At 42.0% G+C, this 144,179-nt stretch overlaps 1 protein-coding gene across 1 annotated transcript; it reads right to left on the reverse strand.

Annotated features, from left to right (window-relative positions):
- Positions 1-17,744: 17,744 nt before the first annotated feature.
- Positions 17,745-113,330, reverse strand: marco (macrophage receptor with collagenous structure). Its single transcript, XM_012858122.3, has 13 exons — positions 113,161-113,330; positions 111,766-111,864; positions 87,736-87,887; positions 87,475-87,583; positions 87,283-87,354; positions 68,526-68,615; positions 64,318-64,389; positions 60,786-60,830; positions 55,501-55,581; positions 29,602-29,637; positions 29,335-29,388; positions 21,362-21,526; positions 17,745-19,187 (listed from the first exon to the last, which is right to left on the reverse strand). The coding sequence occupies exons 1-13, from the start codon at positions 113,261-113,263 to the stop codon at positions 19,057-19,059; spliced, it is 1,209 nt and encodes a 402-aa protein (XP_012713576.1). The 5' UTR covers positions 113,264-113,330; the 3' UTR covers positions 17,745-19,056.
- Positions 113,331-144,179: the final 30,849 nt, after the last annotated feature.

Genomic DNA, 144,179 nt, shown 5'->3' on the forward strand with positions numbered 1-144,179 from the left:
ACAAATAACGGTTAATAATGGTTCATTTTTAACCATTTTGCAACTCTGGTGTGGTGGTGTACCACAGTTTCGCTCTGTGAGCGCCAGGTGCTGATCGGAGCGCACCACTGAAGGATGGGTTGGGCGGGTTGCGCTGTGCGTCTTTGTTCTGAGCGTCGTTTCAGAAAAAAACGGCTGATCTACCCTTAGTAGAAAGCTGCTACTCTGAGTAGTTCTTCTTCCCTTTGTCATACTCAGCATTTCCGATTTCAGAACAGATGATATCAGTCAGGTAACTAAACACAGCGCCCGATCAACCATTTGTAAAAAAAAAAAAAAAAAAAAAAAAAAAAAAGCCAGTCCACAAGCATCCTCGTTCACATTATTTGACTGTATCTAAAAAAAAATCAAATATATGTTTAATTCAAATGAAAATATAAAATAATACAATGCAACATACAATGATTTAAATTGTATTGTGTATACTTGGTCATCAAATCAGTGTAAGTTATCTCCAGACCTCTCAACTTTTATCAAAAGTTAAGAGTGAGATTATGCTAATGTAGGGGGCGGGGCTTGTTTGGGGGCGGGGCTAACCGGACCCTGGAAGAGCCGGTGGAGTCAACTCCATCTCATTTTTATCCCACCAGACAATGAAGTAGACATGTATTACTTGTGTTAAAAAGATAAAGAGACGTATTAATACTTTATTGTTCAGTTAATGGATTAAAACATAAAAATACACAATTGTTCAAATAATACTAAATAATATCAAGTAGTTTTAAGTTATTGACCGAATTATTATACTGTTACACATTCATCTATGGGTTGTTTATCATTGTAAATCTATAACCTGATTGTTGAATCAGGCTGAGTTTCATCAAGCCTTTATGATCAACATTTCCACTCAGCAGCAACACTCAAGCACACAGAGGTTCCCGCTGCGTCTTTACGCACGATCCAGCTGCTGATGTCTCCCTCCTTTCAGCTCAATGCACTTCTAGACTGTTACAGTTTATAACATTCTCATCACCTTTCACAGCGACAGGTTTCTCAGTCAGTCGCCGCGCTGACCAGACGAATCTCTATTGCTCTCGTCAGTGCGCCCAGAGCGCACTGACGCCCAGAAAGCATCTGCTCCGAGGGAAAGGAGGGGGGAGAGGAGCAAGCGCGGAGGCACAGAAATACGGTGCATGTAGTTAAAAAATGCAGAATTAATAAAAACAAAACTTATAAACAGACCAAGTGGTGTTTTAAACTGCATCTGGTTAGCAGATCTGTTTTATGATCCTGCGTGCAGCCATGACTGCTTCTGAATGAACCGGTCATCTAGCAGCAGCTCTCCCCCCGCCCCCTCCCCTCCTGCATACGCGGTACAGGACCTTACCGGCTCACTTTCACCACTGTTAAGACTAAAATTATTCATAACTGATCACTCTTCCTGCTGCTCTGTTAAAAAGAACTGCAGCAGGAATTACTGATGGTCACAAGCTGTGAAAGAAGCCGAAACAGCTCAGCAGAAGGCGGAGTTTTGTCGTCCGCAGCCCAGACGGGCGTTGGGATTTTTATGTGTGAGAAATTCCATGTCTGCGTGTGAAATGTCATGTGTTGCGTGTGAGCGTGTGAAGTTAGTGAAATGCGTGTGTCACACGGTCAATGCGTGAGAGTTGAGAGCACTGGTTATCTCTGTCAACCAGGTTGCCTGTAGGGATTTTTAAGGTCCAGCAGGTGTCAGTATTCAGTGACACAGTATCGGCACAGTATCAATACAGTTTGGCAATGTGTCGAAACGCTTCATGACGCCTCATCGACCCATCACTAGTTGGAGGTGCAGGCAGACACAGGAAGCTCTGACCACCTGACGTGGGAGAATCTCAGGAGCCAGACAAAAGGAAGTAGACGCTCAGTTGGACGTGAGAAGATCTCCAGCTGAGGTTCAACAGCAGACTGAAGACGGACCGGCGGTGAGATGTTAACTGAGGAGGGTTTATATGGAGAAGCTGGCAGGTGAAATCAGTCCGGGCTGATTGGAGGCTGAACAGGTGAGGATGATTAGTGAAGTGGAGACAGAGCAGATTCTGGAAAGTTCAGGCAGGCAGAATAATACCCTGACAATATTGTATAGAAAATATTTAAGATTTTCTGGAAGAAATTGATGCGTTTTACATTCTCCATTGTATTGCTTGACGTCATCATCGGATATGCTCAGAAGTCCGGGAATATGTCAATAGAGTGTCTGAATGCACTCTATTAGTTTTATTATTTGTTCAAACAGGACTGGGAAAAATATTTTCATCCTTAATTATAAGGTTAATTTTGTTATACAAATAATCTTGTACTAAAAATTAGTTTTATTAAAAAGTTAAAACTATCGATTAAGAGTTTATCGCCCTCTGGTGTACAAATCATGAACAAGAGAAGACCCCGTCATAAAATTACCCGCATTATTATTATTTTTTTTTTATAAAAACCGACCCGGGAATAGAACAAAGAACACATATAACGCCAAGGCATACTTTTTTAAAATGCATTTATTAAGTACAAAATACACAAATACATATGCAAATCAAATAAATGACAAAAAAAACCTGAAGCATATTCAAAATAAAATACGAACTATACTCCTAAACGTGTTTATAGCTGGGGTTTTTATGTAATTTAAGAAATGGTGTATATATTCTTATTTCCCTAACCACAACTGGGTTTAAAAACACTAAAACACTAAACACTAAAACACTATTAAAAACACTAAAATAAAATAAAATAAAATATATATTTCTGTATTTATTTGTAAAATATGCAATATTTACGCAAATACAAAGATATACATAAAGAAAACCCAGCCTCGAAAAAATACATAAGAATAAAAAAAGTAAGAAAAACTAAATATTGCCTACCGGAAGTTATTCTGTTCGCGCGTGCGCAAATGAGCTGATGGTACGGATCGTGCTACCGGTACGGATCGGGTAGTGACAGTGCCTCTCTACATTTATAGTATATCCTAATATTAGAGCCATATTTTGGAGCTTTGTGTTTATTTTCCTCTTTGTTGTAATACCTAAAATGGACAGTGGGTGGCTTCATCTTTTTTAAATGGAGTCACAGGTATAGGGTAGTTCACACGTGACGTCACGTGTGACGTCAGCGCTACATCCGGGTCCCGCGGGTAGGCAAAAACAGAGCTGCTCTCGTCTACTACATGAGAAAACGGGTGATTTAGAGCATACTTTTAGTTTGTTTATTTTTGGAATCTAAGCAATGCCTACGACTTGTTGTGCTCCCGGTTGCACAGAGAGGCATTCCAAATCGTTGGATGTACGTTTCTGTCGTTTACCGAAGGAGGAAGGACGAAGAAAGAAATGGATATTTTCAATGAAAAGAGCGCAGGCAGACACTCCCAATGGACTGGGGGAGCCATCATATTACGACAGAATGTGCAGTCTGCACTTCATCTCAGGTAAATACAACTTAATTCTGCTCTAGTCATTGTTCTACTTAAATAGCGGCGGAGGGGAGGTGGCGATCGCTACACGGGTCGGAGGAGCGGTAGCAGCAGCAGCCGTTGTCTGAAGCAGCAGCAGCCGCTGCTGCTTCAGACAACTAACTAATGTGACAAGAAAATACAAGTACTGTGAGAGGTTAATCTACTACATTTCCCCCCCTGTGACCCTGACAAGGGTCACAAAGTAAATCACACTTTACAAATGATTGTCGATTTATCATGACTATGAATTTCTAGAGTAAATATTAATAGCACACCACATTGTAATTAATACTTAGCACACCACAAACTGGAGCACGTCCCTGTTGCTGTGCCAGTGTCGTAGTAGCCAAACGCCACTGCAATACTTGACGTCTTGCCGTGTCACGTTCTGCTGTCATCTGCAACAGTCTGTCCTGTAAGTTGACAATAGTCTGTTGAGCATCTTGAAGTCGTTGCGTCAGATTGTCCTGTTCTTGGGTTAACTGGCATACTCTAGCCTTATATTTGACTTTGTATGTGCTGCGGCGAATTGCGAATATGTGCTTCTTTGACGCCGGAGATAGACCTTTGACCAGCTGAGTGTAAACTCCAGTATCCATTGAGGCAATTTCCGTTTTGAGGTCTTGGGCAATTTGGTTATGGCTTCTATTTGGGACGGTGCGATAGACCTTTTGTCCCCACTGAGTTGCCTGCCGAGGTATTCTACTGTTTGTTGGCAGAATTGTAATTTTTGTTTACTTACTTTGTGTCCTCCTTCTGCCAATGCAGTCAACACTGTAATGGAGTCTCTTTCACACTGCTCTTTTGAGGCAGAACAGATCAAAATGTCATCAACATACATCAACATGGTGGATGGTATGTCTAAGTGATTTAAATCATTTGCCAGCACACGATTGAAAATAGATGGTGAGTGTACAAACCCTTGTGGCAATCGTGTGTACGTATATTGTTGACCTTTGTACGTAAATGCAAACAGATACTGGGAATCTGGATGCACAGGCACACTGAAAAATGCTGAACACAGATCTATCACAGTAAACCATTTTGTTCCCGGGGGTATGTTACTTAATAGTGTATGGGGGTCAGGTACTATCGGTATTTCTTCTGCTACAATAGCATTGATTAATCTTAGATCATGGACTAATCTATAGTCATTACTGTTAGGCTTTTTGATTGGAAAAATTGGTGTGTTACAGGGGCTTACTGTTGTTTTTAGAATGCCTACATTTTCTAATCCTGTTATTATGGGCTGTATGCCTTCTACTGCTTCATGTTTGAGGGGGTATTGTCTTTGAAAGGGTAATTTAGCATTTAATTTGGTGGTGAATTTACTGGGGTCAGCTGATTTTACTAAACCTACATCTGTTTTGCTTTTGGACCGCACCTGCTCAGGAACTTGTTCTAATAGTGATGCATGCTCTTCAGTCACCGCCATTTGTCTTTTCCCAGGCACTTTGATGTGTTCTGCTATTACTTCATCTGCTTGTGAAAATGAGATCTTGAAGAATAGTCCATCTTTTGATACACTGATCCGGTTCCACGCCGTATCAATCCATTCTGTGACTTTCTTGGCTTCTCGAATCATGGGACCCAGGTCATGTGACTCGTACTTGTCAGCAATCAGCAATGTGACATGCGGTGCTGAGTCAGCGACCTGGAACCATTCAGCAATGTCTTTTTCAGGAAACTTGACAATGGCTGCGGCTCCTTGTGGCCCAACCATTATGTCAGCATATTGGATGACAGTTGTTTTGTTGTTAATTTCTTCATCCCAGCTTTTCTCGTAGTCTTCATGTTTCTGTCCTTTGTCATAAAACATGGTGCAATGGAGAGGGAGGAAGGGCTCTTTGGACTCGTCATAGTGGTTCATTATCAGAGGTCTCCATGTTTCCCACTCCAATTGGAGGAAAGAAGTAGGTGACGTGAGTTTCATCCAAAATACTTGGTCTTCGGGATCATGATTTTTCACTTGTGGGGTCATCTGTGGGCCCAGTGGCATCATGAAGGCTTCACTGTTGTCAGTTGCTTCGAAATAAATTCCATTTGGAGTGCATTTAATCTTTGCGTTGAGCTGGCATAACACATCTCTGCCCAGCAAATTGATTGGCGTATCTGCTGAGTAAAGCAGTGGTGAATACACAGTCTTTTCTCCTATAATCATGGGAACTGGCTCAGTCATGGGTATTATTTGGGTCTTCCCAGAGAAACCTACTGTTCGAATCTTTGATGCTGAGAGAGGCAGGCCAATTCCACTCTTACCTATGCAGGAGTATGCAGCACCTGTATCAATCATGAATTGATGATGGCTGTCATATATTGTGACATCAATTGTGGGTTCCGTTTGTGGGCGTTGTGTTAATACAGGTAGAATGGCCTCTCTTTCAGGTTTCTCTGGGCACCCCTATTGCCAGTACGATTCTGGCCCTGCTCCACCGTTGGCAGGTCCCGTGGCAGGGTGCTGGGGTCCCATCCATGGATTGGTTGGGCAGTCCCTTTGCATGTGTCCGACTTGTCCACATCCCCAACACTGCAGCCTCAGTTGCTGCTGTCCCATATCTGGACCCACCTGGGGCATCCGCTGGTATTGTCCTTGAGGGGGCCTCCTCGGGGCTCCTTGTGGTCCTCTCCATCTTCCCCGCATGGGTGGCCCCCCTCTTCCTCTTCCAGTCATCGCGTGCTGAGGGCCAGTCCCCTGATTCAGATGCACATGGATGGGAGGGACCTGTTGAGTTTGGGCCCCTCCTGCAGGTGGTGCTGTTGGATACTGCATCTGCTGTGTGGGTGGAGGGATAGTGGGAGATATCACAGGGGCTTGTACGACTTCACCTCCAGCTGGTCCACTCTCAACTGTGGGAGAGGCTGCCACTGTCAGTGCCGCTTGATGTTTGGGCTTTTCTCTCTCTTTCTTTGCTTTTGTTAATTCTCCAATTTGCAGTTGGGCCAACTTTGTGGCCAGCATCTTGCTTTGGTCTTCAAGCGCTTGTTTTTCAGCTCGGTGCATGTTGACATAGTGTATCACATGCTCAGAGAATGCAGGCCAGTCCATTTTTATGAGTCCCACCACTCCATCCAGCTTGGTCTGTACCTCTTTGGGCATGGCACCTTTAACGTACATCTTGAATAGTGCCTTGGTTGACTCTTGTTCATCCCATTCACTTCCTGTCTCTGCTTTCCACATTTGTTGAAATTTGTGCAGAAACTGGGCTGGGCTCTCATCATCCCTTAGGCATTCCTCTTTCAGCTTGGTTGGGTCTCTGCGTGAGGGGTACTTTTTTCTTAGGGCTTCCCATACACGGGGTCTCATATGGTTGAAGGGTAACCCGTCACACCGGTGTCCGCGCATGACCCCTGGAAGCCTAGCTTCCACAAACACTTCTTTTTCTGCCGAGTAGCCTGCTGCTTTTATTAGCAGTGCTTTGATGTCTCCGGCTGCCAGGTTGATGCCTCCCGTGATTTCTTCTAACTTTTCTATCCATCTGTCTGCTCCGTCTGCCAGCGGCGTCAGTCTTCCTGCAAGCGTTATCATGTCCATAAATGACCATGGTATGTATCGGTCCTCATTAGGTCCTTTGGATATTAAGGGCATGATCTTTGCCTCCTGCTCTAGTGCTGCCGCACGTAGCTGTGCCTGCGATCTCGTTTCCATTGCGTGATTGCAGTGCTTTTCCACCTCCAAGTCCACCTCAAATTCAGTTGCGAGTTGTTTTTTCACATTTGAAAACATCTCTCTCCTGTCCGTGACCTTCCAAGGTTTTACAGCTGGGCCCTCCCTGCTCTGTTCGGTCCCGCTGAAATAATATGGAGATATTAGATCTTCTCCATCGTCTGGACGTTCAGCTGTGCCCCACAGCTCCTCGTCTCTTTCCTCTTCGTCCTCTTCGTCCTCCTCATCCTTTTCTGCTTCTCTTAGCATAGCTTTAGAGTGCTGGTCGGGGTGGTCTGTGAAGTCAATTAGGGCTGCCTCTTTCATACACTGCCCAACCTCCTTTTTCCTCTTTTCCTCTCGTTGCTCTCTTGCGCACCTTCGTAGTTCCTTTAGGTTTTCCTCATCTTTCCTCTCTCCTTTTTTCAGTCTTTTCTTCTCCTTTTGTTCCTCTTTTTTACGCCTTTCTGCTTCCCTTTTTCTCTCCATATGTTCCTTCGCTTTCTCCCAGCTGTGGACTAATGCAACGCATTCTTTCAATTCCTCCAGCTCTGCGGTTGTTTTTTCTTCCAGCGATTTTGATTTTTCTTTTAGACTTGATTCCTTGAGTGCCTGAGGGAGAGTTGTGGGCCGTTCAACTGATGCGGGCCGCTGAGACCTGTGAGGTGTCGATGGGCTGGAGCATGCACTATCTTCCTCTTCATCTACTGAGCAGCTTAGTATTTCCTCTAGGCTTATATCTTCCCACTTTTCCTGCTGTCTATCTCTATTTCCTTTTTCTCCCTCCCCCTCATTATCCATTACTATTTTTAATTTTCCTGTGATTTTACCCCTACTAGTTTGGTCTGTGAATACTGGATATTGCCCTGCTGTTGCCTGGCGATAAGGTGGTGGTTTATGATCAGTATATTCAGGCGCTGTTGGGCTTTTATTACTTTCAGCTTTAAAATATCACAAGATATCTCTCTGTTCAGCATGTTTCTGTTTTTTACGCAGCTGCGTTTAGTCATTTCTCACCTCGTTATGCCGCAGCCTTTCTTCTACTTCATCATAGCATAACGGGTCAAAGCTGCCTTCTATAGGCCAGCGATTTTTTCCAGATGTTATCTTATGCCATTCTATCATACATTTTTGAATTTTGCGTTTATTAGAAGGGTGTGTTATCATTACTAATTTAGCAGGCGTCAGTTCCTTAGTCTGTTTGCTCCCGTTGGTTCCCATGGCACTCAGCAGTCAGCAGACACTGTGGCCTGTGGCTTTTACTTAGGGCTGAACGACTTTGGAAATAATCTAATTATGCTTCTCCTTGCTGCAGTAATTTTAATGTGATTATTCCAATCTAATTTTACTCACAAACAACGAATCTACTTGTTTCCTTGCTGTGCAGCTTAGTTGCTACAAGACTCACAGCATCTAAATTCAGAGCAACAATGATTGTGTTTTAGCCTAAATATATTTTAACCTAGGTTGCACTTTTTGACTTTCTTTTACATTAATCGTAGGTAAAGAAAGAATGGCCTATAACTAAAGATGTTTGCACACAAGAACTGATTACAACTAGAACCTTTATTGCTTTTATTTATCAGAATATTTTTTCAAGATCAGAATATTATCCAAGACAATTAGAATGTTATTCAAGAGAATAGCTTTTAGTTGATTTGGACATTAATTTTTTGTTAAACTTAACATGCAGCCTACAGGCAATTTTAGCTTTAAATTAATTGACCTGTATTTTTATGCTACGTATGATTATAGAGGCTTCCAAATTCAGCAATAAAATTAGATTATCTCACTGCTGCTACCGCCTTTCCTTTTATGTGGAGGCAACCCCACTTTTTACGTTTTACCAATACCTAATGGACACGTCTAATTCTCTAATTGTTAGTAGTTACAACTCGTAGATGCTGTGATTTTGGAAATTACGTTTATATTGAGACTGCTATTAATTGTCCAGCCCTGCTATTTGCTAACCTTTTAGTCCCTATGTATCTGATTTTATTGGGTCCTGCTCTTTCCAATATAGATTTTTCCTATTTTTTAACGTTTTATCTTTTTCAATCTGTTATATTTCATCAATTTAGGGTCAGGGTTTTTCTGTTATGCTAGATTTTTTTATCTTACCCTTTGTTTTATAATTTTTATTATATACTTTACTACTACCAACCTTTTATCTATTATTATCTTACCTTCTATGTTTTATTGCTATAGTTTGTTCTTATTCCACACTTTGTTTCATTCAAATATATATACGTATCCTAATCACTGCCAATTTATTATTTATTATTATTTTATTCCTATGTATTATTGTTATAGTTCCCCTTCCCCTTATTTCCCTTTTAACTATTAATCTACACTCTACATAAACTTAAAACAGACAGACATATATTTATGTTTCGCTTAAGCTTTAGTTCTCAACTATGCACTTCTTTTGCTTTATTCTGCAGGCCTATTTTATTCTTACAATAACTCTCCTCACTGTCTCTTACAGTGGCACACGCGTTTTTCCCAGCTGTCAGGCGTCACCCCTCGGTAGGCTAAGTGACGGACGTCTCCTTCGAGCGGTACTTTTTACTCTGACTATCTCTTAGCCAGGCCTTAATCACCAATACCTAACACAACTTTATAGAACTCTTTGACTATCACTTAGTCACCAATACCCTTACTATGCCACAGATATGAACCACACACTAAATGCATCCACTGCTCCGAGCGGCTGTCTCAACAGACTGTCAATCGCTTTGACCGGTCTGTCCCTACTTCTCTAACAATTGTCTATTCAGACACAAACCAGTTCTTGCACTACTCAATATCCTAAGCCAAAATGCATAACATCGCTTGTTATGATTACCTCAGCTGTGCACAGGATATTTCATGCATCAATCAATACTTTACACAAAGATGCATCAGTTCATATTAGCCATGTATTCATGCACATATATTTTTGCATCAATTGATACCTTAAACAAAAATGCAGCAGTTTACATTAGCCGTACATTCAACACTTTACACACACATGCAGCCACTCAGCCACCTGCAATAGCCATACATTCGTACTCATTAAGCAACAATGCAGCCACATTCACTAGCCATACATTCACATACACACCTTAAACAACAATAGCTATACTTTCACTCATACACATTAAACAATAATGTAGCCACGTACAATAGCCATACATTCACACACACACCTTAAACAACAATAGCTATACTTTCACTCATACACATTAAACAATAACGCAGCCACGTACAATAGCCATACATTCACACACACACACCTCTGGACCGCTCTCCAGCCTTTTTTGTTCTTCTTGTATGTTATTTTTATATATGTTACTAAATTTAGACTGCTAGGTTCTTTTAGGAGAGCTATGTGATACCTGATGTCCACCAGCCGCCTGCCGGAGGCCGGTTCCCCACAAATTTAGACAATTATAACAAATTAGTTTCTCACCTGTATTGGTGGATTATTGGGCCCTGGGGGTCCTGGCCTCCAACCGGTGGCAGCAGTCGTCCGGGATCACGCTTCCTCCTGGCTCGGCTCGCCAAAATGTCGTGGAATGTTCTTCCCACAACGTAATAATTTGTACAAAGTCCTTCAAAAATTCTAAGTTCTTGGTAAGGCAGTTAAGAATATCCAACAGTAGTCAAGAAGTGAACAAAAGTAGCTGAGTTTCGGTCCAAGGTGGTTTATTGCAACAACACAAGACAACCACACATGAGATGCGTTCCGGACAACATCTGATAACATACAGAAAGCGGTCTGCTTATATACATTCCCTGGGACTTGGGGGCTCCTCCCGAGCTCCACCTTTTTATTACGTATTTTTTATCACTTTTCCACGGATATCTTTATTATTTTGTTACATATCGGTGGAAACTTCCCGAGGGTGCATATTTTTAAAAACACTTTATTGTCCTGCCTCCTTCCAGATGGCCCCACCTCATTATGTTAACATCATTTGCAAACTGGCTCCCCATCATTATCTTCTTGCTGATGACAACACTTTATTACATTAACATCATGTGGCCATGCTAACCAGCTGCACATCGTTTCCTCGTCCTGGACCTTTACCATAGATCTTTTGTTCACAATACAACATAATTTGATTTCTGATTATGATGTTTCCATGGTGCACCATGTATGTCTCCTTCTGCCCGGGCCTGTGTGCGTCTAACTCTCAACTTGTCCTCAAGACTGACACACACATTTCCCTCAGATACATGTTAAGGCACACTTTTAATCATTGTGATAAGAATACATTCATTGTGAGATATGTAAGCACACCCTTTAACTAATGTGACAAGAAAATACAAGTACTGTGAGAGGTTAATCCACTACATGATGTAGAGCTGTGTGTCGTCTGCATAGTTATGGTAGCTGATGTTGTTGTTTCTTATGATCTGAGCTAGAGGAGCATGTAGATATTGAATAGGAGGGGACCCAGGATGGACCCTTGGGGAACCCCACATGTGATTTTTGTAATCTTCGATGTAAAGTTACCTACTGATACAAAAAAGTCCCTGTCCTTTAAGTAGGATTTAAACCAGTGGAGAGCTGTACCACAGAGGCTGACCCAGTTCTCCAGGCGCTCTAACAGAATGGAGTGATCAACAGTATCAAATGCTGCACTGAGGTCCAACAGAACCAACACGGTGGTTTTTCCGCAGTCTGTGTTTATATGGATGTCATTAAACACCTTGATAATGGCGGTCTCTGTACTGTGGTGAGCACGGAAGCCAGACTGAAAAACGTCAAAGCGGCTGGTCGTTGTTAAGAAGGTGTTTAATTGTTGAAACACAGCTTTTTCAATAATCTTACTGGTAAAAGGGAGGTTTGAGATGGGCCTGTAGTTCTGGAGTAGTAGTTTGTCTAAATTGTTCTTTTTTAACAGTGGTTTGATAATTGCTGTTTTTAGGGACTGGGGGAAAACACCTGACAGAAGGGACTTGTTTATTATCTGAGTCAAATCAGACGCTATGACAGGCAAAACTTTCTTAAGGAAAACTGTGGGTAGAGCATCAAGACAGCATGAGGAGGAACTTAGTTGCTGAATGATCTCCTCTAAGCTTTTGGGGTTTATTTGGCTGAATTGGGACATTTTGTCAGGATAAGTTGCAGCTGAATACGGCTTTGGTTCTAGAGTTGGTGTGGATGTACAAACTGATCTTCTAATTATCAGTTTATTTATTTTTTAGACTAGTTCCATATGAGAGGTTGCAAGAAATCTTGTAACTTTACTGAATTTGCAGCTTAAGAAGATTGGGGTTGACAGACAACACCAACTGTCCCCTCAATCCAGTGCACACAATAGAAAACTAAATAAACTAAAACAAGTTCGCGAGTGCACATGAAATGAAGTTAATCCATATTTGTGTGTCAGGGTGTCTAAGCACTCTCCAGAGTTTGACATCTCAGCAGAACCTGTAATAATTACAGAAAGTAACGTTATAGTTGTTCTGCCTTTTGTTAAGACAGCAAGGAATTCATGTCGTGAATACATTACATAAATAAGATATAAATTAATTATACGTCCGTCCGTCCGTCTTCTTCCGCTTATCCGGGGTCGGGTCGCGGGGGTAGCAGCTTCAGTAGGGAGGCCCAGACGTCCCTCTCCCCGGCCACTTGGGCCAGCTCCTCAGGAGGAACCCCAAGGCGTTCCCAGGCCAGCCGGGAGACATAGTCCCTCCAGCGTGTCCTGGGTCTTCCCCTGGGCCTCCTCCCGGTGGGACGTGCCCGGAACACCTCACCAGTGAGGCGTCCAGGAGGCATCCTGACCAGATGCCAGAGCCACCTCAACTGGCTCCTCTCGACGTGGAGGAGCAGCGGCTCTACTCTGAGTCCTCCCCGGATGACTGAGCTCCTCACCCTATCTCTAAGGGAGAGCCCAGACACACTACGGAGAAAACTCATTTCAGCCGCTTGTATCCGGGATCTCGTTCTTTCGGTCACGACCCAAAGCTCGTGACCATAGATGAGGGTAGGAACGTAGATCGACCGGTAAATCGAGAGCTTCACCTTTTGGCTCAGCTCTCTCTTCACCACAACGGATCGGTACAGCAGACGCTGCACCAATCCGCCTGTCGATCTCCCGCTCCATCCTCCCCTCATTCGTGAACAAGACCCCAAGATACTTGAACTCCTCCACTAGGGGCAGCACATCCTCCCCAACCCGGAGAAGGCACTCTACCCTTTTCCGGTTCAAGACCATGGTCTCGGATTTGGAGGCACTGATTTTCATCCCGGCCGCTTCGCACTCGGCTGCGAACCGCTCCAGTGAGAGTTGTAGATCACGCCCTGATGAAGCCAATAGGACCACGTCATCCGCGAATAGCAGAGACGCAATCCTAAGGCCACCAAAACAGATCCCCTCAACACCTTGGCTGCGCCTAGAAATTCTGTCCATATAAGTTATGAACAGAATCGGTGACAAAGGGCAACCTTGGCGGAGTCCAACTCTCACCGGAAACGAGTCCGACTTACTGCCGGCAATGCGGACCAGACTCTGACACCGGTCGTACAGAGACCTGACAGCCCTTATTAAAGGGCCCGGTACTCCATACTCCCGGAGTACCCCCCACAGGATCCCCCGGGGGACACGGTCAAATGCCTTCTCCAGATCCACAAAGCACATGTAGACTGGTTGGGCAAACTCCCATGCCCCCTCCAGAATCCTGCTGAGGGTATAGAGCTGGTCCAGTGTTCCACGGCCAGGACGAAAACCACACTGCTCTTCCTGAATCTGAGATTCGACTATCCGACGGACCCTCCTTTCCAGAACCCCCGAATAGGGGGAGTGGTGGCCTAGTGGTTAGAGCAGCGCGCTTGTGCTCTGAGAAGGATGCAAGTACCCAGTTCGATCCCCACAACCTGCACTCTGGGTCCCTGAGCAAGACCCTTAACCCCAGATTGCTCCCCAGGCGCCGCACAGTGGCAGCCCACTGCTCCCCAAGGGGATGGGTTAAGATGCAGAAGTGAATTTCTCCATTGTGAGATCAATAAAGTTCTATCGAATAGACCTTACCAGGGAGGCTTAAGAGTGTGATTCCCCTGTAGTTGGAACACACTCTCCGTTCCCCCTTTTTAAATAGTGGGACCACCACCCCAGTCTGCCAATCCAGGGGATTGGCAGATTGGCAGATAATTAATTATTAGTCAGAGGAAATCCATGCTAAAAACAGTTAGAAACGTTTTGGATTCATATTTAATCAGAGTGAGACATCACAACTTTGTTAGATCTCTATGTGAATTACGTGAGATAGTGAGTGCTCTCACCTTAAATAAAAGATCTTTGACGTATTTTGCTCTGGTAAAAGCTGCTTTTCAGCGATGAAGCTAGGGAAACTGCTAATGTTGAAGTTGAATTTGTTGTACACGCTTCTGCCTTGGAAAATATTCGTCTTTTTACAAAAAGAATGTTTAAAGCCAGATTTGTGAATAAAGGTTATTCAGAGAACGCAAGAAAAGGAAGCTTTGTGTGGGGTACCTTTGTCCTAGCTGTCTAGCTGCATATGGCCCCAGGACAGCACAATAGTTTTCTTGAAGTATAATTTTGGAGAAGTAGAAACAAGTATTAATTTCAAAAGGTAGGTAAAAAAGGAAAAAAGTTTTTACAAAATCTTAAAATGTTGGATAGTCGTTATTTCCATCTTGCTGTGAAAATTGGTGAAATATTATCATTTTTAATGCTTAGATATAAAATTGCAAGGCAATTACTAAAATTGCCTTTTGTTGAAAATGTTTTTTGGCATGCCATACTTTATATTTATAGGTAGCCTAGATGTGCATAATAAAAGAGTGGAACTAAAACCTGGTCTAAAATTATTATGGAGCTTTAACTTGCTAAGAGTAATAACGTTAGATGATCATATCTTTAAAATTATATAACTGTCTCATAAAATGTGATAGTTTACTTGGTCTAAAGAGACGATGCAATTCAATGTTATTTATATAGCGCCAATTCATGAAACATGTCATCTCAAGGCGCTTTACAAAGTCAAAATCAATCAGATTGTACAGATTGGGTCAGATTATACACATTGGTAAAAAAATCCTTTATAAGGGAACCAGTTCATTGCATCAAAATCTTGACAAGTAGCATTCTCTCCTGAAGAAGCGTAGAGCCACAGGGAGAGTCGTCTGCATTGTCCATGTCTTTGCAGCAATCCCTCATACTGTGCAAGCATGAAGCGACAGCGGGGAAAAAAACTCCCCATTAACGGGATGGAAAAACCTCCAGCAGAACCGGGCTCAGTATGAACGGTCATCTGCCTCCATCGACTGGGGGTTACAGAAGACAGAGCAGAGACACAACAAGACAGACAAAAAAGCACAAAAGCACACAGTAATCTGTTCTATGTTAGATGGTAGTAGCGGGTGATCTGTCTTCCCTGGATGATGCCACAGCTAACAGAATGCAGTCGTCTGCATTGTTCATGGCTTTGCAGCAATCCCTCATACTGAGCAAGCATGAAGCGACAGCAGGGAAAAAAACTCCCCATTAACGGGAAGGAAAAACCTCCAGCAGAATCGGGCTCAGTATGAACGGTCATCTGCCTTGACCGACTGGGGGTTACAAAAGACAGAGAAGAGACACAACGCAGCTGTTTAGAGCATTGAGCTTGGGTCCCAGATGTTCTGAGTTCAACTCCCACAGACTGCAACTCTGGGTCCCTGAGCAAGACCCTTAACCCCTGATTGCTCCCCAGGCGCTGCACAGTTGCAGCCCACTGCTCCCCAAGGGGATGGGTTAAAATACAGAAGTGAATTTCTCCATTGTGAGATCAATAAAGTTCAATAAAGTTCAATTATTATAACTATAGAGGTAGCTCAGGGTAACATGAGCCACTCTAACTATAAGCTTTGTCAAAAAGGAAAGTTTTAAGCTTTGTCCTAAAAGTAGACGGGGTGTCTGCATTACGGACCAAAATTGGGAGTTGGTTCTACAGGAGAGGAGCCTGATAACTAAAGGATCTGCCTCCCATTCTACTTTTAGAGACTCTAGGAACCACCAGCAGACCTGCAGTCTGAGAGCAAAGTGCTCTGTTAGGAACATAAGGGGTAACCAGAGCTCTGATCAAGATTTTTTACTTTATTACCAGAGGCCACATGTGGAATATTGCTAAAGTAATACTTTAGCAATATTTCCAATTAATAAAGTGTTACTGTTACAGTATTTCTTTTGGGTGTTTATCCACCAATTTAACTGTCAAACGTTCATAAAAGCTGTCTTAATGCAAGAAACGAAACCCTTAAACACATGAAATAACAATTAACTTTAAAGAACTAAAAAGGTTTTGTTAACTTTTGACATAAAGCTGGATTAACAGCTAGTAAGATACCTTTGATTAAATTGGTATACTAATGTTTAAACCAGGGGTGTCAAACGTACGGGCCGCGGGCCGAATCCGGCCTGCTGAACGCTTTAGTCCGGTCCGGTGGCCCAATGCATTTTCATTATTTCAATGGCTGTATCTCCTCGCTGCATCGACCGATCTTCACCAGATTTTTTGTGAGTCGTGGGGGAGTGCTGCCCAACACGTTCGTGTGAATCGCCCGGTGGACGGGCGGGAAAAATGCGTGACAACTTCTGCGGTGGCTGGCGACCGGCGGTGCGCGAACCCCCGCGGTGGCCAATAGGACAGAGCGGCGCTTGGCTGCGAGGGCCGATCATCACCGCTTGCAGTTTTAATTATTTTTTTTGTTTCAGACTAAGTAAAGGTATAACTGTTTCTTACACATACAGTATAACCTTGTAGTCAAAATATGACTGTTGTTTCCTGTTTTCCCTGAAATTCTTGTTACATAAAATATGTGCTTCTTCCTATAATATTTTGTCCTTGCTTTCCAAAAGCTTTCAAATATGACTTAGTCAATTATACAATGAGGCTAACGATGTGCAAGATAAATAAATTATTTACTTGTGTATTTAATAGTTCATATGTAAGAAAGGTAAATCCATAACCTGTTTGTTAAATATTTCATACGCAAGCACTGTAACAGCAAAAATGTCTTGGTTACTGCAAGACTTCATGTGGTTCATGCCACAATTTGATGTTTTTTTTGTGACCGTCTGATTTTGAACTTTATAAAAAGTACATTTGTGTGAAGAAGTATTTGAGTTGATTATTTTATGTATACAGGCATATTACCATCAGCTATTTTCTAAACCTACTTATTCCTGTTAAGTGTTAGCAAGAGGGGGTTGGGTTGTGTACTGTATATAGTATAGAATATATGTTTGTAAAGGGTTTTCTATATGCCACCCCTCGCTAGCTTTGTGCCCCATGTTGGCCACCCCGGTAAAAGTATTGTGGTTACGCCCCTGCCTACAAGTACTCACTCTGCCGTGCTGCTGGTCCTGCTTGCCAGTTCCTGCCTCCTGTCTGCTCCAGCCAGAACTCTGTCCGGGCCGTTAGCTACTGCTCACATCTACACCTCTGCTCCAGTCCAGTCCTGCCTCTCTGGTTTAATCTATCATTATCCATCTTCCTTTCAATAAACTTTCAATTTAGCTCTGTGTGTGTGGTTCTGAGTTCATTGAAGACAAATCATGACACCTGAGTATGAGATTTTTCAGGTGTAAATTCCAAGATAAATGGGACCAGCATTACATTCAAACAGTGAGATCTGACAACTCCTTTATCTTATGTATTTATTATTAAGCAGACTTTGTGGTAAAGCACTCCTGATACAAGAATCTGATGTTAAGCATTGTTGGTACAATCAGGATTTCAAAGACACCAGTCAATGACAGGTTTAAAACAGATAAGATGTAGACATCTTAAAGAACAATCACACCTTGGTTTTAATTGTTTTTCTTTTAAGACAAAGGTGCAGCCTTGACATCTAGTCTTTTCTTCGTTCCTCAAGGAAATTCTTTAATTTACTAATTTCTTCCTTTGCAGAAAATGTATTAAACAATTTAATGAACATTGAGGGTTTATATTTTGTAATCTGGTAAATGGTAAGGCTGCACATGTTTGCTGGCAAGCATTGAGCACTCTGCAATCAAGAATTGTGAATTAGTAGTTCAGAGGAATACATGGCTTAATGTTAACATTTGGCAGTCAAGAAAAACAAAATGGAGTTACATTACCAACAGTCATTTAATATTCTACTATGGCATCAATCATCAATGTGTGGTAAATGGAATGCAGTTCTGCTAGATATTAAAGCATTAAAGTGCCCAAAAGGCTCAAAAACTAATCTCTGTTATTTATCCTAATGGCTGAAAGACTTGGTCATGGTGCCCAACATCACACATGTCTATAATTGTCACAGCTGAGAATAAAATGTATATATGGAAACTGTGACTAAGTCTTAAATATTCCTTTGTATATACTCTAAAGAAATTAAGACCACGTGGGCACCAGGGTTGATAAATTATCAAGAGAATAAATTTGTACATAGACACTCAATAGGAGAAATGAACAAGGATGGATATTGAAGAATCTTGAGTTCAGCTTTTCTTGGAAGACTTGCAATTTATAATCACCTTCTGAAAATAATTTCTGGTCAAGTACATCCATTCACATATTTGACCTCCATGATAAAACTCTCTACCAGAATAACATGCTCCACTGATACTGAAAGAAAAATCAACAAGGCAATAGGTTTCTTGACTTCTCCAGTCCACTATAGGATAAGTGGCTAGTTAAGGGGATTGCTTGTTATCCTCCAAGACTTTTAAACTTGCTACTAGTAGTGTTGTGCCAAATACATCCAAGAAAGCTGGGTGTCAAAAAACTCCAATTCCAGGGGGATATTGATCATCTATAATATGGGACCTACTCCAATAAGTGCATCTATAATATAATGGCTGATTAGTGTATAACTGAAATGATTTGACAAAAAACACAGAAAATATTCTTATGCACACCTCAGTCTAATATAATAAAAAGGTAAATAATGTGACTTTCCATGGTTTGCTCTGTTTTCTATCTCTAGCTACACACAGCTCACTCCCACGTCCTCAGTATGTTGACAGTTGTGAACACCAACTTCAGCATGTCGACACTCAAAGATATCAGATTCTTCTCCTGTACATTGGAGCTCATCCAACCATATCTTACCGGAACCTAAAAACAGACAGGCATTGATGAGACACAGTATTTGTGGGCTTTTTGAAGAATTTTCAAAATTGTAACTTTAGTATCTGATCACTTTTATAGGAATAGTATTTTATAGACTTTTATAGGAATAGCATTTTTTTTTTGTTCTATTTAAACTTACCTATAGCACAATGTCTTGCAAATGTGTTAGTTTGATAGAAATATCAGGATAAAGGTGATTCAAAAAGCTGTTTAGTTAGGATTCAGCATGCATTGCATTATATATATGAACTGAAGAGTGCTGCATCTCACAGACCAGTCAATCTGTTTTTTAGGTAGTTTTCTCTACTTCAATGAAAATCAGACTCTGTTCAGCTTTTCTGTTTTGTATGGCAGGATATAGGCAACTGCTTAAATACTTACATGTATTTGAGCAGTTATTACAAAATGTTTGGGACATAGGAATTTGAACAATAGTGAAGAATTAGAGAACTGTAACTCCACCCTCCTTACCTGTAACTATTTATCTATTCAATTGAATTCAGTTTTATTTATATAGCACCAATTCACAACACATGCCATCTCAAGGCATTTTACAAAGTCAAATCATATCATCTAGACAGATTGGTCAAAAAGTTTTCATATGTAAGGAAACTGAGCAGATTGCTTCGACTCTTGACCAGCAACATTCACACCTCATGAAAGAGCGTAGTCACAATGGATAGTCATCTGCATTGTCGATGGCTTTGCAGCAATCCCTGACTGAACATGCATGAAGTGACAGAATCAGAATCTCGTTTAATCAAAATCAAGTGGTTGGAGGGCTATGTTTCCGGTCAATACAACTACCTTTGAAGAAACAAGGACCATTTTTTTTTTATTAGGATTGGGTAGTGCATTGTCGTGGTGCAGTTTTGGCTTGGCTGTTACCCCTGTTATTTTTCAGCACCTCCTCTCCTCTCACAAAGCTCAGCCTCCACTCCCTCAGCAATCAGTCACACCTGTTAGGCACCAATCAGTCAGTACTCACTCCACCTGCCAGCCTCTCTACAAAAGCCTCCCTCAGTCTTCTCTTCCCCACTTGATCGTCATCCGTTTGCACCCACACCACGTCTGTCAGCCAAGAACTCTCCCAGCTGCACTGCTGGATCCCCTGCTACCCCAGTGCTCCTAGTAAGCTCTCTGCTGTCCAGCTGGATTTACTGCAGCCCCTGTGTCTCTAGAACTCTCTCTGCTGCACCTCTGGTTCAACAGCAGCCCCTGCACCTCCAAGAACCCTCCCCACTGCGCTGCTGATTCTACTGCAGTCCCTGTGTTCAAAGGACTCTCTCCTGCTGCTCTCCTGGTTGTTCTGCAGCCCCACGTCCAAAGAACTCCCTCGCTGCACCTCTGGTTCTACAGCAGTCCTTGCACCTCCAAAGAACTTTACCAATACCCAGCTCAGATTCCACTCCAACGCTCTCCTGCCAAACTTGGGTTCCGTCCCAAGGCTCACTCTCAGTCCTCCAGTTTCCTCCCGTCAGCCTGCTCTTGCACTCATCTCCCATCAGCTCCAGTCCGGTAACAGACTATGGTTTTCTACCCCACAATCCATCTTCCTTAAATAAACTCTCAAACAAGGGGTGTGTGTGTGTGTGTGTGTGTGTGTGTGTGTGTGTGTGTGTGTGTGTGTGTGTGTGTGTTTGCGTGTGTGCGCTTCTGTCCAGGTTCACCAAGAAAAATCATGACATGCATACTGCGGTAGTCTTTTGCTGTGAATAAATTTTCTGGTATGAGGCTCCTAAAGTTGCTGTGGAGTGTATTTAATTATTAACAGTTGGTCTTCCATCACACCGAGCTGCCACCTTACTGCGAGGCATTGCAGAGGGTCAGGCTCAGTCCGGCGTCATTTGATACTGTTTTCTTAATTAAGCAAACCTGCACTATGAAAGTTCTGCAATACTGCCGGTAGATGGCGCCATGTCTGTTTATACCTGGTCATCACGCCCGCCAATGGGGCTATTTTTATCCACAAAAAGGACCATCATAACATTATCAGGATGGAGGCTTCTTGTATATAACTTTATTTTATCATGATCAAACTGTTTTTGGTTGTAGCTATATACACCTTTAAAGTCAGCAAAATGCAGAAAAACTCTGGTTTTACACACACACCTGAGGCACAAAAGCAAACGTAGTTGGATCAAGGCAGGTTTGCTTACCTGGGGTAGCAGTGAAGGTGGAAGTAACAGACTGGAAACCTAGCATTTTACAGATCACTCTTCCATCTAAATTATCGAAGCTGTCATCGCAAATGGTACCCCAGACATTTTTGTGCATGACTTCCACTCGTCCTCTGTTTTTTCCAGGCACTAGACGTACATTCGCTGTGGTGGCATAAAGTTTTAGGTAAGATTTAAAATCATTTGAATGTGAAATAACTTTGACAATTACTAATTGTGAACAAAACATATCATAGCCAGTATCAGATAACAAAGCACCCTCTTATCACACAAGCAATGTATAATGTGTAATATATTCAATTAAATTTATTAATATAGTGTCCACTCACAACACATCTCATCGCTCTTTACAAAGTCAATTCAATCAAATCATCCAAACATATTGGTTGTTTAGCCACAGTGGAGAGTCACTTGGATTGGGTAATTTTACGTTGAAGCATCCCTCATACTGCATGGACGTGACAATAGCAAAGAGGAAAACACCCCTTTAACAGAAAGAAACCTAAAAGCGGAACCAGGCTCAGTATGAACGGTCATCTGCCAAAACCGACTGGAGGTTACAGAAGACAGAGCAGAGACACAAAAAGCACAGATGTACTGATCTTACAACTTTCCTTGTTTGACGAAGATTATAGTCAGAGTCGTTCATGTTACCCTGAGCTACCTTTACAGTTATGCTGCTATAGGTTTAGGCTGCTGGAGGACATCAGGGTCTATTTTTCTCACTCTGCTGAGTTCTAGTGTTCTCCTGTTTTGCATTGCTTGTCGTGATTTCAGCTTTTAACATTTTGTTCTCTCTTTTTTTTTTTCTTCATAGTAGGTACATCTGGTCTGGCGTTCTGTTAGCTGTGACATCATCCAGGGAAGACAGATCACCCACTACTACCATCTAATGTAGAACAGATTCCTGGATCAATGTGTGCTTCTGTGCTTTCTGTGTCTCTGCTCTGTCTTCTCTAACCCCCAGTCAGTCGAGGCAGATGACCGTTCATACTGAGCCCCGTTCTGGTTCTGGAGGTTTTGCCTTCCCGTTTAATAGGGAGTTTTTCTTTCTGCTGTCGCTTCATGCTTGATGAGGGATTGCTGCAAAGCCATGGGCAATACAGACGACTCTCCCTGTAGCTCTATACTTCTCCAGGAGTGAATGCTGCTTGTCAGGAATGTGATGCAATCAACTGGTTCCCTTATATAGGAAATTTTTGACCAATCTGTATAACCTGATTGAATTTGACTTTGTAAAGTTCCTTGAGATGACATGTTTCATGAATTGGCGCAATATAAATAAAATTTAATTAAATACTGATCCAGTAATACTTTCAATAGGTGGCAATGTCTAGAAAAGAAAGACAGCTAAGCTCTGAGCCAGTTTTCAGGTCTAGAGGATGAAAGCTAGTTGTAGTAACTACTGGTTCAGCTAATAGCTATGTCTTGGAGAGAAAGACGGTTAGACTCTCAGAGACAAGAGCAGCTCCGTCCGTCCGTTGTCTTCCGCTTATCCGGGGTCGGGTCGCGGGGGTAGCAGCTTCAGTAGGGAGGCCCAGACGTCCCTCTCCCCAGCCACTTGGGCCAGCTCCTCAGGAGGAATCCCAAGGCGTTCCCAGGCCAGCCGGGAGACATAGTCCCTCCAGCGTGTCCTGGGTCTTCCCCTGGGTCTCCTCCCGGTGGGACGTGCCCGGAACACCTCTCCAGGGAGGCGTCCAGGAGGCATCCTGACCAGATGCCCGAGCCACCTCAACTGGCTCCTCTCGACGTGGAGGAGCAGCGGCTCTACTCTGAGTCCTCCCCGGATGACTGAGCTCCTCACCCTATCTCTAAGGGAGAGCCCAGACACACTACGGAGAAAACTCATTTCAGCCGCTTGTATCCGGGATCTCGTTCTTTCGGTCACGACCCAAAGCTCGTGACCATAGATGAGGGTAGGAACGTAGATCGACCGGTAAATCAAGAGCTTCGCCTTTTGGCTCAGCTCTCTCTTCACCACAACGGATCGGTACAGCGCCCGCTTCACAGCAGACGCTGCACCAATCCGCCTGTCGATCTCCCGCTCCATCTTCCCCTCATTCGTGAACAAGACCCCAAGATACTTGAACTCCTCCACTAGGGGCAGGACATCCTCCCCAACCCGGAGAAGGCACTCTACCCTTTTCCGGTTCAAGACCATGGTCTCGGATTTGGAGGCACTGATCTTCATCCCGGCCGCTTCGCACTCGGCTGCGAACCGCTCCAGTGAGAGCTGTAGATCACGCCCTGATGAAGCCAATAGGACCACGTCATCCGCGAATAGCAGAGACGCAATCCTAAGGCCACCAAAGCGGATCCCCTCAACACCTTGGCTGCGCCTAGAAATTCTGTCCATAAAAGTTATGAACAGAATCGGTGACAAAGGGCAGCCTTGGCGGAGTCCAACTCTCACCGGAAACGAGTCCGACTTACTGCCGGCAATGCGGACCAGACTCTGACACCGGTCGTACAGAGACCTGACAGCCCTTATTAAAGGGTCCGGTACTCCATACTCCCGGAGTACCCCCCACAGGATCCCCCGGGGGACACGGTCGAATGCCTTCTCCAGATCCACAAAGCACATGTAGACTGGTTGGGCAAACTCCCATGCCCCCTCAAGAATCCTGCTGAGGGTGTAGAGCTGGTCCAGTGTTCCACGGCCAGGACGAAAACCACACTGCTCTTCCTGAATCCGAGATTCGACTATCCGACGGACCCTCCTTTCCAGAACCCCTGAATAGACCTTACCAGGGAGGCTTAAGAGTGTGATTCCTCTGTAGTTGGAACACACCCTCCGGTCCCCCTTTTTAAATAGGGGGACCACCACCCCAGTCTGCCAATCCAGGGGAACTGCCCCCGATGTCCACGCAATGTTGCAGAGCCGCGTTAACCAACACAGCCCCACAACATCCAGAGCCTTAAGGTACTCAGGGCGAATCTCATCCACCCCCGGAGCCTTGCCACCGAGGAGCTTTTTAACAACCTCGGCAACCTCAGCACCAGAGATGGGAGAACCCGACCCAGAGTCCTCAGGCTCTGCTTCCTCAATGGAAGACGTGTTGGTGGGATTAAGGAGGTCTTCGAAGTATTCCGCCCACCGACGCACGACGTCCCGAGTCGAGGTCAGCAGCACACCACCCCCACTGTAAACAGTGTTGGTACTGCACTGCTTCCCCCTCCTGAGACGCCGGATGGTGGACCAGAATCGCTTCGAAGCCGTACGGAAGTCTTTCTCCATGGCCTCTCCGAACTCTTCCCACGCCCGAGTTTTTGCCTCGGCGACCAGCCGAGCCGCCTGCCGCTTCGACTGCCGGTACACATCAGCTGCTTCCGGAGTCCCACAGGCCAAAAAAGCCCGGTAGGACTCCTTCTTCAGCTTGACGGCTTCCCTCACCGCTGGTGTCCACCAGCGGGTTCGAGGGTTGCCGCCACGACATGCACCGACAACCTTGCGGCCACAGCTCCGACTAGCCGCCTCAGCAATAGAGGCGTGGAACATGGTCCATTCAGACTCAATGTCCCCCGCCTCCCTCGGGACGTGTTTAAAGCTCTCCCGGAGGTGGGAGTTAAAGCTCCGCCTCACAGGGGACTCCGCCAGACGTTCCCAGCAAACCCTCACAGTACGTTTGGGCCTGCCCGGTCGGACCGGCTTCCTCCCCCGCCATCGGAGCCAACTCACCACCAGGTAGTGGTCGGTGGAGAGCTCCGCCCCTCTCTTCACCCGAGTGTCCAAGACATGCGGCCGCAGGTCAGATGAAACGACAACAAAGTCGATCATTGAACTGCGACCTAGGGTGTCCTGGTGCCAAGAGCACATATGGACACCCTTATGCTTGAACATGGTGTTTGTGATGGACAATCCATGACGAGCACAGAAGTCCAACAACAAAACACCACTCGGGTTCAGATCAGGTGGGCCATTCCTCCCAACCACGCCCCTCCAGGTCCCACTGTCATTGCCCACGTGAGCGTTGAAGTCCCCCAGCAAAACGAGGGAGTCCCCAGGAGGGGCACTCTCCAGTACCCCTTCCAAGGACTCCAAAAAGGGTGGGTAATCTGAACTGCTGTTTGGCGCATAAGCGCAAACAACAGTCAGAACCCGTCCCCCCACACGGATGCGGAGGGAGGCCACCCTCTCGTTCACCGGGGAAAACCCCAACGTGCAGGCACCGAGATGGGGGGCAACAAGTATGCCAACCCCAGCTCGGCGCCTCTCACCATGGGCAACTCCAGAGTGGAAGAATGTCCAGCCCCTCTCAAGGAGACTGGTTCCGGAGCCAGAGCGGTGCGTCGAGGTGAGTCCGACTATCTCTAGTCGGAACCTCTCAACCTCGCGCACAAGCTCCGGCTCCTTCCCCACCAGAGAGGTGACATTCCACGTCCCAAGAGCCAGCTTCTGCAGCCGAGGATCGGAACGCCAAGGTCCCCGCCCTCCACTGCTACCCGTTACACATTGCACCCGACCCCTTTGGCCCCTCCGACAGGTGGTGAGCCCATCGGAAGGGGGACCCATGTCGCCTCTTCGGGCTGAGCCCGGCCGGGCTCCATGGGCAAAAGCCCGGCCACCAGACGCTCGCCAACGTGCCCCACCTCCAGGCCTGGCTCCAGAGTGGGGCCCCGGTGACCCGCGTCCGGGCGAGGGAACACGAGGTCCAACAATTGTACTCATCATAAGGGGAGTTTTGGGCTGCGCTTTGTCTGGTCCCTCACCTAGGACCTGTCTGCCTTGGGTGACCCTGCTAGGGGCTTAAAGCCCCTGACAGCATAGCTCCTAGGATCACTGGGACACTCAAACCCCTCCACCACGGTAAGGTGGCAGCCCAGGGAGGAGCAGCTGAATTCAATTCAAATAATTTTTTTTATATAGCTCCAATTCACAACACATGTCATCTCAAGGCACTTTACAAATTCAATCAAATCATACAGATTGGTCAAAACGTTTCCTGGCTAAGGAAACCCGGCAGGTTGTATTGAGTCTTGATAAAGAACATTCACTCCTCATGAAAGAGCATAGAGTCACAGCGGACAGTTGTCTATATTGTCAATGGCTTTGCAGCAATCCTTCTTATTGAGCATGCAAGAAGTGACCACGGAGAGGAAAACTCCCCTTTAGCAGGGAGGAAAACCTCCAGGAGAACCAGGGTCAGTATGAACGGTCATCTGACAAAACCGACTGGAGGTTACAGAAGACAGAGCAGAGACACAACAAGAGAGACAAACAAGCACAGAAGCACACATTGATCCAGTAATCCTTTCTATGTTAAATAGTAATAGTGGATGATCTGCCTCCCCTGGATGATGTCACAGCTAACAAAACACCAGACCAGTTGTACCTACTATGAAGAAATTAAAGGTATACTATGCAACCGGGGTTGATTTTCCAGCGAGGCTCCCCCAGAGGGCAAAAGTAAAAGTGCACTGTCATAAAGATGCTCAGCTGTTCTGGTTTCTCCGTTAAGCCAGGCGCGGTTGTTTTGAGCTTAGCAGACAGGCGAACGCAACGAAAAGTAAAAAAAACGGCAGTACAAACAATGACTAACACAGTGAAAGTATGAACATCAGGGTTTCCCACAGCGCTATCTTGGCGAGGCGGCCGCGGCAAGGCGCGGTTGTTTTGAGCTTAGCAGACAGGCGAACGCAACGAAAAGTAAAAAAAAAACGGCAGTACAAACAATGACTAGCACAATGAAAGTATGAACATCAGGGTTTCCCACAGCGCTATCTTGGCGAGGCGGCCGCCGCGGCCGCCTCGCCAAACTCACGCTACCGCCTCGCCAACATTCAAAAAAAATAAAAATTATAATAATAATAATAAAAATAAAAAAACTCGATATGCTTGCATGTTTATTTGAGGTTAACACGTGGTTCTTTGTTGTTGCTTCCGCGAATGGCAGGGCAAAAACACATGGAGTTCTCGCCGTAAAGCAAGACCGACTCTCGCGGTCTTGCATGAGACTTCTGAGCCCTTTGTGTGCGGGCCGAGGGCTCTTGCAATTGCAAGTGCGGTATTTCCTCCACAGACCACCAGGGCGGCCGAGAAAACCTTTGCTCGACCTGAAATGACTCATTTAATCATCCAAAACGGTATGGAACACATTAATTAACTGAAAAATGTTGCATAGTATGCCTTTAATGACAGAGAACGAAAAGTTAAAAGTTGAAATAATAACAATGGAAATTGGAGAACAGTAGGAGAACTTAGCAGAGTGAGAAAAATAGACCCTGATGTCCTCCAGTAGCCTAAGCCTATAGCAGCATAACTACAGAGAAACCTTAGCGTAACCTAAGCCGCTCTAACTATAAGCTTTGTCAAAAAGGAACGTTTAAGCCTAGTCTTAAAAATAAACAGGGTTCCACAGGAGAGGCCTGATAGCTAAAGGATGTGCCTCCCATTCTATTTTTAGAGACTCTAGGAACCACCAGTAGACCTGCAGTCTGAGAGTGAAGTGCTCTGTTAGGAACATACAGTATGATGCTTGATTATTAAGGTCTTTATACCTAAAAAGGAGAAATTTTAATTATAGTCTTGATTTAACAGGAAGCCAACGAAGGAAAGCTAAAATTGGAGAAATATGATCCCTCGTGCCCTGCGACAGACTGGCGACCTGTCCAGGGTGTACCCCGCCTCTCGCCCAGTGAACGCTGGAGATAGGCACCAGCAACCCCTGCGACCCCATGAGGGATAAATTATTTAAGGACTCTGGTCCAAAGATGATAACTTCTGCCCTGTTGGAATTTAAAAGCAGGAAATTTAAACTCATCTAGGTTTTGATGTCATGAAGACATGCCAGTTGTCGAAGTAATTATCTATAATATCAATTTGTCAATAACCTATAGATAACACAGTTCTGAGAGGATAGGATTAATACATCCATCCATCCATCTTCCACCACGCTTACCCCTTCTGGGGTTGTGAGGGGTGCTGGTGCCTATCTCCAGCTGTCAATGCGTGAGAGGCGGGGTACACCCTGGACAGGTCGCCAGTCTATCGCAGGGTGACACAGAGACAAACAGGACAAACAACCATTCATGCACTCACACACCTAAGGAGAATTTAGAGAGGCCAATTAACCTAACAGTCATGTTTTTGGACCGTGGCAGAAAGCCAGAGTACCCAGAGAGGGATTAATGCATAATATGACAAATCAAAATCAACTGATAGATGACCAAAAAGTAATAGCATGCTCTTAACTCTTAGCTCTTAGCTAAAATGTTCCTAGCAGTAAACAGACACCATCAGTTGTATACAAGAGAACAACCTGTATCAACCAGCAATTTAACAGTGGCAAATCAGATATTAATTCTGGCCACTTTTACTGTATTAAAGGCAATTACTTACCAATAGTGTAATAAAGACTTTGAGCTAATAATATTTTGGCAACAATTTAATAGGTTTCAATTGTTGAACCTCTGTAATATACCACAATTGTTGGAAATTGTTTTTTTGTTTTTTTACACTGTTCATCAAATCATGGTTTCAGCCAGGATATTTTTTTAAATGACAAATGCTAGGAATATATATTTTTCTAGTCATACCAATAACTCAAATTGGTTTATACTAGAGCCACATTTACCCAGCTGCACTCATGTTCATACGCCATTCATTAGACAACTTGGTGTAACGTCAACATGTAGCAGGAGGAAACCATTGCAAGACCTATTTCTCAACCCACTGAGCCACAATCACGCCACAGTTTAAATAATTTCCTCCATCTACTACTCTCCAAAAATGTAACAGAGATTTTTACTATCCCTTGGTTTAGTTATAGAATATTTGCAACAACACAAAAGATTCAACATTAAAATTTGCAGTGCCACAGTTCTGGAGGCTTTAAAAAATAACAACATATGCAAACTTTCCCATATATACATAACATTTTATCACACTTGTTTTCATTTGTTTAGCTGCTGTGTATAAAGTCTGCTTACTGGTATGTATACTGTTTACTTACGTGGCATTCCTGACTCGCCCTTTTCTCCTTTTAACCCTCGTGGTCCAGGCGGACCTTTGGGGAGAACACGTGTCATCTCAATACATGTATATATTTCTCACGCTAAAAAGTAAAACCATAAAACATGCTAAACAAATGAGACAATTTAGCTTTGCCCATTCTTTTTTGTAGCATAGAAGTAGTATCTGTATTTGATTCAGTTCTGTTAAGGTTTGGTGTCAGTTCACCACAAAACTAATCTCAGGGCACTTAGCTAAGTATACACACCCTGTGTTCCATTACATCCAATAGGTCCTCCTCCATCTGTTAAAAGAACAAAAAAAAAACATTACATTGAAAAAAAGTAAAAGTATTATTGAAACCACACCTTTTAAAAAAACTGTATAAATAGACATAACCGTATTTCTCTACCCGTCAGACATTAAACCTGATCTGTTTAAGGGTAATTAAAATTCCTCAAATTATTTCTATTTACTTAAAGTGTTGGGTGTCTGTATTTCAGTGAGTTGAGTAGTTGTCTTGCAGTTGGAAGGATTTGTAGGTTTAATTTGAACTTCCCCCTGTTTTAGTTGCCTCTGGGCACTTAACCCAAAGTTGTCCACCGATAATACTCAGATCATTATGCAACTTGGTCTGAAGTATATCAATATAGAGGGGGAAGCTGGAACCAAACCCACAAACCTCTGAATGTGAAACAACTACTCTACCCACTGTGCAACCGTTTTCCCAATGTCTCCTCCTCATGGCAGAGTGCTGACTAATTGGTCAGCACTCTAAGGTCCCCATAGACCTTCACTCAGTTCTTCAACAGGTCTATGGGGATGGATGAGGTTCTCTCGCTCCCTTTACGCCCACTAGGACATTTTGACTGTGACTGTCAAGGATTCATTTATTTTAGTTTTATTTTCCCCTTGTGTGGACTACTTTTTTATGTTATACAAATTGCATCTGAGTAAAAGACTTGTCCACATCAGCTACAGCAGTGGTCCCCAATCCTGGTCCTCGAGGTCCGGTGTCCCTGCAGGTTTTACATGTGTCCCTGATCCAACACACCTGACTTACTTCCCCAGTGTGCTGTCAAGTTCTCCAGAGTCCTCCTAATTACCTCATTATTTGACTTAGGTGTGTTGAAGCAGAGTAACAAATAAAAGTTGCAGGACACCTGCCCTCGAGGACCAGGATTGGGGACCACTGAGCTACAGGATAACCCATGATAATGAAGTTAATATGGAGAAAGCCCAGCTAATGCCAACTTATCAGCACAAGAGGCCTCCCTTCATCACAGAGGACTTTGACAAGCTCCTACAGAAAATAGCTGTTATGAAATCCACTGACTTGAATTGAATGTGGAAGTAAATGCCAGATATCGGAATAACAAGACTCTGGTGGTAATTCCAAACAGTGACAGTGAGCTCAGCATCTCGAGAATAAGAATAAAGCCACCTGCAGCCTCCGTGGAATTCTCTAAGTGCTAAGACTAAAAGATCAAGGAAGAACTAATCACCTAGATAAGGAGAACTGGCTGACATTACAGAGAAGTGTCCTCGCTACCCCAGGGTAAAGGAGACAACAGCAGCGGGCTGTTCTCACAACAAATAACCAGAGTGAACCAGCTTAAAATATTGGAATTTCATTACAAAACAGATTTCAGCTACTTCAACATGACACCCAGGAATGTTGTCCATTTCCTGACAATGATCAAAGGTATGATATCAGTCTTTGTTCTAAACAGTCTTCTCCTAAGCTCCCAGAGAGGAAGCCAACCACAAGGCCACAAACCTTAATATTCTGCAATGCAGCTGTAATTGGGATTAAACACTTCTGTAACAAGAAAAACACAGAGGTGATAATCTATTACCTTAACCCAGTGTCTTATATCACAGAGAATATTCTAAATACCATGAAAGAGCACCTGACAATGGAAAAACTCATATTACACAATGGAGCCTTGGGTGATTCTGTCAAGAAAAAAATCTGAAGTTTTGAAGGAGGATTTAATTCATCTGCTAAATAAAGTTGAATGTCTTAGTGTCTAGGTGTTTCTCAGCGGACCTCCATTTATTGTGGAGATGAGTTTTTTTTAAGCATCAGAGATGAGTCTTCTGATGCTTAATCTGATCAGTTCTCTCTGTTCCCACCATTTTTCCTACTTAAAGGTATACTATGCAACCGGGGTTGATTTTCCAGCGAGGCTCCCCCCAGAGGGCGAAAGTAAAAGTGCACTGTCGTAAAGATGCTCAGCTGTTCTGGTTTCTCCGTCAAGCCAGGCGCGGTTGTTTTGAGTTTAGCAGACAGGTGAACGTAATGAAAAGTGGAAAAAACGGCAGTACAAACAATGACTAACACAGTGAAAGTATGATCAGGGTTTCTCGCAGCGCTATCTTGGCGAGGCGGCCGCCTCGCCAAACTCACGCTACCGCCTCGCCAACATTAAAAATATAATAATAATAATAATAATAATAATAATAATAATAATTCGATATGCTTGCATGTTTATTTGACGTTAACACGCAGTTCTTTGTTGTTGCTGCTTTCGCGCGTGCATATAGTGAATGGCAGGGAAAAAACAGGCAAAAACACAAGGATACACCCCCCCCCCCCCCCCCCGCTCCGCCAGCCGCTCCGCCAGTGAAAGGCTGGCGGAGCGGCTGGCTGCTACACACCCCCAGTGTGTAGCAGTTCTCGCCGTAAAGCAAGACCGACTCTCGCGTGCACCAGACTTCTGAGCCTGTGGGTGTGGGCCGAGGGCTCCTGCAATTGCAAGTACGGTATTTCCCCTACAGACCACCAGGGCGGCCGAGAAAACCTTTGTTTGACCTGAAATGACTCATTTAATCATCCAAAACGGTATGGAACACATTAATTAACTGAAAAATGTTGCATAGTATGCCTTTAAGACACTTAAGCCGGGCGTACACTGTACGAGTTTTTCCCCTTTTCGGGCCGATTCTTCAGTCGTGCGAGCATTTTTTGAATCAGGCCGAATTTCAGCTTGATCGTACAGGGGGGGATGAGGGGGGACTGGCTTTTCACGACTACCTCCCGATCAGGAATCGGACGGTCAGTGAAAATCAAACATGTTTGAAATTCAGTCGGTCGTCGTGAGGTTTTCGTGAGCGCATCCTGCTGTTCAAGCACAGTTACGACAGTTTACGAGCCGTTTTTGCCCCAACCTCGCGCAGTGCGCACGCGCAAACAAGTAGATTTAACTGACTATCGTGACATTGTTGATAAACAAAGAGGAAAAGGCTGGGGTGTTAAATGTGCACAGCCGCCAGCTTACCTCAAGTTCTTTTTGTAAAACTGACAGACCGTAGTAGTCACGTTTGCTCAGCCATGTCTTAGTCCAAATACGTCGTTACCTTTTCTTTTTAGAGCGTTCTGCACACAAAATTGCACATATTGCCAAAGCAGCGCGTTTCTCTCCGTTAATGTTTACAGTAGCCATCGACACTTTCTTCTTCTTCTTCTTCTTCTTCTTTGTGTGAGAGGAGTGTGAATGAAGAAGAGGGGAGAGAGCGTGAGAGTGAAAGTACCTTTTTTTCATATGTTTTGGCTTTCTTCACTGTTTCACTGGGTGTGCTTTTTATATTATTGGTTTATTTGTTTTTTGGGATTACTTGGTTTGAGTGTTCACAGGTTTTGTTTGGGGCGTGGCCGTCAGGTCTGCCTGGGTGGCTAGCAGCTGCTAGCACCATGGTGGTGGGTGTGGGAGGTTTCTCCACGCTGACACGGAGAAATGGCATCAAGGTTGGTGCTGGCTCTCCGTGCAGCGTGGAGGAAGTTTGTTTAGCGGTGGGGGAGGTGATGGGACATAGGTCCATCAAGTCTGCGGCCCGCATGAATAGGGCTGTGGTTTTGTTTGTTGAGAAGGTAGAGCAGGCTCAACAGCTGGTTGAGGCCGGGATTTCAGTTAATGGCTTGTTTTTGCAGGTGTCGCCACTCACATTGCCAGCATCAAAAATCATGTTGTCCAATGTGCCACCTTTCATTAGTGATGCTTTTTTAGTTAGGGAGTTGTCCAGACATGGGAAGGTGGTGTCCCCAATTAAAAAGGTGCTGTCTGGATGCAAGTCACCATTGTTAAAACATGTTGTCTCCCATAGGAGACAGCTTTACATGATCCTTAATAGGAAGGATGAGGAGTTAAATGTTAGGTTCCATGTAAAACTAGATGATTTAGAATATGTTTTGTTTGCCACCTCTTCTAATTTGAAATGTTTCGGGTGTGGCCAAGAGGGGCATATTATTAGAATGTGCCCAAACAGGGCTGGACCAGCCCCACCTCAGACAGAGGAGCGATGCACTTCTGCTGCTGCTCAGGTGGAGAGCGTGGTTGCAGAAATGCCTGCCGCTGATGCGGAAGAACCTCCTGAGGTGGCAGGGGTGTCTACCGCTGCCGAGGGACAGCCCCTGACAGCCGACGTTGTTGGTGTCACGGAGGGCTGTCTTCTCGATGTTGTGGAGGAGCCAGGTGTTAATGCAGAGAAGACGCTGATTGCGGGGTGTGTGTGGACAGATGGGTGCACTGCAGTGTGCAGTGGTGGAGGGGATCAGATCACGGTTGGCGGTGGGGTGGAGGAGGGAGATGAGCGGCGTGCAGAGCAGAGGGGTGAGGCAGACGATGAGGAACATTTAGCAAGTGGAGATCGGGTCAGGAAGCAGGATGTGCGGGAAGAAGATGGAGGTGCGGAAGCTGAGAGTGGAGGGACTTTGCTGAGAGCAGACTTAGAAGAAAGGAGGGGGGAGGCAGAGGAGCTGATGGAGCAGGAAGCTTCAGCCATAGTAAAGAGGCGAAGCAAAAGAAAAAATGTTGTAGCTGTTGAGCAGGCTAGCAAACAGTCCAGCAAGATGGTTGCTGATAGAAAAGAACAGCTTGATAGCAGTGACAGTGAAGAAGAGTTTTCCGACTCTAGTGAAGTATCACTTTCGTAAGTTGGTGGTAACGTATCCAGATATTCTGTTGAATCTTTCTTGTCCTTTATTCAACAGACCAAAGGGCTGAGGGGACTCAAAGTGGAAAGCTACTTTCCAAACTTAAAACTGTTCTATGCCTCAGCAAGATATTATGTGAGGAAACAGGAGGAATCAGGCCTTACTGATCAAGAGATTTTTAGACTGAAAAAGATAATGGGTAAAGTGAGAAAGCAACTTTGAGCCAATGATACACACCAACATTGTATTATTATTATTATTTATAGTTTTTGGGTGTGCTGCTTTTAAATTTTTACCCATAATGGATACCTTTAAAATAGCATCCCTAAACCTCAATGGGGCTAGAGAGGCTGCTAAACGAGAAATGGTTTACCAGGTACTGAACAATAAAAAAATTAATGTTCTTTATTTACAGGAAACACACAGCGATATTTCAAATGAGGCAGAATGGAAAAAGGAATGGAAGGGTGAAGTCATTTTAAGTCATGGTACCTCCCAGAGCGCTGGAGTAGGCTTCCTCTTTTCAAGGGCTTTTACTCCTAATTCAATTGAAGTACAGCACATTGTTAAGGGTCGATGTCTTTTAGTCCGAGCTGGTTTTGAACATTTTAATGTTGTTTTTATTAATATTTATGCTCCATGTGCCAATGCAGAGAAAACAAGTTTTTTAAAAGAAATTGGGGAGAAGTTGGGGGATTGTGGGATGGAGGATTACGTTTTTATAGGAGGGGATTTTAATTGTACGGAGGACAATGCTTTAGACCGTAATCACGCAGAGCCGCATGTAGCAGCTCAGCGCGCTCTGCGGCAGCTGGTCTCGTCTCATGGCCTGGTGGATGTGTAGAGGAGGATGCACGCAGGCTCCAGGCAGTACACGTGGTCCCATATGAAAGAAAACCACATTTCACTAGCTCGTCTTGACCGGTTTTATTGTTTTAAACACCATTTTAACATGTTTAAAACTTGCCAGATTTTACCAGTCGGTTTTACGGATCATTCCCTGGTTTTAGGTAGTGTTTTTATTAGAAACATTTTACCTAAAAGTGCTTACTGGCATTTTAACTCAGTTTTAACTTATGATCGTAGTTTTAAAGAAACTCTGAGTTATTTTTGGACTGGTTTTAGACAGAGAAAGAGCGATTTTACCTGTTTGCAACAGTGGTGGGACCACGGTAAAGTTCAAATCCAATTGCTGTGTCAGCAGCACACTCTCAATGTTACTCGTGACATCACCAGATCTATTAAGGATCTGGAGATAAATATAGTGGAGTTAGAACACTTGAGTGAATCCACAGGAAATCGAGAGTACATTGAAGCTCTCAAATCTAAAAAGCTAGTTTTAGCAAACCTGTTGGAGACTAAAGTTCAAGGCGCATTGGTCAGGTCCCGGATGCAGAACATCACGGACATGGATGCACCTTCCGGCTTTTTCTTTAACTTGGAGAGAAAGTGTGGTCAGAGGAAGCTGATCCACTCTCCACTGTCAGACACGGGGCAGCAGTTAAGTGAACCGGGGCAGATCAGGAGGAGGGCGGTGGAGTTCTACTCTTCGCTATTCCGTAGCGAGTATAAGGAGAATGGTGAACTGTTCGGGGAGTTCTGTAGTGGACTGCCCCAAGTTGCTGAGGGGACCATCGCCCAGCTAGAGCGCCCCTTGGGGGTGCAAGAGCTCCATGCGGCCCTCCAGAGCATGCAGGGCCAGAAGGCCCCAGGCATCGACGGGCTCACTGTCAAGTTTTACAAGGCATACTGGGACATCTTAGCAGGGGACCTGCTAGATGTTCTCAACAAAAGCCTGACTACTGGTTTTCTCCCGTTGTCGTGCCGCAGGGCGGTTATCACCCTCCTGCCAAAAACTGGCGCCCCATGTCTCTTCTGTGTACGGATTATAAAATCCTATCCAAGGCCCTTGCAAACAGGATGAGAGGAGCAATGGAACAGGTCATCCATCGGGACCAGACTTACTGCGTCCCCGGCAGGTCCATGGTAGATAACATCTACCTAATTCGGGATGTTTTGGAAGGCTCCAGTTCATTGGGTTTGAAAACAGCCTTGGTCTCACTTGACCAAGAAAAGGCTTTTGACCGCGTCCAACACAGCTTTCTCTGGAAAACCATGAGAGAGTTTGGGTTCGGCGCTGGTTTTATAGCCAAGATCCAGGTGCTGTACAGTAACATTGAGAGCATGCTGAAGATCAACGGTAGCCTGTGTGCTCCTTTTAGAGTGTGTAGAGGCGTTCGACAGGGCTGCGCGCTCTCGGGTATGCTCTACGCACTCTCCCTGGAACCCCTCCTCCAGAAAATACGCTCGAGTGTTTGTGGCCTGGTTTTACCTGGTTTTAACAGTAATTTGGATTTATCCGCCTATGCCGACGATGTCGTTGTTTTAATAAAAGACCAAAAAGATGCTGACTTGCTGCATAATGTCGCTGAAAAGTTTTGTGTCCTGTCTGCCGCGAGGGTAAACTGGAGAAAGAGCGAAGCCTTTGCCACAGGTGAATGGCTTGGACAGCCCCCAGTTCTACCTCAAAATCATCCATGGAGGAGCGATGGTTTTAAATATCTTGGTGTCTTTTTAGGGAATCAATCTGTGGTACAAAAGAACTGGGAAAATGTCGAGCAGCAAATTAAAAACAAACTGGCTAAGTGGAGATGGATTCACTCCCAGCTATCTTACAGAGGCAGGGTGTTGATTTTAAATAATCTTGTTGCATCGCAGTTGTGGCACAAACTTCATGTTTTAGACCCACCGCCGGACTTGCTGATGAAAATACAGTCTGAGATGGTGGAGTTTTTTTGGAAGGGTTTACATTGGGTGCCACAATCTGTCTTGTTTTTATCAAGAGAGGAGGGGGGACAGGGCCTTGTCCACCTGGCCAGCAGAACAGCTGCTTTCCGCATGCAGTTCCTCCAGAAGTATCTGGCAAGTCCTTCTGACATTGTGTGGAGAGATGTAGCCAGCTGCATTATATGACGCGTGAGCGGGTTGGGGCTAGATGCTGCTCTGTTCCTAACCAATTTTAGCTTTTTAAAATTAAAAGGGTTGCCACATTTTTATCAGAGCGTTTTTAAGTCATGTGCTCTTTTTAAGTTACATAGATCCAAAACGCATAATTCTCTGCATTGGCTTTTAGAGGAACCTCTGGTGTGCGGAGCGAGAATGGACGTCTGTGACGGTACTTTGCCGGGTCTGTCGGAGGCATTGTGCAGGTCCGGCACGGTGACCGTGAGAAAGCTGGTGGAAGCAGCCGAACCGGACTTCAACAACATCATGGCAGTGGGTTCGCTACTGGGGGTCCGGTCCGCCAGGCTGACACGGCGCTTCCTCGATCGGGTGAAGGAGAGATTGACAGCTGGGGAAAGACAACTCCTGCAGCTGCATTCTATAGGACAACGTGAGCCCGACCCGACCGACCCGTTCCCAGATGTCTACATGGAACCTGTCTTCGCAGAGGACAGTGGTCCTCTGCTATGTAGCACGGCCTCCAAGATGATGTCGTGCAGCACAAGCCCGAAGGTGCTGTACAAAATGAACGTGAAGGTAATAAATAAACGGACCTTAAGAGACAGACCTGTTACCATTTGGGGAGACAAACTCGGAAGACAGAGGCCCCAGTGGAGGACTCTTTATAAGCCCCCAGTGAGGAAGCGGACTGGTGACCTTCAGTGGAGAATCCTCCACGGTGCTATTGCAACGAACTCTTTTTTGTCGGTTATCAGTCCAGGAGTTTTAAACACCTGTCCCTTCTGCAACTCGCCTGAGAGTGTTTTTCATGTTTTTATGGAATGTGTGAGATTGACAGGTTTTTTTTAGTCTTTTGATGATAATTTTTAGCCTTTTTGGCATGGTTTTTACCAATATTGTTTTTATTAACAGTGTGCATTACAGCAGAGCCACTAAGACAAAATCTCAAATTCTAAACTTTTTAATTGCAGAAGCCAAGATGGTAATCTACATATCTCGAAGAGACAAGTTGCAGGCTGGACCCCATCTTGATGCTGTGGCTCTGTGGAAGTGCAACGTAAAGGCCAGGATAAGACTGGAGTTTCACTTCCACAGAGCCACTGGCAACTTGAATGATTTTGTACAACTGTGGGGTTTTAAGGGAATTTTATGTACAGTTTGTAGTCAAAATGTCAAGCACCTGATGTAACTATTTCTTTCTAAGGTTCTGATCATGTTGTTAAAAGTGTTTTAAGTTATTGTATCAATAAACGTTTTGTTAAAATCTAAAAATCTTCTTCTTCTTCTTCTTCTTCGTGTGGGAGGAGTGTGAGTGAAGGAGCGGAAGAGAGAGCGAGTGAGAAAATCAGTTTGAGTGGTTTTTCTTACTTTTTTCTGTCCTTTTTCACCGGGTGAGTGTAAATATTGTGTATATAGTTGTTTTACTTTGGTTGTTGGGGTTTTTTGGTGGGGTTTGTGGGGTTTGGTGGCCGTCGGGTTTTGCCCGGCGGCAGGTCGGCTTCTTGAACGCCATGGTGGTGGGTGGTGGTTCTGGCGTCTTCTCCGCGCTGACACGGAGGAACGGCATCAAGGTGGGTGCTGGGTCTCCGTGCAGCGTGGAGGACGTTTGTTTGGCGGTGGGTGAGGTGATTGGTCATGGTTCCATCAAGTCCGCGGCTCGCATGAACGGAGCCGCGGTGTTGTTTGTTGAGCGGGTTGAGCAGGCGAACCTGTTGGTCGAGTCGGGCATTTCTGTGAACGGCTCGTTCCTTCAGGTGTCGCCGCTCACGCAGCCCGCTACCAGGGTGATTTTGTCAAATGTCCCTCCGTTCATTAGCGACGAGTTTCTCAATAAAGAGCTCTCTCGTCACGGAAAGGTGGTTTCCCCCGTTAAAAAGATTCTGTTGGGGTGTAAAGCACCTTTGCTGAAGCATGTTGTCTCCCACCGGAGACAACTCCTTATGATCCTCAACAACCGTGACGAGGAGCTAAACCTGCGTTTCCGGGTGAGAGTGGATGAATTTGACTATGTCTTGTTCGCCACCTCATCCGGCATGAAGTGCTTCGGCTGTGGACAGGAGGGACATTTGATAAAATCGTGCCCAAACAGAGCCGGGTCGGCTCCGTCGGGCTCCGCGGAGCAGCAGCCTGCAGCAGCCGGGGAGCAGGTGGGTGTGTCCGGCGAGGCTGGAGCTCCTGCTGCGGTGGAGGAGTCTGGCGCTGCGGGGAACTCCAGCGTAGCCGCAGAGGAAGCCGTGGTGTCGGCTCCGGTCGCTGGAGACCAGCAGAGGAGTTTAGTGGAGGAGAAAACTGTGGATAAAACATCTGATCCACAAAGGAGTGATTGTGTGTGAGTGAGGGCAGCACGGTGGTGTGTGGTGGTGGGGAAACTTGTGTGACTGGTGAGGAAGTGGAGAATCAGGGTGAGATGGAGCAGGATGGTGTGTGTGGAGAGCAGGAGGGTGAGACTGGTGGTGAGGTGACTGGTGTGTGTGGAGAGCAGGGAGGGAAAGGTGAGGCGGTGGCAGGTGGAGGGGAGGTGAGTGTGGAGGAACATGTGGTGGCTCCTCTGGTGGAGAAAGGCGAGGGGGCGCAGTTGATGGAGCAGGAGGTTCCTATGAATTTAAAAAGGCGCAGTAAAAGGAAAAATGTGATGACTGCTGTTCAGAGCAGTAAGCAGGTCAGCAAGCTGGCCACAGAGAGAAAAGATGTGTCAGACAGCAGTGACAGTGAGGGTGAGCTGTCTGACAGCAGTGAGGTGTCTCTGTCACAGGGTAGCAGTGCAGAGTGACGTTATCCTGTTGAATCTTTTAATAATTTTCTCCAAGAAACAAAAGGATTAAGAGAGATAAAAGTAGAAAAATATTTTCCCAATTTAAAAATATTTTATTTCTCTGCGAGATATTATATTAGAAGAAAAGAAGAGTCTGGGTTTTCTGATCAGGAGGTTTTTAGACTGAAGAAAATTATGGGAAAAGTGAGAAAACAATTTTGAATAGAATGATGAGCACTAACTTGTTATTTTTATTGTGTGTATTTTATTGTGGTGTTGTTTTTAGCCTTTTACCCAACATGTATAATTTTAAAATAGCTTCTTTAAATGTTAATGGAGCTAGGGAGGCTGTTAAACGCACCATGATTTATGAAATAGCAAAACAGAAAAGAATTAGTGTTTTATTTTTACAAGAGACGCACAGTGATATTAGCAATGAAGCAGACTGGCGCAAGGAATGGAAGGGAGAAGCTTTTTTTTAGCCACGGCACCTCCCAGAGTTCTGGGGTGGGCCTCCTCTTTTCCTCAGCTTTCACCCCAAACTCTTTTAATGTAGAAAGTATCGTCCAGGGAAGGTGTCAGTTTGACCATTTTAACGTAGTTTTTATCAATATTTATGCTCCTAACGTCGGTGCAGAGAGGAACGTTTTTTAGAGAAAATTGGGGAGAGGTTGGGAGATTGCGGGTCTGATGATTATGTTTTTTTAGGTGGGGATTTTAATTGTACAGAAAACGAATTGTTAGACCAGAATCATAAAGAGCCTCACCAAGCTTCCCAGCAAGCCATGCAGCAGCTCGTCTCATCTCACGGCCTGGTGGACGTGTGGAGGAGGATGCACACAGGCTCCAGACAGTACACTTGGTCCCACAGTAAAGAAAACCGCCTCTCTTTAGCACGTATTGACCGGTTTTATTGTTTTAAATATAATTTTAATGTGTTTAAAACATGTCAGATTTTACCAGTAGCTTTTACAGACCACTCTTTGCTTTTAGGGAATGTTTTTATCACAAACATTTTACCTAAAAGCAGTGTTGTATAAAGTACTGAAATCTCGGAGTCAAGTAAAAGTATAGTTACCTCTCCAAAATATGACTTTGGTAAAAGTCCAAGTCACTGACTGAAATGTTACTTGAGTAAAAGTCTTAAAGTATCTGAAATGTCTTGTACTTAAGTATGAAAATTACTATAAAAATAGATGTACTCAAGTAATGTAATGAAAAGTATAAGTAAAAAGTAAAAGAGAAATGTTTGATTGAGCTATATTCTGTAAGAAAAATTAAGTTTATATTAAGGTAGATTTACAACTCATGTTGGGAAGCTATTAATAAAAGTTTTCTTTTTTTCCGGTTGATATATCATGATTGTTAAAGTCATCTTGTGTGTTATTTGGTTGTCTGATTGTACATTTTGTGCAGAGCCTGTATGCATGAAGTTTTTTTTTTTTTGCTTCAGCACACTAAGAACATGCTAACAGCATGTTCTTATGTGTTTAATAGTTCTGTGCTTTTAACATGAGAGAGTTTGAGATTTGGGCTTGTTTTTTCTTTTAAGTTGGGCAGGTTTTATGCTGGTTTGGGCTGGAAGCCATCAGTGAGATACGGCAACCTGTAGAGCTGTTTTATGACTCAAAAGTCAAGAATAAGCAGACATGCTGATAAACATGAGCGCTGATGTCAGGCTGAACACTGAAATAAAATTTCATACTAGCAGAGGTTCTGTAATTACAGCAGATAGGAGAACAAGGATCAGAACAAAGCAGAGTTCCCTTCTGCCTGCAAGGAACCCGAGTTTCTTCAGCATGGCAGAGTTTTACTGCCTGGTTCTGCTCCTGGTGCTCCTAACTGTCTAGCTAACCCTCCTAGCGTGAATGTTTACTCCAGTGTTTACTTCAATGCTGACGTTTCAAACAGAAATTAATAGTGCTGCTTCCAGCTCTCTCTTGTTGGCTTCGTTGTCATTTCTTGTAATTGGTGGTAATCAGACCAAATATCCATCCCGCTCTACCGACACCGACAGTGACCACAGCGAGCCATGGTGTCTCTCTGAAGGCTGAATGTCTGAACCAGCGACCCACTCCTCTCCAGCTGTGATTGGCTAGCATGTTGCCTTCAGTCGTTGATTTGATTGGTTGAATTGTATGATTGACAAATCAAAGACAGAACGACGGCCACTCCGAGGTAAAAAAATAAAAAATAGGCATCCAGTCCAGGGCGGGCACTGCTGGCTCAGCGGGCGGGCACGGCCCCCCAATGCTCACCCATGCCTGGCTTTTTTGTAACGAGTAACTAAACCAAACATTGAAAATGTATCGGAGTAAAAGTATCCAATTGAGTTCGGAAATATAGTGAAGTAAAAGTAAAAGTTATCAAAAAAATTTACACTCGAGAAAAGTATAAAGTACTCCAAAATATACTTAAGTACAGTAGTGAAGTATTTGTACTTCGTTACTATACAACACTGCCTAAAAGCACCTTCTGGCATTTTAATCTGGCTTTAACTCACAATCGTAGTTTTAGAGAAGCTTTAAGTTATTTTTGGACTGTTTTTAGACAAAGAAAGGGTGATTTTACTTGTCTAAGGCACTGGTGGGACCATGGAAAAGTTCAAATAAAACAACTTTGTCAACAGCATACTCTTAATGTCACTCGTGCCGTCACCAGATCTATCAGAGATCTGGAGATGAATATAGTGGAACTAGAACATTTAAGTGAGTCCACAGGAAATCGAGAGCATATTGAAGCTCTCAAATCCAAAAGGCTAGTTTTAGCCAACCTGCTGGAGTCTAAAGTCCAAGGCGTGTTGGTCAGGTCTCGGGTTCAGAACATCACAGAGATGGATGCTCCCTCTAGCTTCTTCTTCAGCTTGGAGAGGAAACGCGGGCAGAGGAAGGTGATCCATTCCCTTCTATCCGACACAGGGCAGCAGGTGAGTAAACCTGGCCAGATCAGGAGGAGGGCTGTTGAGTTTTACTCCTCTCTGTTTGAGAGTGAGTATAAGGAGAACGAGGAGCTGTTTGGGGAGTTCTGTGGTGGGCTGCCCCAGGTCTCTGAGGAGACCAACGTACAGCTGGAGCGCCCCCTGGGGGTACAAGAGCTCCATACAGCCCTCCTGAATATGCAGGGCCAGAAGGCCCCAGGCATCGATGGTCTTACAGTAGAGTTTTTCAAAGCCTACTGGGACATCCTGGCGGAAGACCTACTGGAGGTCTATAATGAGAGCTTGGCCACTGGTTCACTCCCGCTTTCGTGCCGCAGGGCAGTCATCACCCTCCTGCCCAAGAAAGGGAACCTGCAAGACATTAAGAACTGGCGCCCTGTGTCTCTCCTCTTCACCGACTACAAGATCCTCTCCAAAGCCTTGGCAACTCGGCTGAGAGAAGCTATGGAGCAGGTCATCCACCGGGACCAGACCTACTGCGTCCCCGGCAGGTCCATGGTAGATAACGTCTACCTAATTCGGGATGTTTTGGAGGTCTCCGGTTCATTGGGTTTAAGAACGGGCTTGATCGCATTAGATCAAGAAAAGGCATTTGATCGCGTCGAACACGGCTTCCTGTGGAAAACTATGGAGAGGTTTGGGTTCGGCGCTGGTCTGATCGGCAAGATCCAGGTGATGTACAGTGGCATTGAGAGTATGCTAAAGATTAACGATGGTCTGTGTGCTCCTTTTAGGGTGCGTAGAGGTGTTCGCCAAGGCTGCGCCCTGTCCGGGATGCTCTACGCGCTCTCCCTGGAACCCCTGCTTCAAAAGATACGTTCTACTGTTCATGGTTTGGTTTTACCTGGTTTTAATAGTAGAGTGGTTTTATCTGCCTATGCTGATGACGTCGTTGTTTTTACTAAAAACCAGCAAGATGTCGACGTACTGAACGAGATAACAACTAAGTTCTCTGTTTTATCTTCTGCGAGGATGAACTGGGGAAAAAGTGAAGCCCTGGCAGTGGGCAAATGCCGTGAAGGGCTCCCGGTTCTCCCTCAGGGACTTTTATGGAAAAAAGATGGTTTTAAATATCTCGGTCTGTTTTTAGGCAATGAGAACACTGAAAAAAAGAACTGGGAAAACATGGAACAGAAAATAGAATGTAAACTAGAAAAGTGGAGATGGCTACACTCCCACATGTCGTGCAGGGGAAGGGTTTTGGTTTTAAATAACCTTGTAGCATCTCAGCTGTGGCACAAACTTTCCTGTTTAGACCCCCCGTCTGGTTTGTTGGCCAACATACAAGCAAAAATGGTCAACTTTTTTTGGAACGGTTTTCATTGGGTGCCACAGTCTGTGTTGTTTTTACCCAGAGAAGAGGGGGGCCAGGGCCTTGTCCACCTAGCCGGGAGAACAGCGGCTTTTAGATTACGTTTTGTTCAGAAATACCTGGCAGGGCCCTCTGACTTAGTGTGGAGGGACGTGGCCAGCTGCATTTTTAGAGGTGTAAATAACCTGAGGCTGGATGCGGCTCTGTTTTTAACTGATTTAAATCTTTTAAAGTTAAGGGGATTGCCGAGGTTTTATCAGGGTGTTTTTAAATCATGTGCCCTGTTTAAATTAAAGCCATCCCAAACGACTAACTCTCTGCACTGGCTTTTACAGGAGCCTTTAATCTGTGGGTCCAGGCTGGACGTGTGTGACGGCGCTGGACCAGGGCTGTCGGAGGCGCTGCACCGGTCAAAGATAACAACCGTGAAACAGCTGGTGGAGACTGCAGGACCGTCCCTCTCCAACGTCGAGGCCATGGGTTCCGTGATGGGGGTACGGTCTGCCAGGTTGGTGCGCCGCTTCCTGGACCTCCTGAGGGGAAAGATGTCGGCCAAGGAGAGGAGCCTCCTCCGTGACTACTGTGAGAGACAGAGCCAGCCAGACCCGATGGACTCCTTTCTTGGCCTGATCCTGGATCCTGGGTTCCCGGAGAGAAGTGGACCTCTGCTCTCCAGCCTGGACCCACAGAAGATGGTTTTATCCACTATGGACCAGAAAACTGTTTATAGAGTCTGCTCCAAAGTGATAAATCGAAGACACTTCGAGAACCGTGCAGCCTGTGTATGGACTGATAGATTTGCTGGTAGAGCACCCCAGTGGAGGACTTTATATAAGCCTCCAATTAAAAAGAGAACTGGTGATCTCCAATGGAGGATTTTACACGGTGCCATCGCCACAAACTCTTTTTTATCCGTTATTAATCGGGCTGTTTTAAATGAGTGTCCTTTCTGCAGTCTGTCTGAGAACGTTTTTCATGTTTTTATGGACTGTAACAGACTAAAGACCATTTTTAGCCTTTTAACAAATGTTTTTAGTCTTTTTGGCACTGTTTTTACTACTTCTTTATTTATTGGAGGAGTGTGCCAAAATAAAAGTAATAAGGCAAAGGCCAGACTTTTGAACTTTTTAATCAGTGAGGCGAAGATGGCTATTTATATGTCCCGTAGAGACAGACTGCAGGGAGGACCTCACCTTGATGCTGTGGCTCTGTGGAAGTGCAACGTTAAAGCCAGAATTAGGCTGGAGTTTCACTTCCACAGAGCCACGCAGAACATGGAGGATTTTATGCAGTTGTGGGGTTTTAAAAAGATTTTATGTGAAGTGTCTGAAAGAAAAGAACTTCAATTTAACAAGCTTCTTATTTAAGAATTTTATGTAAATGACACTTGGTTTTAACTCAATTGTTTAATTGTTTGGCCTTTTGTAATTAAAGTTTTGTTAAAAGTCAAAAGTCTTCTTCTTCTTCTTCTTCTGTCTACGTTCAGACGTACAGTATGAGCATTCTGGTCGCGTCCGAGCGTTGCACCGTACACAGATCGTGAGCGGTGAACTTTTAAACCCCGCGGTTCCATCGCACAGTTTGAGATGTATATAAGTACCAAGACTGAAAAACTCGTACAGTGTATGCCCTGCTGGTTAAAGGTCCACCTGACTGCTCCTAACATTTTTCTCTGTTGCACTCCTCTTAGTCTTTGCTGATTTTTGTTCCTTACTCCTCCTGCCCGGTGTTATTTTTATTTTGCATTCCATCTGTAAGTTTAACTTCTTTTTTCCATTAAAATTTCACTGGAACTTTACTCTGCGTTTGGGTCCACACCTACACACAATGACAGTTTCTGTTTTCAGTTTTGTGATATGTTTTCTGTCTCTCTCTGTAGACGTACCTGCTTTGGGATCTTGGCCTTTAATAAAACATTTACCACTGCTTCAGTGTTTCAGTTTTTGTCTCAAACTCATAAAACAAAACATAAAACTGGATACCACAGACCAGAAATTCATATGTTTCCTTGATGGGTTCCGTGCAGTGTGAGTTTTTTTATGTACCAGAGTTGGGTCTGACAAATATTGTTTTTTTATTTTTTATAATTGGATCAAATAAAAAAAATTCTTCAGAACAGCAGCTGGGCATAAACAAGTAAGCAAACAATAAATTGTTAACGTTCAGGTTTCAGCTAGTGTATTAAAAGTTTTTAAGGCACCCAACAAACTTCATTTAGATTTTACATTTTGATTTTAAACGGGATAAGAATAAAAATTAAGCATGATTGCTGCAGGTATAAAGGGTCTTCAGAATCCCTCAGTCCTACATTGAACAAAGGAGCCGTCCACCATCACCATGTTCAGATCCAGCAAGGCGCCATAAAGCAGATGACCTGAGATTGCTCAATGTCTCCACCACAACCCTCTGAAGACACATGTTTGAATTTCTTGAAGTCATAATGTTATCATACAAAGTATATCAGGGTTTTTAGTGTGTATATTGGCAGCCACGTCATAGTGCGCTTCACATAGTTGTAGCCAGTGTGCGATTTGCAAAAAAAACAGAGGGGGGGATAATTTCAAAAGTTGTATTAATGAATCAAAGTTTTATTAATAATGGTTAGCTAGCAGGTGCTCTTTCAGGTAGCTAGCTAGATCCAGTAGGTTAGACTTTTGTTTTTAAACTTGCGCCATCTACTGTCTGGACTCAGGAGTGGGTATTAATTTACTTAAACCGCTTGGAGCAGAAAATGTATGATACTCTTTAAATACAAACAACAAAATTAATTTACAAATGTGAAGGACACAAGGTATGTATTAATATAAATTTTGAAAAATCCATCATATTCAGGGGTTAAAGCAAAAACAATCAATTTGACTGAAAACATTTTCTAGTCAGCCCATATATTCCCGGGCCGTGGACATCTTGCCACCTTAGTAACCTCATTTGCTTATTTTAACAAGTCCACTTTAACCAAATCTGACAGTTCCATTGACAATTCCTGTATCTCTCCCACCTTCCAGCTTCAGAGCCTTTGCACCATCAAGGACAGGCCTCTGCATAATCTCCTTCACTTTCCACATCCATAACATCACTTGGTTAACTTTCATATTTGCAGCATCAAGCAAGTTCTTCCTTCGCACTTTTGCCAAACTGGTCTACAGTCCACTCACCTTTCCACTTTACAATTTCAAAACCCTCCATAAACTGCAGCTAATTCAAAAGACAGCAGCTTGCATCATTACATCATCTTCTTCACACCTGTACATTAACTCTACTGTAACATTCAATATAAATCTATCCTATATACTCTGTGTCCCCACCTCTCGCTCATTGACTGTTGGAGATGGTCAACAGCCCCTCCACGACCTTCTTTGTTACAGAAAAGCGCAGGTGGAATAATATTTATGATTTTTTTTTTTACTTTTTCCGAATCAGACCCAGTCAAACCGGGACATCGTTTCAAATTCCGACCCTCCTTCTTCTTCTTAAAAAAAAGTGCGTCATGCTAAATTAGCCGAGCTACAGCGTTACTCTTTCAGTTTTAAATAAAACATAACAGCAACAGACACATTTACCGAGGGAAGTTGTTGTCAGCTGTTTTATGCACTGAACTTTCTGATCTGCTGGTTTACATAAATCCAAAGAAAAACTTTGACTACCGATACTTTCATTCATGCATCTGTGGTCAGTTTGAGATTTTCTTTTAAAAGTTAGAATGATTGAACACCGATAAACCTCAGACTGGTAGATTTCCGCTTTGCAAAGACCCGCCCTACTCTCCTTCTGATTGGCTAATGTCCTGGCTCTGCCAGATTTCAGTGGTTGAGCGCAGCTTCTGTTTAAAATCTTGAATAAAAAATCTACACGGAACATTTTGCGCTCATTTTCCAAATGACGAAAGTCCCTCACAGCGACGGAGAACATTAAACCCCTGATAATATTACTTATTCAGATCAGAAGGGGAAGGAATGTATCTCCCCAGGGATAAAACACGAATGACCAGAGGGGGGGACGTCACAACCAGAGGGGGGGAAAATCCCCCCCATCCCCCCCAGCAAATCGCACCCTGGTTGTAGCTGTAAATGAGACTACATGTAAATGATAGTGTATACACGTATACGCTATCAGAAATGTTTTTCTGAATTTGAATAATGATTATGTAGACTGTCTTCACCTACATTTGATCAGTCTTAGGTACAGAGTTCACATGGTGGAGTGGAGAAAGAGCACAGTTTAAAGTAATAAACTCAAACTGTTTATGGTTTCGAGGTGCTCTAATAAAAATCCATATTTTAAGTAGCTTTATATACACACAAAGTACCCAACGCTGGTGTTTTCATGGTGAGAAGAAACCCACTCTCCTGCCGCTCCCCAGCAGCGGGACAGGCGCTCAGAAAAACAAAGTTATACACGGCGTCATCTGTCCACTGGCCAGCGTGATTCTTAGCAAACTCAGTGGCTCAGACAGGGACTGCCAGACTTCCTCTACAATCCTTCAGTTCTGGCTCTGAAAATCCTCATTTCCTAGAAAAACTCCTGGGCTTTTTAGACCCCTTTTTTCCCACCTAAGGTTCCCAGGAAGACGGTGTGTTCCCCGCGCACCACTCTCCCACCAAGTAAGCCTCACATTTGCCCCAGTTCACCTTGGCAGAGGAAGCTTTTCCATACAAGGCCAAACTTTCTTCTAACTCCTGAACGTCTCCCTCATTACGAATAAATATATTTACATCATCAGCATATGCTAATACAACAACAGGGGGTATCTGAGCCAGCTCTGGCAGGGAGAGACCTCTCAATCTACTCCTCAACCAGCAGAGGCGTGGCTCAATGATAACGCTGTAAAGCTGGCCTAAGATGAGGCATCCTTGTCTGATCCCTCTCCTAACTGGCACTGGAACACTCAACCCACCTCCCACCTTCACTACACAACAAGCATCATGGTACAGCATCTTTGCCCAAGACAGAAAACCATCATCAACACCAAAAGCCTGTAAAGTACAGAAAAGAAACTCCTGGTCAATAAATATGATACCAACATTGATGTCATAAATTTTGCAAATATCAAAAACATCTCTCATTAAAAACAAATTATGAAACATAGACATATCCGGTACACAGTATGATTGATCTGCACCAATTAAAAAATTAATTACAGTTTTCAATCTATTGAAAACTGATTGAAACTGATTATTTGATTGAAGACCTTGGAGAGAATCTTATAGTCCGTGCATAAAAGAGCTACTGGTCTCCAGTTCTTTAAAAGGGCTAGATCTCCTTTCTTAGCAGATAAAGAACTACATGCCTGCAGGATGCTGAAAGCATCTCTTTTATAAAAAAAAATCTTTAAAAACATCCAGAAGGTCCTGTCCCTTGATGGCCCAGAATTGTTTAAAAAAGTCTGATGGTAGGCCATCTATTCCTGGAGCCTTGCCAGATGTCACCTGAGACACAGCAGCAGTCAATTCATCAAGAGTAATATCCAAACCCAAAGCCTCCTGATCTCTGTTTTGATGCAACTGATTTCTCCAAGTCAAAAACAGTCGTTGGTGCATCGATGTCCTGTAGTCAGTGAAGTGTGCTCAGACTGTAGCTCCTTTGGCTCTCTCCTGCAGGAAACAGTTAAGCTCCTATTTTTTTATCGTAAAAGATCAGTCCGCTGATCATCTTGTAGAGCACTTTCCATGTCTCTTATCTGGTCTTCTAACTCCTGCACAGCTCTCTTAATACTTATTGTGACACTGGCTGCGTATCCCTGACAAAACACCCTATTTTGAGCCTTTCCTACCTCCCACCACTGAACCAGGGAAAGAAAATCATCTTTCTGGAAATCTCCGCTAGATAGTACAACTCAACAATAAGAATACCTATTTGCTATAGAACAGCTATCAGAGTCATATTCACCGTCTACTTCATCATGGAAACCTGTAGGCTTCACCTGATCATCTGGCTCACTATCAGGGCTGACCTGCAGCAGCTCTACATCCTGCACAGCAGCACACTCTGCATCCTGTTCTGGCCTCCCTAGGTCATCCTGCCCTCTGCCCTGTCCTAACCACTGCCTGCTCCTCACCTACAGCACTGTCTTTAACCTGGAGGGCACCATCACCATAAGTCCCAGCCACGGAGACACTGCAGTGTCTCCACCATGTCTGCAGTGAATAAACACGTGTTCTAAATCTTCAAGCAAGTTGTTCCAAATAGCGACATACCTCGTTGCTGGTGAAGATTCTCAGTCATCCAGGTCATGGTCATTCCAAAAAAAATTTAAAAAACAAAGCAACTAGACTTGTTTTCCGTAGTTGAAGATGTTTCGCTTCTTCTCCCAGAAGCTTTCTCAATTCAAAAAGTCTAAAGTGATTTATACCATTGCCAAACAAAGGCCTTGCAATGGCTTAGATAACATGCAAATTCAATCGAAACAGGTCCACCCCTTAATAATGGGCGGTCGTTAAAGCCATTAAGCCAGCAGATTGGACCGAAACTGGTCCAGTCCTCTGTAACAAGGAGTCGTAAGGATTGTTATTGGCTTGGCTTGCAGAACCAATGTTTTGATCACCCGAATGAGGGTGAGAGTTAAGGTGATGATTGGTCGGAATTAATCCTAGGATTACAGATCAATTACAGATCTCTTATACATTCTTTTTAACATCTCTCTACAAGCCCCTCATTCTCTCCCTCTAAGACATTGCAATACATTTATTACTTTTTTGGAACTATCAATAACTTTTCCAACAAGCACTGCAAAAGTCAATCTCTTATCAAACTACATCTCTAAATACTTATACCATCCAAAGACCCGCCTTCCCCGAGCACAGAGGCAGGGGTCAGGGGACCCATAACCCCGGACTCCCAAAGGGGCCCCCAAAGCAGGGCGCCCGAGAGGGGCCATCACAGGAAATCTGCAACCCCCCACCCCCCAAGGAAAGAGGAGAGACGACCCTGAGGAAATCCCCCAGCCACCGCAATGCCGACGCCCCCAAGAGCCGCGGGGACGAGCCCGTGGGCTCCACCGGCAGCCAGCCGCTCTGAAGTGGTCCTGGCCATGGGCCCTGGGGGCCAGAGGCCCCAGGGGCCCCCCGCCCCCGCGACAGGGGCCCCGGTCACCCCCCAGGGGTGACCGGGGCCAGGGGGGGCCAGGCCCCGCAAAGCGGCCGCCGGGAATGGGCCGGCGCCCACCCGGGAAATCCCCCAGCCACCGCAATGCCGACGCCCCCAAGAGCCGCGGGGACGAGCCCGTGGGCTCCACCGGCAGCCAGCCGCTCTGAAGTGGTCCTGGCCATGGGCCCTGGGGGCCAGAGGCCCCAGGGGCCCCCCGCCCCTGCGACAGGGGCCCCGGTCACCCCCCAGGGGTGACCGGGGCCAGGGGGGGCCAGGCCCCGCAAAGCGGCCGCCGGGAATGGGCCGGCGCCCACCCGGGAACCCGCCCCAAACCCGAGGACCGTCAATGCGCCAGAGGGCCAAGGCACCCGCCAACGCAGCGGAGGAGGGCAGGACGTGGGGGGATGGGCTCCACACCTAACGAAGACTTGAGATGTTCTTGGGAGAGGGAGCGGACCGGACCCAAACCTGGAAAAAATACAAAAAAAAAACCTCATTCACACCATCCCTCCCTAGTGCCCCACTCACCACATACAGACACACAAAAAAAGGACGCTGTACACACATTACCCCACACAACATTCACATCCAAAAATCCCAAGTGGGGGGGGGTCACCACAATTCAACTATACGACTGCCTGTGCCCGACCCCCGGCCCCGCCCCCGGACCAGACGCCCCCCGGATCAGGCCCCCCAAAGAGGGGGGGCCAACATGACTCGCACGGGCCACCCGACCAGAACCCCCCCTCACCCACTACATACTTAATAAACCCCCTCCCACCCCGACCTTACCCTAGCCACCCCTGCCCCCCATCCCTTCCTGGGGAGAGCAGAGGCGTCAGCCCCAGACCCGGCAAGCCGCTGGCTACCCGCAACACCCCCCCGCCAAGACCCCGGACCCAGTGGTCCGCACCTCCTCTAGGCCCCAGACTCCGTACCGCGATCGGAGATCGGGGTGTGCAAAAGACCCCCGATCCTCCCTACGCCCGCTCAGATGTTGTGTTGTTGCATGTTGGTCTCAGATGTGTTTAAAAACTGGGAGCACCGAAGGGGGTGCACGGCACAGCCCACCTCCCCACCGGAAGGAAGCTGGTGCCAGCGCCCCCCTCCAAGCAACTACCCAGAACCCTCAATGTCTAAATGCGAGAGGAGGTGAAGGGAGCCGTCCGAAGAGAGGCTCACACAACATAAGCCCTCCCCCCCAGACGTCCCCCCCCCCCCCCCCCCCCCCCCCATATCGTGGCCTACATGAATGTGCATTGTGAAAATGTTTGAAGTGAAAGTGTCTAAAATGCATGATAAAATTGGGGAGAGGGACGTCACCAGAAAGTGGCAGCCTCCAGTGACGCCCCTTCCCCAAGGACCTACATGTGTGGCGGCGTGATGGAGCAGGCAGAGGGAGGAGTCCGGGGATGGGGAGCAAAGGACTGGGGAGCCAACCCAGGGACGGGTCTTTGGTTCTTTGGTTCTCCACAACCACTATCGAGCTATTTCCTTTTGTATAATTTTCACCTAAACTAGTGCACTCTCACAAACTCCCACAGGTGCTGGGTCCCAGGTATTAAATGTTCACTTATATACAGAAAGCCTATAATTTATTTATTTACTTTCTTTCACTTTCTTTTTTAAGGTATCACACTACACATGTCAGCTTAAATAATAATACATATGATTTAGTAATGATATCTAGGTGTTATTCGATTGTATCTATTGCTTTATGTCTGTTGGTTGTGCTGTTCTTTTTGCGTCTCTTTCCAGGTGATGGAGCAGACAGAGGACATTTTATCATTCTCTCCCTTTTATCTCTTCTTTCTTTCACCTCTTCTCTTTCTTTTTTTTCTCTTCTTGTTCTTCCTTTACTCTCCCGCTTTCCCATTGTAGTGTCCATATAATTTGAAATTCTCCCTGCAGGAATCACAATAAAGCTATTTACATTCACAAATCAAGCGGAGCATTATGGCGAAAGCTGTTTGCTCCACTTGTGAAAGCAAAATCTGTCGAGCTCTATTTGGCATTAAGACATCAATTCTTATTGCCACATTGCTAGACAGGACACTGGGAAAAAAAATAAAAAAAATAAATAAAAATAAAAAAAATACTTATACCATCCTAGACCACCTCTAACAGATAACCATTGAATTTTTTATCTACCCGACACTGTTTAACCTTTTTAGTAAATAAAATAACTTTTGTTTTCCCAATTGAAAATCTAAATCCCCATTCCATGGCCCACCCCTCGATTGCACTTATTGCTTCTTGTACTTTTTTTTACCACGAATGGCACATTCCTCCCTCTTTTCCAAAGAACCCGATCATCAACAAACAACGATACACCAAAAGATCTATTAATCCTATTAAAGACTTCATTAATCATGATCGAAAAAAGGATAAGACCATCAATACTTCCCTGAGGAGTACCATTTTCCACAAGAAAATATGCACTATACTCTTTCCCCGCTATCACAGCTATTTTCCTGGCAGTTAAGAAAAGTTTAACCACTGACCCATCCTATCTCTTACTCCTAACCCTCATAACTTGATCAGTAGTCCCTCCTTCCACATCACATCCTACGCCTTCTCTACATCAAAAAACATTGCTGCAAAAAACACTCCTGTCATCCTAAGCTTTCCTTATTTCATGCTCTAATGCAGGATCAATAGTACTACTAACTTTCCTAACCCACTCTGATATGGTTTTAACAACTCTTTCCTCTCTAGAAAGTACTTTAACCGCTCATTTATCATCTTATCCATTATCTTACCCACATGGGATGTAAATGCAATCGGCCTATAACTACCAAGATCACTCGGGTCCTTGCCAGGCTAACATATAGGAACAATAAATGAATGTTTCCAAGCAACTGGCTGCATTCCTGTATGCCATACTTAGCTTAAGAATTATCTCCTTACCTCTCACGCTCAATCTATTTATCATGTCATCTGTTATTGATTTGAAAGAACAAAATATATTTGAGGTTTTACAGTCTGGTTTTAAATCTTTTCACAGAACTGAGAAAGCTTTTTTAAAAGTTTTAACAATATATTTTTAGCAACTGACTCTGGTGACTGTGTTGTTTTGGTGCTGCTAGATTTATCAGCTGCTTTTGACACAGTTGACCACAGAATTCTACTTTTTCATTTGGAACAGTGGGTGGGCATTGGCCATTCAGCTCAAGATTGGTTTAAATCTGATTTGGCCAAGCGCACTTTCTGTGTCTGTCTTGATACATGTGCTCTGCTCCAATAAAATGTGGTGTCCCGCAGGGTTCAGTTCTGGGGCCTCTCCTTTTCATATTGTATCTCCTCCCTCTTGGCTCTATTTTCAAGAAATACGGGACTACTTTTCATTGTTAAGAGGATGACATACAGATATATGTCCCGCAAAAGAAAACCGACTCCACCTCCCTTCGGTCTCTGTTTTTTTATGTTTGGAAGATTTGAAAGCCTGGATGGTCGTAAATTTCTTAAAACTAAATGAACAAAAGACAGAGGTGGTCATTTTTGGTATTTCAAGTGAAGACTCCCTGACTGATGTTAGCTCCTTGGCCCAGTATGTCAGGCCTATTATTAAAAATGTAGAGGTAAAGATAGATGCTGAACTTATGTTAGAAACCCACATTAGAGCTTTTTCCACTTAAGGTAGTTTGTGAAAGTAAAGCCTATTCTTTCTAATCAGCATTTTGAAACAGTAATCCATGTCTTTGTAACCATTCAGCTAGATAACTGTAATGCACTCCATAAGGGAGCCAGTGACGTGCCAGACTTATAACTTCCAGGTTTCCTCCAAGACTGGAGTTGTGAGGGCCCTGGTGTAAACCATTCCATCTTTGAGTGTGTGTTTAACGCTGTTGTCCAGTAGGAAGATGAACGTCCACCTTAGCATTAGTTCTTTTGCAGCCTTTAATTTTTTCCCCCTGCCTTTGGTACCCTGTATCTGGCTATCTGTATCTAACAGACACGGAACAGAGAAGGTTCGGAGTAAAAAAAAAAGAAAAAAGGACAGTTTAGAAAATCAAAGTAAAGGTATTACAATGTATTATACAACACACCATTTTGGACCAACAGAGGAAGGATCAAGAGTTTTAAGTTACTTATAAATCCTGTAAAAATAGACCAATAAAATAAACTCACTTTAAAACTGTGCTATAACCATATATTGTAAAATGTGAACAAACAGCTGACCTGGGTGTCCCTGAGGACCAATACTTCCAGGATCTCCTTTTTGTCCTTTAGACCCAGGTACACCAGGCAGTCCAGTCTGTCCTGCAGAATTCAAGAAAAATTGTGTTGTGTGTATTCAACACATACACCTTTACAGAGAAAAAATGTAATTCTTCAAATAAAACGTACAAGCATTTACTTAGTAACGATCTGCTTGTGGAGTTTCAGTCAGGTCCCAGTAATTTCCTTTTAGATGTCAGAGCAGCATTTAAAGCTGTCCATTACAGTATTCTCTTACAGTGGCTTGAACATTCCGTAGGGATAAAAGTACTGCCCTATAAGGTTTAAATCTTATCCATCCACAAAAAAATCTTCTTTACACTCGAGGGTTATTTGTAGGGTATCGAAAGGGCTCAAAATGAAAATAAATATATAAAATATTTTGAAATAATTATCTACTTGAATAAATAAGATGCATTTTCGAAGTGATGAATTTGTAAAATAACTGAATGCTAATAAAATATTCATCTCATTATGATAAAATATTTTTCATTCTTCTTTAAAAAAATGTGTACAATAAGTGAAAATGTATTTCACATTAATATTTTTCACAATTATATGAAATTAATGTTGAGGTATTTTTATTTAATTCCATCAGTTTTTATTTCAAATTGTAATTTTTTTAAAAAGTCATCTTTTATTTCGCACAGTGGGCAGTGGGTAGCTCTGTTGCCTGGCAGCAAGAAGTTCCTGGGTTGGAGTACTACCCTTGCCCAGGGTCTTTCTGCATGGAGTTCGTCGACAATGAAAAAGAAAAGATGGGAAGACAGATCGGCTTTTGAATTGGGATCAGGATGGGATATAGCCTCCGCCACCTGTCACCGCTGTTACTTTAGCATTGCCTAGCAACCAAGATAGTGCGAGTTAGCTGTGAAGCCAAACAAATGGAGCCTGAAGGTTAATCCTGCTGTCTCTTTTTATCTTTTTATTTTTCCCTTTACATATTCATCATGGCCCACAAACTTTTGTTTAAAATGTTGCTTTATCGTCTTTCATTTTATTCTCATTCATTAATCAGTCAAATGTTTATTTTTATGTTTCTATAGAATTATACCACTAAACAAAATTCATTGATGGAATATGATGACAAATATTTGTGTAATTTATTAGTAAAACCTTTTACAACTTAAACACTAATCTTATAACTTTTTGAGCAAAGTTTAAATAAATTTAGTTGTAGAGAATAATAATAGTGAACTAACCAAACAGTGACTTTTGATACCTGAATTATTTCTCATTGTGGAAAGCCAGCAGGAGTTGGAAAGCAATGTGCTGGAGAAAAGCATTCTCTCTCGGGATGCTGAGCCTAGATTCCCCTGGTCAGCTAAGCTACTGGGAGTCTGAAAACAATGTGCTAAGAGAAAGGTGCTCTTTCTTGGGATAGCGACCCACATCCGGCACGCGATCAGCTAAACCACTGGGAGTCTGAAAGTAATCGGCTGGGAGAGAAGTGTTCGCTCTCAGCATGGAGAGCCTCGGCAGCCAGGTTAGCTGGATGCTGATGAGGCAAGACAGGAGCTGCTGTCCGAGGATTTCCAAGCATTTTTAAAATCAAGCATTATGTCAACACACCAAGCATATATTTTGGATTAACATTGCCAACTTCTCACTTAAATTCATTTTTTTAAAGTTACTTTAATGTCACAGAAAGTATAATATATTCAGCTTTTGACTCCTCTCCCCTTGCTATGTCTGGTTAAAAAAAGTCTCTTAAACCTGCAATGACACATTCGTTGGTCACATTTACAGCCTTCATCAATTCAATTCAATTTTTCAATTCAATTTATTTATATAGCGCCAAATCATGAAACATGTCATCTCAAGGCACTTTACAAAATCAAGTTCAATCATATTATACAGATTGGGTCAGATTATACAGATTGGTCAAAAATGTCCTATATAAGGAAACCAGTTGATTGCATCAAAGTCCCGACAAGCAGCATTCACTCCTGGGGAACCGTAGAGCCACATGGAGAGTCGTCTGCATTGTACATGGCTTTGCTGCAATCCCTCATACTGAGCAAGCATGAAGCGACAGTGGGAAGAAAAACTCCCCATTAACGGGAAGGAAAACCTCCGGCAGAACCGGGCTCAGTATGAACGGTCATCTGCCTCGACCGATTGGGGTTACAGAAGACAGAGCAGAGACACAACAAGAGAGACAAAAAAGCACAGAAGCACACATTGATCTAGTAATCTGTTCAACATTAGATGGTAGTAGCGGGTGAGCCGTCTTCTCTGGATGATGTCACAGTTAACAGAACGCCAGACCAGGTGTACCTACTATGAAGAAAAAGAGGACCAATTATGTCACCCTCTGTAACATAATTGGCCTACAAATGTGGCCTTCGAAGGATGCAGCTCTGGACACGCTGTTTATGGAGCAGCCAGGAAAAACTAATCACTTTTAAGGATCAGCCAATGGGGGTGTAAGCCCACTCCACTGACGTTGATTGGCAGACATAGTGATTCTGCTAAAAAGTGTCATTATGAAATAAATAGGCTATTGGGAAAAACACTATTATGAAATAAAATATAAATAAAAAAATAAAATGAAAAATGATGGAGTTAAATAAAAATATCTCAAATTTTTTTTATTATTGTGAAAAATATTAAGGTGATTCCTTTTTACTATACATATTTTAAAAGAATGAAAAATCTTTCATGATGAGATAATATTATAAGCATTTAGTTATTTCACAATTTCATTATCACTTTAAATAGTTATATCTTATTTATTCAATTAGATAAGTATTTCATAATGTTTTCTTTATTCATTTTATTTTTAGCACTTTGATGCTCCATATACCACAGGGTTCAGTGCTGGCGTCAAATATCATTATTATAAATATACCTTCAATTAGTAAGAATATCAGACACTTTCAGTTATACCGATACTAGTCATCTCTGCTTTTCATTATATATGAATTGAATCAGTTAGGTAGACCCCAGACATATAAAAATGTGAAAAACTTTGATGCTTTTAGACTTAAATAAGACAGAGTCATCTTCGGACCAGTGTATCTCTAAGTCAGTTCCTTCTTTAAGTAGATCCCAGTCAGTGTTTCCAAAACAGTCCTGTAGAGCTGAGCAGGGCTCTTCTGCCCAAACCTGAATGGTTTTTATCACCGTCTGGTTCTGCAGACTCGTAGGCAGGAGTCAGGTCCACAAAGCTGTGATCTGATGAACCAAAGTGAGGAGCTGCAGCGGCTTTGTATGCTCCTAGGATGTTACAGTAAACTTGATCTAATGGATTATTGTCTCTGGTCGGGAACTTAATAAATTTATGGAAATTGGTGGAGTACAGACTTTAAATTAACATGGTTAAAGTCCCCAGAAATGATCATAGCTGCTTCTGGATTACTGATCATATGGCCAGTAACAAAGCAGTAAAGTCGTCTGAGAGCTGGCTTAGCGATAGCTCTCGGCTGCATGCACGTTGCAATGATTATCACAGAGCTGACCAGGGCAGTCAAACTTTTTTACAGTAGCAGGCCACACACTATCAGGCAGGAGGGTGCACTTATGCCGGTGCCCGAGCACCGAGAATTTTGAAAAATAGAGTCTCCCTGATGTATTTTGGAAGCTTTCAAGACAGGTGATTATTTAAAGAATAGAGTCAGAGTGTATGTTTTAAATTGAATAAAAAGCAAAAAAAAAAGTGAATGATCAACTCTTCAAAAACAACCTTTGTTTTTTTTTTATTATTATTCTTAAAAAATGTTTTCACATGTTATGATCATGTTTTAACAAGATTTTGAACAAATTTGCATAACATTAGTTGAATTTAAATTACTAGCACCATATAAAACAGATCAGATTAGGTGAATATATGACAATTTACTAACTTCCGAGCGCGCAGTGAGACAACACGCGCACGCTCAAAAGCGGTCTCGCTCGACCTGTTCATTCCATGCTCAACACCAGCTGTGCTGTGCGCTCGCTTGGCTGTTTCTCCGCGAGCATCGCGCGAGAAGAGTTTTTCAGAGTTGAGCTCGAATTGGTTCCTGCGCGCTCAACCAGAAGGCACAAATATCGCTCCATTATATCATCGGGGAAATGTAGGCGGCGGCAAGAGCTGCTATAGACGGCGATTTGCCGCCGTTGACCGGCTATTTTTGACTGCCCTGCTAGACAGTTTAAATAGTCTGCACTTAACTGCAAGGTATTTCCGGTCAGGTTAGCAGAAGGTTCTGACTACTTTTGCCGAAGTGCACCAGGAGTTGTGGATGTAAATTTCCAAACATCCTCCTTTGCTTTTATTTTTAACCGGATTTCATCAAGTTTGTTGGCTAGGGATCGTATGTTGGCCAGAGTGAGGCTCGGAAGTGTTGGTCTGTATGGGTTAGCTTTTAGCTGAGTCAGCAGGACTGCCTGACAGCCTCGATGTCTCCTTCTTCGCTTATCCCATTTCCTGGGTTTCCAAAGCGGATAGAGTGGAGCCTCTGTTGTCCGTTGCAGATCGGGGTGAATAAAGTCCTGATTCCACTGTCGGTACAAAAACAAACAAAAAAGCCCAGAGCACCTTCGCATCTTCCATCTTGGCATCCATACTATAGCCATACATATATGTGATGACTTAAGCCTGTCTTTCAGTATTTATAGCCTTTGGGGAAAGCCTGTCTAACTGCATGTGCTCTGTTTGATTGTATAGACTTGAAACCTGACCCAGAGCTTATCTGCTTAGCTGTGTTTCTTTCCTAGATCAAGCCAATAAAGAAGCGACTATTACATTGCGTTTTTACCTTTTTCCCCCACATAGAAAGTATGTCTGGTAAAACGGTAATGTGCTGTTTTTGTACGTATGCTCTGGCCTCTCAAATCCTCGTTTGTGGCATATGGTCACTCACACTGAACCTGGTTCTGCTGGAGAACATAAGTCCCTTTTACTGTGTTTGGCTGGGCTCTACTCAGCTCCACCTGCTTGAGTGCTACAGCAACAGGCCCGGGTTTTCTGGCCCTGCTGAGGAGCAGGGTCAAACTGAGTGGACTGGAGTGGCTTTTTGTCGTGAACACACTGCTTTTCAGTGATTGGCGAAGGGTGAGGAGATACAAAAACGGTGTCTCTGAGGAAGTCCTGGAAAAACTTTTTGGCTTTATATTTATTCATACAAATACCTTGAAAACTGATCAGTGTGTCTTGTTCAATATCCAAACAAACCACTTTTTTGTTGGTACCAAACAAAGGGTTTTTGGTCAGACTCCTATCTTTCAATATTTACTAAAATGTAGACACTTTTAGATACCTTTCGCTCCAGACAATGCAGAGTCACCCTTTTCTCCACCAGGGCCTGTAGTAAAAAAATAGGTAACAATTACAAGTCAAACAAAGCAAGGCAATTCAAAGTGCTTTACATGAATAGAACATAAGTAAAGAAAAACAAAGAAATATACACATTGCAGTGGGATAATAAAAGCAGGTAAGGGAAAGAAATGGATTTTTCTTCTTGATTTAAAATAACTTAGGGTTTCAGCATTTTTATAGTCTTCTATGAGTTTGTTCCAGATAAGTGGGGCATAAGAACTGACTGCTCCTTTTGTATGTTTGGTCCTGGTTCTTTGTGTGCAGAGTAGGCTTGAACCAGAAAACATGTGTGATCTAGAAAATTGATACAGTGACATCATATGTCGAATTTATTTAGGTACCATTCAGTGATTTATAAAGTACAAGTATTTTAAAGTCTATTTTAATTCAATTAAATTAAAGTTTAGTTATATAGCGCCAATTCATGATACATGTCATCTCAAGGCACATTCCAAAGTCAAATTCAATGAGATTATTCAGATTGGATCAGATTATACAGATTGGTCAAATCCTATCTAAGGAATCCCAGTAGATTGCATCAAGTCTTGACAAGCAGCATTCACTCCTCCTGAAAGTTTTAACCTTAGTCTAAAAAGTAGACAGGGTCTCTGCCTCACGACCTAAACTGGGAGTTGGTTCTACAGGAGAGGAGCCTGATAGCTAAAGGATCTGCCTCCCATTCTACTTTTAGAGACTCTAGGAACCACCAGGAAGCCAATGAAGGTAAGCTAAAATTGGAGAAATATGATCCCTCTGATTTTGATCAGAAAATCTCCTATTTTATTGAGATATAGACATACCTTAAGTATATTGTTTGCTGACAAATGGTTTGATTGAGAAGTCATGGTTTAGACAAATCATGAAAGAAACAATAAAGCTTTGCTTGTTGATAGACAAGTGTGTATAAAACTAGCTCATTCTTCTTATGTGAAGATTGGGTTTTAACACCAAAATGAATCCTGTTACTCTCTCAAAGCAAAAAAAAAAAAAAAAAAAAAAAAAAAAAAAAAGGTTTCACAACCTTTTTACCTGTAGTTATGGAGATGTTCTGTATAAGAATGCTTTGGCCAAATGTATTCAGTCATTGAATACTTTTTATCACTGGGCCTTGAGGGTTGTAACATGGTGCAAACAGCTGAAATATTACTGTGAAGTCTACACTAAAGTAGATAGGCCTCCTCTGATTGTATGGAGATACATTCATTTGATTACCTTGCTCTATAAAACTCTGTCTTACTTAAATGCTCTCCTACAAAGGTCCAACACAACAACATTTTTATTTTGTTTATTTCACATGTTCGGACATAAAGAGGGAAACAAGCATTTATCTTTAAGGCTCCTACAGCATGGAATTATCTTCAGTCTGAACTCCAGATAGTGGATGTTATTTCTTTTAAATTATTCCAAACAATTCTTAAAAAATAACATTGTGAATCTATTAACCAGTGCCAATGCTCTTAATTATTATTAATATTACATTTTATGATTCTTTTGATCTAATTATTTTTTTTATGTGTTTACTTGTGTTATGTCCAAAACTTGAGATTATAACAAGCTACATAGTTTACAAACAGATGAAGTTACAGCAATATTTTCTTTTAGATTACCTAATTTAGATAAAACTGATGTAGCCAGATTACATGAAAAAGACAAAAGTCTTGGATTTTTTTAAAGAGCTGTATAGCATATTTTTATTTCACAGTAGGGGTCCTGCTAAGGAAGAACTGAGAGTCGTGCACATCTTTCAGAGTTCCAATTTTATTGCCATTAAATTATTTAAAAATTTTTGCAGTGAGATTTAGCACCAGCATGATGTACTTTGCAGCCTCGCTTCTGTCAGTCTACTCCAGGGCAGCTGTGACTACGATGTAGCTCACCACCATCAGGGTGTGAATGTGTGCATGAATGGGTAAATAATTGACCAGTGTAAAGCGCTTTGGGGTCGTCAGATGATTTATTTCAATATTCTCAGCTCGCTTTTCTAACACAACGAGGGAATGCTCCCCATTCTGAACAATTTCTTTGTGCTGCTCTTCGTTTTTATGCCAACGGCAGCTTTTTAATAACGTAGGAGACACAGAAAATCTTTTAGAGGCAGCTGTATGTCACACTGTCAGGGATGTTACTGTCACACTCAGTTACAGTTTAAAGGTGTTCCATAGTCAGAGATCCACAAGATTAATATAAGAACTACACAGAATGAAAGCAATAATTTATTCTCTATCTAATTTTCCATTCATACATTTTTGTTTCCACTTATATATTTTTCTTCCCAAAAACCGTTAGGGCTACAGCAGATTTCCTTACTTAAATAACTGCACCTTTACTTCAGCTGAAAATATACATATAGCCTATATGATTAATATAAAGTGAGGTTGGCACAAAGACAATCAGTGTCAATTCATTTTTAGAAGGATTGGTTAATAATGGCAAAACGATGAACATATTAGTTATTTCAATAACACACACCATCCCATCATTAATTGCATATGTTGAATATAGCCAATTAATACATTAGTTGAGTCTAACTTCTAACTTAACCTTACTTGATTAAACTGTATTTTCATACTTCATCATGATTTGCTGCCATGTTCTTTCAATGCCTTTCGTAATCAATACGCCCCCCTCCCTTTGGTGTTGAATAAGTGAAGTGTGAGAAAACAGCTGTAATTCTCTGTCTTAAGACCCACATTTATTCTTTGGCTTTTAACACTGTATAGTTGTGTGGTCCTCTGTGTCCTTTTTAGTTTATTTATTTATTTTGTTATGTACAGCACATTGGAAACTTTTTCTGTTGTTAAATGTGCTATATAAGTAAAGTGGATTGGACTGGATTGAACTCTCATATCACTCATGCATTTACTTTTTCAGCTATTCTTTGCCGCCAACTCGCTATTTCCGCAGCAACAGCATCATTTCTTATGGTTTAATATTGTCCATATGCCTTCTTTAAAGATTTCTAATTCCACTCGCGGGAAATGTGCACTTCCAGGCTGCCTATTTCCTGCCATTGCCATGGTGCATTGCGTTATCTGCGTTCTATGAGGAGTACTATTTCATGCTCGTGCTCACGTTCAACTCATGGTTGATCGGACGCTGTGTTTAGTTACCTGGCTGATATCATCTGTTCTGAAACCGGAAACGTTGAGTATGACAGAGTGAGAAAGATCAACTTGGAGTAGCAGCTTTCTACTCTGGGTAGATCAGCCATTGTTTCTGAAACATGGCCCAGAACAAAGACACACACCGCAACCTGCCCAAACATAAAGACGTCTGCCCCACCCATCAATCAGTGGTGCACTCCGATCAGCGCCTGGCGCACACACAGAGGGTATATTATTTATTGGGTTTTATTTACTGCGCAGCATAGATTTGCTGTGCGCACTGAACACCACTGACATCTAAATCTCAATGGGGTTTTCATCTGTGTCAGTAAAGGAAATAAATTAAGTGCCTTTAACCTAAAATCATACCTGGTTGTCCACGGACCCCTGGCTCCCCCTTTCTGCCGGGTGTTCCTTCATTCCCTGCTGGACCTCTGGGACCTACAGCACAACACACACACACACACACACACACACACACACACACACACACACACACACACACACACACACACACACACACACACACACACACACACACTGTGCCTTGACTTCCATGGACTTCCATTCATTTTCAAGTCTTTCTATGGCCTTGAAAATGGCCAAATGGTTTGGTTACCTTGACCCTAACCAAACCTAGTTGACACCTTAGTCCAAAACCTAACCCCTAGCCCAGAAAAGAAGTGAGGACCAAAAAACACATTGCATCAAGGTCCTCGCTTTATACATGAAAACATGTTCTGTCTTCCATTTAAAGGAGCAATAAGTAAAATATTTTCTGCAAAATCAGCCTAAATCATTCTCAATTGTCACCTGGGATGGAAGTAGCATTCCCTATAAACAATTGGTCCTGTCCATCAACAATGTCTTAATAATGTTTTTCTCCTTTCAAAATTAGCGATGCGGTGCAGAACTAATGCTGCAGTGTGTAGCACTGATCTCTATTATACACTGGGTTGCTAATAGCCCGCTGTTAGAACGAGTCGCTTTGAAGCCACCAGCCGCCATATTGGTACTCCCTATTTTCCCCCAGTAACTGGGAATACGTGCGCTACAGCATCGAATAACGAGGAGTTTCTCATGTTCAGAGGGGCTTAAAACTTTTAAAATGTCAAATGCCATATACTTTTATGTTGTGTACTAAAACTATCAAGTACAGAGAAAGTCATGTGCTGAAATATTTAACATTTTATATATATATATATATATAAATATTAGGGCTGGGTATCATCTAGGATGAGCCGATTCGATACGATTCTCGATACACAGCTCACGATACGATACGATTCTCGATACATAGCTCAGCTTGATTTGATTCCAATATCGATATTTATTACTTTGAATTAATGCTCAGTGATTCAATCACCAAAATCAGCCAAATATTATGTTTATGTTCTATTTATTGATCACAGACATATTAACAGGAAAATAAAGTGCATTTGCTTCAATGCATTTAACGTGTCACAGAAACCAAAAATGTGCCCAAACATCTGATTTTAGGGTCAAAGGAGCTTCTAAAATCCTGTCGGCCGTTCCACAAATTCGTCTCACTCACTCTCCTTCGCTGTGAACTGTAATGGTTGCGCTGTAATAACGCCCCCTAGGGTCTTCGGTTCTCCACAGTCACTATCAAGCTATTTCTGGATAATGTTCACCTAAACTAGTGCACTTTCACATCTCCCACAGGTGCTGGGTCCCAGGTATTAAGTGTTCACTTATATACAGTAATCTTGTAATTTATTTATTTATTTATTTATGTTCTTTCACTTTCTTTTTTCAAATATCACATTACACATGTCAGCTTACATAATAATATATATGATTTAGCAATGGCATCTAGGTGTTATTAGAGTGTATCTATTGCTTTATGTCTGTTGGTTGTGCTGTTCTTTTTGTGTCTCTTTCCAGGTGATGGAGCAGACAAAGAAGGTTTTATCATTCTCTCCCTTTTATCTCCTTTTTCTTTCACCTCTACTCTTTTTTTTCTTTTCTTTCACTTTTTGTTCTTCCTTTACTCTCCCATTGTCATGTCCATATAATTTGAAATTCTCCTTGCAGGAATCACAATAAAGCTATTTACAAGCATAAATCAAGTGGAGCACTATGGCGAAAGCCGTTTGCTCCACTTGTAAAAGCAAAATCTGTCGAGCTCTATCTGGCATTGAGACATCAATTCCTATTGCCATATTGCTAGACAGGACACTGGGGGGGAAAAAAAAAAAAAAAAAAAAAAAAAAAAAAAAAAAAAAAACGCCCCCTAGAGGTTGGGAGGTATATCGATATTGAAAGCCAGAATATCGATATTAAATCGTTTTTAAAAATATCGATATTAATCTTTATATCGATTTTTATGCACAGCCCTAATAAATATATATATATATATATAAATAACAATATACAAAAACATATATTTACATATATGTATACATACACACACACACACACACACACACACATATATATATATATATATATATAATGAATAACGTAAAATATTTCAGCACATAATTCAGCACATAATTTCCTACTAGTTGATAGTGTTAGTACATCCACTGACTGTAGAATTACCTGTGAAATGTTTTCACACAGCCTGTGGGATTCTGTGAGAGTAGGGAGTAGCAAGATGGCGGCCAGTGACTTAATTTCTTCGGGCAAATCAGCAATCCAGTGTACATTAGAGATCAGTGGTGTGTAGCCTCTGTGTACTTCCTGGTTCCTAAGCCAATCATATGAGAGTTCCCAGGGTTCCCAAAACAGACCGCTGCATTTGTTTTTTGTTTGTTTTTATGTTGCCAAAATAGCAGCAACCTGCAAACATAGAAGCATGTAAGAGAAGCAGACCAGGGGCCCGTTCTTCGTACGTTGCTTAAAACATCCAAGATCAAATGAGACATCCAAGATGATTTCATCCGGCTAATCATGATCCGGCTAATTGGGTTCTTCGAACACACCTGTTGTTTACGATTAGTATCACTGGATTGAGTTATCTGAGACAACTGCTCGTTCATGCGTTTGTTTAAAAGGGGAAATGTATCGATAGTAGAAACATTGATCAGCAGCGCTGCTATTGGCTGTTCAGCATGGCCAAAGAACGCCCACAGTTTTTCTCCCAGCTGAACAAGAGCTTTTGAAAGAAGGTTATGCCGAATTTGAGTCAATTAAAACGACAGGGAACACCTCAAAGTCTGCTAAAACAAGGAGAGAGGGCTGGCAAACAGCAACAGACAAATTAAATTGTAAATACTGTCCATGATAGATGTTTCTATCACTTTCTACAGTATATATTTTTTGTATTTTAATAATTTCATAAGTACTTTGTTCTTTTATGTCAGAGCCTCCATGGGAGCCACTAGAACATGGGGAAAAAGTACAAGAATATTCTACAAAATGATAGCCTTTAACAAAATGACTCAAGGTGCCATCTGTTCCCTGTATTAACGGCATCTTCAACAAAAGAAAAAGTATTTTGACCTGAAAAAAAAATACAAATTAAGAGGAGAAATTGAACTCCACAACGTGAAAAAGAGAAAAACTGCACTATTCTTTATAAATGTTTAAATAAAACGTCAGGAACAAAGCATTATTTGTTTCGTGTTTTATTGAATATTAAAAAAAATGGTGTTCCACAATTCTGTCCCTTCCTCTGCCACTAGGTGGTCCAAGTGCGCTGGCTAGACACAGACTTCCCTATCTCCTCCGCTGCGATCTAATCTTGTTTACATGAAATAAGCCTGCTCGGGAGCAGGGTCAACTTTGCGCACATGTTGCTATGACAACAAGTCCGGGATGAGTTTCGAAGAACCAAAAGATCCAAGATCATGCCAAATCGTCAACAATGAAATCCAGCTAACTGAGTTAGCGACGTACGAAGAACGGACTCCAGAAATAAAACAGAATACAACATCATATACCTATCCAGTGTAAGTAAAAATTTAGAGGGGCTTTGCAGCAGCAATGGACTGTTTAGAAATAGCAGACTGGGTGTATGTGTTGTTCCTATTTTAACCACTAAGTTTCATCATATTGCTTATTGTTTTTTATTAAGTAGCAGTATGTCAGCAATATTACTAATGAGCTTAACAGATTAAATAGGGGAAAAGACAATTCAGTATTTCATAACTACAATCTTCTGTCACGTTTTACATTCAGGGGTTAACGGAGTTTACTTTCCTTTTTGAATATATAGAGCCACATAGGCCCATGGTTTTGTTTTACTACAAACAGTTCACTCATCTCCACTTTCTTCCTCCTGTACAAAAATATGGAATGTAAGGGTATAAATTGTTCTTAGTTGTGTCCATTTGTGTAGATAAGAAACTACCAGTGTCTCAGTGTTTTGCCCTGTGATGGAATATACATTCTGCCTTTTCCCCACTGACCTCCGTCACTCTAAGCAAGTGTAGAATAGTATCAATAGAGAAGATGGTTGTTTATGTCAGCCACAACAGTTTTTGTAAAGAAACAGAAATTTAATTTGAGCATTTCAAGTTGTTTACAATTTTTTCCCCAAAAGTATGCTTTTACTGTTTTTTTTTAAATTACCTATATCATGAATGTAACTAAAAACAAAAACTGACCAACTTCACCAGCGGCCCCGGGATCTCCTTTCTCCCCTTTGAGTCCTGTTTCACCTCTTTGACCAGGAATGCCAGAAACCCCACTGTCACCTGTCAAACAAGTACATCATATAACCTTCTCTGTTAAGTTACACATAATCAGAAATAAGCCCTGCAGTGCAAATAGTGGGTAAAATAATGAAGGACAACCTCCAGATTGCTCAAATCACCTAAAATCAAAAACTAACTTGTTGAGACTGGATCTTCCAACAGTACCATGACCAAAAGCACAAATCAAAACAAATTATGGAATTGATAAACCAAGATCATTTCAAGATCCTATAATATCCATGACCTGAACCCAACTAAAGATGTATGAGCTATGCTGAAAAAGGTAGTTTGTGTTTGGATATCAATCAGTTTAAAAAATATATGACGTTTCTAAGTAGAAACGTCATATATTCCCCCAGAATTAGCCCAGGACCTGACAATTACTAAAAAAAATGTTGCTGCAACTTTATGAGGAACATTTATCCAAATATTATAGGGGATGTCTTTATGTATTTGAGCCTGTACTTTATGTATAATTTTGGACCTTTTTCCTTTCTAAAGAAATAACATTTTAAATACTGTACATCAGAATCAAACAGTGTTGTATAAAGTACTAAAATCTCAGAGTCAAGTAAAAGTATAGGTACCTCTCCAAAATATGACTTTGGTAAAAGTCCAAGTCACTGACTGAAATGTTAGTTAAGTTAAACTCTTAAAGTATCTGAAATATCTTGTACGTAAGTATGAAAATTACTGTAAAAATAGATGTACTCAAGTAATGTAATGAAAAGAAAAGTAAAATGTAAAACAAAGCAAATACAGTTTGAATGACATTTTTTAGACTTTGGTAAACTTTAAAGGTCAAATTCACTTAACATAATAATATAAACAACCAAGTGCAGGAGAAATTTAGACCAAGTTTAGACAGAAAATACAACCTTTTTGTAAGCTTTCAGTTTTTCTTCTTCAAGTAAGGTTCAGTGCTATACACTTTAAAATTGTACACAACCAAGTGGAGGCAAAGGGGGTGTATACTAAGAACATGGTTAAGTGATAAACCAGGCTTAGTTAACCTACAGGAAGTGATAAACCTGCTAATAGATACACCTGCAGGCAGGCCAGTTGACAGCTTTGCTAGGGCCTGGGACAACACAGTCTTTTTGCCTCCTCCCCTCTACACCTGCCCCCACCACACACACACACACACACACACACACACACACACACACACACACACATTCGTGTAAGACCTACGGAGTGAGGACCGAGTAAAAGCACTCACAAAGTGAGGACCGGTAGTTCTGAGCTACTTAGAAAGATAACGTTTTTATTTTCTGTCACCAGGTGTCACAGACACACAATACACCACTTCAGATTTTGCAAAAGAATTAAATTAACAAAAAAGTTTTTTACCATCAGTGTGAGGACCGAGGAGTTCAACCAACTTTTTTGACATTTTAAGTAATTAAGAAGTAAATGTACTTAAGATTTGAAAACAAACATGTTTTTTACGTTTTACTGATTAATGCACTGAAGAATAATCCAATGTTGTACTAAAAATGAAAGCTTGAGGTTGTGTGGCTCTGATTTATTACCCCCTGATAAATTAAAAGTTTTAACAAAATAATCCATTGTACTTTGAATAATGTTTATTTTAGAAACAAAGTATTTTTTGTGGACATTAGCAGAGCCTAACAACTGTTGTTCCTAATCTGCAGCATGAATTCCTCTTGCACATTGCAGAATGCACATGCATGACTCTGATTGGATAATAGCTTGATGGGCCATCTGCAGGTTGTGAATGTTGCAAAGTTGAGGGTCGGGGAGGGGTCACTCAGTGGTTGCTGGCTCAGACTTAAGCCTGAGATATTTTCTGTAAAAACAGGCATGACTTTGCACTCACTTTTATTCTAGGGGCATATTGTTTAGGATTCTTTTTTAGTTTTTCTGTATGATTATTTTTAATTTAGTTGTCATTGGTATAAAAATATTTTTATTTATATACAATAAACATGCTGTACTGCCCTAAAAAGCTCGATTTAATTAATTTATAGAAAAAGGTTTGTGTCATAATTTTAACCGAGGCTGTCATATATTTAATCATAACAGCAATTCCTCTTTACACATATTTTAAACAGCAAAGAAATCTACTGTTCAAAATGTTAAAACTCAGAAATCCAAAATTAAAATTATTACTTTACAGGAAGAAAACAAGATACACTATGATTTCTATGATTTCTTAAATATCTGCCCATAATAAGCATTAATTGGTCCCCAAGGTAATTTTATATAGGGCCTAAAGTGATACAGGCAAGATCTTTGAATGGAGTCATGAGGGAAAATCTGCCATTTTGTGAAACACTTGTTTTGCCTTCCTGCTGCAGGTGGGAGAGGTTTTGGCAGGAATGCATGGTACCATTTGTAGGGGAAGAGTTGATAAAGAGACTGGCTCATGCATGACATTTTAACTATTAGATGCATGATCTTGTAACTATATCCTACAGCTCGCACATCCATCGCTGTGCTCAACAGCCACACCAGGAATGGGAGTGTGTTGGACCCTGCTGCTGGGGCTAGGAGGATCCGATCTGGATGTGCGTGTTACAGTTGTCAAAAGCCTGATTAGACGATTAAAACGAGACCTCCCCTTTCTCCATAACCTGTTGGCAAGTGCAAGAACTCAACCCTAACATGACGACTGAGGCCTTTCAGGCTTTCTGTTAGGCATAGGTTGGAAGCAAATACTCTCTTTCATCAAAAGCTTAAAAGCTATCTTTTTCTGGGGCCGAGTGGAGGGCAGCAAGCGAACAATTGGAGCATGCACAGAAGGTTGAAAAGGGGTTCTCTCAATGTCCGAGAGAGACATTTGCCATCTAGCCTCTGAACCTGCTAGGACCGGGTTGGAGGCCAAAAAAGGCCAACCCATAGCTTCACCAACCTATGGAAAGTGGCATTAAATAATTTTTTGGTCAAAAGTTTAGTTTTGGTCCAGATTTGGTGAGGCTTTGTTACTAAAGGAGGCCAACCTGACTGCTGACCTTTTGTGACCTTTGAAGTTTTTCCCCTTATTGATGCACTTTTTAGTTGAGGATTTTGATTAATCTCACAGTGTAGCATCTCCTGGTATTGCAGAACACAACCCCATTAGCGGCTAAGGACTGTCATGTAGCTAACCTGAAGTGGCTCTGGGAAGGTTCCTGTGCTCCACTGATACACCAGAAAGGGGAGTGTGTTTGACCCGGCTGCTATGGCTAGGAAGCTCTGATCTGGATGTGCATGTTATAGTTGTGAAAAGCCTGATTAGACAATTAAAACAAGACCTCCCTTTCCTCCATAACTTGTTGGCAAGTGCCAGAACTTAACCCTAACATGACAATTGAGGCCTTCTATTAGGCATAGGCTGTAAGCAAGGACTCTCGTTCATCAAAAGCTTAAAAACTATCTTTTTCTGGGGCCAAGTGGGGAGCAGCAAGTGAATAATAGGAGCATGCATGGAGAATTAATTTACCAAAAAGTTTTTTACCATTAGAGTGAGAACCGAGGAGTCCAACCAACCTTTTTGTCATTTTAAGTATTTGAGAAGTAAATGTACTTAAGATTTGAAAATAAACATATTTTTTTTACGTTTTACTGATTAATGCACTGAAGAAAAAACCTATGCTGTACATAAAATTAAACCTTGAGGTTGTGTGGCACTGATTTATTACCCCCTGGTAATTTAATAATTTTAACAAAAGAATCCATTGTACATTGAATAATGTTTATTTTAGAAACAAAAAATTTTTTGTAAACATTAGCAGAGCCAAACAACTGTTGTTCCTAATTTGCAGCATGAATTCCTCTTGCACATTGCAGAATCCACATGCATGACTCTGATTGGATAATAGCTTGATGGGCCATCTGCAGGTTGTGAATGTTGCAAAGTTGAGGGTCAGGGAGGGGTCACTCAGTGGTTGCTGGCTCTGACTTAAGTCTGAGATGTTTTCTTAAGTAAAAATAGCCATGACTTTGCACTGAGTTTTATTCTAGGGGCATAATGTTTAGGATCCTTTTTAGATTTTCTGTATGATTAATTTTAATTTTGTTATCATTGGTATAAAAATATTTTGTTTATATACAATAAACATGCTGTACTGTCCTAAAAAGCTCATTTTGATTAATTTATAGAAAAAGGTTTGTGTAATAATTTTAACTGAGGCTGTCATAGATTTCATCATAACAGCAATTTTTCTTTTCACATATTTTAAACAGCAAAGAAATCTACTGTCCAAAATGTTAAAACTCAGGAATCCAAAATTAAAATGATTACTTTGTGGGGAAAAACAGCATACTCTATGATTTCTTAAATATCTGCCCATAATAAGCATTAATTGGTCCCCAAGGTCATTTGATAGGGCTTAAAGTGATACCAGCAAGATCTTAGAATGGAGTCATGACGGAAAATCCGCCATTTTGTGAAACACTTGTTTTGCCGTCCTACTGCAGGTGGGGGAGGTTTTTGCAGGAATGCATGGTACCATTTGTAGGGGAAGAGTTGATAAAGAGACTGGCTCATGCATGACACTTTAACTATATCCTACAGCCTGCAGAACTGTCCATCGCTGTGCTACACTGACATACCGGAAATGGGAGTGTCTTTGACTCTGCTGCTAAGGCTAGGAAGATCTGATTTCGGTGTGCGTGGTATTGTTGTCAAAAGCCTGATTAGACAAATAAAATGAGACCTCCCCTTTCTCCATAACCTGTTGGCAAGTGCCAGAACTCAACCCTATTATGACGATTGAGGCCTTTCAGACTTTCTATTAGGCATAGATTGGAAGCAAATACTCTCTTTCATCAAAAGCTTAAAAGCTATATTTTTCTGGGGCCGAGTGGAGGGCGGCAAGCAAACAATTGGAGCATGCACAGAAGGTTGAATAGGGGTTCCCTCAAATCAGATAGAGACATTTTCCATCTGGCCTCTGAACCTGCTAGGACCCGGTTGGAGGCCCAAAAATGACCCACCCATATCGTCACCAACCTATAGAAAGTGGCATTAAATTATTTTTTGGTCAAAAGTTCAGTTTTGGCCCAGATTTGGTGAGGCTTTGTGACTGAAGGAGACCAATCTCACAGCTGACCTTTTTTGACCTTTAAAGTTTTCCCCCTATTTGAGGCACTTTTCAGTGGAGGATTTTGATTAATCTCACAGTGTAGCATCTCCTGGTATTGCGGAACACAACCCCATTAGCGGCTAAGGACTGTCATATAGCTAACCTGAAGTACCTGTAGGAAGGTTCCTGTGCTCCACAGATACACCAGAAATGGGAGTGTGTTTGACCCTGCTATGGCTAGGAAGCTCTGATCTGGATGTGCATGTTATAGTTGTGAAAAGCCTGATTAGACGATTAAAACGATACCTCCCCTTCCTTCATAACCAGTTGGCAAGTGCCAGAACTCAACCCTAACATGACAACTGAGGCCTTCTATAAGGCATAGGCTGGAAGCAACAACTCATTTTCATCAGAAGCTTAAAAGCTATCTTTTTCTGCGGCTGAGTTGGGTGCAGCAATTGAACAATAGTAACATGCACAGAAATTTGAATAGGGTTTTCATCAATGTCAAAGACATCTGCTTTCTGGCCTCTGAACCTGCCAGGAGCTGGTTGGAGGTTCCTTGCACCATAACTCTGGGCACCATAGCGTCACCAACCTATAGAAAATGGGACTAGATCCCTTTGTGGTCAAAAGTTCAGTTTTGGCCCAGATTTGGTGCTGTTTTGCGACTGAAGGAGGCCAATCTGACTGCTGACCTTTTGTGACCTTTGAAGTTTTTCCCCTATTTGAGGCACTTTTCAGTGGAGGATTTTGAATAATCTCACAGTGTAGCATCTCCTGGTATTGCGGAACACAACCCCATTAGCGGCTAAGGACTGTCATGTAGCTAACCTGAAGTACCTGTAGGAAGGTTCCTTTGCTCCACAGATACACCAGAAATGGGAGTGTGTTTGACCCGGCTGCTATGGCTAGGAAGGTCTGATCTGGATGTGTATGTTATTGTTGTGAAAAGCCTGATTAGACGATTAAAACGATACATCCCGTTCCTCCATAACCAGTTGGCAAGTGCCATAACTCAACCCTGACTTGACAACTGAGGCCTTCTATTAGGCATAGGCTGGAAGCAACAACTAATTTTCATCAAAAGCTTAAAAGCTATCTTTTTCTTTGGCTGAGTTGGGTGCAGCAATTAAACAATAGGAGCATGCACAGAAGTTTGAATAGGGTTTCCATCAATGTCAGAGACATCTGCTGTCTGGCCTCTGAACCTGCCAGGACCTTTTGTGACCTTTGAGGTTTTTCCTCCTGTTGAGGCACTTTTCAGTGGAGGATTTTGATTCATCTCACAGTTTAGCATCTCCTGGTAATGCAGAATACAATCTTGTTCTTACCGTTTCTCAGTTCAAGTTTCAAAATTATACTGTCTTTTCCTGCTCAATGGTCCTCCAGAGAGTTCAGCAGCCTTAATGAGCTGAGCTCTGCTTTCATCTTGTCACCAGCCCTTAACCCCATCATCCCTGCTGTTACCAGTCTGTTTTCATGTCTACCTGTTACCTGTTTCTCCAGGACTCTTCTGCCATCTACATATTGTTTAATTAATTTTAATCTACACATAATTATATTACAAAAAATTTCAACATCATGTCTAGCTTGAATATCATGTTCCCTGTCTGGGCATTGAATAAGTCTGAAGGCATATAACCATTTTTATTTATGCATAAAGCCTGAAAATACATATTTGGTTGATACTGATTCAATCTATGTTTTGCCTACACTATAAAAAATGTACTGCCTATATATTAAATAATAAACTGATCACTAAAAATGGCATTCAATCTGGTAAGATTTGGGTGCAGCGCCAAAAGAACACCTATAGGGGGAGCAGTAGAGAACCAGTTTGGTGGAAACCTGAGTGCAGTTGCAGAACTATACACTAGAGGGACCTAGTGAGAAGAGAATTGTGAACCTTCAGACTCATTTTACATTAAAAATGAGGACCTTTTATAAAAAAGACAGAGTAACATCTATATGGCTAGTAGAGCTCATTACTATATGAAAGAAAGTGAGGACCAGGAAAATGTCCTCACTTCCCAAAATTGACCTCACTTTGTTGGTTAAAAACTGGTGATGGTCCTCACTCTGACGCAAGAACAAACACACACACACACACACACACACACACACACACACACACACAAACACACACAAACACACACACACACACACACACACCAAAAAAAGTCAACTTAACTGTATACTTCATGTCCTGGAAATCTCTGGAAATCCTTTATATTTGATATTTCAACCCATCTATTGAATTTAGTGCACTTGTTGATCTTTTCTTCATAAGAGAACAGCAAGCACTGCAGGCAAAACATGGCATTTTATGGCCTGCTGTATATTAGCCAGTCCCTAACAATTTTTCCCCTTCAATTGCAGGAGGTAGAATATGTTAGATACTTTGGGAATTCTCTGCCCTCTGAATCTGCTGGCGGTTCATTTGCCATCTCTAAGAAAGGCTTCCCTTTTGCTATTAAACGCACAAGATTCACTCGTGGGATGGCCATAACGTGGGATTATTGAAATTAACGGTGTGATCCATCTCTGAGTCACTATGCTCAGACTCCGATCGGGCAGCAAGCCCCTCCACCTGCACTGTCTCTGTTATCGCTAGGCAGGCATGGACTGGTTATCGGGCGTACCGGGCATTTTCCTGGTGGGCCGACGTGCTGTTTGGGCCGGCAGACCCGACATGTATATTAATAATATGTATTATTATTATTACTATTATTTTATATATCTGTCTTGTTATATTTGCATCATGCATGAAGAAAAATAAAATCAGCAGCGCAAGAGTCTGTTCCGATCATCCGGCCCTTACCACAGGCTACTGCAGCCCATTGGTTATCATCCCTGACAGTCTAAAGGGCTAGGCCAATCATAAAGTAGAAAAACACCTTCACGCTCCATGTGGAACTTTGTGCAGCGGTGTTCACAGTAGTAATGGATAAGAAACGCAAGGGAGGCGCAGAGAAACTGCGCGAAAAAAAGAAACAAGTTCTTTAAACGGACGCTGCGAAATGTGTCAAACTGACTGACATGTTCCCAACAGCAGGCCCTTCATCTGCTCCGGTGTCTGATGTAAAATATAGTGGTGGTTGTAGTCAGTGACGTGCGGTAGAGTTCATAGCTGGTGAGGCACTGACGTCATTAGTCAGATTTACTAATATATACACACTACAGAGTAGACTCGTTGCAAAGTGCTGAAGGAGACTGATTGAGCCAAATAAATTCACCAAGATACATGGAAAAATATTGATTATTTGATGAAAAAATAAAAATAAATTATTTGTCATTTGACTGTAACAGTTTATGAGTTATGATGGATTTCTGCATTTGTAACACATTCTAAAACTATAACCCACATTACGCACATTTTATCACAAAAACAAAACATGAATAAGTATCGCTGTCTTACCTCTACTTATAATTTAAGTCCCTGCGGCGCTCTTTCTGAACAAAAATATCATAATTTTCCGGTAAAAGTTCTCTTTATCTTCTTCAGTTTTAAAAGTCTTTCAGTCTCAATGGAGCTTACTGCCAGGGAAGAAAGCCTTCCCTGATCAGTCTTGTTCCAGCTGTATGTTTAGAGTCTTTTTAGTGCTTTACTTGTTTAGCAAAACTCGCTAATAAAACATCAATAACTTGTTTTGACTCTACTATTTGGGGATCACGAGCGGTGCCCCTTGAGCGCCCCCTGCCTAGCGGCCAAGGAACTGCCGACCTCACCTACAACCAGTTCTTTGCTGTTTATGATCGGCCAGCACCACGAAAACATGTTATCTGCACACAGTTTGATGACCAAAACACAATTCATAATCCACATACATTAAATTGTGGAAAATCTGTTCATAACTGTTTGAACAATTGAATTTATGATCTAGAGACAGGAAGATGCATTCACAGAATGGAAGTCAGCGCAGTTAACATGGGATTGCACAATCCCAGGGGAGGCCAAGCTCGCTGCAGCCTCACCGGCTTCGCTATGAAGCGCCACCAAGGATTTACATGAAAAATAGCAAAAAGTCTGCGATTTTAAATAAAATATGATCAAAAAATAGGAAATTAGATAAATAAAATACTTATTACAAATGACTGAGTAAATCAAAATTTATATTATGGTATTATATATTTTCATTCTTTCCATGATGACAAGTGAGGCATTCTCTGGTTCATTTTGTCATTGGCATCCTTTTTTACACAGTGAGTGCACATTAGTCCAATGTTACCCTACAGTATCTGGAAGACTGAATAGATCTGATGAGCAACTTACAATAACTTCTTATAATGATGTAACGTGATAATATGTGTGATTGACCGTGAAACCTCTCTTTCTCTCTCCCCTTTCTGATCTAAGAATTGTTGCTGTGCTGTGGTGGAGTTTACATTTTACAGTGTTAATAAATTAAGATTTTGGAAGTATTTTAAGTGTCCACTCTCACTAATTTCCATTAACCTGGCCTCAAGCTATTGCACAGTTGGTATTGCACAGTTGGTATACACATTCAGTACACAAAAAAAATGTGGTGGGCCAGTCTAATCCAAAATGCCAGGGCCGATTTTTTGTCCCAGTCCACCCCTGTCACTAGGTATGGCTCTCTCTGTCTCTCTCTGTCTCCTCCTCAAACACACACTGTGTGCCCCAACCAACCCCCCCACCCCCCAGTTCCCCGCCTCAGCTGGCTTCTGCTCTGCTCTGTCTTTCAGACTATACCTGGACCTCTGCCCTATCTCTGCTTTCTGCTCTTTTGGCGCTAAGCTTACGTATTTCTGTAAAAGAAAAGGTGTTTTCCCCCTTACACTAGCTAGTGGATGCTATACTTTAAAATCACACTGATAAACGCATTGCTTCTTACCTGGCTCTGGATGGGCATCATTCCTCTGCAATTCCGTCCTAGACCGGTTCCTTACTAATCCTCAGTTTTAAATAAATATTTACTCCTAAAATCCCTCAAGCCTTTGGTGTCATCTCTTTCTCTTTTGTTTTCTGTGCACCTGTGATTCTTAGTTTGCAGTGGAATGAACTTTCAAAGTTGCAGCCAGCCGTTGTCCTAATGGTGAAACCATTTTATGTTGGGGTGGTTGGAGTTCTAATGGCCCCTTATTTAAAGAAAACATATTACATATACCTAATGCAGAAATATATATATATATATATATATATATATATATATATATATATATATATATATATATATATATATATATAGTTACTCTAATATTAAATATTTTTCACACAAATATTTTCTGAAAAATTACTTCTGCCTGTATTTTAATGGTCAGAGTGTCAGTTTTGGGCCCCCCATCTGTCTTGGGCCTGGGACAATTGACCCGTTTGTCCCCCCCTGTCAGCGGGCGTGCCTGCAGGTATCATTTAGTTAAGAAAATTAGGATTCCCGGCTCTGCTATTAACCTGCTTTACTACTGAACCAGCTTCTTATCCTGTTGTTGGTGATGAACAAGCCCAGGCAAGTTCCGACTTTGTTGCAGTCAATCAGTAGGTGGGGTCAAAACACTTGCTTGCGTCTCTCTCTCTCTCTCTCTCTCTCTCTCTCTCTCTCTCTCTCTCTCTCTCTCTCTCTCCCCCTCTCTCTCTCTCTCTTTCTCTCTCTTTGTTTTTTTTTGTAACAAGTAACTAAACCAAACATTGAAAATGTATCGGAGTAAAAGTATGCAATTAAGTTAAAAAATATGGTGAAGTAAAAGTGAAAGTTATCAAAACATTTTATACTCAAGGAAAGTATAAAGTACTCCAAAATATACCTAAGTACAGTACTGAAGTATTTTTACTTTGTTACGTTAAAACACCGGAATCAAAAACTTTAAAAGTTTAACCTACAAACTCAAAAAGTTTGTGGGTTAGTCCTTTCCAATTGGAAGAAGTATGCAGTGTTTTGTTACCCTTCCTGCAGCCTTTGCTCCTTTGCTTGCTTATTGTTGATATCGTTTAGTATATTTTGTTTTATAGCTAAATATTTTCAATTCAAATCAATGTTATTTATATAGCTCCAATATATGATACATGTCATCTCAAGGCACTTTCAAGTTCAATCAGATTATACAGATTGGTCAAAAAGTTTTCTATCCAAGGAAACCCAGTAGATTGAATGAAGTTTTGACAAGCAGCATTCACTCCTCGTGAAAGAGCTTAGAGCCACAGGGACAGTTGTCTGCATTGCCCATGGCATTGCAGCAATCCCTCATTAAATCATCTTAAAATAAAACTTTAGGTAAGATTTGCGTAAACTTGGTTATTCTAAATATTACAATTATTTCTTCAGCTTTTTTGGATTTGAAGATATGATATATGATATGATATGATTTGCGGCCTTGGCTAATGTCATTCAGTGCAAGTTATCAGAGTGAGGTAAGGACAAACAATGTACACAATGTGCAATTGTGTGGGTTCATGCAGTTATGCAATACACACCAATATGTTTTGTAATCCAAATTCAATAAAAAAATATCCTAATAGGGTAATAAAAGGAAACTAGAAGGAATACACAACATTGAATGATAATTAAAATCACTATAATATAATTGTAATAAGGAATAATAACTATCAATTTGTATTTCTACTGTAGGTAGTTCATTTATACTTGGTCATCTTATAATAGGCCGGTAGCTGTAATCTGTAGGGTTGCTCTAAATTGAGTTTCATTCCTGTGACTCTGGAACTAAACTATTTCTGCACTTTTTCAATCATTAGTAGGGACTAAACTCATAATTAAAAGTTCTCCACGTGAAACCTGCACATTCATAAGTTACAAGGTGTTGAAAGAGCCAACTTTTAGAAAAACGTGATAAATCTGGGTTTTCCCTTAATTTTAAGTGCTTCCCATTTTTTTTCAGAAGAGAAGAATGAAAACCAAGTTTCTTTTATCTGGTGTATCTAAATACTTTCTGCAACTATTACAGGCTTTGAATAGCTCACCCAAATGACTTCTGAGTTAAAGTGATATGAAAACTGCATGTTTTCAAGAAATTAAGGCCTTAGGCTGAGCTGCACCCATTGCTTTTCATTTCACATTTAAAAGTAGGCCTACTGATATTTTACATCGAATCCAGTATTAAAAGTGTTTATAAGGCACTTCTTTACCATTCCAGCAATTATTCACTAAAATAGGAGATTAAATATGAGCCCCAACAACAATGACAGACCCTTAGATGTACATATTTATCATTAGATTTTAATCATCGCATTTTAATTTCAGAGCACAGGTAACATATTTATATTCACTTAAATTGGAAATTAAATATCAGCCCCAACAACAATGACATACACTTAGATATACATATTTATCATTAGATTTTAATGATCAAATTTTAATTTTAGAGCATAGGTAACCAATTTATATTATGAAAAAGACAATATGGCAATATTGATGAAACTGATGGGTATCAAATTGAGTTTCCTCTATTTCAGAGTCATCGTCAGAGGCATCATTGTCAACTCCGACTTCTTTATCATTGTCACAATCAATACATTTGCACAAGTCAGTACATGCCAGATTAACTTTTAGACAAGAGCATCTCCCAGCCTGACATTTGTTAGTCTTACAAGCACAATGCACAAATTCAAGAACGGAATCTGGTGCTGCCTGTTTAGTCATCCACTTTATACAGAGTTCTGCATTTTTCATCTCCCAGCCATGATCAGTTGGTGATGGGGCTCCAATTGTAGCAGACAATGAAAGTCTATGTATAGTCGCTTGGTAATTGGCACATTTGAAGTGAAACTTCAATGCATCACTGATTGGTGGCATACTTGTTTCGCTTGGGTTAGTGCAGAAAATCCTGTACCTTGCTTCATCCACTCCACTACTCATTTACTGTCCATACATGGAACACACATACACTTCAAGATATTTGAAAGTGTCAAAATTTGGGTCAAAGTTCTCACCAAGCTTTGCAAATGCTGTGAGGAATGTTTCACTTTCCACAGCAGTCTTGAATGCTTTTGTTTTGCCTTTTCCATGAAAAGAGCTTGTGGAGTCACATCCAGTGAAAACATGGAAGCCAATGAGTGCATGACAATCAGCAGGTCCAAGAGATGATGCTATCTTCAGATCCGAGTCCTGTTCTTAACACCAGTGGCAAAGTACAATTGTCCAGAGACTGTAACCCTACTGACATAACAGCTACATCAGTATCAGGACTTTTATTCACTGTAGTCTCATACAGCTGATGCATGTCGAGCATGAAGCAAGAGCTGAGTGTCTGCCTCCTCGTGCTCACAACAGAGCTCATCACTTATGGAGCGATATTTGTGCCTTCTGATTGAGCGAGCAGGAACCAATCAGAGAGCGCAGTGAGACAACACGCGTGCGCTCAAAACCGGTCTGGTGCGCGTTCAACTCTGAAAAACTCTTCTCAACCCACTGTCCTCGCGCTCAGTTCCATCTCTGCTCGTGCGCTCAACCTGCGCATTCCACGACGTTCAACACCAGCTGTGCGCTCGCTCAACTCTATCTCTGCGATCGCGACTTCAAAAACTGTCCTCCTCACGAGCCAATCACAGACAGGTTTCTTTCCATCCAATCACTGCAAAAACGGATCTAAAAATAGGTAAAATGTTCTTAAAATTTGTGTTTTTGTCCTAGATTTGAGCAGGTAAATAAGATTATCTGCCAATGGAATGAGTATTTTGACCCCTAAAATAAGATAATTAGATATACTGCGCTTGAAATAAGATGATGGAGATGAATTGTTCCTATTTTAAGTGCAAAAATTTTATTCTATTGGCAGATGATCTTATTTACCTGCTCAAATCAAGGAAAAATACGCAAATTTTAAGAACATTTTACTTATTTTTAGTTCCGTTTTTGCAGTGATCAGTGTATGGCTTGCAAACACTGCATTCAGATGGATTAAATCAAAATGCTGCAGCTTTTGGCAGAAATTACTAAACAGAACGGTGGGATTGAAGGAAAAAAAGAAAAATAAATAAACAGTTTAATATTTTTGCCTAACATATTTAGTCTATTTCCTTGAGCTACTAAGTGAGGTGTGGAAATATTGTTGTCTCTTTTTTAAAGATTTTTTTTCAAGTTCTGGGAGGTAATGTAAAATTTTCTTTTGGTTTATGTTAAATAAATTCCTACACTACATCCAGAATCAACATTCCTTACTCTACTGTAGGATTTAAATATAGACCCAAGGAAAGTCCTGAACTGAATGAGAAAGAGATCTATAGGATGAGATAAAGGTGAAGACGAGGAAACCATCAAAACTCAAATCAATTTGTCTTTGCAAATCATGAATTGTTAAATATTTTTCTTGGTACTCATATTTCTGCAGTTCTGGCTGGTTATATTGTGTTTTATTGTTATTATTATTATTATTATTATTATTATTATTATTATTATTATTATTATTATTATTATTATTATTACTATTACTATTATTATTATTATTATTATTATTATTATTATTATTATTATATTTTTTTATCCAATTTTTTTTTTATTGTTGAGTGTTTAGCCAAGTCATTTTATTAGTTGTTATCTCTTATCTGATGTATCTCTTATCTAAAGTGCTTTTCAAATAATGATGACAATGATGATGATTATGATCAGAAGAAATTTTTGCATCTCCTCCCCGAAGCTGGAAAGAAAAGAGACAAAATCATTTTTCACACCTCACAGTAACTCTTAGTAACTCAAATATTTTAGTCTAAATATGTTAGGCAAAAATATTAAACTGTTTATTTATTTTTCTTTTTTTCCTTCAATCCCACCGTTATGTTTAGTAATTTCTGCCAAAAGCTGCAGCATTTTGATTTAATCCATCTGATTGCAGTATTTGTGCTCGCGCGTGGAATGAGCAGGTCAAGCGCGCGAGCACAGATGGAACTGAGCGCGAGAACGATGGATTGAGAAGAGTTTTTCAGAGTTGAACTCGCGCCAGACCGGTTTTGAGCGCGCGTGTTGTCTCACTGCGCGCTCGGATTGGTTCGAATCAGAAGGCACAAATATCGCTACATAATCACTGACAATATGTGAAGAACCTGCTGTTACTTTTATGAGGTGACACATTGATCCATGTGTCAAATAGACATCTATTGTTTTTTTCACACTTCTGAAGTCTCCCTCTGCCCAAGCTAAGTACAGAAATTCTTCCAGTGCCTCCTTGTTGTCCCCACTAGTCCTTTGCTGCTTACTATGGATCTGAATCTTTTAAGAACCATCAGATGCTCTTCTCATTCTCTCAGTGTTTTTTGTACTGATGGCCGGATAACGGTCTGTAACATAATCCTCTCTGCTGCAGCCCGACTTCTGTGCTTGTTGGATGACCCGGGTTAGTATCAGATCACCAAGCTCCCCAAAGGTTGCTGGGATATTTTGCAAACTCTGGATGAGTGCCATACCATTGATTATGAGATGTTTACCAATGTTGACATTCGTAGAACTTCCTGGTTACTTATCAGTCTCTGTTGAACAACGGTTCTGCAAAACTCTTTGTAAACTTCAGACAAGCTCCCATCTGGTGTCTGACTGGAATTAAAAAGTGAAATGAAATATGAGTAAATAGAGAGGCACAACAAAAACTCACATACGGCTGGCCATGTTATGTGCCAGTTATTTATCATCAGGGTAGGTCTATAATCAAACGTAACAAATCCTAATTTCAAAACTTGTCAGTAACAATGAGAGAAATTTCATAATATACCTTTCTGATTTAGATCTTGTCAAGAATTTGGTGTATGATCCATAGCAGGTTCTGTGATAGGAGACCTCAAGAGCTACACAGTCCTTATCTCTTATGTGTAGAAGCACACTTTCATCCTTCTTTGCTTCTGCTGCTTTTCGCAACAATCCTAGAAATATAAAATATTTATTATACGACACGTCAATATAAACCGCATCATGGTACATATTTACAAAAAAATCTATACCGTGGGGCATCATTCCAAGAAAATTGCATTTATCAACATAGCAGAGCCAAACAAACAAACTTTATGATGACATTATTAAACCTTTTTCCTATAGGCCTAAATATGTTTCTATCCGCATGGCTAAAGATATAGACAAGTCATACATCCACTTAATTTAAGGAAAAATTTAACAATAGATTACAGAGAAAGTATTAACTTACCACCATCAACAGTCTCTGCCTTGACAAGTTTCACCCTCTGGCGAGAATTCCTGACAGTCTCAAACTTCTCTCTTTTTTAGCATATAATGCAGACAGCTGGCAGCACATGTTTTCTTGGCTGGCTATGACCAGCTTTTGGATTGTCTTGTTGAGGAGGGGCAAATCCGATGGTGATGTCTTCTCTTGATCTCAGTCGTTTTGGTGATTGGATATAGGGCAACTTATTAATGTCCTGTTCATCAGATACGGGCTCGTGCTTTCGTTTCTGAGCTGCATTTATTCGCTTCCTGTCGGTAAATCGGCGATAACAGGTCAGGTGGTATATCATCAAATTCGAAGGAGAGGAGGTGAAGCTCGTTATCGGCAATCGTCCGTTCATCACCGGCTAAATCAGCCCAAACACGGCAAAAACTACGAAAAGTTTCCCACCTCGTTTGAGTAAATGGTTCTGTGTGTTCTCCTTCATTCCCGGCAACGTGCAAAAGGCATTCCCATTCCATAATTACAATGTTTCCGCTGGATTTTCTTTCTATCCCGAATAAACACATTTGTTTACTACGAGCGCCGCCATGTGGTTTGCTGACGTCATGGCCTACTTAAGTCACCTGATTGGCTGAGCAGCGGCCGGTCGCGACCTGAATATTACGAAATTTTCTCGTCTTAAACTGGCTGTAACTTGCCTTGTGCGCGATTTTGTGTGGAGAACTTTTTATTCTAGGCATTTGAATATATGATCTATCATTTAAGACAATAATAGAGTAGTTCCACGAATGTAGGAACGAAAGTGAATGCTACAGTTTACAGCTACCGGGCTCTAAGTAGTTCACAAGGTGAAAAGGTGTGGGCACCCCTGCTCTAACACCTACAGTGCAGCACATCTCCTTGGGTGTTCATGCCAAGAGACATGTGACTATAGCCTTGCATGCTGCAACATAGATAGGCTTGGATTATCACCAATTCAGACATTGAACCATATGTGTCAGGATTTGGGTTGTTGTTAGTGGACCAGAATGCTGACAATTACTTGGGAGTCGCATGATGAAGTTGCAAGTGATTTATTTTAAACAAAACAGTAAACTTATAGTCTGGACAGGTGAAAGCAAGGTCCAGGAAGCGAACAATGAGCAAACAATAACATGAATATAACGGAGGACCTGACAATAGCCCCATTTCCACTACCCTTGTTAAACCGATGCATGCCGAGCACGGTCTGAGCTTGGATCAGTTAACCAAGCCGAGCTTGGTTCTGACATCCGTTTACACATCACGCTAGCACGGTTCCTCGCCCCCTAGTGACAATCTACGGTACTACTGCTCTCTTGGATTGAAGGAGGGACTCAAGCAAATCAAAATGGCAGCGCCCGTAACATTCAGGAAGTTATGTTTGTTGATATTTTATTGTTTGCGGAGAGTCAGGCGAAGAAGGCAACTTTTGGTGACTTGACGGAGTCCGCTTTTGGGAAATGGATAAGACAAACGAACGTCTGATTAGGATTTACAGACGCAGGAAACAATGACAGACGTTGAGGTTCATCATGCTGCTAAGCAGAATCATCACTGAAAATCGTGTGTCACGGTAGGGAAGCTAGTATTTTTATGAATGTTTGAAACCGCAAAATTAGTCAGCTAACTATAAGGAGATGACGCGGTCTGCTCATGCGCTCTTTGTTATCAGAGAACCTGGCCAGGGAAAAACCAGGCCGAGCCCACCCATGTAACTGGTCTGCATGTAGCGCGGTCCGGTTGTGTCTGGCATGGTTCAGTTCAGTTTGCGATCCATTTACACTCGAAAGTTATCTCAGTTACCGAGCTCGGACTGGTCTCAGCACGGTTAAAAAAAGGGCTAGTGTAAACGGGGTAAATGAGTGTGAGTTAGCTGGCCGGATAAATAGAATAGGAGACAAAGGTAGGTGGAGCAATCTATGCAGATGAAAGCTATGAAGGTAATTAGGCTAAGGGAGAGAGGGAGCAATGATATGACCGGGACAGGAGGATAACAGAAGCTAACAAAACCATGATGAATTAACAGATTATGAAAAATAATAACTATCTGTTCTGACGACAGGGAGGCAGGAAAATAAGTATCTAACTGAAACAAGAATAAACTAACTTAATCCATGACAAGCCAAATACTAAATAATGTCAGGAAAGAAGAAGGAAAGAACAAATCCACAGACTGATAAACAATACTGAAAGGGTGAAAACACAAACAGACTACATGATCTCCAGGAGACTAAAAGTGATCAAAGATCTGGGGCTCGTGTCAGTATAGCCAATAACTCATGAGCTTTAATTGTCCCATTAGTGACCCCAATAGCCCTGTTAGTGTGTTTGTTCTGATTAAAATTTAAAAGCCGGATTAGCCCAACCCACAGTCTGAAATGACTGACTGACCAACTGACCCCTTTCCTACTGCACAAACCACTTTAATCTTACCCCTCAAAAGAGGAGTGAGATTGCAGTCAAACAGGATACTTATTTCCACAGATGCTCTCAAAATTCATGTTTGGAATTTGTGGTGAAATTAGATTTACCTTTTGGCCCTCTCTCTCCTTTCAGACCTTGCTGTCCAGGCAAACCATTTGTACCTGGAGGACCTGGTGGGCCTATAAATATTAAGACGCATAGTTATTTTCTGCATAGTTAATAAATTGTGACCTCAGTACTGTCTCTCAACATAGTGTTTTTAACTTTTTTTACACATAGTTAAACATGGACATATGTACCTGTTTTGAGCCTAATGGTATTTTCCAGGTTGTGGCTGCTGGTGTTGAGCAGGTCCAGGTCAGCCCTTAGTTTTTGTAGCTCACCCTCCTCACCACACAAGCTCCCGAGCTGTTATCATGGTAGCCAAGATTTAAGTACTTACATAGGTAATATTAGGTACAAGTTTATTAAAGTATATTTACACTGAGCTTTGAGTTTTTGAAATAATAAATGTTCTTCTGAAAACTTTCTATGAAATATATAAATGTGTACGACAGTACCTGATTTTCCAAATCCAGTAGGTGGCTCCTCAGGTTCTTAGTTTCTTGGCTGTTGTTGTAGATGAGAAGGTTGAGGTTATCACCCAGGGAGCTGCGATCAGATGTTCTCCTCTCTGCTGCATTAGATGCTTGTGTAGAATCCATCATTAAAACTAGTTCCAGAAAAAAATTATTTCATTACATCTATTTTGAAGATTAATGTCATACTTCATATTCACAGAAAGCATTACTTGTTGCAGCTGAATAAAAATGATCTCAAATCCATCCTCTGTGTTTTAAAGCTGCAGTAGGTAACTTGTGTGTGTTGCTCATGTAGGAAGGTGGCTGTTTTATGTGCATGGTTTGGTTTTAGCTTTGGTTTGCTGTATGAATGTATATTTGTGTGCATGCTTATTGAAGGAGACCCCGGTTCCTACTCCCTCCTTCTGGCCAGTAACTAACTACACAGGTGTATCCCATCATGGGTGATGGCAGGCAGAAAGAAAAGGGGCAGCCACACCCAGGAAAAGGAGAGAGAGATAGAGGAACAGAGTGCGCGGTGACGGAGCCGCCAGTGGCCGGCCAGCGAGATGTGATTGGGAGGAACCAGCGGAGGCATCATGAGGGAAGCGCCGTCCTCCGGCTCCTTAGCCAGAAAGAACAGTGATGGGTATGCAGCAGATCCAGACTGTGGGGAGGCAGAAGTGACCCAAGGACCGGGAGCAGCTAAGCTGTACTGGGGCCATGGTCAGCTCGTAGCAGACCATCTTCTACAAATGGACATGTTTTCGTGCTGCTGGGCGATCATAAACGGCAAAGAACTGGTTCTAGGTGAGGCCGGCAGTTCCTTGGCCTCTAGGCAGGGGGCGCTGAAGGGGAACCGCTCATGATCCCAAAACTGTAAAGTGACAACAAGTTATGGTTGTTTTATTAGCGACTTATGCTAAACAAGTAAAACACTAAAAAGACTCTAAACATACATCTGGAACAGGACTGGTCAAGGAAGGCTTTCCTCCCTGGCAGTAAATGGACTGAACTTATAAAGTGCTTTTCCAGTCATGCTGACCACCCAAAGGACTGTACACTATAGCCACATTCACCCAGTCACTCTCACACACACATTTATACACCAAGATGCTGAACTCGCACAGCTGACAATACAGCGATCAGATTGGCTGAGCAGCAAAACTCGAATCATGTGACCTCTTGGACCGGAGCGCATAACTTAGGTTTTTTATCAGCTATAACTTATTAATGTCCAAGCGAAATCGTGGGAACATTGGTGTTTTGAGATCACTGCTATGTGTAGCGACTGATCCAAGTGCAAGAAAGTTGCCCCCTTTTAGCGACTGATCCAAGTGCAAGAAAGTTGCCCCCTAACAGAAGTCTGTTCATACAAAACTTCTGTTCATACGAAACTTCTTAAGGAGACGTCCTACAGATTCTGGCCCACGGACTAAAATGGATGATTTATTTAGACATTTAAACTGGTAAGCATTTTAACATTTTAAGTGATTTAACACCATAACTACCACAGTGCACAACCTTGATCAATGTAAATACCAAAACAAGTAAAAAATAAAAAATCTGGTTGTTAGATTAACACTGTAAAACATAAAAAAGGCAAATTGCAAACTCAAGTGTTGTGATCTAAGCTTGTGAACTCAGTTTGTAAGCCTTGGGTTGTGTAACCTTACCTTGTCTAAACTGTGGATCAAAACAAGTGCTCTAGTTCTCATGTTCTGCCCTCTACTCGCCCAGATTCAACCATAATTTGTTACATTACAATATGACTGTCTTTGAATTGTAAGACATTACACTACGTTTACATTACTTTCACCAAAATAACAAGAAATATGGATTTCTTCATGTGTTCAGTGCAGCTCATTACAAGGTAGGAGGTGATGTGGTATGGCATAATGACTGAGCTAGGCTTAAGGCTAACAAAAGAACAATATAATGGTTGCAGTTATGGCTCATGGGACAATGTAGGCCCCAACCGCCAAAGGTCACTCACAACTTAATGTAGTAAAATATAGCCATAGTGAAATTGTATGTTGACTTTAAATAGTTCTCATCATTGCTGCTTGCCTTTTCTTTCACTTACAGTTGTGTAGACTTAATGCAAATAGTTTGAGAATAATGGCTAAGATCGTTGTCCGTAAAAGCAACATTTTAGTTATTCTCACTGCTTGAAATGAGAAGTATAGCCTAAGCATGTTAGATCTGTTGCATGAATGGCAGAGATAACTCAAATTCCCTTTCTACAGTCATCTAACCAGGGCAATCAAATTTACTTTTTAAAATTCTTGGATAATCTTCTCTGGTGCCAATTAAGCATTTCTCAAATTTGGATTAAAAAGCAAAGTAACTTCAGTTACTGAGAATTGTACCGAGTAAAATATTACTGAAATTGTATTGGTAATGCCTTACATTACTGCAAAAAGCAATACATTACTGTAGCCTAATTATGTCATGATTCAGCCTGTCTGCTGCACCATGCACAGACTCAGACACTTTCCACCTTCCATACAGCTCCAGTCTCCGGTTCAGTAATCCGCCACACCTGTCAGCTTCTAATTAGCCAGTATTCAGCACACCTGTCAGCCTTACTATTTAAGCTCACTGCATTCTGTCATTCCTCGTCGGTTCGTTCTGTTTTCCTGTTTACCTTTGTTTCTGCTGCTCACCTCATCCAGTCTCCTCCAGCCCGAAGTTCCTCCATTCTCCGCCAGCCTGCTGTAGCCTGGTTCCAAGTCTCCATTCTGTCGTGCTGCTGGTCAACCTGTTTCCAAGTCTCCTTTCTGTCGTGCTGCTGGTCAAGCCTGGGTCCAAGTCTCCATTCTGCTGTGCTTCTGGTTCTGCTGCTTCCATGCTCTGGTTCCAACCTGCTTGCCAGTTCCTGCCTTCACCATCCTCCGTCTTCAGCTCAGCACAGACTCTTGGTTCCTTCCTCCACTATCCACAAACTTCAATAAACTGTTAAATTATACTCTGCTGTGGTTGTGTTCGGGTTCAGTCTACAAAACGTGACAGAACGAACTGACCACATGAACCCGACACCCACACAGAGCCTCCATGCAGGAACTGGCGAGAAGGATGTTGCTCCGCTCTCAGGCAACAGCGCAGCGGAGCAACTCATAGCCCAGTCCCGGGCCGTTTTGAAGAACCTCGCCTCGCTCAGTCCACCTTGGAGGCGGGTAGGCGCGGTCGCCCAGGTACGCAAGCTGTGGACAAGTCAAACCGAGCTCCTTCCCCTTTTTGAAGAGACAGGGCTGATGGTGGAGCTCGAGTGGAACAATGATGCTGCTGTGGCCCAGCTATTCGGTCGAGCTCCTCCTCCCAGACCCTCGTTTTCCACCACTGCTGCCTCCTCCATTCCTGCCGCTTCCATCGTTGCTGCTGCCGAGTCCGCCTCAGCTCCCGCCATGGATCCAGACTCAGTTCATCTCACTCCTGCCACTGCTACTGCTCCTGTCAATGCTGTTCCCACTTCCTCATCGCCAGCTGCAGCCACTCTCTCACCGCCCGGCTCCTCTCGACGCAGACGCCGGGTTCGTCGATGCCAGAACACGCCCACTGCTCAACCTGAGGCTAAGCTGGTTGGCACTACTGCTATCTCTCCGCCTGGAGCTGACGTCACCTCCACGTCCCTGGTGAGTTGGTCCGACAGCGTTGCGGCTGCCCCAGCGAGCCAGAGCAGAAGCCGTCTCGTTCCCTGTCGTCTCTGTCACCACCTCCACGACACTCAGCTGGTTCCTCGGGTGAAGCTTTTAGCTGCTGCTCCCAGTGCTGCTCCCTCTGTCTCCTCCACATCAGTTGTTTCTGCTGCGCCTGCTGATCCGACCGCTGCTGCTGCTAAGCCCGCCGTAGTCTCTGCCTCAGCTCCCATTGCCTCATCGTCGGCGGAAACCTCAACCTTGCCGCCCGGTTCCTCCCAGCGCAGACGGCAAGCTCGCCGGCATAGGATTTCCGTCACAGCACTCCCTGAGATCCTGCCTGAAGCAGCCACCGCAGTCACTCTGACTGGGACCAAAGCCACCTCAGTTCCCTTGGCGGTTCAAACGGGTGTGGTTGCTGTGATGGTCGATCAGGAGAGTCCAGCCGAAGCGCCTCGGGTCCACGAGTATCAGGTGTGGGATTTCTTCTATGGGGACAGGGATGACCAGTTCCTCGGTCGACCTACCGCAGCCAGGTCCAAGACCCAGATCCTGCTCAGCTCGCAGCCAAAGACCCAGATCCTGCTCAGCTCGCAGCCAAAGACCCAGATCCTGTTCAGCTCACAGCCAAAGACCCAGATCCTGCTCAGCCACAGCCAGAAGACTCTGTTCCTGCTCAGCCCGCAGCCAAGGTTTCCGTTCCTGCTCAGACCGCAGCCAAAGATTCTGAACCTGCTCAGCCCACAGCCAAGGACCCAGTTCATGCTCAGCCCGCAGCCAAGATTTCAGTTCCTAGCCCAGTGTCCAACGTGGGTGATGAGCACGCCAGTCTGCCGCCTTACGCGGGTGCAGAGCACGCCAGCCCGGCGTCCGGAGCGGATACAGAGCACGCCAGCCCGGCGTCCGACGCGGGTACAGAGCACGCCAGCCCGGCGTCCGACGTGGGTGCTGAGCACGCCATTTCGGTGTCCGACGGGGTGATCCAGGCGGGTCCTCCGTCCACCGTAGATGCGGGGACCCAGGCGGGTCCACCGCCTGTCAAAGATGCGGGGCCCGGGGCCTCCTGAAGCCTGTAGCCCTGGGCCTCCTGAAGCCTGTAATCTGGGGTTTCCTGTAGCCCGTAGCCCGGGGTCTCCTGAAGCCTGTAGCCCGGGGCCTCCTGAAGCCTGTAGCCCGGGGTCTCCTGAAGCCGGTAGCTTGGGGTCTCCTGAAGCCTGTAGCCCGGGGTCTCCTGAAGCCTGTAGCCCTGTGGTCTCGGTAGCTTGTAGCCCTGTGGTCTCGGTAGCTTGTAGCCCTGTGGTCTCTGTAGCTTGTAGCCCTGTGGTCTCTGTAGCTTGTAGCCCCGTGGCCTCTGTAGCTTGTAGCCATGTGGCCTCTGTAGCCTCTAATCCTGTTACCTCTGTAGCCTCTAGTCCTGTTACCTCTGTAGCCTCTAGTCTTGTGACCTCTGTAGCCTCTAGTCTTGTGACCTCTGTAGCCTCTAGTCTTGTGACCTCTGTAGCCTCTAGTCTTGTGACCTCTGTAGCCTCTAGTCCTGTGACCTCTGTAGCCTCTAGTCCTGCAACCCCTGTAGCCTCTAGTCCTGCGACCTCCGTAGCCTCTAGTCCTGCGACCTCCGTAGCCTGTAGTCCTGTGACACCAGTGTCCTGTGGCCCTGCTTCGCCTTTACTCGATAGCCGCTCGTCTTCCAGGGTACTTTTCCACCGCTGGCCACATCAGACTCTGCTACTTCGGCGCCGGGGTCGCCCACCACGACGCCCGCATCTAGCGCTGCCTCGTCGGGGTCGCCCACCATGACGCCCGCATCTAGCTCTGCCTCGTCGGGGTCGCCCACCGCGAAGCCCGTGTCTGACTTTGCCTTGTTGGGGTCGCCTGCCACGACGCCCGTTTCAGACCCTGCTACTCCGCCACCGAGGTCGCCCACCGCGACGCCCGCATCTAGCTATGCCACGTCGGGGTCGCCCACCACGACGCCCGCATCTAGCTCTGCCTCGTCGGGGTCGCCCACCGCGAAGCCCGTGTCTGACTTTGCCTTGTCGGGGTCGCCCGCCACGACGCCCGTTTCAGACCCTGCTACTCTGCCACCGAGGTCGCCCACCGCGACGCCCGCATCTAGCTATGCCACGTCGGGGTGGCTTCAAATTTTTCAGCTTTTTGACAGCTTACTGCTTCAGCCTACTTTCAGCTAGAAACACCATTCAACTTTTAAATTGTTCAAATAACCTTCAGCTATCTTCAGCTACTTCAGCTTTTTCATATCTTTCACCATTTTCAAATAGTACCTCCTTAAAATAATTTTGGCTTTTCAAGAAATTCAGAAAAATGAATGCATTGCTATGGTTGCTAGGGAGTTCATTTAGAGTGGCCACTCTAACGATTCTATAGATTATCCGTCTCTGAACAACTTCTTCTCACTCGCTCAATTTTCACCCTATTCCTACATCAAAATGTAGGAATTTTTGTCTGGATTCTAGAAATCTAATCCTCATTGATGTAACATTTATAGTTTTTTTCGCAAATCACCTCAGAGCGACACTAACCCGAAACCTTCCCCATTCATTTCCTATGGAGCGGTTTTTAAAAATGACATCTGAAAATCCAAAACATCACATGTTTTCGCATCATTGCTACTCCTAAACCGTTTGATGTAGAGGCATGAGACTTTCACACATTTATGTCCAGACACTTCTGGCACTCACAAAAAAGGAATTTTGTCGATAAATGTTACGGTTTTGCCGCAGGAACAATTTGTACGGCAGTAGCGTTTTGGGAAAATGCTAAAACAGGATCAGACTTCCATCCCCCCAAATGAGGCACTTTTCTGCATCGTCACTACTCCTAAACCGTTTCATGTACAGGCATGAATATTTTCACACATGAATGTCCCGACCCTTCTGGCACTCACAAAAAAGGAATTTTGTCGATAACTGTTACGGTTTTTCCGCAGGAACAATTTGTTCGGGAGTAGCGAATGTGCAAAATCCTTAAAACACTCTGGAGCTTCATTCTTCCACATCATCCACTTTTTAACGAAATAAACGCTGAAAAAATTACGTCTCTACCATTTACGGATCAGGTGATATAAAGTGTCGTGCGATCAAAGTTCTCCATTATAATCCAATGGGACTTATTCTGAGCAAAGTGTCTGTACTTCAGTAGAATGGCCCGCTGCAGGTGTGAGTTTCCATCACGACGGAACTCTGAGGGCCAGAGGGACAGGCTCTATTGGGATAGAATGGCAACTTTCGACATGCACTGCAGTGGCTGTGATTAATGTATGAATCTAAAATTCGCACAGTCACTTCCTCTTAACATTTTAACATTTTTAAGTGATTATCAGCCATGTGTCACTTTTCTGTCCCATTTTGGATTTCACATGCTTTCCTATTGGGCCTTTGCTTCCAACAGGACCTGGCATGATGCCCAGACACGGCCCAATTGGCCAATACAGCACCACCCACTTGTGGGAAATGGCACTACTGACTATTTTGGTCAAATGTTGAGTTCTGGGCCCAGATGTGGTGAGGCTGAGTTGCTAAAGGAGGCCAATCTGACCCATGAACTTTGGTCACGTTTGGTGACATTAAGTATTGGCACCCCTTTTTGAAGCTTTTTCCAGTATAGGATTTGGACCAAACTGACAGAGTACAATCACCCGGTGATACTGAACACAACCTTGTTAGCGGCTAATGGTTAGCATGTTGCTAACCGGAAGTAGCTCTAGGAAGCTCATACAAACTATGACAACGGTGACAACGCTGCTAGCCAGAGGCTTCTAGGAAGTCCATTGACTTAACATGGCACCTTTCGACGGCCACTGCGGGTGCTGTCTTGGTTCTCCATTGAGCATCCGCCAGCCAGGTCGACCGGCATCAATTGGAAATCAGCCATGCTACTTGCAATGAAATCCAGCACTTATAATTCTAAAAAGAGTACCTAATAGAACACAACATATACAACCATGGAGAATGGAGAACTTTACCCATCTTTAAGTGGCACAGTTAACATAATGGGAGATTTCCAGTACAAGGACAAGGATAGTCTGATCATAGATGCAGCTGCAGGGGGTGGAAGCCAAAACGATTCAACAGAACATAAAGAGATCATGACAAAGGCCTCACATATCAGTTTTACAAACGCAGGAGGGTCACCTAACCAAAATGTACCTGCAACACAGCAAAATGATCACGCCCTAGTAAACATATATTCGGCCGTGCATAAATCAGGTTCTCCTGTTGCTTCGGTTGCAATGCATCAGAACACTGCAGGCCCAATGAACTCAGATTCCCCTGTAAACGTGCAGGATCTTGCACCTAATCATTGTAACACCGCAAAGAAAACATCTGGGGATCAGAGAAGGTCGTTGACCCTGAAGCCAATGGGTGGAGTTGATTGTTATGCAGACTACGCAATGAAACCAAGGGGTGATTCATTTTGGGTAAACCTAGATCATGAAGAGTTAAGTTTGCAAAGAGAAATTGATCGCACCATAATTGAGGAATTAGAAAAGGAAATTGATGAGGAAGCCATAAGACAAAATATTGTACCAGAAAATGCCAGCAAGCTTTTAGAACAAGAGGCAGTGAAGGGCCCTACAGGAGGAACATAAACAACTACTGGCAGGAGAAGTGATTAGGATTTAAGATGGAGACTGAACATACATTCACCTGACAGGTACACAGATAACAAACAGTTACCCATACTTGTAAAAGGGAGCATTGCTCAATATGTTCCATGGGCGTCGGCCTGGTTGGCAGATTGCCAGACATAAATGAGGGTGCCAGTAAGTGGATAAAGGTGTTTGAGGAGGAAACTGTTGGAAAAATGCTAGCTCTTGGCGATTTAAAAGCTGTTTTTGCACAGTGCCTGGGAACACCTGCTATGGAAAACGTCTTAAAGGAACGTTTCGCGTGGATGCTCCAACAGAGAGCTGATGGAATCGGCTTCAATTTATTTCGCACAGCACTGTGGGAAGCACTGCGAAAAGAATATCCCACTAAGATTGACCCAAAGGCATTAAGAGGAGATCCAATCGATAATGCAGGAAATCCAGCGTCTTTTATTGCAAAGCAGCTAAAAAGATTGAAACGGGAAACAGAAGAGGAAGTTGATAAGAGCCCTGTGCTGACAACTCTGTTCCGGAACTCCATCATTGAAGCAATGCCTGCTTCTGTGAGAAGCAAGCTTGAGGATGTGGTGGCTCTGACGTCAATGCCTCACAGAGAGTTCCGTGATCATGTGATACATGCAGTGGAGAAGTACAAAAGAGAAGAAATTAAGAGTGCAGAACAAGATAAAAATGTACAAAGAAAACTGACACAAATGCAGCTTGGAGAACTATCAGAAAAAAACAAAGCTAAAACCCAAGCTACAATGATTAAAGTGACTGATAATGTAACCCCACCTCAAGGTTTTTCAGAACCTGTACATGATGTGACAAATCAAACACAAAGGAGTTTTCCGGCTCCTCAACTTACCCAGCCACAACAACCAGTGGTTAATGTTTATCCTTAAGCATTCAATATACAGCCATATGGGCCTCGTGGACGACAGCAAAGAGGTCCCGCCTGGACTAACAGAGGCAGGCCTAGCGCACCTGGAATAATAGGCGCATGCTGGGCATGCGATGAACTTGGACATCGTGCCGAGCATTGCCCAAGAGGCAACAACACCTACCGCAGGCAATCACGTGGCCGGTTCCGTCCAGGTCCAACAAGACGCCCTGTAAACCCACCAAATTTTGGTTACTAGGGGTGCCCAGAGAACCTTACAGGGGCGAACCAGTGCCCGATCGTAAGTGACGGTGCTAAAAATGAACCTATGTTAAAAATTCTAATTGAAGAAAAAGAAACACCGATGCTGGTCGATACAGGAGCAGCTTACACGTGTGTAATCCAAATTATGCAAAGCACCTCCCCATGTCTAATGAATTCATTTCAACAGTAGGGTTCTCGGGAACAAGACAGTTAATACAAATGACAGCTCCTGTACGACTGGCAAATGATGATGATGAGATAAGAATACCAATTCTTGTCTCTGACCAAACACCAATTAACCTGTTGGGAAGAGATGCATTATGCAGGATGAAATTGAATATCTGGTGTTCTCCTCAGGGTGTGTATGTTGACAAAACAGGTCTGGATCTTCAAATGTACATGCAAACACATGAAGCTAATGTTTGTTGGCTAGGAGACATTTCAGGCCCAGTTGAAGATGTAGTCACTAACTGGGGCCGGTACATTAAAGCTCAAATTCCAGAAGCCAGAAAACCTTTTCTAGATTACCACCGCACCATGTTCTATGACATTTCAAAGAGCAAGGAGTTTGAAGAAAAATGGGACAGTTCTACAAAAGACAGAACTGTTCATCTTGAAACACAATGTATTGTTATTGGAAACCAAGGTGCAGCTTTAAATGTGAAGCAAAATGATTTCATTTCAGAGTGGTACAATGTTTCAGACTCAGTACCACACATAACATTGTTTGTAAATAAAGGATTTCATGCAAAAGATCTGGGACCAATGATGAAACTTGCAACAGAAGCAACATGGGAAGAAACAGATAACCCATTCATTTTTCAATCAAGCGATGGAACAATGATCAAGATCCTATGTGAAACAACAATGACAGCAAAACCACAAGTTGTGACAGTGCCTGTTGATCTAAAAGATCAGTCTGAGGAAAATGGTTCCTCTGGAGATCAACCATTAATGCAGGACATGCTAAAAAATGTCCCTGAGCACTTATGGTCCAAACATGATACAGATGTGGGTTTAGTAAAATCTGCAGAACCAGTCTCAGTTCAAATAAAACCAAATGCACGGTTTCCTTTTCGCCAGCAATACCCAATAAAATCAGAAGCCGAACAAGGCATTCAGAAAAACATTGATGGATTGATGCAAGCAGGTGTGCTGGTGGAAGTAGAAAGTCAATGTAGTACTCCAATTTTTCCAGTTCTGAAAGCAGACAAAAACAAATACCGTCTTGTTCATGACTTAAGAGAAATAAACAAGATAATAGTAGACGCAGAATCGGATGTGCCAAATCCAAATACTCTTTTAAATTCAATACCATCAGAAGCACGTTTTCTCACCATGATTGATCTCTGCTCTGCATTTTTCAGCATTCCTTCAGCGGAAGAGTCACAACATTTATTCGCATTTACCTACAGAGGTAAAAAAGCTCAGTTATACCCGATTGCCTCAAGGGTTTAAACTTAGCCCGCATATATTTAATCAGGTGCTAAAAAATGATTTGGAAGGACTCAATTTAACTGGAACTGTGTTACAGTATGTGGATGATTTGTTAATCTGTGGAAACACACTAAATGACTGTCATCAGGACTCAATCAAAGTTCTACAAAGATTAGCAAAGGGAGGACACAAGGTCTCCAAACAAAAACTACAGTATTGTCAACCACAGGTAGATTACCTAGGAAGACAAATATCACAAGGAACAGTTGGCATTTCACCTTCTCAACTGGAAGGTGTCAGCAAAGCTCCAAGTCCACGAACAGTCGGCGAAATGATGACATTTTTGGGAATGACAGGTTTTAATGCAGACTGGATTGAAAACTATGCGGAAAAATCAGCACCACTTAGAGAGCTAATAAAAGAAACAGGAAACCAGTCATTAAAAGCAGTGTTAAAATGGACAACTGAAGCTAAAATAGCTTTTGAAACACTAAAACAGGAAATGCAAGTGGCACCAACTTTGGCATTGCCAAATTATGACAAACAGTTTTACCTGTATGTAGCCAACAGAAAAAACATGTACGCATCAGCTGTACTAATGCAAGAAACCTATGTAGGACGACAAAAGCAAGCCATTGCTTACTACAGCACTAAACTAGACAATGTGGCCCAAGGCTGGCCACCATGTTATCAAGGTCTAGCAGCAGTCTACTACGCTTATGAAAAAGCATCAACCATAACAATGGGTTATCCGGTAACAATACAGACCCACCACAAAATCACAGAACTGATAAATCAAGGAAAGTTTGTGATGACTCAGGCAAGATGTTTACAGTACATGCCACTTTTAACATATCCAGATGTAACAGTACAAAGGTGTACAACAAACAACCCTGCTGACATGGTACCTCTGGACTGTGAAGGAGAACCACACGAGTGTCTTGCAGAAACAATGAAATTCACAAGACTAAGACCCGATTTAGAGTCAACTCTGATAATGAACGCGGAAGTCACTTATTTTGTTGACGGGTCATGTTTCAGAGATCATCTTGGAAACCATGCAGGTTATGCTGTGGGTAAACAAGTAGGAGACAATTTTGTAACAGTCAAAGCAGAAAAATGTGAGCAACCATGTTCTGCCCAAAAGGCAGAACTAAAAGCATTGACAGAAGCATGCAAACTAGCAAAAGGAAAAGGAGCAAACATATTCACAGACTCGGCTTATGCCCATGGGGTGTGTTATCTGTTTGCTGCTGTTTGGAAACAAAGAGGTTTCAAACGAGCAGACGGCAGTCCAGTATTACATCAAGAACAGCTAAAAGAGCTGATTGCATCGATGATGCTGCCATCAAGACTGGCAGTGATCAAATGCAACGCCCATCGTAAAGGTAATGATTTAGTCATTAAAGGGAACAACGCCGCAGATGAGGCAGCAAAACTAGCATCTAAGTGCCAGATGGCTATCTTGGCACCAGTGGTCACCTTGGAACCAATGGTGACACCAGAAGACATCATTTTGATGCAGCAGGAAGCAGGTGTGAGTGAACACGCTCTCTGGGCGCAGAGAGGTGCGACAATGAGTGAAAGTGGTTTGTGGAGATCACAAAGTGGACATTTAGTTGCACCAGTAGCATTGTTGACAATGTTGGTCCCAGAAGCACATGGTTTGGATCACTGTGGAAGAGGGAAAGTGATGGAGAAGTTGGCGGACTTCCTGTTTGCGGTAAGGCGTATTGTGTCACTTCCTGTTGTTGCTGTGTGAACGACGGAGCTTTGCTCCAGGCTCTCTCGCTTTTTATCTTTAAACCTCTTTGCTGTAACATCTGTTTCCAAACATAAGCACTTTTAAAACATTGTCTGTGGCTGCTCATCACGTTTGGGAACTCCTCGTGTTTCACACGGTTTGTTCTTTGGCGTGATAATAGGGCGTTAGCCTAGCTTTAGCCTAGCGTTAGCCTAGCGCTAGCCAAGCCTTAGCCTCATAATGGCTTCTCCGTCTCTGACTAAGTCTCCTATCTGCTGCTCTCTGTGTCAGATGTTCAGTTATTCCTCTGCCTCCTTTAGTGATGATGGTACATGTAATAAATGTAGTGTTTTTGTAGCTTTGGAGGCGAGGGTGTCAGAATTGGAGACCCGGCTCCGTGCTGTTGAAAAACCAGCTGATAGCCGCTCTTTTGCTAGGGCGGAGCCGCATAGAGTAACTTCACGTAGCGAACCTAAAGCAGTAGCACCCGAGCAGCCTGGTAACCAGGCTGGCTGGGTGACAGTTCGTAGGAAGCATAGCTCTAGATTACAGACCCCAGATCACCACCAACCCATCTGCGTTTCTAATAAATTTTCCCCTCTGAGCGACAATCTCGCCGAGGAGCCGACCTTAATTATTGGCAGCTCCATAATGAGAAATGTGGCACTAAAGAAACCAGGGACCATAGTTAAATGCCTACCAGGGGCCAGAACAGGCGACATAGAATCCTACCTAAAACTACTGGCTAAGGATAAGCGTAAATACCGCAAAATTGTTATTCACGCTGGCGGTAATGACACCCGGTCACGCCGATCAGAGGTCACCAAAGTTGGTGTTGCTTCGGTTTGTGAGTTTGCTAAAACTATGTCGGACTTTGTAATTTTCTCTGGTCCCCTGCCTGATCTGACCAGTGATGACATGTTTAGCCGCATGTCATCATTCAACCGCTGGTTGTCTAGGTGGTGTCCAGAAAACGACGTGGGCTACATTGATAACTGGAGAACTTTCTGGGGAAAACCTGGTCTGATCCGGAGAGACGGCATCCATCCTACTTTGGAGGGTGCAGCTCTTCTTTCTAGGAATCTGGCCGGATTTATTAGTTCTCCTAAATGCTGACAACCCAGGGTCCAGACCAGGAAGCAGAGCCGTAGTTTAACACACCTCTCTGCAGCTTCTGTACTGTTACCCACCCATTATCCTATTGAGACGGTGTCTTTCCCACGGCCAAAACTTAACAGATCAAAAACTGATCTAAAAGGAACAAATCATAAAAACCTAATAAAAATCAATACGGTTCACCTTGAACCTAAAAATAAAACAATAAAATGTGGTCTGTTAAATATAAGGTCTCTCCCTCCAAAGACTTTGTTAGTTAATGAATTGATTTCTGATAATCAGATTGATTTGTTTTGTCTCACAGAAACCTGGCTACAAGAGGACTACGTTAGTATAAATGAGTCAACCCCCTCCAGTTATTCAAATTTCCACATTCCCAGATCTGTGGGAAGAGGAGGAGGAGTGGCAACTATCTTTCAGTCTGATTTATTAATTAGTCCCAGGCCAACTAATAATTACAGTTCTTTTGAACATTTAACCCTCAGTTTCCCTCATCCAAACTGCAAAGCAATAAAACCTCTTCTGTTTGTTGTTTTGTATCGTCCACCAGGCCCTTACACTCAGTTTTTGGATGAGTTGTCATATTTCTTATCTGATTTGGTGTTAAATACTGATAAGGTTATTATAGTGGGTGATTTTAACATCCATGTTGACACTGAATGTGATAACCTTAGTGTAGCCTTTAAAACTATCCTAGATTCAATTGGTTTTGCTCAAAATGTGCATGAACCGACGCACTCTTGGCTCCATACTTTAGACCTTGTTCTGACATATGGCATTGATTGTGAAGAATTAACAGTATTCTCTCACAACCCTGTCCTGTCTGACCATTTTTTAATAACATTTGAGTTTAATCTAACTGAGTTCTCCACCCCCAAAAGAGGGTTCCATTATAGTAGATTTTTATCGGATAATGCTGTATCAAAACTTAAAGAGTCTGTCCCCTTTTTAATATCCTCAGTATTGCAGAAATGCCCTGTAGATGGCAGCATTGCTGTTTCTTCCCATTCACAAATCGATACCTTTGCTAACAATCTGACTTCCTCATTGCGTTCTGCATTAGACAATGTAGCTCCCTTGAAAAAGAAGGTGATTATTCACAGGAAGCTGGCTCCTTGGTTTAATTCAGAGCTGCGTTCCTTGAAGCACAATGTTAGGAAATTGGAGAGAAAATGGCGCTCTACACACCAAGAGGAATCCTACTTAATCTGGAGGGACAGACTATTGTTGTATAACAAGACCCTCCGCAGAGTTAGAGCAGCATATTTTTCATCATTAATTGAAGAGAATAAAAATAATCCTAGATTTCTCTTTAGTACAGTTGCCAAACTTACCCAGAGCCACAGCTCTGTTGATCCATTCATTCCCTTAGCTCTTAGTAGTAATGATTTTATGGGATTCTTCATAAATAAAATTGATGCCATTAAAAATAAAATAATTGGCATCCTCCCAAACATGATTACCTCGTCCTCAGTAAGTGAGGCAGCATTGGAGGAATCTTTAGAATCTGCGCAGTGTTTGAACTGTTTAGAAGCAGTAGAGCTTTCTGAGCTATCTAAAATTTTAGCTTCATCTAAACCTTCTACCTGTATGTTAGACCCAATCCCAACCACGTTGTTTAAGGACATATTCCCTTTGATCAGTGGCACTATTTTAGACATGATTAATCTATCCTTAGTAAATGGATATGTACCACAGGTTTTGAAAGTAGCTGTTATTAAACCTTTACTTAAGAAACCTTCTCTTGATCAAGATGAGTTAGTAAATTACAGACCTATATCTAATCTTCTTTTCTTATCTAAAATTCTTGAGAAAGTAGTTGCTAATCAACTTTGTGAACATTTACAAAGTAATGACCTACTTGAGGAGTTTCAGTCAGGCTTCAGAGCTCATCATAGCACTGAAACAGCTCTGGTGAAGGTCACTAATGATATTCTAATGGCCTCAGATAAAGGACTTGTGTCTATACTTGTCCTGTTAGATCTCAGTGCTGCGTTTGATACAGTTGATCACAATATTCTCCTACAAAGACTTGAACATACTGTAGGGATTAAGGGGAAAGCATTAGGCTGGTTTAAATCTTATCTGTCAGACAGATTCCAATTTGTTCATGTTAATAATAAATCTTCCTCAAACTCTAGGGTCACCTGTGGAGTACCACAGGGTTCAGTCCTTGGACCAATTCTCTTTACTATATATATGCTTCCGATAGGCAAAATTATCAGACAGCATGGGATTAATTTCCACTGTTATGCTGATGATACTCAGCTATATTTATCCATAAATCCTGATGAATCCAATCAATTACTTCGACTGCAGTCATGTCTTGATGACATCAAAAGCTGGATGACTTTAAATTTCCTCCATCTAAATTCTGACAAGACCGAAGTTTTAATCTTTGGGCCAGAGTCCTCAAAAAATAAACTTCTTAACCAATCACTTAATCTGGGTGGCATTAACCTGGCCTCTGGTAATAAAGTAAAAAATCTTGGTGTTATTTTTGACCAAGACATGTAATTTAAATCCCATATTAAACAGGTTTCCAGAGTTTCCTTTTTTCACCTCCGGAATATCGCCAAAATTAGAAACATTCTGTCCAGGAGTGATGCTGAAAAACTGGTCCATGCATTTGTTACTTCAAGGCTGGACTATTGTAATTCTTTACTATCAGGAAGTCCACAAAATGCAGTTAAATGCCTTCAGCTGATCCAAAATGCTGCAGCAAGAGTTCTGATGAAAATCAACAAGAGGGATCATATTTCTCCAATTTTAGCTTCCCTTCATTGGCTTCCTGTTAAATCAAGAATATAATTTAAAATTCTTCTTCTAACGTATAAAGCCCTTAATAATCAAACTCCATCATATATCAGAGCTCTGATTACCCCGTATGTTCCTAACAGAGCACTTCGCTCTCAGACTGCAGGTCTGCTGGTGGTTCCTAGAGTCTCTAAAAGTAGAATGGGAGGCAGATCCTTTAGCTATCAGGCTCCTCTCCTGTGGAACCAACTCCCAGTTTTGGTCCGTGAGGCAGACACCCTGTCTACTTTTAAGACTAGGCTTAAAACTTTTCTTTTTGACAAAAATTATAACTAGTGGCTCATGCTACTCTCAGCTACCTTTATAGTTTTACTGCTATAGGCTTAGGCTACTGGAGTATATCAGGATCTAATTTTCTCACTCTATTGAGTTCTACTGTTCTTCAATTATGCATTATGTGTTGTCATTTCTGCTTTAACTTTCTGTTCTCTCTCTTTTCTCTTCATAGTAGGTACACCTGGTCTGGCGTTCTGTTAACTGTGACATCATCCAGAGAAGACGGCTCACCCGCTACTACCATCTAATGTAGAACAGATTACTAGATCAATGTGTGCTTCTGTGCTTTTTTGTTTCTCTTGTTGTGTCTCTGTTCTGTCTTCTGTAACCCCAGTCGGTCGAGGCAGATGACCGTTCATACTGAGCCCGGTTCTGCCGGAGGTTTTTCCTTCCCGTTAATGGGTGGTTTTTCTTCCCACTGTCGCTTCATGCTTGCTCAGTATGAGGGATTGCAGCAAAGCCATGTACAATGCAGATGACTCTTCCTGTGGCTCTACGCTTCCCCAGGAGTGAGTGCTGCTTGTCGGGACTTTGATGCAATCAACTGGTTTCCTTATATAGGACATTTTTGACCAATCTGTATAATCTGACCCAATCTGTATAATATGATTGAACTTGACTTTGTAAAGTGCCTTGAGATGACATGTTTCATGACTTGGCGCTATATAAATAAAATTGAATTGAATTGAATTGAATTGAATTGAAAAAGCAAGGTTATTGGTCACCTTACATGCAAGCAATGGTGGATGAAATCTTGAGCCAATGTGAAAAATGTGCAGAAAACAATGTACGAAAAGGCATAAAATCACCGATTGGACACATTCTAGTCCCTGAGGGACCCTTTAAACATCTTGTGATAGATTATGTTGACATGATAAAGCCAGTGCAAGGAAAAAGATACATGTTGGTGGTGATCGATCGGTTCAGCCGATGGGTTGAAGCAGTCCCATCAAAGACATTGGGAGCTGAGACAGTGATTAAGTTTCTGACAAGAGAGGTGATTCCGAGATTTGGCATCCCATCAGAAATCAGTTCAGATAATGGTTCAGCATTTATCCAAAAGGTGTTAAAAGGTGTTTTGTCAAAGCTAGGAATTAAACAATGCTTTGGAGCAGTCTATCACCCGCAGAGTCAAGGTATTGTAGAAAGAATCAATGGGACTTTGAAAGCTAAGGTGAATAAAATCTGTGCTTCTACTAACCTAAACTGGGCTGATGCTTTGCCGCTTGCGCTAATGAGCTATCGCATGCAGTTGCACCGCAGCACATATTTAACCCCGCATGAAATGCTAACAGGTAGAACAATGCCAGTACCTGAATGGAGGCTTCCATTCAAAGGCCCGGCACTTGAACAGCTACAGACAGAGTTGAAAGCATATATGGATCAACTAACTGCTATCCATAGAGCTATCAATCTGCAGGAAAAAGCCAGAAGTTCCTGTCCAGAGTCGGTGGTGAAGAGACCAGTCGAACCAGGAGACCTGGTGTATGTGAAGGTGTTCAGACGTAAATGGAACCGCTCGAGATGGGACGGACCATTTGAGGTCAAACGAGCGACCGCAACCGCTGTCCAAGTAAAGGGGAGTGATACGTGGTATCATTTGACTCATTGTACTAAAGTACACGCCAGAGACACTGTGAAGCCAGACATTGTGAAGCCAGACAATGGAAAAGACTGTGAACAGAAAGTTTGCAGCAATGAAACTGGTATTACTGACATTTCACCTGTGGATGTTGGCAGAGGTGGTGAGCCTAACAACAGCGAGGCCGGAGATGAACTCTCACAGCCTGCAGACGGCACCACAGCATCAGCCAACGTCAGCTCAACCACGAGTGGAACGAGCAACGAGTAATGAGGGTCGAGATAATCGACATGCAACCATGAAATGTGGGACTTCAGTCTATAAAGGGAAATCCACCTTTGCAGAACAAGATAAGTACAACACAACGTTAATGGGTTTGACAAAGTACACACCAGTGTTTTTGCCAGCTGAACTGAAGTTAATGACTCATCTAGGTCTTAAAGAACAGTTAAGAGAAAAAACAAAAAGGTTGCGTAAGAAAAGAGAGACCCATGCTGAATTCAAATGGAAAGCAACGGTAACCGATACAGGATTTCTTACAAAATTAGATACGGAGTTTGAGGTGAACATTTATTACAATGATCAAAAATTGTGTGGAAAAAGTGTCAAAAAGGTATATACAGAATATGGGATAAATCAGTGCTCACTTATTCTGTACATAAAGGATGATGGTTTTGAGGTAGAAATAGAAATAGAATCCCACAGGGATCCCAAGGACAATTACAAATATAACTTAACAATGAAGAATCTACAAAACCCCAATGTAGTATCAGGAAATGGTGATTTAGAACAAACAGGAAATAAGGAATTAAATGCTACACATGTTTATTGACCGAATTAGGATACATGTGGAGCCAGACAGTGATAAATATGACTTGGTTGAAAGAAACATGATTATCTCTAGATTACTGCAAAAAGGTGACAGACGAAGGATGTGTAATTCGCATACTAATGTAAGTCATCAATTATCAAGTCAAAATCAAGAAAACATTAATTGTAATATGACTGTTTAGAATGCAGATTGTGGATGGATTATTGAAGCAAATGTGATAGCTTTCCGGAGTAACAAAACATCCGAGTTGAAATTCGAAGACGTCACCTCGAGTGGAAAAGTAGATTCAACTATATTATGAACCATACCACATAAAGAGGCTTTACTAGGAGATGTAAATTGTTTTCCCCCAACAACTATGACTAGTAGAACTACAGTAGAAGTGAAGAAAATGACTGACCCTAGTGGAAATGTGACTTTACTTACTTCAGTCACTAAATCAGGACTAAATAAGTCGACAACTTTAACGGAAAAGACATTAACGGTCACATCAGCTAAAATTTTAAATAGCACAATACAAATTTCAACAAATAATAGTGATATTACAAAGGTAAATACAAGTAAAATGGAAGTGCAACCCACAGAGGTTGCTAGGGACTTGGACAACGCAAAACCTACGGTGATTCGACCTGAGAACATAATAACTGAACCTCCAACAACTTTTGTAACTAAAACAAATCTGCAGACAATAGTGTCAAATACAATTAAAACCACAAAGGAAGTTTTAAATACTACTAAACCCTCACTAATAAGATTAATTACAACGGCACCTCCTTCGGTTGAGGTAACATCAGATCAAGACAACAACCTAATATTAGAATTCACTGAACCAGATCCAAAACAGTATGGATGCTCTGAAAAGGAAGGATGTGAAGATTTCTCTGAAGGTTTGGATACATTTTATGAAAAACAAAATCCAAAAGTAGCTACACCAAGAGCAATAAATAAATTACAGGATATTAAATGGCATGGAATCAGACCAAGGGGTGATCCTTTATGGCAAAGAGCCATACGTAATACATGGTATAGCTGGTCATGGCATACAGCAAGAGAGTTAACTAAAAATGATTGCTTAATCTGTACTGCTGCTACGGGAGCAGTTCCTATGGTTATTCCAGAAAAATACACGTCAAAAGAATGTGCAGTTGTACAACGTCAAAAATGTAGGAATGGTGAGTTCACTTCAAGAGAAGACGTAGTGTCATTCTTTAAATTACCTATGTGTGGTTTGAGTTGCAGACTCTTATATGGCTCAAGAAACTCTCATCAATACTTAGAAAAATGGAAAGGGTATAAATTAGAATCATTGTGTGCAGAATTTAACATTAGTACTACAGATAATGTTCCACCCACTGATTATGAAATAGATTATGATGCAGACTACGAATGTTTCGTCAGTGGAGGTTTTGAGGACAATAAAGGAATCAATGTAGGAAACACCACTGTAAAATGTAATGTAACCTGGGTATTATCTTGGTTTAAGCATGCAAATGTAACACCAGTGTTTGCTACAAAGCCTGTTTGGTTTGAAAACCCAGATTTTATAGAAGAGGACTGTAAAAATATAACTATGACGATTCCCAAACTTTTCTTTTTAGGAGATCAAACGTATCCAGTGGCAGACAGTTACTGGATGTGTGGTGATGACATGCTAATGAACACCTTACCACTTAAGTGGGTAGGGCTCTGTGCATTAGTACGAATAAAGGTACCAATAACTTTAGTGTATGAAGGGGTAAAAGAATTAGCTCAGATTGAAATAGGTAAAACTAGGTCTAGACGATTACAGACTAAATAAAGGAGTTTATTTAAATCTTATTGGTCAACCAAGAGGAATTCCAGGTGAATTTAAAGCACAACATGAAATTAAAGCAGGTTTTGAGTCTATTTTACCTCAAATTACTATAATTAAAAATGTTGAATGGATAAATTACATTTACTATAATCAGCAAAGGATGATAAATTTCACGGTTGAAGGATTTATGGCACTGGGAGACCAAGTACATGAAACAAGTAGAATGGTAATACAAAACAGACAAGCCTTAGATTGGCTTTTAGCAAGTAAGGGAGGTGTTTGTCACATGTTCGGTAATCAGTGCTGTACATACATTCCCATGAACACAGCTCCTAAAGGTTCGTTTAGGGCAGTAATGGTTAAACTTATGAAACTTAAAGAAGAAGTAAAAGAGAATGCTGGTAGAAATAACTGGTCGTGGAAAAGTCTGGAAGAAATTTTAGGAGAATGGGGTGTTTTAGCCGCTAAAACAGGACTAACTTTGGTAATAACACTGATTGTAATCTTATTGTTTGTGTGTTGTGTTGTGCCTATTTTGAAAAGGTGGATTGTGTGAACGATGTATGGATGGATGACATCAGGCAGCAGCCATCAAAAGGGCTGACATCCCGGCCGCCTGGACACGGCTATGGACTCACACGTATGCTACAGACTCATTCCAAATGGAAAGGAGTACCCGTGATCGAGACGGACTCTCTTGTTTTGCTACGTGTCCATGGACTCATTCAAACCAAGCACACGAACTGAAGACTGACTAACCCTATTAACGTTGTTTAAGTTACTCAATCTAAGATTAAATGAATAAAATATAATACAATAAAGCTTTAGTAGATAAGGTAGCACAGGCGGCCGGTTAGTTTAATCTATCATAACATTATATTTTAACATTCGTTTCTGTTTAACCCTCCGTATCAGTATTATTAGCAAGATAATTTGCATATATATATAATCCATGTATTTCATATGTTGTTTGTTGATGGTTGTATATGTTGTGTTCTATTAGGTACTCTTTTTAGAATTATAAGTGCTGGATTTCATTGCAAGTAGCATGGCTTAATTCCAATTGATGCCGGTCGACCTGGCTGGCGGATGCTCGATGGAGAACCGAGATCCATGGGAGAGTTTTTTCCCCTGAGAACAGTACATGAATAAGTGCCAACAACAGCTGGATTGATGCCAATGTGAAAGCAATGAATGTTTTGCATCTCTCTCTCTCTCTCTCTCTCTCTCTCTCTCTCTCTCTCTCTCTCTCTCTCTCTCTCTCTCTCTCTCTCTCTCTATTATTGAAATGTGTTATTGATTGTAATTTGCACTTATTACAAGTCAGTGTTAATCAACACTCATGTGGACACCTTGATTACATTAGTATATTATCCATTGGTTGTGTAAGCAATTACATTTTTGGATGGTTGTTATTATTACAGCTAAGCTTGATTAGTGTGGAGTCAGATTTTCTCTTTATGCGATGTTTAGTCTATGTACTTTAGTATATAGAGGGTTCCTTAGGAGTGTTACGTAAGTAACGTAACAAGGGAGGATATGCAGGGGGTTGGAAAACATCTGAAGTCTGTTTGTCCTGAAAGCGAGGCAAAGGGAGCAGAAGTCCAGAAAATGACCAGGACATGACATCCTGTGTGACCCAAACAGAGGTCAACTGACAAGATAAGGTTGTCTGTTTTTCAACGTTTGTGGAGCTGTTCCCAGAAATAAGACCAATGTCTGCCAAAGGAGGCTGGAAGAACGTGGACACTGCTGGGTCACGGCGTGGACCAATGGATGCACGTAGAATCTTATTTGTAACACACACCCATCTGTGGGATATAAAATGCATGTACACTATGTTGTAATCAGAACTCTAGCTCGCACCCGTTCGTACGTGCAACTATATGAAATAAATGGGTTCTCCAGTTGGCGAACAGAGAGACTTCGTTTTCCTGTGTCATCTTTCTTTTTTACGGTTTTTAGTCAAAGTAATCTCCCACATTACGCAGGAACAGCTTTTTCTAGTTATTATTATTATTACGTCGGCGTCTAACTACTCCCGCATACTTCAACCAATTTCAACAATTTTGGTGTCAAAACGTTCAGCTTGTTCTAAATCCTTCAAATCCTTCAAATTCTTCACATTCTTCACATTCTTCAAATTCTTCAAATACTTCAAATTCTTCAAATCTTTCACATTTTTATCGTTTTTCAAACTGTTCAAACTGTTCGGGTATACTTCAAACTGTTCAAAGGCTTGTTAAGATGCCTGCCTTTCACTCTGAGGCGCTAGGTTCAAATCCCTGTTATGGCAATCATTTTTTTTCAACCAATTTCAACAATTTTGGTATCAAAATGTTCGGCTCGTTCCTTGTATGACTGCTATAGCTCATGGTTATGCTAACTTTTACACTTTTTGTGCGATTTTTTGGCTGCTACCATTCAAATCAATGCAAATTGCTTCAAATTCCTTCAAATGCTTCACATTCTTCAAAATTTTCCAATTCTTCCAATTGTTCTTAATCTTCAAATTCATTAAATTTTTCAAATTTTTCAAATTCCTTCAAATTTTTTCAAATTCTCCAAATTTCTTCAAATTCCTTCAATTTTTTTCAAATTCTTCAAATTTCCTCAAATTTTTCAAATTCCTTCAAATTTTTTGAAAATTTTCAAATTTCTTCAAATTTTTAAAATTCTTCACATCTGATTTCAATGTTTTCTGCATCTTCTGCTCAATCATTCTGCAGATTAACATTCTCACTCGCTGTTACGCAGGAACAGCGTTTTCTAGTTAGTTTTGTTACTGGAAATAACATGGACACTACTCTGCCACCACGCCCTGCACAATGCTACCGTCATTAATGCTCAACATTGATAGAGGAGAAACAATTTGCTTTAAAAGAAAACTGACAATTTATTGAATTGCATTAGGTCAGACAACAAAGACGGGTAATCAGAACATTGATGTTGAACAGCTATAAAGAAGAATTGGAAATTTCAGGCTCAAAATTTCCTTCTGCAGCTTTAAAGTCCAGATTTTTCATTGTGTATGTACCTTTATAGATGAGAAAAACATCAAGGGCTGTCTGTAAGATGACACAAATTATTATCACAGCAAAAGTCCACTGTCTTCTGGGTCTGGCTGGTTTTAGATCTGAAGGACAAAGAAAAAAGAGAGAGCTTGATCAGTGTGAGAAAGACATTCATGGTGACACGCTGACACATAGAGACAACTTTTTTTAGGTTCAAATTCAGAAATATTCAGGTCACCCAGTTATCGGACAGGTTTATGGTCCATCTAACAGAAATGTTAACTTACATTATTTATTTATTTCTTAAACATTTACAAATGCAGAACAATTCTTACAGATGCCTAGTTGTATAAAATATCTAAATTGAAACTAACTGAATTGTTTCAACTGGAATGAGGTCTTGAGTGCATTGGACCCAAGCTGAAAACAAGCAGGTATTAGCTAAAGAAAATCTCTGTCCAGCAGGGAAATTGTTTTCCTTTTTGTTTGTAAAAGGAAAGCATCCATCCATTCGTGATCTATACCCACTTTTCCGTGCAGTGTTCTTGCGGGACTGGTGCCTATGTCCAGTGGTCAATAAGTGAGTCGGGGAACACTCTGGACATGTTGCCAGTCTATCATAGGGCAACACAAAGACAAACAGGACAAACAACCATGCACACACCTCATACCATTTCACCAAAATCAAAGTATACATCAGATTATCACTGCTCCTTTTTATTTTTCTATGTGGTCTGTTTCAAATATTTATGTATTTTCTTTACGCATTTTCTCATCTATGTGATTCAGCTCCATAGTCCATGGGTATATTATATTTTAAGAATGGTTGAACTGTGTATTTTCTTTACGCATTTTCTCATCTATGTGATTCTCATCTATGTGATTCATTTTCTCATCTATGTGATTCAGCTCCATAGTCCATGGGTATATTATATTTTAAGAATGGTTGAACTTTCCTTTTGAAAACTAGTGATTTTGATTAAAAAAAATTAGTTTTTCTATGAATGCGTTTTACCATTTTATAGGTTGAAAAAAAAATCATTAATTCTTTCTTTGTTTCTTTACTTCCTTAAAGTTTACATCTAAATCTAAATATTAAAATTTTTGTTTTCAAGATAGGCATTTTAACAAGTTGTGCAGTTTTCTGTCGGAAGCAATCTAGTTTTACTCATATTTGACAATTTTGAAATGAGCAAATTTGCTTCAGTAACCGTTGAATGTCCAGTCAGAGCAAAACTTTTTAAAACTGGTAGTTAAGCATTTTGGCAAGGTAAAGATCTGAGGTAAATCAAATTACAGTTAGTTGTGTCCATTGTTTTGTGGAAAACTAAAGTAAGCTAACAATAGCAGCTGTCTAATTTACCAATGCCAACTACTTCTCCGTTGATTAGTTCTGAGAGGTTCCTATTGGTGCTCACCATCATGCTGGAAGCTGTAGTGATTACTCCTGCTCAGTGACATGTCGAACAGAGGATTATAATGTGTGCCCTGCTCCATTTTCTCATCCACCGCTGTTTCCATTCTCACCACAGTTTGAAGTTTGTTCACTTCTTCCTCAAGCAGTTCTCGATGTTGGGAAAACAACTGCTCCCCAGATTGCAACACAACTCTTATGAAACTGCTTAGATGAGCACAAAGAGGAGAAGTGGAAGGAACTTGAATTTTAACTTTGTGTGTGTGTGTTGGGGTGGGGGGTTTCAGCATTGGATATTGTTGTTTAGCAAACAGAGAAAGTTGGTACTTTCTCATCACAAACCTAATAAAACCCTAGACTTGTGATTCTGATATAGAAATAAATCAAAATCTTATTTTATGACTATTTTGCATATTTTAAATCAGATTTAGAATGCAATTTGTTTTTTCCCGTCAAATTATGACTTCATCAGCATGTACCTTGGTTTATTTAATTAAGGAGAGAAGAAAAGGTTTATGTGATTGATTGTCTTACCAAGTACAACATGGCTAACTATGGCTTATTTACTTTTGATTTAACGTTTCTGTGCCCATGTAATAACAAAATATTATGATACTTCATTTAATTAAATGATACAGGAATACAATCATTTGTGGTATTTAAATAATTCAAACAAAAGTTGAATAGAAGGGTGCAATGCCATGTAGTATCTTCCAGAATTTTCCTTTAGAATTAATTTCATTCACCATTTTGATTGGAAAGGTTTTTCATTTGCTGGAAGGAAGACATATTTAGACACCTCTGTTTAAACACTTTTAGATCAAATACAGACAGCTTTGTGCCAGTGGAAAAATGTTAACACAGTTAACAAAGGACAAAAACAACTACATTTGAACTCTAGTTAAGTATGGTCCTATTCAGTCATGTTTTAGTTTAATCCAATTGCTACTTCTGTGTAGCACACAAGGAAAATGTTCACCTATTTAGTAGTACAGTCTCATATGGCTGTCTTGCATCTATATCATTACGAAAGCTGGAGTAAACTCATTTTTTTGCACTTTTGAAATGTGTATCACATAATATCTTTTACAGAAACAGTCCTGTACAGTCTTTTTGGGTGAACACAAAGCTACAGTGTCATGATTGGTCTAAAATCTGCCAAATACATTATTAGTAGTATGTATTTATTGTAGGAACTGCCTGGTCACTAAACATATTAATCATGAAACCCCACTGATTTCTGAACTTGGAACTGAAACATGTTTAAATTGGGGCTGATGCAATTTTCCAGCTTTGAGGACAGAAATAAATGGAACACAGTAAAACTTGTCAATTTGTCTGTATTTACCAAACAAACACTAATCTCTCTCTCTCTTTCTCTCACACTGTGTGTGTGTGTGTGTGTGTTTTCCCATTATCGTTCAAGCTAAGTTTAGAAATTGTTTGCAGACCGGTTTTCATCCATTTTATTGGGTTTCGATAACAAAGTAAGATAATGTTCACATGTTCATCTGCCGTTTTTGTCACTGTCCTGGCTCTCAATACACATCCACACAGACGTTGCAGGTCCCATTGCTCAAAAACAGAGACGTTGGTCTCTGATTTTTTTGTAAACTTCACTGCTGTGTGACCCTAACCCTTTAATTAGTAGTGTTACTGAGCTTTTTTTTATTTGCTACCAGCACTGCAGGAGGTGAAAAGAGACTGGACTCAGAGCCGGGCTTTTGGGTCGCTGCATGGCTCAGTGAAACCCTTTGCTTTTTAAAACACTTCCTACAAATCATGAAGGGATGTTTAAACAGCACTTATAAAAGTATTCACATCTACTACTTAAATAGAAGTATACAGTTGACATAAGTCTAATTATATAGAATCAACAGAATTGGGATTGGCTGTTTTACCCACATATATATATGAAAATAAACAATTTAGTACAATGCAAATATATTAAAGGTCAATATATGTGCAATACTGAGCATCAGCATGGGTTCCATAGAGTAGAAAATCTCATATCTGGTTGCTTATTCATTGGTGCATTGGTGGAAAAAGTCAAACTTCAGAGACATATTAACAACCTTTAACTTGTTATTAGTGAAATGTAGATGAACATCCAAGTGTAGCTTCAGGAATTGAAGAGGGCAACAGATGTAGGATAACAAAACTGGTCATGAAAATTAGTGCATTACCCTCTTATAACAATTATCCTTGAATGTAGTCTGTGTATAGTAGACAGAGTTGTCGAATGATTAATCTTAGCGGTTAGTCAAAAAAGGAAAATGCAATTGTCAGGGTTCAGTTTTGATTTGGGTTTTTATTTACTCCTGTCTGGGCTTAGTTAGGTTCTGGCTTTTGTTTTGGTTAGTTCAGTTTCCTCCTACCACTCCCACTCAGCCTTCTACTGCAGTTAGTCACACCTGCCAGCCACTAATTAGCCAGACTCACTTCACCTGCCAGCTTCCCTATTTAAGCCTCACTCTGCTGTCACTCCTTTGCCGGTCCGTCATCATTCTACACCCTCTCCATGCCAGTCCCTCTGTAAGTCTTTGTATTCTGCTGCTCGTTTTTGGAGAAGCTTTGCTTTTTGTCCAGGTGTCTTCTGTGAACTGCTAACCTGACAAGCGGCTCTGGAGAAGCTCCGCTCGGTGCCATGGTGTCTCCAGTGATCCGCTAACCTGACTAGCCGCTCCATTACCACCTCCTCCAGTCCAATAACAGACTTTGGTTTTCCTCTTCCAGCACTCCTAACTTTCAATAAACTGTCAAAACGTGCTCTGTGTGTGTGTGTTCAACCCGGGTTCAAAAGACAAATCCTGACAGTACGGACCGGCCCAGATGAACCCGCAACACACACAGAGTCCGCATGTTGGAGCCGGTCTGGTACCTCCCTCCCTGGTTGATTCTGTGAAGCTCTGCTTTCAGGAACTGAAGCGCAGCCAGGCTGTGGTCACTGGCTTGGACTCGCCGCACCTGCAAGCGGAGGCAGCGGCCATGGTTCGAGCTAGTTTAGGGGAACATATTCTGACCTTGGCACGACAGTGTTCTGCGTTTCCGGAACTGGCGGACCTTTCCCGGGAGATTGATTGGGACTTCTGGTCGGGAACACCTCCGCCAATCGGCTCTTCCCTTGCCACCAGCCTGTCCAAGTCTCACGAGGGGGTCCAGGAGGACCCGACTCCACCCAAGCCTCACAAGGGGATCCAGGAGGATCCGCTTCTACCCTCGGTTCCTGCCGAGGCCCGCAGCCTGGCACCGCCTCCGACTGATCTGTTTGGCCGGAGCCGCGGACTGTGGTTTCCGTGCATCCAGATTCTGCCTCGTTGTGGTCGACCTCCTCGACGTCTGCCTCAGACTTTTCTGTTCGGCCGGAGTCGCAGATTGCGGACTCCGAGCTACTCGACTTTGCCTCGTCGGGGCCGTCCACCGCGGCGGTCATCTCTGACTTTCCTGTTCGGCCGGAGCCGCAGATTGCGGACTCTGAGCTACTCGACTTTGCCTCGTCGGGGCCGTCCACCGCGGCGGTCATCTCTGACTTTCCTGTTCGGCCGGAGCCGCAGACTGTGGACTGCGAGCCGCTCGACTTTGCTTCATCGGGGCCGTCCACCACGGCGCCCACCTTTGACTTTTCTGTTCGGCCTGACCCGCCGACTGCGGCATTAGGGCCATCTGATTCTGCCTCGTCGGGGCCGCCCTCCTAGAGACTTTAGTCGGGCGTCGTTGCTCCGCCGCTTGCCTCGACCTGGAAGACCTCCTCGAGGACTCTTTGTGGCGTTGAAGCCGTCTTTTGCCTGAGCCCTTATGGCCAGTGCCTTCTGTTATTTTTGGGGCTCAATTTCAGTTTAGGTTTACTTAGGGGTTTGGTTTCAGAGTTATTTAGGGGGTTCTTTGTTTTCCATAGAATACTTAAGTTTCTATTTTACTTCTGTTTTTCCAGCTCTGTTCTGGTGCTCTAGGTTTTCCTTTAGTCTTCCGGCTCTGCTTTAGTTATTTTAGTTCTGCTTTAGAATCCTAGTTTTTTACCTTAGTGTTCCAGGTGTTGCTTTGTGCTCTGATTCTAGCTTTAGTTATCTAGTGTCACATTAGTTTACCTGTTCTTGCCCTAGTCTCTTTGTTTTGGTTTTGATTTTGCATTAGTTTTATAGCCTTGCTTTAATGTCTTGATCTTTTCCTAGTTTTGATTTGATTTCCTAGTTTTTTGCTTCGGTTTTTCTCTTGTTATCCCTACCCTAGTTTTTCTGGTTTTGCTCTATAGGTTAGTTCATGCCTGGTTTTCTTGTTTTGGTTTAGATCTTTAGGTTCCCAGCGCTCTTTAGGTTCTCAGCGCTCCTTAGTCCCCTGGCGTGTTTGACGCTCTCCGTTCCCTGGCATTTTTGGTTTTCTTGGTTCCCCGGCGTGTTAGGACGCCCTCTGTTCTTGGTTCCCCCGGCGTGTTTGACGTTTCTGCTTTCCTCGTGCCCCGGCGTTTCCCTCACGCCCCAGCGTTCTCTTCCCCAAGCCCCGGCGTTCCCCTCATGCTCCGGTGTTCTCTTTCCTCACGCCCCGGCGTTCTCTTCCCCAACCCTCGGCGTTCCCCTCATGCCCCGGCGGGTTCCCTGGCGTTTCTGTGCGCCAGTTATGCTCCAGCGTGTGTTGTAGAGCCCTGGTGTTTGCAGTACGCCTGTTCTTCCCTCTGGCGTTGTTGTATGCCTGTTCCTTCCCTTTGGCGCTGTCGTGCGCCCGTTTCTTTCCCTTTGGCGCTGTCGTGCGCCCGTTTCTTTCCTTTTGGCGCTGTCATGCGCCCGTTTCTTTCCCTTTGGCGCTGTCGTGCGCCCGTTTCTTTCCTTTTGCCGCTGTCATGCGCCCGTTTCTTTCCCTTTGGCGCTGTCGTGCGCCCGTTCCTTCTCTCTGGCATTAGTACGTCTGTTCTTTGCCCATTTAGCCTTGTGGCTATGTGAGCCTGTCAGCGTCGGTTAGACACCTTTGGTTTGCCTACAGCATCTGTTAGAAGCTCTGTTTTGTTTACCAGGGGTGTAAGGAACCCCTTTTGGTTTGCCCTGAGTGGTAGTTTTTGTTTGGGTTTAGCCCGCCATCCACCTTCCCTCCACCCACCCTAGTTGGATTAGCTTGGTTTTGACCCTAGCCCTCCATCCTGCCTTCCCTCCACCCACCCTGGCTCGGTCACTATTTAGTTTTGTTTTTTTTAGGGTTTTTTTAGGCCGTCCAGAGACCGGCCTTGAGGGGGGGGGGGGGTAATGTCAGGGTTCAGTTTTGATTTGGGTTTTTATTTACTCCTGTCTGGGCTTAGTTAGGTTCTGGCTTTTGTTATGGTTAGTTCAGTTTCCTCCTACCACTCCCACTCAGCCTTCTACTGCAGTTAGTCACACCTGCCAGCCACTAATTAGCCAGACTCACTTCACCTGCCAGCTTCCCTATTTAAGCCTCACTCAGCTGTCACTCCTTTGCCGGTCCGTCATCATTCTACACCCTCTCCATGCCAGTCCCTCTGTAAGTCTTTGTATTCTGCTGCTCGTTTTTGGAGAAGCTTTGCTTTTTGTCCAGGTGTCTTCTGTGAACTGCTAACCTGACAAGCGGCTCTGGAGAAGCTCTGCTCGGTGCCATGGTGTCTCCAGTGATCCGCTAACCTGACTAGCCGCTCCATTACCACCTCCTCCAGTCCAATAACAGACTTTGGTTTTCCTCTTCCAGCACTCCTAACTTTCAATAAACTGTCAAAACGTGCTCTGTGTGTGTGTGTTCAACCCGGGTTCAAAAGACAAATCCTGACAGTACGGACCGGCCCAGATGAACCCGAAACACACACAGAGTCCGCATGTTGGAGCCGGTCTGGTATCTCCCTCCCTGGTTGATTCTGTGAAGCTCTGCTTTCAGGAACTGAAGCGCAGCCAGGCTGTGGTCACTGGCTTGGACTCGCCGCACCTGCAAGCGGAGGCAGCGGCCGTGGTTCGAGCTAGTTTAGGGGAACATATTCTGACCTTGGCACGACAGTGTTCTGCGTTTCCGGAACTGGCAGACCTTTCCCGGGAGATTGATTGGGACTTCTGGTCGGGAACGCCTCTGCCAATCGGCTTCCAGCACTCCTAACTTTCAATAAACTGTCAAAACGTGCTCTGTGTGTGTGTGCTCAACCCGGGTTCAAAAGACAAATCCTGACAGCAATGTTCTTAGGTTTTTGTTGGGGCATTTGGCAAACAACTTGAACAATACGGCTTCCAACCACAATCAAAATGATTCTGTTAACTCGTTGTGAACGCACCTTTACTCATCCAGTGCTGCTTCCTTCCTCTTGGACATCTGTGTTCTGGTTGACCGTGTTGGGCACTTGTGTGAACAGACTTCCAATAACCTTGTGGTTATCTCTGGTTGAGTTTGTTTTCAGAGATATATTTTAGAACACTGTTAGATGGGAGCTGTGGTAGTCGTTGTGTACCATTTTCTTCCATGTTGTGTCTTCGTGTTTTGTGGCCAGTCAGGGAGTTTATGCATTGTACCCTTTTGTTCTGGTAGGTAAGAATTGTTTTGTTTTTAGTCAGAAGGGGGCATTTTTGTTTGCTGCTTTGGTCTTGTAGGCTCAGAAGTTAACTGTTTCCCCTTATTTTTGTTAAGTCTTCTGTACAAAACTGAACCTTATAAAATAAATATCTTTTACGCTGAACTTGTTTCCACTCTATAGTTTTAGGTTTGTTGGTCACTAAATTTGCTTTGTAATTGTTTTTTTACACCATGTGTCTCTCAGATTTCATTTTAAAGAGATTTAACAGCCTCATTGTAAAAGAATAGCCTATTTTTTCAGCAGATCCCAATAAAAAGAGAAATTAGATCATACAATACTGCAAGTCCTATATTACCCAAACACAAATTTAAATAGTTATGATCTTTAAATTAACTAAAATAATTACTTGTGCCCTTTTTCAGTGGTGCCCTCCTTGCTCAAGGCGGGTGCTCCAGTCTCTCTCTCTAGGTTAGATTTGCAGACATCTATGGTACTATAGTTCAGAGACTTGCCAAAGAAAGTGGTGCATGATAGCATTTTTCTTACTTTGATCATTTAGTTAATTTGATGAAATAGTAAAATAAATCATTTTGTCAGCTGAAAAATGCAAAAAAGGGAAACTTACGGCATTTTCTCACACAGGATCTTGTGATAAAATGTTTGCACACTTTGCTCTTTCGTTGATTGTGCTGATCAGGTTTTTTTAATAAACTTTTTATTCATGACACATACATAAATATATAAATATTGGAAAAATAGTGAAGCTAAAATTATTCTTTTATTGACCATTCTACCATCAGTAAGTGACCCCAATAGTTATGATTAGAGAAAGATAAAGTGTTTTGTTGCATTAAATTATGATAGGTTTTTCTAATGCATTTTGGTATCAATAAAAACTTCATGCTACTTTTAAATATAATCTTTACTTCATTTTGCTGTTTCTTCTGTTTCAAATTGATTAATTACTTGTACAATTGTTTGTTAAACACAAGATGTGTAAAAAAAAAAATACAACTCACAAGCACACACACACACACACAGTTAATGCAACACATTAAAAGCCATACCATGGGCTGATAATTTATTGTTCTCTCACCACTCAGTTATTTAATACACAACATGGCAAAATATGAGAAAAAAATGCAGAACTATGTTTAGATGCTACATTAAGCACTAAAGGTTTTCAGCTAGTTGTGATAGAAAATTGTTTTATCAGAACATTTGAAAGCACAGTAGTGCCCCCTCCTGATCAGAAGTTTTAGGGCATAGAGTAAAACAATTGGTTGTAATTTACAGGAATTGATAAAACATTGATGGTTAAATTCTGTAACGTTTCTACACTTGGGGGAGTTGAATCAAAGCCTATTATATCTGGATTTTCCACAACTGTTACATTTTGTGATCAAGTTCATTAATGGACCTTGACGAAACTTATGAAAGTTTAGTTTTTTTATTTCTTTTTTTGGAGAGAAGTTGATGAATATCATTATTACTGTTGTAACTATCAGTATATTTAAATGACTCATAGTCCCCTAAGTCAAACAACGTTATGGGTTGCAAAAAGTCATCTAGCCTTGGCTTATCAGTAAAATGTATTTCAATTATAGCGGAATTGTTAACCTTCCCTTTGTGTTTTAAACTCCATTACAAAACTAGCAGGGATTTTTTTCTATTTCTTTAAAGAAAACAAACATGAAAATAAGTTTAGTAAAGATCAGAAGAAAAAAATCCTGTCTGGCCATTTTTGTCTGCTACTAATCATTAAACTCAGTAAAGCAAACAACAAGCAAGCCGAATTATCTAGGAGGAAAGGCAATTGACTTTGAAATTACGTTCTGACTTTAGGTCAAAGTAGAGTTGTAGATGTTATAGTAGGGCTGGACGATATAGAAAAAAAGCTTATCGATAAAAAAATATGCATATTGATCGATATCGATAATTATTGAAAATATTTAAAACCATATTTTATGTGCAGCTCTGCCTGGACATGGTATAGCAGCTAAACTGGGCGCCCTTCTTTGTGATAGAAAAAGTTTAACTGCTATACAAGTTTAGCTGCTATACCTGCTTTGTTATGGAAGAAGTTCCAGAGGATTCCTACGAAGACGCGCAGCAGCAGCGCGGGGCTGACACAGCTTGCGCACAGCTCACACTGCTGCGGGTGTGAGCGGCTTACTTGATGAATCAAGTGGGTTGCGTTACCAGACTTTGTTTTTACCAGATCCTTGCAAGTTTTACAAATCACTGTGGTTTATTTCTGTCAGACTGGCGAATGAGCAAAACCCTGTTTTGGTGACCGTTTACTCCGCCGCTCCTTGCTGCGACATATTCACGTGCTCTGTGTTGTGGTTTGAGAGGGCAGCGCTTTGTGACGGCGTGCCTGGGTCCGCGATTACGATTGGTCGAGAGGAAGTAGTGACTGTAGCATCAACTAATATGATAGGCAGAAAGGAAGGAAGGAAAACTCTCTCGAAGTTTTATCGACCCTATTTTTTCCTATCGCCCCACAAGTCTATCGATCGATATAAATTGTTATTGAATTATCATCCAGCCCTATGTTATAGTCTTTTCAATTCCCAGAACTCTTTTTGATGGGTTAATTAGGATTTTTTTATTGCTCAATTATAATCCTGTATTCTTGTAACACAATTCAAAAATTCCATTTGTGCTGGGATCAATGTTCCCCCTAATTTTTCACGTGTCTGAGCAAACACGGTTATCATCCATTTTATTGGGTTTTGATAACTCAAAATCAGAAACTGTGATTATAGTGTTCTGGCATAGAGTGTAACAACTCCAGTTAAACACCAAGGTAAACCACAGTCAATGAATTCAGGAGTCCGGGTAGAGATTAACTTTTACTCTTTGCTACTTCAGTTGACAAACGGTGAAAAGACGTTGCTCAAACAATGTTTGAACATGAATGGCTGTGGATAAGTCTTAAACATGAACAGCGTGTCGTTTTTTTTTCCTCTAAGCAATCAGAAATCCACCCCAAACACGGAGGCAGTCACCAGCACGATGACCTTTAAAATAAAATTCTTTCAAATAACCCCACTCTTTTTTACTACTATTTGTGACCCAAACACATATATATGTTAATCATTTTAAGTAAAAACAATAAACTTAATGCCCTAAAGGCAACACACTCCCCGCCTGGCCTATGTGAGGCCACAGTAAACTTGAAGGAGTCCAAAACAAAATTGAATCAGTCCTTAGGCAGAAGACAAACTACTTCTGTAACTGGCCTGAGAAAAGTTTTTGCATCGCCTTTGTTGGCCGTTTTTATCTCAACCTTTCTCACATGTCCATCCTTCCCATGAAAAGTTGCCGTGACTATGGCCATGGGCCAGCAGTTGCGGATGATCTGTTTGTCTCTGAGGAGACCTAGATCCCCCACTTGAAGGTTTCTGCATGTCACCATCCATTTTTGTCTTTGTTGAAGGGATGGTAAGTATTCTTGGCTCCAGCGGTTCCAAAACTGTTTAAAAGCTTAAACTTGTCTCCATTGTTTTGTGTAAAGGTCCTTTACTGTGAAATCTCCAGGAGGAGGTGGTACTCCAGATTTCTGTGTGAGGAGCATGGTTGGTGAAAAAATTAAAGGTTGTTGTGGGTCTGTAGACACAGGTAGGAGTGGACGTGCATTGATGATAGCTGTGATTTCTGCCATCAACGTTCCCTGCCAACACACCCATGAGGGGCCCATGCGGGTTGGATGTGGGCTAGTGAGTGGGCCACAGCTGGGCTGCCCAGCTGGGCCCCACATGGGACCCACACTGGACCCTTGGCTGATTATGGGTCATTATGTCCTACACTGTACACAGGCTAGCCTTTATTATTACAGGCTATTTAATTTTGAAGTGGGTTCTTATTTTGTTTTATTATTGTATTATTTATTATTTTTTTGTGAATGCTGCTTGTCAAGACTTTGATGCAATCAACTGTGAGTTGTCTCTATCCACTATATAAAATAAAAATGCCATGCCATTAATCAAGCTTTTTTTATAAAGTGAAAAGCAATAATAGTATTTTACGGATTAAATCAGATGCATAATACACACACACACACACAATATGATACAGATTATAATAACCATTTTAACCAGTTATGAAAGTGTTATACATCAAGGAAAAAAATGGAACAGGAAAAAAAATGGTCCCCTAACAAATTTTCTTCCGCTGAGCAAGAAGTGGATCCAGTGGGAAAAGGGGAGTGGATGAAGGCAATGGAGGCGTCAGCACAGACCTGAGGGAGGATGGAGGCAGAGGAGGTGTCAGTACAGACCTGAGGGAGGATGGAGGCAGAAGAGGAGTCAGTAAAGACCTGAGGGAGGATGGAGGCAGAGGAGGTGTCAGTAAAGACCTGAGGGAGGATGGAGGCAGAGGAGGTGTCAGTACATACCTATGGGTGGATGGATGTAGTGGAGGTGTAGGCGTGTGGGTGGATGGAGGCAGAGGAGGCGTCAGCACAGACCTAAGGGAGGATGGAGGCAGAGGAGGTGTCAGTGCAGACCTGTGGGTGGATGGAGGTAGTGAAGGTGTAGGCGTGTGGGTGGATGGAGGCAGAGGAGGCGTCAGCACAGACCTGAGGGAGGATGGAGGCAGAGGAGGCGTCAGCACAGACCTGAGGGAGGATGGAGGCAGAGGAGGCGTCAGCACAGACCTGAGGGAGGATGGAGGCAGAGGAGGTGTCAGTACATACCTGTGGGTGGAGGTGTAGGGCTATCATCATCTTCTTCCTCGCTGGACAGAATCACTCTCCTAGACCTGTAAACTATACCAGCACAATCAGATAATTAATTTGTTATAGTTAAGTGAATTGAAGTGTTTTAAAAGTAGTTGGGTACAGAATACAAAAACAATACATTTTGTACAACAGGTGACACAGTTGTGCATATAATCATACAATGTAGACGTCAGTGTTTCCAGAGACTGTCAGTGTGTGTGGTGCTGGGAGACAACACTAACATACATGCATAATCCAAACAGCCTTACCTCTTTTTGCGCTTCCCCTTCCCAGGTTCTCCGCAGAATCAGACTCTGTCGGCACATCTGTGTTCTGTTCAAACTCAACCAATTTTATACGGGCTATCTCATATGTTGCTGTCCGAGAGATACAAAAGAAAGAGTTACAATTACTTTCCTTTCATAGAACAAATTCTAACCAAATCAATGGTGAGCTCATCGTGTCGCATCATATCATACATTAATTAAGAAAGATGGTTACACTACCTGCTTTTCTCTTGACAGTCAATTTGTATGTTGCCCAGTCAGGGTGGTGGTCCTGTTGCTCTATGACTGCCTTTGCAATGTTAACTATTGCTGGTGGCCAGTAGCATTCATCCTCCTCAGGCCCGATAAACCATTTGGTCGTTATCACTGCCAATCCTACACCATTTTCAAAATCAACTATTGCAAAAGGCAAAATGCTTAAAGAAAACAAAATACACATGAATAGAAATTCATACATGCATAACAACAAATAAATGAACAAAAAAAACAAATAGGTAGCACACTAGTGCAGGAGTGGCAATGCCACATATCCAGTCTTGTGTGGTAACAGAACCATTTTTGTTTTTAAGTCCTCCACAGTAGCTGCAAGTGTTCAGATAAATTGAAGACAAAAAGAATTCCAATAAGTGAGGAGTCCATTGGATAGGTGAAAAACGGTTGGGCGTTTTCAAAGGAATTACACAGTACTTTAACGGTTCCGGAATGTGACAATATGTTTTGCACAATAACATTTCCCCCAACAAAAAAAAGTTATTGCCACGAGAAGAGGAGATCAGCGTCTGTCCATTATTGTAAGATCTATACTGTTCCCAAGTACCAACTGAATTAATCATTGGTCCAGAAAAGTGTAGCCGTTTCAGTGGGGTAAACACTGGTGTGGACTTTTTGCTTGCCACTTTCTGCTTCTCATGGATGCGCCTGACGAATTGGTGGACAGGGTTTTGTGGTCAACGGACAAGTTTTTTCAGTTTACCTAAAAATGTCTCAAAGGGTTTTGCACTTCGGGCATAAGCAAATTTTCCTCCACTTTTGCCAATATTTTCCTCCTATTTGTTCTTTCTGAAGTCTCCATTATTTCTAAAAAAAAAAAAAAAAAAAGGAAATGTTTTAGCTAAAGGTGCTCCGATCAGGATTTTTGGGGCCGATCACCGATTGCTGAAAGCAGTATTGGTTGATACTGATCACCGGTCACCGATCACTGGGTCTATCTGAAACCTTCTATTTATCATGTCATATATTCAATTTTAATAGTCTTAACAAAAATGTATATGTATTAAAATTAACAGAAGATAATGTATTGTGAATTGTCAACTGTATACTTTTATTGACAGGAAACGTTCAACATTTTACTTCCTTAGAAACATCTTAAACAGCTTAGAGCTTAACAAATAAGCCTTATTTCTAAATAAGATACAAAAAAATCTGTCATTGTTAATTTACACAAATTTAAAGTGTACTTAAACTTAAAGTGCAGAGCAAAGAAAACAAAATCAAATATTTTGGGATGCCATGATAAAAAGGCATATGGCATGTATTTTAGGCTTGTCCTGCGGTAATTAACTGAAAATAGAAGCCATGACGGAACAGTCACACATCTTTTGATAATATTATATTATCTTAATTATTATTTTTATTTAAATTATTATTATTATTATATTATTAATATATCAGTAATTGTTTGGCTTTTTGTCCTAGCTCAAAATCTAAAATGTCCTTTTAATCACTGCAGACATTTTTCAGTAGTAATAAAGTTTTGTAAATTTCAAACAAATGCTAACTTTAAATGTTCTTTTAGCTCCTTTAAATCTAAATACATTTAAAGTGCATAGCATGGAAATCATGAGTCAATGAGAAAGAAAGAAGAGGAATAGAGATTAGTAAAGCCATTTCTCTAAAAGCGTACTTGTTAAGCATCAATGGCAGATTTTTCTTTAGAAATATAAGCATCTCTGCATTTTTGGCAGACAGCTTGTTCCTCTTCTCATCTACAATATTCCCTGCTGTGCTAAAAAGTCGCTCACTATCTACACTTGTGCATGGAGCACAGAGGTAGACTTGTGTTGCTTGTGCGAGAGCAGGGAAATGACTTTTATTGTCTCGCCAAAAAACAAGCGGCTGTCCGCTCCGTGGGATGACTGGCTCTGATAGGTAGAGGTTCATCTGCGATGATGTTGAGCTGCTGATGTCACCGCCACCATGTTCCCCTTCTTCATCCAACAACTCAGCATACATAGCGTGTAAGGAGCCAGCTCGTGGTACTTTCTCTGGGGGCTCGGTGCCAGTCGCTTCCAAACTTGCCTCACCATTTTGCTGCTCCTGTCCAGTAGCAAGGACATCAGAAAGCAGCCCACAAATCTGGGGCTTGAGTGCGTCGGAGAAATATCTGTCTTTATACCTTTTTTTTGGTTGAAAAGAAAAATAAAACTTTAATGGATTTACTTAAACAAGAATCAGAAAAACTTTTTGATCTCAAAGGGCAAATTGGGTTAAGTTACAGCCTCTCCTTTCAAGAAAAGATATATGTAACACCATAGACATTGTTCCATTATTTAATATATTTCAAAGTTTATGCTCTGCTCTTGTTTTGATTAGTGAACTAGTTTTGGCCAAATAGGCAATAGCATACTCCAAATTTGCATTTTTACTCTGTAGTATTAACGCTTTATCCAAATGTTTATTTTTCTAGTACATTTGAAGGTAATGCCAGCCAGCCTGCCTACTAAAAGATTAGAGCACTAATCATTTCAGGCATGTATCAGTCATTTAGGCCAAGATAGATTTTTTTCTTGCAAGAGGAATTTGGAAACTTACTTAAGAATTCAATATATTCAATTAATATTGACATGAGACACAGAGAGAGAAAGAGTTGTGTGAATTAAGTTCTCACCTCGGATCGAGCACTGTTGCGATGGTATACAGGTGCTTCGATTGAATGTCACTGAATCTGTTCTGGACCGCTTCCAACAATGTGGCTTTCGCAGTTTTTACACCGTGGTCCGTCTCAGCGGCTTTTTCCAGAAGACGGGTTAAGGCTCTGATGGATGGTATAACATCTGCAGCCGATGCAGTTGATGAGCTGATCTGGTGTGTGAGCTCTTCAAACGGGGCTAGTAGAGAAATCATATTTTCCACCAATTTCCACTGGCTGCCAGTGAACATGGAAGGCAAGTCATAGTCAGCTCCATAAGCACATAGGGCACGCTTCTGTTCCATCAGACTCTGTAGCATATTAACTGTACTGTTCCACCTGGTAGGTACATCCTGTTGCAGCCTCTTAATAGGCTGGCCAAGTTGCTTCTGAATATTTTGAAGTCGAGAGTAGGCAAGCTGGGAATGTTTGAAATGACCGACGATGCGTCTTCCACAGGCTATTATATCAGCGATGCTGCGTTGTGATAGAACTCCGTCGGCAACGGCAAGCTGCAGTCTATGAGCCATGCACGGCAGGCTGGGTAGATCTGCATTCCTCATGGCCTTTACCATGTTCTTGGCATTATCCGTGAGAATAACGTGCACTTTTTCCTTCGGGATTCCCCATGCACGAAACATGTCGCAGAATGCGGCAGCAAGAGCCTCCGCGGTGTGTGACCCCGAAAATTCTTGAGAATGAAGAACAAATCTTTTTAACTCAAAGTTCTGATTAATAAACTGTGCAGTTAGGCTCAACATGGACATGGGACATACATTTAAACTCCAAATGTCACTTGTGAAGCTGATTGATGTGACGTTAGGGTGTCAACATGTGCAAACACGGTTTGGTATAACTGCGGCAGGCAAACATCAGTGAAATATTTACGCCCGGGCAGAGTGTAGCGGGAATCCATGTAAAACATGAGTCGCCGGAACCCTTCGTCTTCCACAATTGACAGCGGCTAGTGATCGAGTCATATGAATTCCATTATTTTGGATGATATTTCCTTTTTTTCTTGCTGTCATTACTGTAGGGTTGCTGTCGTTGCAATGTCTCCGTTACAGACAGCTGAGTGAGTGGCGGCGGAGCTGCTACACGACACCGCTCTCTCTCTGCCTTAGCGCTAGCTAACTTTGAAAACTCCTAGTATTCCTTTCTGTGACTAACCTTCAAATGTCTGATGAGATTGGTGGTGTTAAAATGTCTTTGGAGCTTTCCGCCTCGTGGAATTTCCTTGGCACACACGTTGCAAATCGCTAATGTATTGTCTTTTTCAGACACCTTGAAGAACTGCCAGACTGGTGAATGTACGAAGGCCGCCATTTTAGCTGCGCGTAGATTTTTTTCTTCTCACGAGTAGTGCGTCTCTAGCCTCGTGAGACCATCCTGATCTCGCGAGCTTTCAAGGTTTCACTTGCAGATCAGTCTGGCTACTCTCCGTTAAAGAAAATTTGGAGCCGTTCACCAAACGAACGTCCAATCAGCGTTGGCTTTCAGGCAGGTTGAGGTGTGACATTAGCTAGCGTTAGCGTGGCTATCGAGCAAGTTTTATCGAAATTACAGAGTATTTCTTCACTGAAAGAAGAGCAAATGGCAAATATTCTTTGCCGACATGTTTTATTATTTGCTGAGCTAACAAGCCTTTACCTGCAGCAGCAAGAGTAGCCTGGCTTGTGGTTGTTTTCATCGTCGCTCTGTTAGTACGTCATATGCTTTGTTATTCTGATTGGTTTATTTGGCCCGTCTCTCACCAACATAGGCCAATGAGCTAACCAGTATTTTCGCCCATTCCCAAAATTATTTCAACGGAAGGTTTCCAGATGGATATGCGGAGCAAATCCATCTGGGAGAGTCAGGTTAGTGCGTCTCATCGGCCCATCTGATCGGCCTTTATGGAGACCGCCGATCAAATTGTTTAAAGCCTTTATCGGCCGATAACGATCAGTGACCGATTAATCAGGGCACCCTTAGTTTTAGCTTTCAGCTGTGATAACAAACACGGGAGATAACAAACTCCAACCAACAACTGCAAATGATTTGGTTAGAAAATTTGTTTCTGTGGTTAATCACAGATCTAAGTCCATGTAAAATGAAGCTAGATTTGTTTTGAGTTTATCGCATCACGGTGACTATAGGCTAATGTGTGCATTATAAGGCGGAGGGATTTCAGCTGGCTATATGCACTGCATCGTCACTTATTTAAGAGTCAGAAAGCGACTTCATTTTCAGAAACAAACCCAAAGAACAGCAACCCACAAATAGAAAAAAAATACCTCAAAGTCGTATGAAATAATCAGGCTTGGAAACAGTGAGCGCGGGTCACTGGAACTACTGCGTTGAGGCGAAAGAAAAAAAAGTCCAGCGCGGCGTGGGAAAAAAAACATCAGCGCCATTAACACGCTTTAAAAACTGTCGGCGTTGTGGTCTACTCACGGCCCTTTTAACTTTAAGTCAAGTACCGACTGCCAAAAATAAATAAATACACTAAACAGCCCAAGCAGCTAAGGTCTAGAGCTAAGAGCCGAAGAGCCGAAGCTAAGAGCCGAAGCTCCGAGCCGACGGCGGTAGCAGTTGGCACGGCCTAGCCCTCACCCACGTTGCGGTCGTGGTCACCTAAAACTGTGGCTTTTTTTGTTGTTGCTGCTGTTATTACTCTCAAACCCGTAGCATTCTCTAAACTATGTCTGCAGCAGACACTTTAAACCTAGCTCCTGCACTCTTTAGGCGCCCGCCTATGCATTGAAAATGCATGGCGGAGGCCTTATGTTATGCACCTAATAAGGGTTTCTTTATTAGGCGCCCGCCTATGCATTGAAAATGCATGGCGGAGGGCAATGCATAGGCGGAGGCCTTATGTTATGCACCCAATAAGGATTTCTTTATTAGGCGCCCGCCTATGCATTGAAAATGCATGGCGGAGGCCTTATGCTATGCACCTAATAAGGGTTTCTTTATTATTATTATAGTACCGTTAATACAGCCCGAACCGTAGGGTCTACCCCCACATACTATATATCGAAACGTTGGTCTCGACGCCGCGATCAGGGCTTTTTGTACCTGACGCCGTTTCGGCTTACGGTTGGAACAAAATTCACCAAAAACCATTTCTTCAACACAGTTGACCTTTCAAAAATGCGCGGTCTAGCACGGTACTGGTGTTGTGGGGGAGTGGGTTAGGTGTCGGGCTGCAAAGCAGAAGATCGTAGGTTCGACTTCAAGCTGTGCCAATTTCAGAGAATTACATTTTCACCTAATATTTAATTTCCCTTTGGCTTTAAAAAACATTTTTTTCATTTAAATCATTAGCCAGATTAATTTATCCAGCATATATCTTAAATATACCAAATACAATATTTCATTTCCCTTTGGCTTTAAAAAACGATTTTTTCATTTAAATCAATAGCCAGAGTAATTTATCCAGCATATATCTTAAATATACCAAATACTACAATAAAACAATCAAATTCATCACAATCTCTTTAATCTTACATATGAAAAGTTATCCCTCGAGCCCTGACGTCAATAGTCTGTCGATTTAAACAAAAATACGCCGCACAGTGCCGGGGTATCGTTAGTGTGTTCAGCTTGAATCAGCAGGTTAGGGTAGCAGGTCGACCTGGCCCTATTACTCCAGGAGTGAAGTAATTCTGCAAACTGTGATTATTCTGGAAATGTTCCCCCTTAATTCTCATAATATGATGTTTTTATCATAAGATTATCACTTTTGTGTTTGTTTGTTTATTTTTACTTTATTGACCTAGGACTTTTTTCCCTCATTTTATTAATTTTACCTCTTTAATACTCACCCAAAAAGTCTGTTCCTAAAGGTTCACATGTGACACGGGTTTTATGAAATAATGAAGACCACAATGTTTAGATTTAACAAATTGATCCTTATATTCATAACACATACACACACACAAAAAAAAAAAATATATATATATATATATATATATATATATATATACATATATATATATATATATATATATATATATGTGTGTGTGTGTGTGTGTGCGTGCGTGTGTGTATTTATTGCAGCACAGGAATGAGGCATCTTCTCTGATCCACGTTCACAATAACAGAACTCAACTTTTTTCTGCCACATACAATATGGCGGTGACGTTGACGTGCGAACCTGCGCCTATGACGCGTCTACGTATATATGTCTGTGGTTTTTCCTAAATTACTGAAGGATATTGTTGAATCAACCCAGAAGAAGGGTGTTCCATTGGGTGTTTTCCTTGCAACTACGTGACGGTGAGTCGTTTATTTAATGTCGGTTTTATATTATGGTAGAAATGCGGTGGCTAGGCTACACGGCACTGAGGGATGCCAGTAAAAGCCTAACAGCAGCGCGATCTCTCCTGCGCTGCAGCGCCGGTAAAGAGCTGCGTGAAGCTGACACCCCACCCACAGAAAAAACTCTGTTAAATAGACGGAATGGTTAGTGCTTCGTTTGTGCAGGTTTGTGCCGTTAAAATTAGGTTTGTGCTGTTTTGGTTTTGAAGATATTAAAGAATATTTGTTAAGGTCATCCAGAATTCACCATCTCCCCATTTTGCTTCGAATCCGATCAAACTGGGCTACTTTTTTTAGTGCTTCGTTTGTGCAGGTTTGTGCCGTTAAAATTATCGTTTGTGCTGCTTTGGTTTCGGAGATATTATGAATTTTAATTTCAACCGATGACGTCATCCCAGCCTGCCGCTTCAAAATAAAGTGCTACGGTAAATCATATGTTATTGTCGTCACTGTAAAAAACGTAAGTCTTTTTAATATATTTCTACTGATAAATCAGTAACATTACTATGAAGTTGTTTCATCTACCGAGCCTCCTCCCCCCCCACAGCATTCTTATAAAATTATTTATATATTCCTGCTTATTGGCAAAGATCTCTTGGGACACATGTTTTTGTTTGTTTTTTAAGTTTCCTGACTGAGGGGAGAGGCTGGAACAGTCTCTGTGCAGGATGGCTGGCGTCCTTAATGATGTTCCTCATTTGTGTAAGAAGATGTGGTCAGATCTACCGTTTGGTCTCAACACTTTTCTCAAGAAAGCAGTTTTTAATTTTATATTTTTCTTTTATCATGCAAGATGTTTTAGCCGCTATTGTAAAATGTGTGTTATATTGTTTTGTACTTTATTCCTGAATAAATATTACGATTTATTTTGTCTCATTTAAAGAACTTTACTTTAGATAGCTATGTCAAGTGAGCCACAAAAAAGGCATTTCATTTATTAGAATGTTCAGCTGTTTTCATAAAGTCTATTTTTCCTAATCAGAAGGGTTTATTCTTCTTCGAGAGTATAATGTTTATAACATTTTCAAACAGTAACTTGGTTATAGTTGATCTTAGTAGTCATAGTTCATTACTCCTCTGAATTAATTAGAATAGCAAACCTTTATTGCTCTACAATAGGGAGATTTGGGGGTGTCTGCACCTAACAAAAGGGCAATAAAAGTATACAGGCTTATATAACGCAGAAAACATACCCAAACTAAAATCAATAACAGAAAAACTGCAAAAAATAAATCACACTGGTCAGCCTATAAAGTATAACAACACTGTAAGGAACGATCTCCTAAAACGTTCCTTTGTCCACCTAAGCTAAACCTTTAATTAGGCTGAAGGACCACTCCACTTTTTATTGGCTTTATGCATGAAGTGGGAAATGGTGTTCAACTATGAATATATTGACTGTGTTATCAGCTGAAAGTATAAAGCATATAGATTGAATTAGAAATGCCTAAAAATATAGACCAATTTGGTTTGTTGTGTATTGAGCTCAGCACAAAATATTAAGAACTTAACGCTCCCCAAAAACTATTGGGCTGCAAATCTTAATGAAAACTTTATTTTATTTTATTCCAAGGTTGTTGTAGCACAAACAAAGCACTGAAAAAGTAGCCCACTGTGATTTGCTTTGGATCCAGCTCAGCACCAGCAAAGAAAGAAAAACACAGCACTTTATTTTGAAGCGGCGGTCTGGGATGACGTCATCGGCTGAAATTAAAATTCATAATATCTCCGAAACCAAAGTAGCACAAACGTTAATTTTAACGGCACAAACATGCACAAAGCACTAAAGAAGTTGACCACTCTGGTTTGCTTTGGCTCCAGCTCAGCACCAGCAAAGGAATAACAATGTAGCGCTTTAATTTGCAGCGGCGGCCTGTAGTGACGTCACCGGCCGAAATTAAAACTTATATTATCTGCGAAACCAAAGCAGCATAAACGCTAATTTTAACGGTACAAACGAAGCACTAAAGAAGTTGACCAGCTTGGTTGGATTCAAAGCAAAATGGGGGGATGGTTAACTCTACATGAACTTAACAAATATTCTTTAATATCTTCAAAACCAAAACAGCACAAACGCTAATTTTAACGGCACATAAATAAATACTTAAAAAATAAGTAATTAATAAATAAAGTGGCTAATTAAAGGAAATATATACATTTTGTCTCACTGTATAATTCATTTTCTATCTACATTTATTTGTGCATTGTATTTTTGGTGGCACATAATTGTATGCATATTTATTTATTGAGCATTTATTTATTTCTGTATTTATTTATAAATATGGAAGACTTGGTCCTCCATACTCCAGGGCTCAACAAGAGTTCATCTAAAGATGTTTTAGAACTGATTGGTGACCTTTAGTTTATATTTCAGAAAGTTAGTTATAAGTAGAGTTATGTGGTTTTATGTTTTTTGGATACAATCCGGGTTAGCACCCGAACATCCCTTTCAGACAGCTTCCTCGTGCGTCCACAGTTAATCATGTTGGATGTGGTTCATCCTTCTTGGTGATATGCTAACATTACCCTGGACACCGTGGCTCTTGATACATCACAAACACTTGCTGTCTTGGTCACAGATGCAAGGCAAGGCAAGGGAAATTTATTTATATAGCACAATTCAGTACAGAGACAATACAAAGTGCTTTACATGATTAAATTATAGCAAAATAAACGCAAGTAGGAATAAAATGTAGCTACAAAATAGAATAAAAGCAAGTAGAGATAGAATGTAGAAACAAAGAAGAACATTAAAAACAGTAAAACAGTTTAACTAGAACAGTCAAAGGCAATTGTAAACAAATGTGTTTTCAATCTTGATTCAAAAGAACTCAGGCTTTCCGCACTTTTACAGTTTTCTGGAAGTTTGTTCCAGATAAGCGGAGCATAGGAACTAAATGCTGCTTCTCCTTGTTTAGTTGTGGGTCTAGGTATGCAGAGTAGGCTGGAGCCAGAAGACCTTAGTGGTCTGGAGGGTTCATACACTGATAACAAGTCTGTAATGTATTTAGGTGCTAAGCCATTTAGGGATTTATAGACTAACAGAAGTATTTTAAAGTCTATTCTCTGAGATACAGGGAGCCAGTGTAAGGACTTTAGAACTGGGTTCATGTTCTCTACTTTCTTAGTCTTAGTGAGGACGCGTGCAGCAGCGTTCTGGATCAGCTGCAGCTGTCTGATCCACTTTTTAGACAAACCTGTGAAAACACCGTTGCAGTAATCAATTCTACTAAATATAAACGCATGGATTAGTTTTTACAGATCCTGCTGGGACACCAGTCCTTTAATCCTGGAAATATTCTTCAGTTGATAGAAAGCCGACCTTGTCACTGTCTGTAAATGCTTTTGGAGGTTCAGGTCTGAGTCCATCACTACACCAAGGTTTCAGGCCTGATCAGTGGTTTCTAGCTGAAGCGACTGAAGCTGTGTGCTAACTTTTGATCTCTCCTCTATTGGTCCAAATATTATTACTTCAGTTTTGTTTTTATTCAATTGAAGAAAGTTTTGACACATCCAGCAAGATGTGCGCCAACAATTTGTCCTCCTTTGAACTCACCCATGTCACCCATAATGTTGTGTGCATTGCAATATTTTGAGCAAAACTGTGCTCTTACCCTGCTAATTGGACCTTCACACTCTGCTCTTATTGGTTCAATGTGCAATTAATGATGATTGGCCACCAGGCTGGTCCAATTTAGCCATGAAACCTCCCACATTAAAATGAGAGGTGTTTCAGTTTCATTGTCCAACTCCTGTATATAGTGTATTTCACTTACTGAATTGAGTTACTGAAATAATTGTCCATACTTTTATTTATTAAGATTTAATTCTAGTGTTTATGTAAGGCAGAGGTTACAAATGTAAACGTTACGACCTTTTGTTTGGACCGTTTTTGCCTTTTCTTCTTTCTATTAAAAACGGCTCTACGAAAAGAAGTGGAAACAACCACCCCCAAAATGACGCTTGTGGCCAAAAAGTGTATTATGTCAGTAGTGGTTTAGGACTACCGTAGAAAATGAATGGCAAACTTTGACTGTCGGCTGTCGCCAATTAGGTCATTAGCTGCGTCTCAGATCGAAATACGCAGTTTGCAGCTCTGCAGACGCAAAGTTTTCCCGGTCGGCAGGTTTTGATGAAGACAAATCCTTTTCACTCAGAAGGTTTGATTTAAAATCCCCAAGCGATGAGAGCCTACGACCAAGGAACTCGGAGGCTTTGCCTTTGACAGTCACGCCCACCACCAGGCGGGCGCCTTCTTCAACTTCTTCAGAAGTTGAACGATTCTAGTTAGGCGCCCGCCTATGCATTGAAAATGCATGGCGGAGGCCTTATGTTATGCACCTAATAAGGGTTTCTTTAATTTTATTAGGCGCCTGCCATAGCATTTGCAATGAGGAGGCAGTGCTGTGCGAAGCACAGCACTGCCTCCCATGCAAATGCATGGAGGCACCTATTACTATTCACCTCTAAACGGACTCTTTATTAATATTCTTTATTATTCCACGATTAATGCGGCCCGAACCGTAGCGTGCACCCCCACGATATAGGTACCAAAACGTGCGGCTCGGTCGGGAATAGTGTGCTACTACTTTTATTGGGGTTTCGAGTTACCATGGCAACAAAATTAGCGAAAAACCACCCCCCAAAAAACCCATATTAATCAATGGAGTCGGGTAGAAAGAAAGCCTCAAAAAAGCCTCAAAATTACCATTTTCAAAGCTGTACTGTGTCGCCATGCTTTCACCTATGAACACCGTTTAACTTCCAGTTTGTAGATATATCTGTGAACTACTCAGAAGTGAAAACGGGATGTGGATATCTTTTATCGTCCCTTCACAGTTACTCCTCAAAGCTCATGTCCAAAAATCAGCAAAATCATCGTTTACAATGAAAGTCAATGACGGAATTCTCCAACCGCTAGAGTGGCCCACTCTAGCTTTTTTAAAGATTTCAAAACTCCGAACAACTTGACCTTACTCACTCAATTTTCACTCTACATAGACAAATTATACATCAAAACGTAGGTATTTTTGTCAGGATTCGGGAAATGTAACCCTCATTGGTGTGGCATTTATAGATTTTTCGCAAATCACCTCAGACCGACACAAACCCGAAACCTCCCCCATTCATTTCCTATGGAGCGGTTTTGAAAAATAACGTCTAAAAATCCAAAACATCACATGTTTTCGCATCGTCGCTACTCCTAAACTGTTTTATGTACAGACATGAGACTTTCACACATGAATGTCCCAACCCTTCTGGCACTCAAGAAAAATGAATTTTGTGGATAACTGTTACGGTTTTTCCACAGGAACAATTTGTACGGGAGTAGCGAATGTGCAAAATCCTGAAATCGCTTTGGAGCTGCATTTTCCCACATCATCCACTTTTTTACATCGTCGTTGTGCCTACACCGATTTTTGTAAAAATATGAAAATGAGCTACATGGTCATCAAAAGCCTGCTGATACTCACAGTGAAAGAATTATTTTGATATCTCTTATACTTTTTTAGCCAGAGCGATTTGTTCGGGACCATTTTCAGAGGATTTCTGAAATTTCATAAAAATGTCCTGTAGATCATAATTTTTTACGCCTTTATTAAACTTTTTCCAGCAAAAACCGATAGCAAGTCTTCTTCCCCTATCCGTTACGAAATAAACACAGAAAAAATTACGTCTCTACCATTTACGGTTCCGGAGAAATCGTGCGTTGTTCGAGGCAAAGTTCTCCATTATAATCCAATAGGCAGACTTGGACACAAAGTGTCTGCACTTCTTTAGACTGGCCCGCTGCAGCTGTGTCAGTGAGTTTCCATGACGACGGAACTCTGAGGGCCAGTGGGAGACGTTCCATTGAGATAGAATGGCAACTTTCGACGCAGGCTGCAGCGGCTGTGATTAATGTAGAAATCTGAAATTCGCACAGTCACTTCCTCTTAACATTTTAAAATTTTCATGTGACTTTCAGCCATGTGTCAGTTTTCTGTGCCATTTTGGATGTCACATGCTTTCCTTTTGGGCCTTTGCTTCCAACAGGACCTGGCATGATGCCCAGACACGACCCAATTGGCCAATACAGCACCACCCACCTGTGGGAAATGGTGCTACACACCATTTTGGTCAAATGTTGAGTTCTGGGCCCAGATGTGGTGAGGCTGAGTTGCTAAAGGAGGCCAATCTGACCCATGAACTTTGGTCACGTTTGGTGACATTAAGTATTGGCACCCCTATTTGAGGCACTTCCCAGTACAGGATTTGGACCAACCTGACAGAGTATATTCACCCGGTGATACTGAACACAACTATGCTAGCGGCTAACGGTTAGCATGTTGCTAACCGGAAGTAGCTCTAGGAACGTCTCACCAACTTTTGCTTCACAGAGTCTGTTCGTACTTTAGAGAGAAAGCTCCACAAGAAATTTGGGCTACGTCGCATAAAGCATATCCCAGCTATGAGGTGTCAAACATCCAATGCGTTTCAATGGGGAATTAAACCCCTTATGCTCCCAATAATGCATGCCCATATATGGTGCTACAGTACAGCTCAGAGGGAGAGTGCAGGCTTAGCATGCAAGAGGTCGAGGGATCGATTCCTGGTGTGGGAGACTTAGAGTTTTGTATTATAATCCCCACAGTGTGTACATTAAAACATGTGTGCTGATCCCATGAAGTATTTTTTTGTACCACCCGCCATTTTGAGTTACCATGGCAACGTTACAAACGACGTATTTTCTCCCTATTTGAGGCTCATCCCAGTACAGGATTTGGACCAAACTAACAGAGTACACTCACCCAGTGATACTAAACACAACCATGTTAGCGGCTAACTGTTAGCATGTTGCTAACCGGAAGTAGCTCTAGGAAGCCTGTACAAACTCCTGCTTGACAGATTTGGTGAATTTTAGGATTTTCTCCGTTTTCAGGAACTTCTCAGTACAGGATTTCAACCAAACTAACAGAGTAACATCACCCAGTGATACTGAACACAACCATGCTAGAGGCTAACTGTTAGCATGTTGCTAACCAGAAGTAGCTATAGGAAGGTCCTATCAACTTCTGCTTTTCCAGAGTTCTTCTGCCTTTATAGACAGAGAGAGGGCTGCAGCTGTCAGTGAGTCTCCATGAACACGCTGCTAGCAAGAGGCTCCTAGGAGGTCCATTGACTTAACATGGCACCTTTCAACGGCCGCTGCGGGGGCTGTGAAGACCTTAGGAAGCTGAAATTCGCAGTGTTGCTTCCTGTTGCTATTTCTGACGGTACGGTACGCACCAAGTGGCAGGCGCCTTGCTAAATTTCTTCAGAAATTTTTCTAGTTATTGCTTTTTATTCTTCCGTCACCGTCAATACAGCCCGAACCGTAGGCTGTACCCCCACAAACTATATATCAAAACGTGCGTCTCGACGCCGCGAAGTGTGCTATTTGTACTTGACGCCATTTAAAGTTACCGTGGTGACAAAATTAACCAAAAACCACTTCTCAAAACCACTTCCTACACACAGTTGACCTCACAAAAATGCAGAGCTCAGCATGGCACTTTTTTTTGGTACAGTGGTTTAGGTGTTGGGCTGGTGCACCAAACGTCGCAGGTTCGCAACCCGCCGTGGGGTACCCAATATATATATATTTTTTTTACAAGTAACAAATAAATAATTTGAACAACTGATATAAATGAATGAATGATGAAAAAATTGCAACAGCAAGAACTACCCCCCGGCCAATACAGCACCACTCACCTGTGGGAAATGGCACTACACACCATTTTTGTCAAATGTTGAGTTCTGGGCCCAGATTTGGTGAGGCTTAGTTGCTAAAGGAGGCCGATCTGACACATGGCCTTTAGTGAGCTTTGGTGACATTAAGTATTGGCACCCCAACACACCATTTTTGTCAAATGTTGAGTTCTGGGCCCAGATTTGGTGAGGCTTAGTTGCTAAAGGAGGCCAAAGTGAGCTTTGGTGACATTAAGTATTGGCACCCTTTTTGAGGAACTTCCCAGTACAGGATTTGGACCAAACTAACAGTACAATCACACGGTCATACTGGACACAACCATGTTAGCGGCTAACGCTTAGCATGTTGCTAACCGGAAGTAGCTCTAGAAAGGTCTCACCAACTTCTGCTTCACAGAGTTTGTACTTCCTTTAGTAGTCTGTAATGCCTTTAACATTTTTATTCACATATTTCATTTTTTCATGCTACATTGAAGTATTTAATCATGTTTTAATAACACCAATTTTCCATGCTGCTTGGATGCAGACCTTCTCCTGTCGGCTGGTTTTTTGGTGAGGCTTAATTGCTAAAGGAGGCCGATCTGACACATGGCCTTTGGTGAGCTTTGGTGACATTAAGTATTGGCACCCTTTTTGAGGAACTTCCCAGTACAGGATTTGGACCAAACTAACACAGTACAATCACACGGTCATACTGGACACAACCATGTTAGCGGCTAACGCTTAGCATGTTGCTAACCGGAAGTAGCTCTAGGAAGATCTCACCAACTTCTGCTTCACAGTTTGTACTTCCTTTAGTAGTTTGTAATGCCTTTAACATTGGTGAGGCTTAGTTGCTAAAGGAGGCCGATCTGACACATGGCCTTTGGTGAGCTTTGGTGACATTAAGTATTGGCACCCTTTTTGAGAAACTTCCCAGTACAGGATTTGGACCAAACTAACAGAGTACAATCACCTGGTGATACTGGACACAACCATGTTAGCGGCTAATGCTTAGCATGTTGCTAACCGGAAGTAGCTCTAGGAAGGTCTCACCAACTTCTGCTTCACAGAGTTTGTACTTCCTTTAGTAGTCTGTAATGCCTTTAACATTTTTATTCACATATTTAATTTTTTCATGCTACATTGAAGTACTTAATCATGTTTTAATAACACCAATTTTTCATGCTGCTTGGATGCAGACCTTCTCCTGTCGGCTGGTTTTTTGGTGATGCTTAGTTGCTAAAGGAGGCCGATCTGACACATGGTCTTTGGTGAGCTTTGGTGACATTAAGTATTGGCACCCTTTTTGAGGAACTTCCCAGTACAGGATTTGGACCAAACTAACAGAGTACAATCACACGGTCATACTGGACACAACCATGTTAGCGGCTAAGGCTTAGCATGTTGCTAACCGGAAGTAGCTCTAGGAAGGTCTTACCAACTTCTGCTTCACAGAGTTTGTACTTCCTTTAGTAGTTTGTAATGCCTTTAACATTTTTATTCACATATTTCATTTTTTCATGCTACATTGAAGTATTTAATCATGTTTTAATAACACCAATTTTCCATGCTGCTTGGATGCAGACCTTCTCCTGTCGGCTGGTTTTGACGAAGACAAATCCTTTTCACACTCAGAAGATTTGATTTAAAATCCCCAAGTGATAAAAGCCTACGACCAAGGAACTCGGAAGCCTTGCCTTTGACGGTTACGCGCACCACCAGGCGGGCGCCTTCTTCAACTTCTTCAGAAGTTGAACGATTCTAGTTATAGTTACTTTCCGAAAAACAGTATTTATTAGATGTAGAGGGATATTCTTACCTGTATGTCGTCCGAAAGATACCGTCTCCTCTCCAAGGATAAAAACAACATCCTTACAACAAGATGGCGCCTGTTAACTTCCGGCTAAGCGTGGTGTCAAAATCCACTTCCGGTATAAATAGAACTGTTTTGTTAGCGAGACTCCTGGATGATCCTGGACGATCCAAGGTTTAGTTCTGTTTCAGACAATTTTCGTATTTGTTTAGTTAGCTTGGGTGATTTTCAAGGGACTAATTTAGTTGTGAAATTATTAAAATGTGAACATTATGAACGTTCCCCTGTCTCGTGTTAACTGCCCTCTAGTGACTGAATTGAGAACTGTGGCTATTTATTTTTCCCCTTCTAAAGTTTGTTAATAAAGGCCACAATTAATGAAATAATAAATTCAAGACATCTTAGCAAAACATGTTTTTTAAAAAGCTCTTAAAAGCTACTTAATCCACAGCGTGGTGATGTTAGAACACAATTAACTAAATGAAAAGTGTACAAAATAATTACGCTATACATAAAATAATAAAACAACAAAGCACATACTTTTTGGTTTGACATTAATTCCAGTGTATCAATATGAAAGTAGAATTCACCTATGTGAAAACAATAAAGGAAGAGTTATTAAAAACTTTAAGAATATGAAATACTGATCAGGGCCGGTTTATTATGAAACATATTGATCTGTCATTTCAGTAAAATTTTGAGATCTAAATTTTCAGGCGCTTCACTGAAAGGGGGGTTGTGAAGTGATTGTTTCTTTCCTTCAGCCGCGACACCACATACATGCAGATAAATACTAAAACGGCAGCGGGAAAAGGCTCAAATACGTGAGAAACCAGGAGGGTTTAGGGAGGGTTGGCAGTTAACGTTACTAACTAAACCTTTGAAACACATAGCCACTGCTTGCTGGCTTTATGATCTGCCGCTCCTAAACCCATCCATTCGTAAACTGCACATGAGACTCCAAGGACTTGTAGCTTTGGAACTGTTCTGAAGTATAGGCGCTCACACAACAAACAAGGTAGCCGAAGACGTCTGATATGCAAAACAGTGGCAACAAGTCGGCGGCGGCGCTCCATAATAATGCTGGTTTTTTCAACATACCAGTCCCTGGTTTCTCTATTTAATATGTCCCGGTAAATTCCAGATCCTTTTCGGGATTTTAACATATTTTTTCTATCTATTCTTTCTCAACTCTACTTCTACGTCTCTTCGTTCAACAACGTTATGTCAGAGGTATTTTAACGTTGCGTTGCCATCAAAATGGCCGCCACGTCCCACAATGCAACGCAGATCCCAAGCCCCACAGACATATATACGTAGACGCGTCATAGGGCGCAGGTTCGCACGACAACGTCACCGGCATATTGTATGTGGCAGAAAAAAGTTGAGTTCTGTTGTAGTGAACGTGGATCAGAGAAGATGCCTCATTCCTGTGCTGCATGGAAATGTATTCTGGCTGATTTCACTACTTGTATCTGCCTTCTATAAACTAAAGCTGCACCATGTTGCAAAACTGGACACACTAAAGCTGCAGAGTGGTAACACAGGCTATATATGTATATATATATATATATATATATATATATATATATATATATATATATATATACTCACCCAAAATATATATATATATTTTTGGGTGAGTATTAAAGAGGTAAAATTAATAATATGAGAAAAAAAGTCCTAGGTCAATAAAGTAAAAATAAACAAACAAACACAAAAGTGGTATTGTTCTGAGAAAAACGTCATATTATAAGAATTAAGGGGAAACATTTCCAGAATAATCACAGTTTGCAGAATTATTTCACTCCTGTAGCAATAGGGCCAGGTTAGATTATTTTAAATATTTTTATTTTTAGGAGAATAAATTCAGGAGAATGAAGGTAAAGGGATACGAAAATAAACTTGTAATATTACAAAAAAAATATTACGAATACAAAGTATATTCTGAGATTAAAGTCCCTCTGATACTGTTTAAGTGACTGAGTAACTGCAGATTTGCCACATTTAAGATGGCGGACGCTCTGACACATCGCAGCATAGGCAGAACCCGCCCAATGTCCAGCAGGGGTCCCACAAGGTTCTATTTTGGGACCGGTATTGTTCTCCCTATATATAAATGACCTCCCGGATGTTTGTCAAAATGTCCAATTCCAAATGTATGCTGATGATGCTGTTATTTTTACACCTGCTAAAAGCACACAGGAAGCATCGTCCGTCCTCACATCAGCCCTGGACAATATACAGCCCTGGCTCCTTCAATCATGTCTGTCATTGAACAAAAAAAAACTGTTTCTATGATGTTCACAAAAAAAACATAAAACTTGAGCCGTCCAAAGTGTTCCTGGGAGGAGTGGAACTTGAGCTTGTGGAAGAGTTCAAGTACCTCGGGTCACACTGGACACAACACTTTCATTCAAAAAACACATCAAAATCACTGCAAACAAAATTAAATATAATATACGTAACTTTAAGCAAATCAGATCATCGATGACAATCAGTTCTGCTAAAATGTTCTTACACTTGATGATATTTTCACACATAGACTACTGCATCACAACCTACTCACTCACTGGAGACACAACTTTAAAACCAATAGAAATATTATTCAAAAAATCCTTAAAAATCTTTGATCAAAAGCCCCTGTCATTTCATCAGTGTAACATTTTGGAAAAATATAATATGCTCAAGTTTGAAAATTTTATCCATTTTAAAAATAGTTGTTTAATTTACAAAGTTCTGAATGGATTAGCCCCACCTCCACTTTCTACCTACATTAGACCT

Source organism: Fundulus heteroclitus, chromosome 7 (assembly GCF_011125445.2).
Source record: "Fundulus heteroclitus isolate FHET01 chromosome 7, MU-UCD_Fhet_4.1, whole genome shotgun sequence".
NCBI classification, from domain to species: domain Eukaryota; kingdom Metazoa; phylum Chordata; class Actinopteri; order Cyprinodontiformes; family Fundulidae; genus Fundulus; species Fundulus heteroclitus.

Bases quoted from the DNA above. Each gene is read 5' to 3' on its own strand.
- marco (XM_012858122.3), bottom strand. From the start codon at position 113,263: ATGGAAACAGCGGTGGATGAGAAAATGGAGCAGGGCACACATTATAAT. The intron at 21,527-29,334 runs GTAAGTAAACAG...ATGCCACCACAG, and splicing joins GGGCGAGTCAGGAATGCCAC to CGAATGTACGTCTAGTGCCT. The intron at 19,188-21,361 runs GTAAGCAAACCT...GTCTGTTTTTAG, and splicing joins CACCTTCACTGCTACCCCAG to GTTCCGGTAAGATATGGTTG.